The 123,295-nt window shown below is 45.6% G+C and overlaps 2 protein-coding genes across 11 annotated transcripts in view; one reads left to right on the forward strand and one right to left on the reverse strand.

Annotated features, from left to right (window-relative positions):
* The window catches only part of RIMS3 (regulating synaptic membrane exocytosis 3), a 38,404-nt gene extending 26,179 nt beyond the window's left edge, over positions 1-12,225 (reverse strand). The window contains exon 1 of one of the 2 annotated variants that reach the window (XM_059689721.1): positions 11,918-12,225. The gene's annotated coding sequence lies outside the window, so the exon portion shown is untranslated. The remainder of the gene's footprint in view (positions 1-11,917) is intronic. The other variant, XM_059689722.1, reaches the window with a different exon arrangement.
* A 20,604-nt stretch (positions 12,226-32,829) lies between these two features.
* Positions 32,830-103,193, forward strand: NFYC (nuclear transcription factor Y subunit gamma). Of its 9 annotated transcripts, XM_059689726.1 has the most exons (11): positions 32,830-33,062; positions 47,381-47,440; positions 76,924-77,036; positions 82,244-82,315; positions 83,644-83,757; positions 87,128-87,223; positions 92,267-92,440; positions 95,120-95,278; positions 98,560-98,667; positions 100,986-101,045; positions 101,977-103,193. In XM_059689726.1, exons 3-11 carry the CDS (start codon positions 76,932-76,934, stop codon positions 102,406-102,408), a joined length of 1,320 nt encoding a protein of 439 aa, XP_059545709.1. In that variant the 5' UTR covers positions 32,830-33,062; positions 47,381-47,440; positions 76,924-76,931; the 3' UTR covers positions 102,409-103,193. The 9 variants fall into 9 exon arrangements, with proteins under 9 accessions (XP_059545709.1, XP_059545708.1, XP_059545707.1 ...); XM_059689725.1 differs by lacking the exon at positions 47,381-47,440 and having other exon boundaries at positions 32,830-33,066; XM_059689724.1 differs by lacking the exon at positions 47,381-47,440 and having other exon boundaries at positions 32,831-33,062.
* The last annotated feature ends 20,102 nt before the right edge of the window (positions 103,194-123,295 follow it).

The following is a 123,295-nucleotide window of genomic DNA, read 5'->3' on the forward strand; positions in this document are numbered from 1 at the left end:
ATGTCACCAGAGTGCTTTCCGGCATCAGATTTACAGAGTTCGAGCTCTGGGGACTTGTGAAACATAGGCTCCAGGCGGAAAGGATCCAGGCAGACTATGCATGCTTCTCACCGCCTGTTACCCACTGCCTCTCAGAGCTGGTGGGATCGGGCCAGATGTGGCACCTGGCACCTGACAGGGCTGCTAGACTTGTCACTTGATAAGGCCACCAGCCCCAGCCAAAGACACTCCCAAACAAAAGTAAGCTCCTCCCCTCCGTGAATGCACAGCCCAGTGCCTCTCAAATTTAAATGTGCACGTGAATCACCTGGGCGTATTGTTGACATGCAGATTCTGATTCCATGGGCCGCAGGTGGAACGTGGGATCCTGCATTTCTTACAAGCTCTCGAGGCACTGAGAGACAAAGATAACATTCTCTGGTTGTTCTGCAGAAGGAGTGAACTCTTCCAGATGGGGAGACCAGAGAAGGCATCACGGGGCAAAGCACTGCAGAGCACCTCAAAAGATAGGGGGGTCTGGAGAGGTTGAGGTGGCAGGAAAGAGGTGGGAACTACCTGGGAAGATCCAGAGAGAAAACTTTAGGTTCAGAGACTGGTGCAGTTGGCATGGAAAGTAAGTACAACTGTGAAGAGAGGGCTGGAAAGGTAGGCTGGGAACAGCCAATGACGGGCTCCGAATGAGGGCCGAGAGGCTGGCTTTAATCCTGGAGGGAGTGAAATCTGACATGACTTAGATGCAGTGTCTTACAGAAATCAATCTGGCACTGAGTGCAGAATCAGAAGAAAGCCTGACAGCAGGAAGAGCAGTCAGGAGGCCGGTAAGAAGGGCTGCACTGCTTCATAGTGCAGGTGTCGAGGAAAAGATGCCCAGGAGTCACGGGAGGGCTTGGGGGCTACCTGGAGTTAGTGATGGGACAAGGTTGGGGAGAGGGGGAAAACCAGAATCCAGAATGATTTACAGGAAGGATGGTAACTGAGAGGTACCGTCAGCAGAGCCTGAGGCCCCGGAGGAAAAAGTTGGCTTAAGGGGAAGATGAGTCCCCATTTTAGATATGATAAGTCTGAGGTAATACTGCAACTCCCACACGGAGGCGTTGGGCTGGTAAGCAGATGCACTGGAGCTCAGAAGGGCAATGTGCGTGGGCAGGTTTTGGGTATGTTCTCCAGAGGGAAAACTGGGATACCTCAGAAGGAGAACGCCCAGAGAAGGGTATATAGAGTGAGGAAAGGGCCAGAGATAATGCCCAGAGTTAGGAGGAAAATGAAATCCATTGAAGGGTGGAGAATCAGTGGTTAAAAGTGGGGGAACTCAGAGAAGATGCATGAGTACACAGATGGCCAACCTGGAGACCCCACTACGCCCTGACACTGGGACCAAGGCCTGCCCAGCCCAGCCCAGGATGCAGGAGGGAGGCCGGGGAGCACCCTTACTCTCTCCTAGGAGCAGGGGAAGTCCAGGCCTGAAAATGAGCACAGCTTGAATGGAAAGAAGACTTTGGATGGGTATAGAAAGGGGCTAGATCCCCTGGGGAGGTCCAGGATGCAGGAGGATCCCAAGGGGCCTGGGGCCCCCAAGCACTTATTCTGGCTCAGCCCAAACTCAGAAGGACAATCCATCCAGCCAAACGCACACACAGGACGGAGTCACACCCAGGCAGCTACAGAACCCCTCCCCCGGGGGAGGGCAGGGAAGGTGGGGGAAGAGGCCTTCGGAACAAAGCCGTATTTCCAGGGAGTATGTACTTTATCAGTCCACTAGGAGAGTGAGCAGAGACACTACTAACAATCACACAAGGACCACAGGTGTAAACTAGGACTATCCCAAGCAAATCCAGCTGGGTCCGTGGTTGGCAAACTGTGGCTCACGAGCCACGTGCGGCTCTTTGGCCCCTTGAGTGTGGCTCTTCCTAAGCCCTAGGAGTATCCTAATTAAGTTAATAACAATGTACCTACCTATATAGTTTAAGTTTAAAAAATTTGGCTCTCCAAAGAAATTTCAATCGTTGTACTGTTGCTATTTGGCTCTGTTGACTAATGAGTTTGCCGACCACTGAGGTGGTCATCCTAGCCCTGGGAATCCTGGATCTCAACACAATACCCATTTGGTCCCTGCTCCTCCTAGATGAGGTGGTGGAGTTAACAGACAGGCTAGCTCATCCTCGGAGGCAGGCCTCCTCCAACTCCCCACGCCCCCAGCCCTGGCTGAGGGCGCCAGTGGATGGGAAAGTTTCTCTGCCTCCCAGCCCCGCCCCAGTCTGAGCTCTGAAGCCCCCGTGGGGAGACACAGCAGCACCAAGGACAGCAGCCAGCGTGGCTCGCTCCCGCGCTACCCGTCTTTTTTTTTTTTTTTTTTTAATTGCTGGGGCGCCGCTAGGCCTGATCAATATTTCATGGGGGTAGGGGCTCGGGTTACTAGCTTCACGCCAAGCTGGAAGGCGCCGCCTGCGCCTGCCACCAGCTCTGGGGACCCTCCTTGGGAACTCAGCACACCCGCAGACCCAGCCCAAGCAGACAATGTACTCCCATGTACTCCCATTTTCCCAACACCTCTCTGCTCCCTCCCACCACGTCCCTTTCCAGGGCACAAAGACCCACGTGCACAGCACACACCTTCAAGCAGCCACTCAGATACACCACATAGCCAGACACACACTGTACAAACACGACAGCATACACAAAACAACAGGCACACCGCACCCAGCAAGCAACTAACCTACACACACACACACACACACACACAAATATGCCTTACATACACACTACATGGAGATGCATTTGCCACAGACCCATGTGCACATCACACACAGACACATGAGACACCCTGCCACACACACTGCACAAAAACTCATGCATGGAGAACCTCAGACACAGGACCCAAAGATGCCTCTACCACAGACACACAATCACACAGCCCACACACGAGGCCATGGTCACACGCACACACATACAATATCTCTCACGGAGACCCCCAGACATGTCATCCAGAGCTACATTCACCACAGACACAAACATCACACGCACATATACATACAAACTTAAACTCTCTCACACACATACACATGCACATACAATATGCCTTCACGGAGACCCTCAGACATTCACCTTGAATATATACTAGTAAGCACATGCCCTGCACTACAAGGCCCCTGCCCCCTCCTGGAGCCCAGGCCTGCGCTCCCACTGCGAACATGGGACTGGGGCGGGACAGGCAGCTGTTGGGCCCTGTGGATAAACCCTGGGGCCTCCCAGGGTCAATGCTCAATCCTCAGGAGCAGGCAGTCAGCAGCACAGAGGTGGGGCAGGTGAACAGAGACCTTTGAGACCCCAAACCCTCCTGACTTCTCTGTCTCTAGGCACCAAGTTCTGGGGCATGAAGCTCTGGGGACAGCCTTACTGCTCCCTGGGACTCCAGCCTTTGGGAGGTCCTGAGACCTGTGTTGTGCATGGAGACCAGGAGACTGTTAAGCCTGCAACACCTGTTCCCCCAGGAGTGCCCAAGGCCTGATTCAGACAAGGGGGCATCCTACCCCCATCCAGACACCTCAACTCCAAGAGCCCCCCAAGCAGGCTGAGGGAGCAGTGGCACAAATCTCCTGTCTGCAGGCACAATCATGGCAGGATTCTCTGAAAGAAAGCCAAGCCAGAGCACAGGGCGAGGGGAGGACTGCAGGCTGGCGCAGCAGGGGGTGAGGGAGAGGTGGCAGGCACCTTCCAGATTATCTAGGCCAGAGGTCGGCAAACTGCGGCTCGCGAGCCACATGCAGCTCTTTGGCCCCTTGAGTGTGGCTCTTCCACAAAATACCACCTGCGGGCGCACATGTACAGTGCGATTGAAACTTCGTGGGCCAGGCACAGAAGTCGGTATTTTGTGGAAGAGCCACACTCAAGGGGCCAAAGAGCCGCATGTGGCTCGCGAGCCGCAGTTTGCCGACCACTGATCTAGACAATGGTCCTCAACTCTGCCATCCCCTGTACCACATCCCGATTTTGCGTTATCTGCAGAACACTGTGTGCCCCCCTCCATGGTCTCTACATACTCCTGAGGTGTTCATTATTTTCTTCAAATTTACACTTTTAACTTAAAAGCATTTACTTTAATTAGAAACTTAGTGTTACCACTGTAAATAGAGAGCCAATATCACTTTTAATAACTAGAAAATGGCAGTAAAATAAATACAGTATTAACAAAGCGGTATTATTTAATTTTAGCTAATTGAGCTGCCAGTCAAGATCTCTTTGTTACAAAGCGGAGGGCAGCAAGCATTGGAAAGTTGGTAAAGACACACTAGCACTACATGACACTTTCTCCTGGCGACAACCTTGGACTTGATAAAGTTGAAAGGGAACCCACTTTCTCACTATGTGAGCCAATGCCATGGAATGGCAGGTCCACGAGCCACCGAAAGTCATCTCAGGTCCCACTCCCCACACTGGGAAGCTCTAGCCTTGTCTGCCTCCTGCAGGAGTTTGGGCACAGTGACCAGCTGGCACTCCATTGCCACAACCCATTCTGGTCATGACAATCCTTAGAAAGTGCTCAGCTCTTTCCTATTTACAAACTTCAGTTCTTTCCTATTTACAAACTGTCCTTACACCCAACTCCCAATACCAGACTTGCATCAGGAATTATCATGCCCATTTTTTAATGAGAAATTTGAGGCTTCAAAAGGTTAAGAGACTTATCCAGAGTCACACAGCTACACGGGGTAGGCCTACGAGTAGGTGACGCTCAACTTCCACCCAGATGCACTTTCTGCTCTACCTGCATCCGTCTGTCCCACATTCAGGAGCCCTTGCTCTGAACTGACCGATGCTGGGCACAGAGGGAGGATGGATCCTGGTATCTGCCTGGTATCTGAGGCTCTCACAGTCCCGAAAGGCAAACAGGCAAGTGGATAAGCAGCTGAAGTTAAGAGACGTTAAGAGTTTTTACTCTGGCATCACACTGCTGTGTGTCCCTAGCCTGCAAATGTCACCTCTCTGAACCTGAGTTCCATTGTCTGCAAAATGGGTATTATTATACCCATTATAGGGCATGAAGATTAAATGAAATAATGCATGTGCATAATGTCCGGCACAAAGTGCTCAAAAGTATTTATTACTAGAGAAGTACAAAGAATAGAATTAATACAGGCAGAGAATAACTGAGTGGGGAAGGGGGAGCAGGCCTGGCATGGTTCTTCACTGAGGAAAGAAAATGATCTTAGTCTTAGAGGATAAATGTGACTGTTTTGGTAGGAGAACAGTCCGATTGCTCATGCCCTCCTCCTCCCTCTGTCGCCACTCCAAAATTCAAGATCTCAACTCCCTCTGTCTCTGCTCAGGCCTCTGACATGTTCTTCAGAGTCTGCCTGGGCACTGCTGCCCCAGGTAAAGACTCCCCTATAAGTCACAATGCCCAGTCTGTTTCCTCCAGCTGCTGTTCAGATGGAAGGCGGGGGGCCAGGCCCACCCTGGCACGCTAAGGATTCTAGCAGAAATATGTTCCCTGATAGCAAAGACCCCCACTATCTCTGAGGACGTTAAGAGACATGGTTGCATGTCTGACTTTGTGATCCTTCCCAGCAGGCTGCCATTGATTGGACCAGGGTGGGCACCTGACCCACTCAGAGCCAATCTGATCTTCTGCAAGTTTGGGCTTGTATCTGTCAAGTCCTGAAAGTGGCTGGAACCGAGGGGCACAATACAGGAAGTATAGGTAGCCCTGTGTCTGGAAAAGCAGCGAAAACCTGGCCTGTGGAGACAGAAAGGTAAAGGCAGACAATAAGGTTGCTTTCATTTCCCCTGGCCTGCCGGTCCCACTTCCCAAAGGCTAATGCTTTTTCTGGCCCTCAGTTCCCAGGAATCCCTTGTGTCCTCGTAATAAACCCCCTGTATGACTGAAGCTGGCTTGAGTGAGTTTCTGTACACAAGCAAAGACCTAATTAAGATAGGGAAGAAGCTGGGAGCTAGAGAACCAAAGGTGATCAATCCTGAAGTAAAATAACCATGGTGCCTGCATGGGGGGAGCTCGGTTTAACAGGGGACAGGAGGGAGAGATGCAGACACAGTACAGATGCGGCCGAGGGAGGAGGGCTAAGTCTGCCTGGGGAGGGCCGGGAGGGTTCCTCAGAGGCTTCACTGCAAAGGTGGCAGCTGAGCTGGTTTTGAAGAATAAAGGACTTTCTCCAGGGAGACAACACAGGGGTGGGGAGGCATTACAGGCAGAGGAACAGCAAGTGCTGAGGCACAGAGGCATAGAACAGCCTGCTGTGTTAGAGGAACTGCCAGGGGTTCAAAGTGTGGTGGGGGAGCAGGGGAGATGAGGCTGGAGTCACGCAGATCACAAAGGGCTTTGAACACCATGCTAAGAAGCTACCGGAATGAGGAGCTACCGGAATTATTTTAAGTAGCAGGGGGTGACAGGGTCAGCTCTGTGTTTTAGAAAGATGGCTCTGTGGCTGTAATGAGAAAGGGCTGCAGAAGGCAGGCCAGGAAGGGATGCTGAGAGGTCAGTGAGTTTGCTAAGCAATGATTCACCTATTCCTTCATTCACTGAACAACTCACTGCGTACCTACTATGTGCCGGGGCTAGGCAAATCAGGACTCCTGACCCAATGGAGTTCACAGTCTAGCAAGAAAGAGAGACAAGGAAAAAGCAATTCAAGTGTAATGAGTGTCATGGAGAAGAACGAGGTCCCGCGGAGCGGGACGGTGTTCAGTTTCCGCTTTTCAGGCTTTGCAGCGGAAATGGTGTTTGAGCTGGTATCTACAGGATAAAGAGAAATAAGCAGGGCACCAGAGGAGGAGTGTATTTCAGGGTGAGGGGACATGTGTGAAGTCCTGCAGCTGAGGGAGAGGGATAATCGTGCAAAATGATACAAAAAGATCGGCAAGGACCAGATCACGCAAGGCCTTGTAAATGACATCAGAGATCGGCTTTTATTCCAAGCAGTCTTGGAAGGTCTTAAGCAGGGAAATGATATAAACATTTATGTTTAGAAGATCACAGTGTGAAAAGTGAAATGAAGCGAGGCAAGAACAGAAACATCACGTGAGCAGCTTAGGAGGCTGTCACAGTGGTCCAGGTGAGGGTTAATGGTGGTCTGGAAGGAGGGGGTGGGGCAGGCAGAGGGATGACAGATTCGTAAGATATTCAGAACCAACAGGACTTGCTGAGGATTGGCTGTGGGATGTGGGGGTGAGGTGTCCAGGAGAACTTCCAGCTTTCCAGCTTGAGCAAGTGGGTGGGAGGTGGTGGCAGAGAAGAGCTGGGGACACTGGAGGCAGAGCAGGTGCCTGCAGATGGAGCTGTGGACCTAGGTTGGGACCTGAGGTTGATTGTGTCACATCTAAATGTGGCCCAGGAAGCAGTTATAACGGCAAGTCTTGAGCCCAGAAGAGATAAAGTCAGTAGAGTAAATGAGATTACCTGGTGGTGGGGTAGAGCGTGCAATAGAGTAAGAAAAGGGGCCCGGGTAGCTCTGAGAAATCATGATAGCAGCAGGGCCCGGGGGCAGAGTGACGGGGAGTTCTGGGCTTAGAAAATCAGAACCATGAAATCCAAAGGGTACTTGGCTCAGGCCTGGGAGGCATCTGGCTTCGGTCCCACCTTTCCTGGCCAAGCATGACGCCTCGGCACAGGCACTTCCCAGCTGAGACAGCCCTCCCTTCCCCACCGCATCTTCCTCCTTGGCGAAGTCCAAGTTATCCTTCGGACCTAGCTCAGGGGGCCCCTCTCCCTAGTTGACGACTTCCCTGATCTCGGCATGCGCTCTGTGGTCCAACAACCTGGGTTTGAATCCCAGTTCTGCCTCTGGATGGCTGTGTGACTTTGGCCAGGAAACGTAACCTCACTGTCCTCGTCTACACTACAGAAATAACAGTAGTACCTACCTCATCGGGCTGTGTGAAGATGAGCATGTAACGTGCTTAGCGGAGAACCTAGCACACAGTAAGCACTAAATAAATGTTACTATTATTAACATCACACCCACTTTGGGACAGTTAGTCATGTCCTCCACCTTGTGCCTCCTCCACTTCGGAACTATTTGCAGGCCGGGGTCCCTCCCTGGCTCTTCCTACCCAACTTGTGGGGCGGTATAATGCAGGGCCCAGTGCTAAACCAAAATGCGGGACTCCTTGTTCAAAATTATTAAGAATTTTAAAATTATTAAGAATTATTAAGACAGCAGAATATTAAGGCAAGTGTGGGATCCTTCTAAGTGGGATCCTTCCTGTGCAACCAGAGACTCATGAAACCAGCCCCGTCCTTGCACCCAGCCGGCCCCGGGCCTGGGCCTGGTCCAAGTAGGTGTCAACCTTCATGCAATAGAGTAAAAATGCCAGCTGACAACTGAAATGGTTTCGTGCTTTCCCTCTGGAATTTCATTGTATCCTTCCCATAGAGAGATAACATCAATCCCCTTTTAGAGTCTAGGACATTGGAGTTCAGAGACGGGGTGTGCCTTCCAGCTGGAATGTGAACATAGGGTAGTTGGCTCCAAAGCCCTGCCCAGTGCCCTCTGGCTCCACAGGGAGGTCAGGAGAACCTGACCCCGAGGGATGAATTTCGTCAACAAGACCCCGAGGGAGGGAACTGGAGGGACAGGGACTGGTCCCCTCCCTCCTGGGATGAGCCACATAAACAACCAGCTCCCTGGGCACCAGGGCTGCTGCAAAGGGAAAGGGGTAGGAGAAGGCAAAAGGTCACTCCTGAGAAGGTTGTGCCTGAGGGCCATAGACCCCTGCCCACACTCTCTGGAAATCAGACCCCTGTCTCCTCTGCTTAAAACTGTTCAGAGACCGCCCTTGGCCTCAGGGCTGTTCCCAAGTCTTTATATCCTGCTAGACCAGGGAGTTCTGGCCTGGCTGTGTTGACACCTGCCCCCTCTCTACTCTCTCCACCGTTGTCATCCCCCTCCCCACCACACCAAGGCTGTAGCACACAACATCCCCTTTCCTCATCACCTCTTTGTCTCAACTCCTTGTCACCCTAGGATTCCTGAACTCCCCCCCCCCCCCTTTCAACACACATCACCTGCTCTGGGCTGTTTCCTGGCTAGAATGCAGGCGCCCGGAGGCAGGGCCTGCCTGGCTCATAGGACTTGGTACATCAGGTATCTGAATGTAACCCTCTGCAACAAAGGCGGGGGGGCTCTGCACTCTCTCTCCTGCTCTCCACTCCTCCCCAAATGTCCTTTTCTTGTCCAGGCATCTTGAGCCCGAAGTGTGAGGAGCCCAAACTTGCAAAGGGAAGAGAATCATCATGCAGTATGCAGCCCCCAGCTGCCAGCTCGGGGCTGGGTGCTGTGCCTCCAGATAGTACATTTAATCCCTCAAGAACCTTCCATATGGGGGTGGGGCAGTCTGGGTGTAAATTATTCCTATTTCCCAGGTTGCTCACCAAGTGCTCGAGACCACTTGCCTGGAATGGTAACAGAGCCTGGGAGTGGAGGACGCCACATTTGAACCCAGGACTGTAAGTATCTGGTGTCCTTTCTGCCCCTGTGACTTACTGTTCCCAGCCAGCTCACCTCCAACCTCAGAGCAATTGTTCCTTACCCATGCCCCTCAGTTCACCACCTCCCCGCCCCCGCCCCCGCCAGCACAGCTCCTCTGTTGGGTCAGCAAAACACCAGTGTAGAGGCTAGTGTAGAAATCACTCCTCCCCTGGGTCAACAAAATGCCATTGTGGGAGAAATACCCACCCCAGGTCAGCCAAACACTAATGGGGGAAGACACCCCCATTGTCAGCAAAGTGCAGGTACAGGAAGCACATCCTACACCCCCAGTCAGCAAAAGGCCAGTGTGAGAGACACCTCCCTTTACCCACCTCTGCCTGGGCCCACAACATAGGCTTGGGGTACACAGATAGAGTCCTCCGAGGTGCTGCTCCTGGGGTGGGGGAAGGCAGGATAGCTGGGGCTGCTACTGTTGCCTGGGGGTGGGGGGAGGTGGGGAAGTCTGCGGCTGGGGAGTGGAGGGGGGGGTGAGAGTTCTCACATGGCACTAATGAAATCAACCACCAGCCTGCCCCCTCCCCTCCCACCTCTCCCCTACTCCCCAGGGACCCTCCAGGCTCCAGCTGATGCAATGCCCAGGCCCAATAATTGTTTTCTTCCCTCTTTAAAGGGCCAGCTGCTGGTGCAGCAGCAGACATCACCCTGACCCTTGACAGACCCCACAGAGCTTAGCACCCGGTTAGGGATAGGGGGAGCTCAGAAAGGAGCAGCTCAACCCTGGGTTCTGCAGAGTAAAATCCAATTAATGTCCAGAGGCCAGAAGTGTCTGTGAGCAAGATGGGAGGGAAAGATAATAAGACAGAGACAGTGCTCCCAGGAGAGCACATGCCCTGAGGCAGGGACCTTGGTCCCTGCTGGGTCCTCAGCACCTGACTCCTGCCTGCCTGTCCTGTCAAGTCCTTGGCACAGGAGTTACTCCTGAGTTCAGCAGTTATCATACTGAGCTTCCCTGAGTTCCAGGCACTGTGCTAAGCAGCTTAAAGCCACCATTTTATTTACTCCTCCCAGCAGACTTAGAAGGTGGGTCTGTTTTACTGAAGGAGGCTTAGAGAAAGGAAGTGATTTCCTGAATAGCACATAGCCAGAAAGTGGCACAGCCTGGGTTTGAAGCCAAGTTTGCCCAACTCTGGGCTTCATAGCCTGCAGAGAGTGGTCAGTTTCAAACCCCAGGGCTGGAGATCCCGAACCAGGTAGCCTGGCACAGAGGGCAGGGATGGGGTCTGTGGATCCTAAATAGGCTCTGAAGGCCACGTGTACTTGGTTTAAACACAGATTTCACAGACCCCTTCCTCAACCCCCCTATTTCCCCCAAGAGAATGCCCCATTAGGTTGCCCACATACCCCCAGGGACAGTTGGCAGCTGCCTGATTACAGACTAATTGGTGGCTGCTAGCAACTGTGGGACTTGCTAGTTAACCTCTTGGTGACCAGGCCTAGCCCAGAAAGGCCCTCTACCCACCACTTCAGTCCCTAAACCCAAGGACCCTAGACTTATGTCATCATGGGCAGAAGGCTTCCTCTCTACACCCAGACAGCACCCCAGCCCATAGGACCACCTCCAAACAGCTCCCAGGTGGCCGTGCCAGCCACCACCCCTTGTTCTCTGGCCTTGGGTATGGCCTTGCCCACCCCATCCAGGACCATGGGAGCTATGGGTCCTTCCTAGGTTTCCAGGCCCAGGATACTGGGAAGTAACCCACTCCTCAGGGTTGGGTTGTCCAGAGAAAGCGATGTGGGCGTGGGCCCAGGTAGCCTGGAGGCCAGCCAGTGGAGATACCTTCCCCTGAGTGAGAGTGCCCAGGTTGCTCACCAAGGGTTTTGCCAAGCTTCCCCAAACCCTGGACTTCCCACTGTGGACCAACTGCCTTTCCCAGCTTCCCAGAAGCTCTCTCTTCCACCCTAGGACTGGGGTGAGCACTACCCTTTTTCTTTCATAGACTGGAGGGTCCTCTAGGCACTACAATGGTGTCTCACTGGGAGGAAAGAGTGGCTGCTTCTCAACCAGGGCACAGGCAGGAGGGAGGAAGGCAGGCTGCCATCCAGCTCCCTTTCCAGGAGGAATTTTAAACACTTTCCAAAAATGCCATGCGAGGCAATGCTGTTGAAGACCAGGGCCCCAGATGCTCCCAGCTTCAGCAAAAAACTCAAGACTCTGGAGCCCCCTGCTGCATTTCCAGGCTTCCCCAAATGCCCTATGCTCCCCTCTTATACCTGAGCCCCCACCCCAGAGCCATCACACACACTGTGCTCATCCCACCTCCTCCCCGGCTTTCGCCCCCCCAGACCGTGCAAGCTCACATCCCTACGTGGCGCCTCCCGGCTGGAGCCCCCCTCCCCCCGCCCGGGTGGTCCCTCAGACCTCTGCAGCCCTCTCCCCACGTCCACTTCCAGGCGCACAAGGCCTACCGACTTACCAGGGGTGGGGCTGGGGTCCATACAGGGAGGGGTCTCCGGTGGCCAAGGAGGCTCTGAAAGGCGGGGCAGGTGCTGCCCTGGGACCCCGCCCCGCGGACCCGGCGGTAGGCGCGGCCCGGTCCCGGGCGGGCGGAGGACTCAGCGGGGGGTAGGGGCGCGGGGCGGGGCGGGGCGGCGAGAGAAGCTCACGGGGGCATCGCCTGCCACCGGGCCGGGCAGCTCTGCTCCGTCTGCCTGCGTTGCCGGCTCCGCAGCCACCAAGATTCTCAGCCACCGCCGGGTGCAAAGCCCAAGCCCGGGCTGGCGGGAGGCGAAGAGGGAGGCGGGGCCTATTGGGGGCGGGGCATAAGGCGGGTGGGGCCACGGGGAGGGCGGGGTCAACCGGTCTGGATTTAATGGTGGGCGGGGCCTAGTGGAATCCAGGGAGTCTGGGTTTGCCCGGTTGAAGGCCACCTAAGCTAGTAAGGCCTCTAAGGGGGCGGGTATAGAAGATGCCTCAAGCCTCTCTACATCCCTCGGACACTCCCACCTCATACCTTCCCTCCTCTGCACCACAACCTCGTTTAGTTCTTTCTCAACCTTCCTTTTCTTTGGGGTACCTCAATGGCACCGTGGTACCCCTGTCCCACCCTGAACCAGACCCAGTAACGTCAGACGATGAGAGAAGGAGGAAGTGGCTTACAAGCATCAAACCCAATTTACAGATGGAAAAACTGAAGCCCGGAGAGGAAAAGACTTGCCCAAGTGCCTGCTATGAGGGAAGAGACTTTATGGCGTCCCTTTCAGACAGAGGGTACGTTGCAGAGTTTCCTCCTCTGAGACCCAAGTTAACCTCCCTCCCCTGCCCTCTCTTCTCCTAGAGCAGTGTTTTCCCACTTGAGGTGACTTACCCCCACCTCCATTTCCAGGAACAGTTGGCAGTGTGTCTGGAGAGACATCTTTGGTTTTCAAAACTGGGGGCTGCTACTGGCTAGTGAGAAGAGAGGAGGCATGCTGCTAATCATCCTCCAATGCACATGACAGCCCCATGCCAAGAATTGTCAAGCCAAAACGTCAATAGTGCCAAGGTTGAGAAGCCTGCTCTTGGACCTGGTATTGTCTAAATGAACTTCCCAGTAGGCTCCGGAGCCCTGGGTTCCTCGGTAGCCGAGGATGCTGTATAAAGTGTCTCCTAGGGTCATGCCTGCCTCCATCTTGCCGTGTCCATTTCTAAGCTCCAGGGTTCTTAATGCCACTCATTTACAGAGGGGACAATATTATTAGTGTATGTCTTCCTAATGGTTTGCTGGAAGCAGGCAAAACAAGTGTTTTTTCTGAGGGCATGGATTAAAATGAGAATGGAGAGTGGAAAGGTGCAGAGAAAGGAAAATGATTGGGATTAAATGACTGTCCTGAGATAGCTAGCTGTACCTTCGACATACCTCTCACCCTTTCATCCCTTCTCACTTGGTCTGTGAGAAGAGTAAACTGAGACCCAACAATGTAGAGAGGCCAAAGCTGGGTCCTACAACTGGCCAGCGGTGGTGCTGGGACTCACAATTCTATTCACTTATTTATTTATTTTTTAAAAAACATATGTTTTTATTTCAGAGAGGAAGGGAGAAGAAGAGATAGAAACATCAATGATGAGAGAGAATCATTGATTGGCTGCCTCCTGCATGCCTCCTACTGGGGATTAAGCCACAACCCGGGCATGTGTCCTTGGCTGGATTAGAACCTTGGACCCTTAAATTTACAGGCCGACACTCTACCCACTGAGCAGAACTGGCTTAGGCAATTCTATTCACTTATTAACAAACTTTTGCTATCATCTAATCTACATTAGGCCTAGAACTAAGGCCTGTGTTGTAGAATGATTGCTCTGGAGCAAAAAAGGGGGATTAGATTATCGGGGACAAAATGGGGACCAGGGAAGTGGCTGGAACAATGGTGGAGGTGAAGGATGTGGAGAGCAGAGCCTGTGGAGCTGTAGGAGAAAGGGGAGGAACCAGGAATCCTCTGTGCTCCTCCCAGGCACCCCCTCACAGAGGCATGTAACCAGGGGCTCCATTTGGAATACTGATCCTTTGCATCTGAGGAAAACTTGGACTTTCCCTCTGGAGAAATGTGCATATGTACACTTTCCATATAATTTCAGGGGCTCCAAAACTCTATATTGGCTTCCAGAAGGGTTGGCGGGGATAATGGTAGAGGTTGATTCTTAAGTGCATACAGAAGAATAAACATGCAGGAATTTAAAAAAGCTAGAAAAAAAGTAATTGACAAGGGTTTACCTTACCTGATATTAAAATATACGATAAAGTCAGCATATTTAAAGCAGTATGATATTGAGGCAGACCTAGAGGAATCAGTGGGACAGAATGGAGTACAGAAATGACCAACCATACAAGGGAGTTTCATGTATGATAAAGATAGCGCTTCAGGTAAATGAGGGGGGAAGGGGGGATATAGGCCTTTCAACAAATGGGTGAAATAACTGGCAAGTCATTTGTGAAAATAAAAGAAAGCAGTGTCATTTTCCTACACAGAAATAAATGTCAGGCGGAGCACACATTTTAATATCACCATAATGTACCAGAAGAAAACATACTCAATATTTTAATAATCTTGGAAATAAAGTACTTTCTAAGCATGATGAAGCCTAGAAGCCAAAGGGAAAACATCAATAAATTTTACTATAAAAACTTCTAGAGAGAAGAAGTGATCATACTCAAGATTGAAAGTCAAATGACAAACCCGGAGGATAAATCCCAATTGACCTCTGCTCTTGCCCTCTCAAACCTACCAGTCCTTCCCACCAAGCCAAGAAAGGGTCAAGCTGGAGAGACGATTGTGAGGATTGAGACCGGGCACATCTCTGAGGCTCCTCCCCCGGCACCCTGGCCAGTGCCCACCTGTTCAGGGGCCGGGAAGTCCCAGAAATCCCCGCCAGGCCATCTGGGTCCACAGCAGGTGCCTTAGCACAGCAGAGCCACAGTTCGCCCCAGGCTGCTCGCCACTTCTCTCGTGTGGCCATCCTGGGAACTGCAGTCTTCCATTCCAGCTCAAGGAGCTTCCCGGCGGGAATTTTTTTTCTTAAAATAAATAATACTAAAAAATTTGAGGGGGCGAACAATGTTTCAGGCTTTGTGCTGAACACATAGCAGAGTGTATTTCATTTGATTCTCAAAACAACTCTTCTAGGCGGGTCTACTGTATTATCATGTCCATTTGACAGATGAGAAAACCAAATTTGAAAATAGCAGTGGCCTCAGGATTCAATGTCACCTGGCCCCACTCTTAATGTAAGAAAGCCAAGTGCTTGGGGGGAATTCAAGAAAAGCTTTTGAGATTAATCTTGATCCAGGCCTTGTCCCAGAAGCCAGAAGAACAGCCGTTAGGGAACAGGGATAGAGAGAAACATTTCTGATAGAGTGAATCATGGAGGCAGCAGAGGGCATGTTAACCCCAGGAAGGGGTAGGGGCAGTGGGGCAAATCCTAGTGGTGTCCTTGAAGCTGAGTCTTGTGGGGTTTGAGGGAGGGATGAAGGAGTGGGCAGCACTCACAAGCCTGGGAGGAGGAAGAGGGACATTGGGGTGGAGCAGTGGTCTACGTACCTACATGCCCTATGGCTGGAGTAAGTTGGAGATGAGCTGGCCAAGTACACCAGGATCAAGTTAGAGTTTGGACACGGAAAGTTTGAGCATAAAGATTCTGAGAACTTTTCCATGTTTCAGTTCACTGAGTCTAGGGACCAACTATACTGCCAACCCAACCTGCCCCTTCTTTCCAGATGTTCCTCTAAGCCAGAAACCTAGGAGTCACCTTTGACTCCTCCCTCTCCTCACCGCTATCCTGTTAATTATCAGGGGCTGCCCAGTCTACCTCCTAAATATTCCCCAGGTTCATTTACTGCTCTCCGTCCCCATGGCCACTCGCCCGCCCAAACTAACTTCCTTTCACTCCTGAATCCAGTTGCTGACGGTGACTTGATTTCACCACCTCCAGACTTTTATACAAAAGAAATCCTCCTCCAGCAAATTTGCCCACAATTCCTCTCCTGTTTAAAAGCTCTTTTCATTCAACAAATATTGAACAAACTCTTGTTTCATGTTGAGTACTTGATGAGCAAAGCATAGACTTTAAAGCAGTGGTTCTCAACCGGTGGGTCGTGACCCCTTTGGCGGTTGAACGACCCTTTCACAAGGGTCGCCTAAGGCCATCCTGCATATCAGATATTTACATTATGATTCATAACAGTAGCAACATTACAGATATGAAGTAGCAACGAAAATAATTTTATGCTTGGGTAACAACATGAAGAACTGTATTTAAAGGGCCAGAAGATTGAGAACCACTGCTTTAAAGCCTGTTGGAGTGGCAGATATCAATCAAATGACCCCCTCCCAAAATAATATGTAATTACAGACTGGGAGACTTGCCATAAGAGGGCCTGACCTAGTAAGGGAGGTCCCAGAATGCCCCCCAGTATATCCCACCTGAAGTGTGAATAACAGTCAATCAGATCAAAGAGTTAAGGATGGGGTAAGAGTTTTTGCAAAAGCCCTGAAGGTGCTTTTCTGAGTCTCAGTTTCCTCTTCTGTATAATGGGGATATTTAGAATTGTGAGGATGAAATGAGTTAATAGGTATATAGTCCTTAGAACGGGTCCTGGGACACAATAAAATTTTCTGTAAGTGTTAGCTATAGCAACACAACCACAATAATAATGATGATAATAAGTATTATTATTTTTTAGAGAGCCTAAAAAATAATTGAAGTCTATCAGCAAAGAAGTTAAATGAGAAAGTAGCATTTTTAAAAAGTCGCTTTGGCTGCAGTGAGAAGCATGGATTGGAATAAGGAAAGACCATATTCAGGGGAACTAATGGGGAGACTCTTGCAGGGGTCCATTGAGAGCTGTGGGGCATTTACACTAAGGAGGCAGAGAGGACTTGAAGAGATTTTGTGGTTGAGGTGGTAGAAACTATTGGCCTTGGTGTTTGATTGGTGGTGAGAGGCTGTAGGAGGTGCAAGGGACTTCCAACATTTTGGCCCCAGCAGCAGGGTAGGCACTGATGTTCTTCACCAGGTCAGGGAGGCCTGGAGGAGGACCAGGCCTGAGGGAGATGCTGAGTCCTGTTTGGGACATGTTCAGACACAGGAACTGTGGGGGCATCCTGGATGAGGGCCTGCAGAAGCAGCTGATTAGGATTGAAGTTCAGAGGAGAAAGTATGGCTAGAGACATTAAATTGAGATTGTTGGCAAATAGATACAAAACAGACCTCGATCATCCCATCTGTGAAATGGTAGGAGAAAGGAGATAGCAAGATAATTTTTAAGGGTTCTCCTGCCTCCAGCATGTGAAGGAGCCCAAGTGTTGAAGTTGGTAGAACCCCAGAGACAGAGAGACAAAAAAACCCATGTGATCTGAAAAACTTGGTAGAGGCTCCTCAGAGGCTATTTGTCACTCCTTCACCTGATTGCCTTTCACTGAGCAGCTGCTATGAGCCACTTGCTCTACTGGGGATGGAAGGATCCATAAGACCCAGCCCTTACAGTTGGGTGGGGAGACAGACAAGGCAAAGAGCAATTATAAAGCACAGTCATGTGTCACTTAATGATGGGATCTGCTCCGAAAATGCATCATTAGGTGATTTTGTCATTATAGGAACATCATAGAGCGCACTTACATAAACCTAGATGGTATAGCCTACTACACACCTAGACTATATTGTATAGACTATTGTCCTAGGCTACAAACCTGTACAGAATACTGTAGAAAATTGTAACACAGTGATAAGTATTTGTGTATCTAAGTATACTTAAACATAGAAAAGTTACAGTAAAAATACAGAATAAAATATTAAAAATGGCACGCCCGTATAGGGCAATTAACGCGCATGGAGCTTGCAGGACTGGAAGTTGCTTTGGGTGAGTCAGTGGTGAGCGAATGTGAAGGCCTAGTATATTACTGTACACTGCTGCAGACTTTACAAACACTGTCCCAAAAGCGTCCCCCTGCTTCCTTCTGACAGGGTCAGAAATGGAACATTAAAGCTGTCAGTGCTGCACCCAGAACAGGGATGTGGGCTGGATTGATTGTAAATATCAGGAGGAGGAACTGGCTGGGTAAGGCATAGATCATAATAGTGACTGTCAGGAGGGAGTGATCAGTGGCCTGAGGATCAGTAGGAATAAGAAATCAAGATACAGCAAGGAAGGAACATGGGGGGTTGTCATAGCAATGTGACTTTGGCTATTGCATACTGGAGCAATTTCCAGATTAAGAAACTTTGTGGTAACCCTGGCAAGTGTGGTTCAAATGGTTGGGTATCTTCTTGTGCATTGAAATGTTGCTGGTTCAATTCCCGGTCAGGACACCTGCCCCGGTTGCTGGCTCAATTCCCAGTAGGGGTCGTGCAGGAGGCAGCCAATCAATGTTTCTCACATCGATGTTTCTCTTTCCCTTTCCCTTCTTCTCTCTCTAAAAATCAATTTAAAAAAATTTTTTTTTCTTAAAAAGAAACTTTGTGGTATTCAAGGGGAAAACTCCCCACTCATTTGTATTTGAGTTAGATCGTGTTTTACATGAAGAGGGTGTAGAACTGAGGACTCAATATTTTGACTTTGGAAATTTGTTTTGGGTTCCTTGACCCTATCTGGCACAAAGGGCTCTCTCTGGCTTTGAGTTGATGGGAGAAATAAAACTTATCTATGCTTTGTATCAGTGATTTTTCATCGGTGTGCTGGAAGAATTTTTAAAACACGCAATACTTACTATTTAGTCAGGGGCACTTTTCCCCTTAGATTGTCAAATTAAAAAATGACATCAGCCAACACAACAATAGCCATCCCATGTGAATGCCCTGTCTTGAACCATAAATATATAGTAGATCATATAACAGAGTTGCATCTTATTGGTCACGTCACATAATAAGGTTGCTTCTGATGGCTTAATTCTCCTTATCCTCATCCGAGGATATGTTTTACTGATCTTAGAGAGAAGACAAAGAAGAGAGAGGGGTTGGGGGAGAGAGAGAAACATAGATTGGCGACCTCCAGTCTGGGGATTGAACCTGCAACCAGGCATGTGCCCCAATTGGGAATTGAACTGGCAATCCTTTGATGCATGGGATCATGCCCCAATCTACTGAGCCACACTGGCCAGGGCAAATTGGTTAATTCTTGGTACCAGAAATTCTATTTATTTGTAAGTATAGGCACCTGATTTTTTTAAAGCAACTTTAGAGCAAAAAGGATAGGTAATTACTATTAGTATTTTTGTAAACCGATCAAAATTATACCTTTTTTTTTGGTCAGATCAGCAAAAAAAAAAAAAAAAAAAAAAAAAAGTGTTTTTTCGTGTGCCACAGAATTTTAGTAACTAGTTTATGTGTGCCATGGGATGAAAAAGGTTGAAAATTGCTGCTTTATATCATTACAACCTGAAAATATTTCCAAAGTACAGGGAAGGGCAGGCTGGCCTACACTACCACAGAAAGCTTTTACCACAGAAAGTGGCAGTGGCACTTAATACTTGTTAAGACAGCTCCTGTGGACCCATGTCCTTGTACAAAGAATTTACAGCAATGTACTCTGAAGACATCCAAGCAGAGGAAGTGACATCAGGCACAAGACCTGAAAGTCTGGCAGAAGAGAGCTGTGTGAGGAATCTGGGCCTCTTAAAATTTTTAAAAATATATTTTTATTGATTTTTAGAGAGAGAGGAAGGAAGAGGGATAGAGATAGAAACATCGATAAGAGAGGAACATCATCATTAGAAAAATCGATGAAAGAGAAAAAGAAGAAAAAAGAAAAATTGATGAGAGAGGAACATCATTGATTGGCTACCTCCTGCACACCCCCTACTGGGGATCAAGCCTGTTTCCAGTTGGCATTTCAGTTTCAGTCCTTGCAAGAAACTCCTTTATATTTGAGCTAGATTGAGTTGGCTTCTGTTCCTTGCAGCTCGATGAGGCTGACTCTACTAGTTACTTTGGCAAGTCTCTGCCTCTTTCTGGGCCTCAGTTTGACTAGACCATCTCTAAGGTCTTCTCTTTGAACACCACGTAGAGATAATGGTTTTTAGGTTGTTGGCAGCTAAATTCAGTATTAGTTACGGAGTGTCATGACATCCGGGCTCCCAAAATAGCTTGGTGGCTGGTTAAAGAGCCTATGGGAGAAGCCAAAAAACGTCCGACTTTGAACCCGAGTCCTGCTGGTACAATCCGCCTTCCCCTTCCATTGCATCTTTTGTTGAATCACAAAGGAACTGAAGAACCAGAGCTGGTGTTTGTCCAGCGTCTTTTAGCTGCTAAATGCCCTACCTACCTTCTTAACACTTTCCTGGACCCACTTCCACATTTCAGAGGATTTCAGTGCCAGGTCTGCTCCAAAGAAAGTGCCCCTCCAGGTAGAATTTGAACAAAGAAAGTTTCCTTCTTTGGTGTTAAGCTGTCCTGCCTTCCAGCTGTTTGGCTCTCTGCCTTCATCCTTCTAAGCTAACAACTATGTTGATAATAATACTTCCTTGCTTTTGTATAGAGCTTTGTACTTTTCAGAGCATTTTAATGCATAGTATCTTATTTGCTACAGAAACCAGAGGAAATAAGCAAGAAGGAGGGATAGAGGATAATACCTATAATTTCTTCTATCCCATTCACCCCCTTAAAACAATTTATTTTAAAAGAATTTAGAGAAATGATCCCTTAGCTCTTTTTTAATTTGATGGAAATATTGAGACTGAGCTTGATGAAGTGACTTGCCCAAGATCACAGAGCAAGTTAATGGCTGAGTTGGATATAAAAGGTTTCTAATCATGGATCACATTTAAGCAAGACTTGACTAGGACCACCTTGCAAAACACAACTTGTCATGGCAAGGGGTCTCTGATAGAAGTGGTATTCTTGGCACTGCTGTACCATTGAGACTTCCAGGAGTCATTCACAGTCTTACCCCATCAGTCCCTACAAAGATGTGGCTACCCCATAAAGGTTTGGGTAGCACCAGGAACCCACAGAAGTAAGCCAGGTTAGATGTAAGGATTTCGTAACAGCTCTTCAGGTATTGGCTAGGATACTAGTAAATGCCATTGGAAGAGTCAGGTTTTTTTTTGTTTTGATTAAAGAGTGCTTGGTGGGAGGTAAGACTGGAAAGGTTGAGAACCACTAGTCATTCCCTCCAAAGCACCTCTGAAAAAGAGGAAGCAGAAGTAATAGTACTTGTCCCTCCTCCTTTCCTAAACTCTACAGCAAGGACCACCTTTCGTAGCCCCTCTGTTTGGGGTCCCCTTGCCAATTGTACTCATTGCTTCACTCCCACCCAGTCGTTCCAGAGCCTATCCCTCAAGTTATCTTGGGAAGTAAGCAGTAAGTTCTCGATCACACAGTTCTAATAGTTAGGGATAGGCGAGGAAAGAAAAGGATTAGGAGGCTTCATCTGTGCTTTCTCCAGGCCCCTCCCTGCTTCTTTCCCAATGCCCTAGCGGAGAGCTTAGCATGCTTCTCTTGTGGCATCACCCAGCTCAACAACTGCAAACAGCATAACTGGGAAATTAGTCATGGCAGTCATCCTATTCACGGTCAGGGCAACACTGTGTCTGCCGGGGTGAAGACAAGAAAACAGAAAAAGTGCTTGGAATTTCAAACAGAGGGAATTTATTTCAGAGAACTGATTAGAAACATGTCAGCTTGAAGGTGTTGAAGGTGCAAAATGGTAAGGTAGGCAAACTAGAGATTTGTAGCTGTAGGAAGCTTCTATCACCCCTAGGCCTGGATAGTCAACAGGGTCTAGTAACTAGACCCTGAAGCACACTTGCTGCTGACACTACTGGAGCAATGTTTTTGAAATGCTGGTGCTGGCAGAATTGACAGAGCTCACTGGAGCCGACAGCTACCGATTGCTGCCCCTCCAGTACCCCTGACACTGCTGCAGCCTGTGGCAGTAGCCCACCACTGCCAGAAACACCGAAGGTCTCTGAGCCCATAACTACCAGCTGCTGCCAGAGTCTCAAGTGGATGCAGGGAGAACAATGGCTTTGCCTCTCCTTCTACCATCCCATCTCCAGCCAGTTTCTCACCTGTACTTCCCATTGGCTGACTCTATTGACAGGAAGTCAGTTGGCAACAAGAGTCTGGGAAATGTAGTTTTCAGGACCCAGAACTCTTCAGTACAATGCAGAGCATGGAAAGGCTAGAACAAACAGACAAATGACCAGCATAAATGCTATTAGAACTTTCAACTAGTTTTGGCGCTTTTTAAAAAATATATATTTTTATTGATTTCAGAGAGGAAGGGAGAGGGAGAGAGAGATAGAAACATCAATGATGAGAGAAAATCATTGACCAGCTGCCTCCTGCATGTCCCCTACTTGGGATTGAGCCCACAACCCGAGCATATGCTCTTAACTGGAGGAATCAAACCCAGGACTCATCAGTCCACAGGCATATGCTCTATCCACTGAGCCAAACCGGCTAGGGCTAGTTTTGGCACTTTAAAAGCCATATGAATTGAACACTAGTTGATAATCTCATTTTTCCACTTCGCCCTTTTCAACAGCCCCTGAGTTCCTTTCAGGATCCATGTGTTTCTAGGAAGCAACTCCATCAGGGTAGAGCAGGGCTGAGTCCGTCAATCTCACTGGCCAGAACAATTGGTTCAGGGTCATATGGACTCAGCCAGTCCAGAGTGAATTTCAGGATTTTTGCTGAGAAGACTGGCACATAGACTGTCTTCCTCGCTAACCACGAATGAGGAAATATGCAGCTCCTGGCATTTGATGGCAGTCATCTTAGGGCAGTAGAGGAGCAGAAACCAGAAAGAAAGAGTAGCCCTGAAGACTAGGAGATTAATTTGGGGCACAAATGGAACCCGCATGCTATGGCCACTGCTTAGGAAGCTCTGGTATACAGTGGGGCCTTGATTTACGAGTTTAATTCGTTCAGAGACCGAGCTCGTTAAGGAGCTCGTTAAGAAGCTCGTTAACTCAAATTACTCTGTCAACTCAATGCAAAAAATCTGCTGAGAGACAGCTGGTATCTCAAAAAACTCGTTAGTCGGGACACTCATAAGTCAAGGCCTCACTGTAGTTGATCAGGCTCATGCCCTTTAGGGTGCTTATTATCTGTCACAAAGCAAGACCAATTTACAAGCATCATGGAAAACTCTGGGAGAGCCCAGCTGGCATGGCTCAGTGGTTGAGCATTGACCTATGAATCAGGAGGTCATGGCTGGATTCTGGTCAGGGCACATGCCTGGGTTGCGGGCTTGATCCCTAGTAGGGGTGTGTGTGCAGGAAGCAACCGATCAATGATTCTCTCTCATCATTTATGTTTCTATCTCTCCCTCTCCCTTCCTCTCTGAAATAAATAAAAATATAACAATAATAATAATAAAAACTCTGGAAGAGAAAGTTCAAGGAATCAGCCACTTTTCCCATGGTCACATCCTAGGCCAGTGGCTTTTAAATATTTATTTTTTACTGTACCCTAAATAAATTGTACAGTGTGACCAGTACACACATAGCTGTATATTTAACTGAAACTAAAGTTTCCCAATAGTTTTCATAGTATTTACCCTTGCTATATGCAACTAATTCAAATTTTCAACTCTATTCTACTCTGTTTAAAATAAAGCTGGTTTCAAAGTTCTAAATAATTTAATAATCTACTAATGGGTTATGACTTGTAATTTGAAAAACACTGTCCTACATATACACCATGCCATCGTCAGTTGCCATAAAACTTAACTCTTGATTTTAAGCATCCTAACCTTTACTAATTTTCCTGCTCTGTACAAAGCATATTCTCTGTCTTCCTTTGTTCTAAAGGAAAGTCACAGTGTCCCAGCTCCTACCCAAGACCAAACTCTGCCTAACCTGTGCTGAGGACCCCAAGAACTTACATCTGCAGATATTCTCTCTTTTCTGCATTGTCAAATTCTGCTTGTCACTGAAATACTTAGTTTACAAAATTGCTCTAGAGCAGTGTGTATTTTAAAAAGATTCCCAGGTGATTCTAATGTGCAGTCAAGGTTGAGAACCAATGCTCTAGAGTCTCTCTTCTTAAAAACAAAAACAAACCAAAAAACACAAAGCTTTCTTTGACCCCATTTCAACTCTCAGTTCCTTGTGCCAAACCAGAGTAGTTATGGTTGAATGAGACAGGAAGCAGAAGGGTGACCCAGAGTTGAGCTCAGTAGAACAGATGAGGATCTTGGCAAGAAGGCAAGTAGTGGGCAAGGAAGGGAAAAGGCGGCATTGAGATTTGTGTGAATGGATAGAAATCAGAAGTGAGTTTTGATCCTAGAACTATTTTCCTTCTTAAACTCCCCTTTTGAGAATCCTGGATCCTAAATCTTTGTTGCTGGAAACTGGACTTTAGTGTCAGGTAAGTTCAACACTGGCTTGCCATTTCTGAGCTGGTTAACTTTATTATTATTATATATTTTTTTTTACTTTTTTTTTGGGGGGGGGGGCTGGTTAACTTTAGATAAAACACATTTCTTTAAGTTTTCTCATCTGTAAAATTAGTGTAATAAAGTCTATTTCATCTAGTTGGCTTAAGGATTAAATAAGGTCAACACAGTGCTTATTATCAAGGCCTTCCCCATCCTTGTACAAAATCTTATTCCCCCACTAATAATAATTAGCATGGTAACCACTTATTGAGCAACCAGTGGCCTGGTGCACAAAATTCATGCATATTAAAAGGGGATTAGAGGAAATATTTTAATATTGCTATTTGCCTTTTCTCTATAATAGAAGTGTCAGAGATGAAAGAAAATTAGTAAAATGTATATGAAAATCTTCCTCCTGTCAGATTCTGGGGCACACCATGGGACCCAAAGTCAAGTCCCTGCCCACCCACATGTGCCACAAAATCGTGCGAGACCCAGACCCAGCCAGGCCCCCCCCCCCCGCCCCACATTGGGCTAGATCCAGACTTGGCTGGTCCCACCCTTGTCAACCCCTGCTGGGCGGGGGGGCGCAGCCTCAGGTCTCCTGGCCCAGCACCGGGGCAGGGAGTGTGCCTTGAGGTCTCCCATCAAGCCCCGCCAGGTGGGGGACGCAGCCTGAGATCCCCTGTCAAGCCCCACCGGGAGGGGGGTGCAGCCTCAGGTCCCCCATCAAGCCCTGTTGGGTGGGGGGCAAGGCCTGAGGTCCCTCGGCCCAGCACCAGGACGGGGGGCACACCTTGAGGTCCCCCATCAAGCTCCATCAGGCGCGGGGGTGGGGTGCGGCCTCAGTTCCCCTGGCCTGGTGCTAGGACCAGGGGCACAGCCTGAGGTCCCCAGGCCTGGTGCCAAGGCGGAGGGTGTGGCCTGAGGTCCCCTGTCAAGCCCCACAGGGGCGAGGGGGTGGCACAACCTCAGGTCCCTGCTGATTGCTCGTTGGGCTCGTTACGGGAACTCGGCCTCCGCTGTGGGTGCAGCCATCTTTGTGGTGGAGTGATGGTCAATTTGCATATTCCCTTTTTATTATATAGGATTCCTCTGTGCCAGGCAGTATGTTAAGGACCTTACACTTCCCAAGCCAAGGAGGATTCCCTGGCACCTTCTCACTGCAGAATTTTCTCCCTCTGATTACCTAATTACATTTATAAGTGAATACCATGAGTCAGAGAGTGAACTGGCTTACTTGCATCCATTCATTCTACAGATGTTAATTAAACACTTAATATGGTGCCAGGAACTTCCTAGATGCTGGGAATACCAAGATGAACCTTGAAGAATTTACAATCTAGTCACAAAGTAGGTGCTATGTAATAAGGATATGTATGTGGGATGCTCTTTCCTTGTGGCTTCCTTGGTCTTTGGCTTCAGACCCCACAACTGACAGTGTTTGTTTTTCTGGCTCAAACTTGGAGCCCTACCTTCAGGACATGCCTTTGAATTCTCAATTCCCCATGTGGCCACCAGGACTAAGAGAAAATTTTTGTATTTCTTATCTCTCGCTGCCTGGGATGCTCCTCCAGAGGAAAATAAAACTTAGCATATGTCTAAAAGACAGGTAATTGCTAGTCACACTTTTAACACTTCTCTGTCTTACTTCAGAGTCTCCTAATTGCCAAATCCAAAGGATTCTGTCCCTTCGCAGATATTTTGTCTCTTTCTCTCTTTTTGGTGTCACATGTCACTTACTGTTCTTTGCATATTTCACCTCTATAGCTCAGAGGGATTAAGTAACCTGTTTAATCTATACTATTAGGCAATAGAGTTGGGACTTGAACCCAGATAAGGCTGACTCCAAAGACATGCTATAGCCATTACTCCATGCTGCCTTCCCAAGGTTTAGACCAACAGTCTAGATCTGTGCTGTCCATTATGTAGTCATTAACTACACATAGCTATTAAAATTAAATGAAATGAAAAATTCAGTTTCAAAAAAAAGGAAAAATTCAGTTTCTCAGTTGTACTGTCTTCAAGTGCTAAACAGTCGTATGTAGCTGGTGGCTACTATATTGAACAGCACAGATATAAAACATTTCCATCATTGCAGAAATTTCTATCAAATAGCATTGGCTTAAAGTGTGGAATAGCATTTGGTTGGATAGTGTCTGTCTTCTGAGCTCTTCTCTTTATTCTCTTTCCCCTTATTTATTCTAAGGGAGTGGGCAGCCATTGTTTGGTTTGCCCAACTCTCTAATTCCACTTTTCTGGAAAGTGTTACTCTATCCTGCACCTTGCTATTACACACCTTTATTCACAAGGTTACAGTGGATACCACCATGTTTATACATGACCTCGTGTCCCACTCCACAACAGTGTTGATTGGTTCAGGAGCAGACACTTGGCCAAATCTAGCCCAAGCGGCAGCTTTTTCCTAGAAATTCAAAATTGAGCCCAGAGATCTAGTTACCTGGCTGATCTGTTGAATGGAGGTGACCTGGGATCCGTGGGACCGTTTTTGTTTTGATCGGGAAAACTGATCTTCAGATTAAAAAATGACAAAGTTACACATATTGGAGAGAATTGGCTCCAGGAGCTCAAAGGATGTCAAGATTGTATCCCTTGCTTTTTGTGAGCTCTGCCTTCCCCTGTGATGCCTTCATGCTCAGGCATGTTTGCAACTAGTTGGCCTTGGGCAGCAGGGCAGTGAGGCTTCACACAGAATTGGTCGGCCATGTCTGTGGTTGAGGTGGACCAAGTAGCTTATAGTCTGGGAGCCAAATGACAGTGGGAGACTCTGAGGAGGCATAGGGCCGAGATGTGACGATTGTTGTTATTGGTCAGACTGGGTCATATGCTTACCCTGTGGCTGGGGTGGTATGGAAGAGCTATTATGACAGGCGGTATCCCATCCTCTTTCCCCTTATGTCAGTTCAGATCCTCAGAAAGTCAGACACCAAGACAGGGTTGAATGTAAGAAATTTATTATGGAAATCACTTATGAGAGAAAAGTGGGCAGAAGCTGGGGGAGACTCAGAGAGAACCATCCGATAGTAATGCCAATCTGACCCTAAGTGAAGGAGAGAGAGAAGGAGGGAGTTGTAGGTGGAAGAATTTTAGACTGCAGTGCCGCTCTAAGGAAAGTTTGACAAGGCCTTTGAGGAGTCCTTGAGACAAAGTCATCCATCAAAAGGGTATAATTTATCCCAGGAAAAAGCTTGTCTTAAAACCCATGCTGTGCTCAGTCACTGGCCAGGAGCAGCCTCTGGGAAGTGAGGCTTAGGAGTGAAGGGTGATGGATTCAAAGCTTAGCATGGATTTCAGAACTTAGCAGCTGGGCTGTTGGTGGATTACACTTCCCCCAGTTAGAGATATGGGAAGTACATTAATAGCCGCATGCCCTTGTGGGCTAGTACTACATAGAGAGAAGGATGATTCTACAATATAAAAAAAGAAAAGAAAAATACAATGCCATTATCAGTTGAAAGAGCAAGGGTGTTGAGCAGGCAAGACAACAAATGTTTATCCTTTAGCTTACAGTGTCCCTCTTAAAATTCAAACTCTACATGTCCAAATCTGAACCCATGTCTTCTCTATGATCTGGAGAAGCCCAGAAGTATTCAGCTAGAACTACCATCCTCCCAAGTGTGAAACCTGCCAGTCATATTAAACACCTCTTGACCCCCATCCCTGCAATAGCCAATCAGTAGTCACCCCTTCTGCATTTGCATCCTCTTCCTTCCATTCTCATTGCTATTGATGTGTTCAGGCCTTCATTCCAATTTGCCTGAACTATTGTGGAAGTCTCCAACTGCTTATTCTGCAACCCTATTCCATCCTACTTTCTCTGCAAGATTGCCTTTAAACACAGTTTCGACCATGTCACCCTTCTTTGTAAAAACTATCATTGGGAATGTAAAATGGTGTAGCTGCTGTGGAAATAGTATAGTGATTTCTTACTATACTGTTGTATAAAAACAGAAAAATTCAACAAAGAATTACCATATGATCCAGCAATTTCACTTCTGGGCACAATTTCACCATACAAAAGAATTGAAAGCAGATTCTCAAACAAGTATTTGTACACCAATATTCAGGGCAGTATTATTCAGAGTAGCCAAAAGATGAAAACATCCATGTCCATCGATAGATGAATAGATAAACCAAATATGCTATAGATACCCAATGGAATACTATATTCAGCCATAAAAAGAAATGAAATTTTGGTATATGCTATGACATGGGTGAATCTTGAACACATTATGCTAAATGAAATAAGCCAGATACAAAAAGACAAATATTGCATGATTCTGTGAAATACCTAGAATAATCAAATTCATAGAGACAGAAAATAGAACAGTGGTTACCAAGAACCGAGGGAGGGGAGGACAGAGTTATGGTTTTATGGGTACAGAGTTTTAGTTGGAGACAATAAAACATTCTGGAGATGGATGGTAGAGATGGTTGCACAACAATGTGAGTGTTCTTAATGCCACTAAATTGTACACTTAAAATGTTAAAACGATAAAACAAAAAGTTCCATCACTACCTCTCTATGGCAGAAAAATAAAACCCAAGAGCCTTAACCTGACATTAATATATCTTTCCAGATGATTCTTCTTTTTCTCTTACTCTATCTTTCCTCACTTGATCCCTGACTTCATATTTGCTCTACACATGGCATGCTTTTCCCCTAATTCTACTCATTTTTTAAGAACCAATTCAAATGTCATCCTTGCAAATCTTTCCTGAACTCCTCCCCTATTTCATATTAAGTGGAAGTAATCTCTCCCCTTTTTGAACTCCTACAGCATGTGAATCATGCCTCTTTAGCACTTACTGCTTTTATTTTAGATCAAAGAAAACACATAATGAGAAAGAGGGGTACAGCTTAAGGTCACTCAGCTGGCCCTCTTGATAGGTCCCTCTAACCTTAAGGAATGTACCTCATCCCAGAACTGGTCTTCAGCCTTGCAAACTCAGAAGTGGTGACTCAGAGTGGAACCATCTTTAAGTTCACTAAATTCACAGATATGGATGTTTTCATCTTTTGGCTACTCTGATAGTTATATAAGACAGAATCCAGTAGGCTAATTTATATGAAAAGAATGCAGTTATCAAAAGAACTGAAATCATTTAGGTGGCAGATTACTAAATTCTGTCCCTATAGGCAAGACATTTGCTGCGTGAGCTTAGAATCACACCGGGAAAGCATGTTGAAGCATATCTTAGCTGAGGCAGTCTGAAATATTTTCACCCACTGAAGCGGTTGCCAACCTTTCGGACCTCACGGACCACTGGTTAGGTGACTGCTGCATTATAGGGATGACATGGACAAGGAAATCTGAATGCTCAGGTTGGCTTGCTGGAGATAGGGCTTAGAGAGGGAAATGCTAGTGCTTGCTCTGTGATTGCCTTGTTTTGGGCTGTCATGGTTAATTAAGCCCTTTGGTTCACAGACTCTCAGAATAGGATACAGAATGACTGGTTGACAAGATTGATTAAAGTTTCTTTTATTAAATTACAATCACATGTGCCTTCTTGATTCCTCCTATATGACCTGTATAGAGGTTTTTCTTTTTAAAGATTTTTTTAATTGACTTTTATAGAGAGAGGAATGGAGAGGGAGAGATAGAAACATTGATGAGAGGAGAAACACTGATTGGCTGCCTCCTGCACACCCCCACAGGGAATTAAGCCTGAAACCAGGCGTGTGCCCTTATCTAGCAAGAGAAAGGTAACTTCTTGTTGCATGGGTTGATGCTAAACCACTGAGCCACACCAGCTGGGCTGGTTTGTTTTCTGATCACGTTTGTAGATATGCTGTTGGCTTACCCCCATAGATAGCTAATTTCAGGGCTGTATTAGTCAGTTTAGGTTAGCTAAGTTATGCTGCAGTAACAAACAACTAAAACAATCTCAATGGCTTACAACAAAGGTTTATTTCTTACATTACATGTCATGTGTGTCTGCTGTGACTATGTACTTCATTCTGGGACTAACGCTGAAGTACCTCTATTTGGGACATGCTGCTCTCATCGCAGAATAGAAAAGAAAAAAGGCAGAATCATAAGATGGCCCAATCATTTCTGCTCAGAGGTGGCTCTTGCCATTTATACTCACAGTTCATTAATTAAAACAAGGCTAAGCTTGATGACATAGGGTGAGAAGTCTAATCTCCTAGGTACAGCCTTGATAAGGAGGGTTTAAGAAAGAGAGGGGCACAGAATATTGATAATAAGGTACAGCAAGGACTAATATTCCCTGTGTACACCAGTCAATATTATCACAAAGTATTAAAATATTGAAATAACTTCACACTAGATGGTAAATAGCTGCTATCCTAAGCCTCCTGACAACTCCTGTCACCTGGGATCCCTTGGGACCTGCTATTCACAAACTAGCAACTGAGGGGTTTACACCTAGCACAGAAGAGTAGTTCCAGGACTTCAGATCTGCTATATTCTGCTGGAGCACTACCTGTTGTTAAATATGTTTAGTACCACCCTTGGCTACTTTCCTCTATTATGTAAATTTTTATTAGTTTAATTCTGAGTGCAACCTGATTTCCAGGCTCTTGGAGGGAAATTGACTGTGGCCCCTATGTACTGTTGATATTTAATTATAGCAATAATAACAACACTAATTTGTGTTGCTTTCTACACATTTTGACATCTTTTGCAAACATAGTATATGCAATAAATGCTCAGTAAATATTTGTGGGCTTACATAACTTTTCCCCATTAGCTAAGTTTACCTCTCTACTATGTAAATATACTACTTATTTTGAATATTCATTTTAAATTTTTTATGCCATTTCTCATGTCTGAAAATATCATCACACCTAACTTTTATTTTTTTTACTATTAACTTCTTTATAACACATTTGCAATTTACAAAGCACTCCTCCTTACTATTTCATTCAGTCTCCCCAACACTCCCAGGAGGTATGAATTAGATCACTTAAAAAAAATCTTTAAAAAAATTTTTTTTATTGATTTCAGAGAGCAAGGGAGAGGGAGATAGGAACATCAAAGATGAGAAAGAATCTTTGATCGCTTGCCTTCTGCACGCCCTCCACTGGAGATGGAGCCTGAAACCTGGACCTGTGCCCCGACTCGGGAATCAAACCATAACCTCCTGGCTCATAGATCAATGCTCAACCTCTGGGCCACACTGGCTGGGCAGAATTAGATCATTTTACAGCTGATGAAATTGAGACTCAGTGAAGTCAGGTCTTTAAAGCTAGTTAGGTTTCATTCATTCATTCATCAAATATTTATTGAGTGCCTAAAGTTAGATTTATTAAGATTGGATTTTGAAAACAATTTTCCTGAATTCAAGTCAAGGGTTTATTCCACTATTCACAATTATGTTATCACCAGGGTCATGAATTCAAAGGAAGGAAATAATGACAGTCTGCTGATGTTATTGTTGAGGACCCATACAATGCAAGCCTCAGAAAGGCTCCAAGGTCATTTGTAAAATTCAAGGTAACCACTAGCAGAAGCAAACTCATTTCTCGCTGTGCTTGCTACCTAATGTACGAATAATCTCACTATAGATAATTCCATTCAATACCTATTTGATGAATTTATCTACAGGTTTTGAAGCTCTTCAAATTGAGTTTTGACCCCTATTAGCTGTGTTACCTGATCAAGTTACTTAGCCTTTTGAGCTTCAGTTATCATCTGTAAAGTAAAAATAATACTAATGTCCTAGGACTAAGTAGTTGTGGAGATTTGAGATAAAGTATGGACCTGGCCACATGGTTCAGTGGTTAGAGCCTCAGCCTGCACATGGGTTCGATTCCCTGTCAAGGGCACATACCTGGGTTGCAGGTTCCATCCCCACCCAGGTCAGGGGCGCCTGCGGGACTCTCATCTCTCACACCAATGTCCTCCCCCTTTCCTTCCACTCTAAAAATCAATGGGAGAATATCTTCACTCCTTGGGAGAAGATAAAAAACAATGCCTATGGCCCTAACCGGTTTGGCTCAGTGGATAGAGCCTGCGGACTGAAAGGTCCCAGGTTCGATTCCGGTTGAGGGCATGTACCTGGGTTGCTGGCACATCCCCAGTGGGAGGTGTGCAGGAAGCAGCTGATCGATGTTTCTAACTCTCTATCCCTCTCTGTAAAAAATCAATAATAATAAAAAAAAAATGCCTATGTCCTTTGTAAGGCTACAAGCTGATTATTCATGGGAAATGCTGTTCTTTATTCTAGATTCTATCATTTTACAGTTTTGGTGTTAAATTCCCATTCGCGGGACTGGTACCTGTCTTCTTCAACAGCGCACTTAATCTGGCATCCCTAAATCGTCCTTCACCCCCCCAAAAAACATGCACACACAACTTAGTCCTTAAAACTCAAAAGTGTGCGTATCACGGCAGAGCCTCAAGTTTAGAACGCATTACTGAGGTCACCAGGCAACGCCCCCACCCACTAAAAAGGGCGGAGTCAAAAGGCTCTCGGATTTTTTTTCCGCTTCATCAAGTCGTCGCCCCTTCCCAATTCTCGCGAGACTTCAAGCAACTCAGCTTCTGCGCATTGAAAGCTACTGAGAGTCGAGGCGCCAAGGAAGAGGGAGGGGAAGGCCGGGGGACGGTGCGGACGGCGTGGCCGCCATCTTGTTTGTACCCCCGCTTCGCGCGCGCTCCGCTCTCCGTGACGCACGCTTCCCCTCCCCTCCGCGGTGCCCAGGCCTCCACGTTGCCCTATTCCGCTGGAGCGCGGGGGCGGCTCCGGCTCTTCCCTGCTCTCCTGAGCAGAGGTGTGTAAGTGTGTGGGAGCTGTGTGGAAGGGAGGGTGAGAGGTGAGCGGAGGCGGCGGCGGCGGGGGGAGGGGCAGCGCTTCCCGCCTGAGGCGGAGACCTCACTTCCCTCGCGCGGCCGCTGCTGTAGTTCGGTCCGGCCTGCCGCCGCCATGTTGTGTTCTCTCCGGGCTCGCTGCTGTCGCCGCCGCCGCGCTCGTGGGGTCCGTGTGCCTCGTCGGTCCGGCCCGCGGGCTTTCTCCCATTGGCGGAAGGCGACGGCGGGGGGGCTCGCTCGTGATTGGTCGGTGGCGGGGAGGCCGCGGACCTGGCACCTTATTGGTCGTGCTGGCTCCGGCCTGGGGGTGATGAAGGAATCGGAGGCTGCAGGGATGCTCGCGTCTGGGGCTCGGGCTGCAGGGTGATGACCCCCCACGGCGCAGGCGTGGGGTGGAGGTTGGGGCGAGCCTAGAGGCCTTCAGGGGGGAAAGAGGACGATGGTCTGGCAGGTATTTTGGAGTGGCCTGTGCGTGGCCGGGAGTGGGAGGCCTGGGCCCAAGGGTGCCGGGCTTGGAAACACTGAACCCCAAGTTACAGGCTAAGAGGATCTTCGAGACCCAGGGGTGCTACAGCTGCAGTTCAGCACAGTTTGGAAGTGACCATATTGTACATGGATGCCAGTTCTGAGAGCATGGTATAGGAGGAAAGAGCACCAGGGCCCTGGGGACCTATCAGGAAGATAGGAGCAGATCAGGGCTTTCGCTAGACAGTGCCAGCTTTGAAACCCCGAGGTTTAGATGGAGCCCTGGAGCCCACAGTTACCAGACCTGGGATGTGATGTGAGTAAACAGACTCAGCCTGAGGGAGGGATCCTGATGAATAGGCGTGCCAGTCTGAATAACCGAATGCCAAGCCCACAAGGCAAGGCGTTAAGTAGTGATAGATCTATAGGAGGGAGAAGCCTAGTGCCTTTTCGAAACTCATTCTAGAATATAGTTATCCTGCATGAAGCATTTGGGGAACATTTTCACACTTGGGATTAGTAAAAGAGCAATTATTGGTTACTGGGGCTCATGACCATGCAGTTAATTTTGAGATTTTCTCTGTGAAGTTTTCCTGTTCTAGGAAGGATACAGGTCAGGGCTGAGTTTCCAAAGCTACACTTTATAATAGTAAATATGAGATATTTGGCAATTTGTTGAATGGATAGTGTTAGGTTCCTCTTTAGTGGAAGAGAGCTTGACAGAGATTCTCTTGACAGAGATTCTGGACGTTGGCTCATTAATTTCCTTTAATATGTACCTAAGTACACCCATCCTCATATGCATTTTTTTTAAAAAAATATATATTTTATTGATTTTTTACAGAGAGGAAGGGAGAGGGATAGAGAGTTAGAAACATCGATGAGCGAGAAACATCGATCAACTGCCTCCTGCACACCCCCCACTGGGGATGTGCCCGCAGCCAAGGTACATGCCCTTGGCCGGAATCGAACCCGGGACCCTTGAGTCCACAAGCCGACGCTCTATCCACTGAGCCAAACCGGTCAGGGCCTCATATGCATTTTTTAAAAATATATTTTTATGATTTCAGAGAGGAATGAAGAGGAAGAGAGGGAAAATCAGTGAGAGAGATTCATTGATCAGCTGCCTCCTGCAAGTCTGTTGGGGATCATGCCAGCAACCCAGGCATGTGCCGTGAGCGGAATCAAACCGTGACCTCCTGGTTCATAGGTGCACACTCAACCATTGAGCCACACTGGCCAGGCCTTCAAATGCATTTTTAAAAAATTATTTGAAAAATAAGCAGCCAAGAAAGAAAATAAACTACTGCATAGCTTCTTGCATCTGTCTTAAAAATATAGGTTTATTAATTTCAGAGAGGAAGGGAGAGGGAGAAGGAGAGAGAGGTAGAAACATTAATGATGAGAATCGTTGATCAGCTGCCTCCTGCACACCCCCTACTGGGGATTGAGCTGCAACCTAGGTATGTGCCCTGGCTGGGAATCGAACCTGTGACCTACTGGTTCATAGATTGATGCTCAACCACTGAGCCGCCCTGGCTGGGCATCTTGTCTTAAGTAACAGGACTTGTCAGCATTTTCTGGTTTATGTTTCAAAAAGCTTTTGTTGTAATTGAGAGTTAAGAGTCATCTTGTTGGGGGTACATTCCTTTTCCATTGAGTGGTAATGACTTGGCTTGTTTTACATTTGTGTCTTCCAAGGTTTGGGGGTCATGGAAACACATTTATTTAAACCTCTGTGTTTTCCTTTGTCTTGTTAGGTGGTTCTTTCTAGCCTTAGATAGGTGTTACACTTCTGTTTTCATCTCAATTTCAAGAAATTCTTGTGGTTTTCAGCTTTGGTCAGTTTTATGTGAATGCAACTAAATTTTTTAGTTAAATATTATTTTCCAGTGGTAAAGGAGGGAATTGACATTTTGGGGCATATTTAATACAACATTCCTGTTAGGTAGGGCATTATTATTTCCATAATGCTGATGAGAAAGTTGAGGATCAGAGAAAGGTTAAGTAGCTTGTCCAGTGTTACTCAGTGATTGAACTGGGATTCAAATCCAAGTTGCCTGATGCCAAAGCCTATGGTTTTATCTGCTATACTAGAGGCCTGGTGCACAAAAATTTGTGCACTTGGGGGGGGGGGCCCGAGGGGGGCCCCTCAGCCTGGCCTGTGCCCTCTCGCAGTCTGGGACCCCTTGGGGGATAACGACCTGCTGGCTTAGGCCTGCTCCCGGGTGGCAGAGGGCAGGCCCAATCCCTAGGTGCAGCCCCTGGTCGGGCTCAGAGCAGGGCCGATTGGGGAGTTGGGGCGCCGCCCCCTGTCATACACAGAGCAGGGCGATCGGGAGGTTGTGATTCCACCCTCAGTCACGCTCAGGGTAGGGCCGATTGGGGGGTTGGGGCACCATGCCCTGTCACACTCAAGGCAGGGTCGATGGGGAGGTTGCGGCGCCACCCCCTGTCATGCACAGAGCAGGGCCAATCAGGGGGTTGGGGCATTTCCCCCTATCACTCACAGAGCAGGGCCCATCAGGGGGGTTGGGGCTCTGTACCCTGTCACGCACAGAGCAGGGCCCATCAGGGGGTTGGGGCGCCGCCCTCTATCACCCACAGAGCAGGGCCGATCAGGGGGTTGGGGTGCCGCCACTCTCACACTCAGGGCAGGGCCTATGGGGAGGTTATGGCTCTACCCCGTCACACACAGAGCAGGGCCCGTGGGGCGGGGGGGGTTGGGTTTGGGCGCTGCCCCCTGTCACGCTGATCCTGGTGCCGGGAGGCCTCGCGGCTCAGCTGATCCCGGTGCTGGGAGGCATGTTACCCTTTTACTATATAGGGTAGAGGCCTGGTGCATGGGTGGGTGCCAGCTGGTTTGCCCTGAAGGGTGTCCTGGATCAGGGTGGGGGTCCCCACTGTGGTGCCTGGCCAGTCTGGGTGAGGAGCTGAGGGCTGTTTTCAGGCTGGGGGTGACTGAAGCTCCCAACCGCTCCTTTTTTTCTTTCTTTTTTTTTTTTTTTTTTTATTCTGGGCCAGCTTTAGCTTTGAGGCTTGGCTCCAGCTCTTAGGCCTCCACTGCTGAAAGTAGGTTTCTGGCCTTTGCTTACAATGTTGCAATCCTGCTGGCTGAAGCCCTGCAGGTTTCTGGGGTTTTGTTTAGCTTCTGTGTTTGTTACATAGTTGCTTGCAGCTCAGAGGCCTGCAGTGGCAGGTGGGGAATGTTGGAGTCCTCCCTCACTGAAACAAGCAAGCCTCATGTTAGTTTCAAGCTGCCTGGCTGCCTGTGCCATCTTGGCTGACAGTTAATTTGCATATTGCCCTGATTAGCCAATGGCAAGGGTAGCGGTCGTAGGCCAATTTACTATGTTTCTCTTTTATTAGATAGGATCATGCTGTCAACATAAACCTGACTAGTCAAACTCCCAGATAGTTTCATTGTCTTTCTTTGATTTCTGGGTGTTAGAAGTGTATTGAATGGGAGAATTTAATAAGAATTTGTAGTACTGTTTCAAAGATTCAGACCACAGAATGGTAACCATTTGAATATAGGTTCTTCTCTAGGCATTTAAATCTTATCCCTTGGTTTCTAATATAAAGGGAAAGATTTACAAAGTAAATTGCTGAACCCAGGGAGATCATGGTTAAAAAATATGCACAGAAAGTTTAAGAATCTGCATACTTTAGAATCAGGCTTCAGATATTGCTGACATAGTCTATTTATGGAAGTGATTAATGCCAAGCATTGAGAAACTACGAAGTGTTTAGTGTAAAAAGCTCAGTAGGGAGCTTTTTCAAACATCACTAGTTCTTTAGGAAGTTTGTCTCCAAACACTTGGGACCTATCCAAAAACCTAGTGCCTTCTCCAAACTCATTCTAGTATATACTTCTCCTGAATGATGTATAAAATTAAAACTGATACGATATTTGCAATTCCAATATTGCATGAAATTTTTTAAATAATTCAGGTTTCAAGGGGGTGGTTTTAATTGCTTTGTTTCTTGATTAGGTGAGTCTCCTTCCTTTTATTTGCCATTACCCTGCAGTGTAGAAGATAGAGTCAAAGTAAGAGGGGCATTAGGGCTTGCCATGCATTTTGTACATTGCTCATCTTAGCTTCATTTGGCTCAGTCATTAAGTTAACCAAATAAGAATGTTATGGCATCTATAACTTAGTTTCTTTTTAGTAAGTCTGGACAGGCTATAATAACATACATATACACATATATATTTTATTTAGCAAGTATTTCTTGACTACCTGTTCTTTACCACTAGTGACCACTTTCATCCCACATTAGCTCCTTAACACCCATAGCTACTTGCTGGGCCTTTTTATCATTTGGAATTGACCACCTTAGAAATCTTTAACTCCCAGGAAGTCTGAGGTCAGAGTTTATATTAAAAACTTGGGAACATCAGCTTTGTCTTCTAAGAAAAAAAATCATATTAATGCTTTATACTTTACAGACTGTGTTCATGTTATTTAATTTTTATAACAAATAATTCTAATACCTCATTTATACTTAAACATTTTCTTTCTTTTTTTGGGGGGGGGGGGACAATTCACAGCATTTTAGTCATTAATCCATTTCATTCCATAATGCACTATATTGTTCCTGGCACCATTAATACTATTTTCATAATTTCCTTTGGAGAGGACCACGCGTTTAAAAAATCTGAGTTGGATTTCCATTGATGAACTCTAAAATATTTTACCTTACCAAAAGAGTAACCCCTAATAGGCTAAGATGGAGGTGGTATGGGTAAGGTGTTTTAGATAGAAGGTGGGAGCACAAGTATACCAACAAGCAAATTTAATACATGGCTTAAATCAGATGATAGGGAGAGAGCACCAACACAGCCAAAGCCTTTGAGAAGGTAGCTGGAAGTACTTTGTCAAATAAGTTAGTCTGCAGACTTGGAAAGCTAAAACCTTTTCCTATTAAAGTGATGGCCGAACCTTTTGAGTTCGGCGTGCCAGCATTTTGAAAAACCCTAACTTAACTCTGGTGCCATGTCACTATAGAAATGTTTTGATATTTGCAACCATAGTAAAACAAAGACTTATATTTTTGATATTTATTTTACATATTTAAATGCCATTTAACAAAGAAAAATCAACCAAAAAAATGAGTTTGTGTGTCACCTCTGACACGCGTGTCATAGGTTCGCCATCACTGTCCTATTATCTACTCAAGCCCAACCAGAGAATATGAATTAACGAATAACTAGAGGGCCGTAACTTTCCAGAAAACAGAAAGGTCGAGTAACACACCATCCCCCGATAAAATGAAGTTGGATGTCAAAGTGTAGAGAAAAGTTTGGATATCTTCTTTAAGTTTGTTTTTGGCATTTTGGTCTGTAAACAATCAATATGGAAAGGAAGGCTATCCCAAAGAGGAAAGTGTGCAAGAACCAGAGTAGTTGAGCCCGACCATTCGTGATGCCTTTAGACTTGCACAATACCATGGCATACAAGGAGTCTTCCGAGTGAATCAGCCAGGCATGCCATACCCATTGTATAGAAGGGTGTGATGATGGTCCACCAAGTACTGAGTGCAGGGGCCCAGGGACCCTAGACTCTGATAAGGAATACTCTGAGGCCAGAAGACAAACCATTTTCCAGAAGTGTTCCCCATTATCCTCCTCCTATGTAATAAAAGGCTAATATGCAAATTGTCCCCTCAACCGGGAGTTCGACCAGGGGGCTGGGGCTGGCCGGCCAACCTCCCATGTCCTCTCCCCCCAGCTGGCCGGACCCCACCCATGCACGAATTCGTGCACTGGGCCTCTAGTCTTTTTTTTTTTTTTTAAATATATTATTGATTTTTTACAGAGAGGAAGGGAGAGGGATAGAGAGTTAGAAACATCGATGAGAGAGAAACATCAATCAGCTGCACCCTGCATACCCCCTACTGGGGATGTGCCCGCAACCAAGGTACATGCCCTTGACTGGAATCGGACCCAGGACCCCTCAGTCCACAGGCCGACGGTCTATCTACTGAGTCAAATCGGTCAGGGCAGGCCTCTAGTCTTTTATAAATGAACTCTGTCAGCCAAACAGAAGTCACTCCTCTTCTCATCAGAGATCATCTGCCTTGGTTCCACATCTATGCTATAACATTTACATCCTCTCTATCCCTTTGTACCAAATAAGTCCCACCCATCCTTTAGGTTTATCTCCATTTTCTAAGCAATTTTAACTGCCTCCAACATTCTGCTTCGGAAGCCCTATTCTGACTTGACAGGCAGTAAACTTGACTTCCTGGGTGAGTTCTGAAACTCAGGTAAATCATAGCAACTGTGGAGCGGAGGAATGCAAAGGCAGTAACATTCTCAAGTAGACTTACACATTTTTCATTTGGTCAAAACTGGTTCATTTTCATTTTACTAGAAAAGTTACAGAGAAATGGAAGCATTAGGGGCATTCTAGTGTCTTTTTGAGACAATTTTGAAATTCACATCTCTTATCTTTTAGTTCAGAAGTACTGAGCCACTAAAGATAGTCAAGGAATAATATAGTTACTACCTTTTATTGAGTGCTTACAGGGATATAAACATATATATCATCCGAACACAGTATAAAGTAGACAGTTATCACCCTCATTTTTACATGTGCGGAAACTGAGGAGTTAAGTAATTTGCTCAAGGTCACATAGCCTGTAAGTGGCAGAGCCCAGATTCAAACATAGGTCTGTACTCCTATTTCTTATACAACTTGTAGAGCCCTTACTCTTAAACACTGTGTTCTGTGTTGTTTTCTCACAATATTGTGAGAAAAGAAAAATCCTTGCATCTTACGTCAGGAAGTGACCTTTAATTCTTTCAGGATTGTCCTTTGTAGTGAGGCCCTCAATACCGTGATGACCTTGACAAGGGCAGAGCCAAGTCTTAGTACAGGATTCCCAAACCAGTGCTCATTCTGCTGGAGAGCATCGCTTTTCCTGTGGAAGCACTGACTTGATGGCAGAGATAACTCTAAGGCACCTTTTGTGTTTTGACAAGTTTGCCTCATTCACAGGAGGAAGAATGGCAGAAGACAGTATTAGGTTAACAAGTGACCTTCTTGAGGTTTATTCCAGCCTCAGGCATACAACCTAGGAAGAACATTCCTTAGCTAGCAAGTTGTTCTTTTCCATTCTATTTCTTGTGCTCAAAGCAAACTGAGTTATCTGATGCCTTACAGTCTCTCTTTTCATTTTGTTTATTCAGGTTTTCATGCGTGCACTGTGACTAGTTAGGAAGGCTTACAAGGTCATTTTAGTGTTTTCCCACAGAGGCTCAAAGTAACATAATGTAAGTAGATTAATTGTGGAAGGAAATGCATTTAAAATTTTTTGGCCAGAAAGTGCCTTTTGAAGGGGGCAATGTAGTTGCTGGTGTTAGAGTCAGACCTGGGAAAGAATTCTTTTACCTTCTGTGTTAGCTGGTGGTCAGATTCTTAACCTCCCTGAGCTTTAGTTTCTTACTGTGGAAGGTAGTGGTAATAATAGCTATCTTACAGAGTCATTCTGAGAAATGAATACAATAGCATATAATAGGTGACTGTCACTGAGTGTACCTTTCTTTTTAGAATAGCATAAAATCTCTTAAATAGCTTCCTTGATGGACGAGTCCTTTGTAATTATCTGTTCTGTTTTGTGCAGTAAGATTTCTACATGGGGGAACAACCACTTCAAATGAAAGAAATAACCTAATTTTTTGTGCTGTTGTGGTTTAGGAGTTGTAGGGTTAAATTATCTCCTGATCACCTTTGTTAATCCCCAGTTTCGGAGTAGTAATGATTGTGATGAGATGAAAACTTCTATATTTGCAAATAGCAATCATTATTAAAATACGAACAACCAATTTTATCCTTCTGTCAAGAAAGAAATTTGCATTAAAAGTTTTTTTAAATGTAGAAATTGTGGTTGAAGTTAGGACTGTAAGTTTGTTTTATAGTTACCTGGGTAACATTTTCGTTGATGTAAGCAGGAAGACAACATTGTGGAATGGTTCAGGAAAAAAATCTCTCTGCCTGCAGAAATTTTTGCTAGGTTGCAATATTTATACCCTTCCCACATATCTCCCATGTTTTAGTAGTGATGTACCTGATAGCAGTGAGGCACCACCTGTACTCATTGTCAGTATTAGAGTTGTATTTTCCATTTTGGTTGAAGTTCTTTTTTGGTTTGCAGACAGGTTACTTCTAAATCCAGTGTTTTTTCTTTTATACAGGAAAGCTTCCTAATGGATAAACTTCACTTTAGAGAGAGGGACTAGTCTAACCTTTGCATTTGAATGTTTCCAGTAGAATAGCTTTAAATTAAAGGTTCAAATCTGCATGTCCAAGGTATATAAGGTATCATATAAATAAATACTATTTAAAATCAACAGTATGTCATTATAAATAAGGCTCAAGAATTATTCTAAATACATTCATGGGTATGATCCATAAATAGTGATCTTGAGCAGTGCTTCAGTAAATGCTTCTTGGACTCATGGGACCTACATTGGAATATAGAATATTTTGTATAATTTCACTGGTTAAAATCTATTAGAGTTACTGAAGGTTTTCACAATTCCTAATTACTATTAACCCTGTCCCGAGGAGCTGCAAATTATCCAGTGATCAATATGAAGTGAGATTTAAAATATATATATGTATTATTGATTTTTTACAGAGAGGAAGAGAAGAGAGATAGAGTTAGAAACATCGATGAAAGAGAAACATTGGTCAGCTGCCTCCTGTGCACCCCCTACTGGGGATGTGCCCGCAACCAAGATACATGCCCTTGACTGGAATCGAACCTGGGACCCTTCGGTCCACAGGCGGATGCTCTATCCACTGAGCCAAATCAGTTAGGGCTGAAGTGAGATTTTTTTTTACCCAGAATTAAGAAAACAGATCCCCTCACCAGGAGTACTATCTGTTCATTTAAGAGAAACGTACAAACTATTTGCACAGTTGAACATCTTTGTCCTTTTTAACTGTCTTTAAAATTAATACTGTAACGGGAGGGTAAATAGTTTAGAATTTCCTTATTATCAGATGACAAAGGGGCATTTAAAGAAGCAAAGCATACTTGGTTGGCAATAATTTAGGAGGCAGGAGATTGCTATTTATGGTGATATTTAATGACATTTTCAGTAGGATTAAATAAAAAAGGTGAATGCCATTATGTGTGTTAAACTAACCCTCCTGGAAGGTGGTAAGAATAGAGTCACCTTTAGTCTTCTTTTCATTCCACTACAATTTGTAAGTTGGCTTAGAGCAGCATTTTCCAGGCTGTTTAATTGAACATTATTAGTTCTTATACAATGAATAAGTGTCCTCTGGGGATGAAAAAAGGATTCTTGACAAAATAATGGCCAAAGTGATATGCATTTCTTTACTGCAGAATTAGTATTCAGAGTATTTGTACTCATGAGCCTTATGACCCTTCAAAAGAAGAAAAGATACATTATGCAGTATTTCTCAAACTTATTTGGCCATAGAATCCTGTTTGTGAGAACACCTAATAAGCATTTCATGTTATGACTGGTGTGTGTAGTGGAGCCCAGTTGAGCAGTTCTGGCGTAGTGAGTTTGTGAATTAAAAAAAAGAATTCTTTTTTGTAGGGTAGCTTGACCAATAGTGGGAAAGAACTTTTCTGTGAACATATCAGATATATCTCTAAGGTAACACAGACTGCCCTAGCTGGTTTGGCTCAGTGGATAATGTCGGTCTGAGGACTGAAGGGTCCCTGGTTGGTCAAGGGCACATGTCCGGGTTGCAGACTCAATCCCCAGTAGGGGGCATGTAGGAGGCAGCCGGTCGATGATTCTCTCTCATCATTGATGTTTCTGTCTGTCTCTCCCCTCTCCCTTCCTCTCTGGAAAAAAAAAAAAATGTTTAAAGTAACACAGACTTAGGGATGAATGTAATTTCAAAGGTTATCTAATCCAATTGCCAATCTTATCCTATCCTATATAATAAAAGGCTAATATGCAAATCGACCTAATGGTGGAACGACTGGTCGCTCTGACACGCACTGACCACCAGGGGGCAGATGCTCAATGCAGGATCTGCCCTATGGTGGTCAGTGCGCTCCCACAGGGGGAGCGCTGCTCAGCCAGAAGCTGGGCTCAAGGCTGATGAGTGCAGTAGCGGTGGCGGGAACCTCTCCTGCTTCTGCGGTAGTCGGACATCCCCCAAGGTCTCCCGGACAGAGAGAGTGCATAGGCTGGGCTGAAGGATGACATCCCCCTCCCTCCTTTCCCTCTTCTCCCCCCCACCCCAGTGCATGAATTTCATGCACCAGGCCTCTGTAACAATAATAATAGTAGCAGCTGCCATTTTTAAGAGCACTTGCTGTTTATCAGACACAGTGTTGTTATTCTATACTAGAGGCCCGGTATACGAAATTTGTGCATGGGGGGAGCGGGGGAGGTCCCCTCAGCCCAGCCTGTACCCTCTTCAATCTGGGACATCCCTCTCACAATTCTGGACCGCTGGCTTCTAATCACTCGCCTGCCTGCCTGCCTGGTCGCTCCTAACTGCACCCCCCTGCTGGCGTGATTGCCCCTCACTGCCTCTGTGTGCTGGCCTGGTTGCCCCTAACTGTCGTGTCCTCCCCCCCCCCCACCCCCCCACCCCCATGACCTAGTCGCCCTTCACAGTCCACCCACCAGCCTGGTTGCCCCATGCAGCCTGCTGTTCAGTTGTTTGGTCGTCCCTCACTAACTCCCCTGCTGGCCTGGTCTTAGGCAGCCATCTTGTGAGGGTTAATTTGCATATTACCTCTTTATTATATAGGATGCTTTTATTAACCATGAGTCTTAATGATTTTTTATCTCAGTAGGCTCTTATTCTTAGATTTTAAATCTCCCAAGAAGCCTTCTCTGACTATCCTGAAATTGAGTTAGGTCCTGGATTAGGTCCTATATGGACTATGCATTTGACCCTATTGTAACCCTTAACAAGTGGCACTATTTTAATTTTCCAGTTATAATAGACTTTAATCTCTTTGAGAACAGGTGTTACGTCTTGTTTAGGATCCATAGATCTTAGCACAATGCCTACACATATAAGTATTTATTGAATGAATGAAAGTATCCTAATCCTCACAACCTTGCAAGATGTTTTACGGTTTAGGAAATTGGCCTTTGTGAGGTTAAGTAACTAGCCCAAGGTTACTCAGCTAAAAGGAGGTGAGGAAGGATAGAATCCAGATCTGTCTAGTTGCAAAGACGGGGCTTATTTTTTACTTGCTTCTCCACATGGCTGCTCTTTTTCATCTTGTCTTTACATATTTCTATCAAGTATTCCAACAGCCTACGCTAACAACTTTATCCATAGCTTTTGAGGCAGCTTGTGCCATATTTGGATAGTTTTTGAGGGCTGAAATAGGTCTCTCTAGAATAATTTTCCATCCACTGGTCTTAATTTATGCTTTGGAGACTATAATTTATTTTTCTAAAAGCAAATAATTCATAATTTATAATCCACTTAAGGTCTCATTTATTAGTTTATTCATTCATTTATAGAGCAACCATTTACTGAGCACCATCATTAGGTTGGTTTCTTATTCTAATGATGGCATTTTTCAAAATGTTTGAGGAGTGTCTTCAGACTTTTGTCTGATTCTTATGAAAATGTGTTGACACTTTTTTTAAACCTTGAAGGTAGATTTGATTGGGGAAATAGCTAATAGTTGTTTAAGGACCAAGCAAGGTGAAAAATATGGGTTAGAAGTTCCAGTCTGACAGTCCTCAATTTTCTTTGGCTTGCGTATAATTTTTAAAAAATTTGAACCTAAGTAGTAATGGTTCTGAAAGAGAGAATGAGGGTAGTGGTACAAGTAATGGGTTTAATGGATGTTCTCTGTGATGCTATTGACAATATTTTAAAATGGAAAATATTGCAATTATTAATATGGAACTGGTTAAAAATTATGACACATCCTTCAGTGGAATACATTTTAATTATAATAAATGATGAAGATATATATTTGATATGGCAAGTTATTCCCATTAATTTTTTAAGTGAAAAAAGGTTACAAAATGATTTGTATAGTATTTTCCAATATTGCAGGAGACTGCCTCATATCTTATTTGCATAAGAGAAAAAAATCTCTAAAAGTACATAACCTAAAATACTAACAATGCTTGATTCTGGGTGGTTGGATTAAAGGTGTTTGTAAAAAAATAACTCATCCTCCTAACAACATCAGTGCAAAACAAACAGCTATATACATCTATCTAATTTATACTAATAAAAGGGTAATATGCTAGTTAGACCGGAGACCTTCCGGATGTCCTTCCACATCTTCTATACTAATAAAAGGGTATTATGCTAATTAGACTGGGAAACCTTCTGGGAGACCTTTCCTGAAAAAGCCATGGTGGCGGGGCCGAGGCAGAGTTGGTTAGGGGCTATCGGGCCAGGAGGGGAGGGCAGTTGGGGGCAAGCAGGCAGGTGGTCAGGTGAGCGGTTAGGAGCCAGCGGTCCCAGATTGCAAAAGGGATGTCCCAGATTGGGGAGGGTGCAGGCCGGGCTGAGGGGTTCCCCCCTCACTCCCCCCCCTCTCGTGCATGAATTTCGTGCACCAGGACACTAGTTAGCACATAATCATACACATTTAATATTCAAATGATATGGCTTTGTGTCCCCATCCCAATATATGAAAAGTTCATTTTTTAAAAATATATTTTTATTGATTTCAGAGAGGAAGGGAGAGGGAGAGAGAGATAGAAACATCAATGATGAGAGAGCAGCCTGATCGGCAGCCTCCAGCACAACCCCCCCTGGGGATTGAGTCTGCAACCCTGGGCATGTGCCCTTGACCGGAATCGAACCCAGGACCCTTTGGTCCGCAGGCCGATGCTCTCTCCACTGAGCCAAACCAGCTAGGGTTGAAAACTTCATTTTCTCTAGAGGTTCTCTTCTCTGATATTTCCTGGGACCCCCAGGTTTACTTATTAAGTCTCAAGGGGTTAGTCAAGGATACCATCAATAAAATGTTCAGGCCACTGAAGAGCCTAGTTTCTTTGCTGCTATTTTGGCTTCTGCTTTGTTAACAGTATAACCTCCAAGATCAGGAGTACTGAGCAAGACCCTGGTTTTGGCAGGAATTAGCATGGTGGTTGAGACCAACTTCTGCCATAACTTTGGTCCTTCAGTCATTCCTCAGGATGTCAGCTCAAGAGTTGTTTTAGCACCTACTTTTTGTGTCCAGGATCTGGCTTTTGCTTCTTTTATTCTGTCTGAAACTCTTACTGCAGTGGACCAGCATTGTTCCATGGCCCTTGTCAGTTGGAGCTGAGTAGTAGTTGCCCCTTTAGATGGGACATGCATTCTGCAGTTTTCTGAGTTCCTCATCACTCCCCACTCCCTGTTATTTCATTGACACTGTGGTTAAGGCTAGGTTTGATTTATGTATCTGTTCTGAGCACTGGGGATGTACGTGTATATAAATAAGACAGTCGTTGCCTTCAGAAAGCCCTTCTCTGGTACAAGAGAGATGGTAAAAAGTAATTATAATATGTGATAAGTGCTATAGTCAAATATATAATTAGATATTAATTGAGCACCTATAACATACCAGGTATTAATGCTGAGTGCTTTTACTTACCTAAGTCTCAACACTTTTGTTAGTTGGTTATTTTTTCCTCTCTACACATGAAGAAGTGAGCTCAGAGATGGTTAATTACCTTGGCCAAGATCATACAGCTATAGGTAGCTATGATTCAAAATCAAATTTCTGACCAAGAGCATCAGTTCCCACCCTGCCTTCTTTAAGAGCATTAAAGCTTGAATCATGTAACCAGAGACATTGGTTTTGTCTCAGAGTGATCTGTTTTTTTTAGGGAAAGACAGTGTACTTAACTGGTATGAAGGGCTGCCGAGATCCAGGACCAGGGAAGACTGTAAGTTGGAATCCCAGAGATCCCAGGATGCTTTATGTCCAGGCTAGGGAAGGGAAAGCAAATAGATCAGACTGCCAAATGGGAATTCTAGGATAATTTGAGTTCTCTTCCCACTAGCAACTTGAATTCTACTAAGGTGACTATTGATGAGAAATAGGGGTAGAGTGTGTGATGTTTATTTTTTGAGAACTGCCAAGAACTAATAAAAACTATGTCAAAGATCTTCACAAAATATCAACATAAATGCTTGGTTTAATCTGATACATCAAAAGCAGAGTCGAAGGGTTGGCTTTTGGAAGACTATGCATACCTAGGCCAGAATTGGTAGTGAAAGGCATGAATTTCTGACATAAAAACGGGGAAGATTTTTAGTAGCAGCTGGTAGTCCTCCCACACTGCCCTTTACGGCTCAGGAGTTGCTTTCTGCAGGGTTGTAGAGTATGCTGGAGATGAAAGAGAGACATTCCCTCACAGTAGCTTTAGGACCTTAAGTCCTGTGTAAAACAGAGAATTTGGATTGGATGACTTTAGCACTTTCTGTTTTTTTCAGTGCTTATTCAGTACTGTATACTGTACATATGTTATTAGCTCATTTAATTCCTACCCTGGCTCTGTGATATAGATGGTGGTATCCAAATGTTACAGATTAGGAAACCGAGGCTCAAGGTTGGTCCAACATCATACAATCTATCCTATCTAATAATAGACAAACATGGTAATTAACCATACCTCCGCTACGCTTCCCATTGGCTAATCAGCAGGATATGCAAATTAACTGCCAACAAAGATGGTGGCCGGCAGCCACGCAGCTGAAGTGAACATGAGGCTTGCTTGCTCCAGTGATGGAGGAAGTCAAGGTTCCCCGCCTGCCGCGGCCCAGCTCTGAGCTTTGGAAACAACAATGTTTCAATTATAGAAGCTAAACAAACCCCAGATACCTGCTTTCAGCCAGCCGGGGCCTCAGAGCTTAGAGCACCAGTGATGGCAACAGAGTTTCAATTATAGAAGCTAAACAAACCCAGATTCCTGCTTTCAGCCAGCTGCAGCCTCAGAGCTGGAGCCAGGCCTCAGAGCTGGAGCCAGCTCTCAGCTCTAGTGACAGCAAAAGAAGGTAAAGAAATCCTAGAATAAAAAAATAATAATAATAATAAAAAAGAGGCTGGGAGCTTCAGTCGCTGGCCAGCCTGAAAACGGCCCTCAGCCCCTCACTCAGACTGGCCAGGCACCCCAGTGGGGACCCCCACCCTGAAGGAGGTGTGACCAGCTGCAAACAGCCATCAGCCCATCATCCAGGCTGGCCAGACACCCAAACGGGACCCCCACCCTGATCCAGGACACCCTTCAGGGCAAACCAGCCAGCCCCCATCCGTGCACCAGGCCTCTATCCTATATAGTAAAAGGGTAATATGCAAACTGACCTTAACAGCAGAAAGACTGGGAATGACTGGTCACTATGACACACACTGACCACCCGGGGGCAGACGCTCAATGCAGGAGCTGCCCTCTGGTGGTCAGTGCGCTCTCACAGGGGGTAGCTCTGCTCAGCCACAAGCCAGGCTGATGGCTGCCAGTACCGCAGTGGTGGTGGGAGTCTCCCTGCCTCCTCAGAAACACTGAGGGAGAAAAACCAAGATGGCAGCATAGGTAAACACTGGAGTTAGCTGCCTCGAACAACCACTTCACAAATACAACTAAAAGACGGAACGGACATCGCCCAGAACCACAGAAAGACTGGCTGAGGGGAAATTCTTCAACTAGAAGGAAAGAGAACAGCATACGAGACTCAGAGGAGGCGCAGTGCGGAAAATACAACGGTGCGGAGGTACGCGCGGAGCGAGCTGGTAGCTGAGGGCGCGGTTGTTGTTTTCAATCGGGAGGGAGTCTCAGATTCTGAGCTCGAGTTCTCTGGGCGAGTCTCTAGGGACCCAGACTCAAACGGGAGAAGCGGGACTGTCTGGCATCGGTCGGAACGTGAGGGCAGCTTTCTCTCCGAGCTTTGCAGCGGTTGCTGGGACTCTGAGAGGCAGAGCATCTGGGGACGGGACTGAGAGCAGCCATAACTGCTCCCTCCACCCGCTCTGTTGATCCCGTGAGACCCGCCCCGCCCAAGCCCTGCGCAGAGCCATTTGCCAGATAGCCTCAGGCAAAGGCTAGATTAGTACCTCCCCAGAGGACAGAAGTTTTCCCACTGCAGACACAGCTGATTCTCACAGCCAGTTGGCCTGGAGGTCAAATCCCCCTAGTATTAACTACAACAATCAAGGCTTAGCTACAACAAGACTGCGCACAAAGACCACTAGGGGGTGCACCAAGAAAGCATAAAAAATGCGGAGACAAAGAAACAGGACAAAACTGTCAATGGAGGATATTGAGTTCAGAACCACACTTTTAAGGTCTCTCAAGAACTGTCTAGAAGCCGCCGATAAACTTAATGAGATCCTCAAGAAATCTAATGAGACCCTCGATGTTGTGATAAAGAACCAACTAGAAATTAAGCATACACGGACTGAAATAAAGAATATTATACAGACTCCCAACAGCAGACCAGAGGAGTGTAAGAATCAAGGCAAAGATTTGAAATGCGAAGAAGCAAAAAACACCCAACCAGAAAAGCAAAATGAAAAAAGAATCCGAAAATACGAAGATAGTGTAAGGAGCCTCTGGGACAGCTTCAAGCGTACCAACATCAGAATTATAGGGGTGCCAGAAGATGAGAGAGAGCAAGATATTGAAAACCTATTTGAAGAAATAATGACAGAAAACTTCCCCCACCTGGTGAAAGAAATGGACTTACAAGTCCAGGAAGCGCAGAGAACCCCAAACAAAAGGAATCCAAAGAGGACCACACCAAGACACATCATAATTAAAATGCCAAGAGCAAAAGACAAAGAGAGAATCTTAAAAGCAGCAAGAGAAAGAAACTCAGTTACCTACAAGGGAATACCCATACGACTGTCAGCTGATTTCTCAACAGAAACTTTGCAGGCCAGAAGGGAATGGCAAGAAATATTCAAAGTGATGAATGCCAAAAACCTACAACCAAGATTACTTTATCCAGCAAAGCTATCATTCAGAATTGAAGGTCAGATAAAGAGCTTCACAGATAAGGAAAAGCTAAAGGAGTTCATCACCACCAAACCAGTATTATATGAAATGCTGAAAGGTATCCTTTAAGAAGGGGAAGAAGAAGAAAAAGGTAAAGATACTAATTATGAACAATAAATATGCATCTATCAACAAGTGAATCTAAGAATCAAGTGAATAAATAATCTGATGAACAGAATGAACTGGTGATTATAATAGAATCAGGGACATAGAAAGGGAATGGACTCACTATTCTTGGTGGGGAAAGGGGTGTGGGAGATGCGGGAAGAGACTGGACAAAAGTTGTGCACCTAGGGATGAGGACAGTGTGTGTGTGGGGGGGGTAAGGGCAGAGGGTGGGGTGGGAACTGAGTTGAGGGGAGCTATGGGGGGGAAAAAGAGGAACAAATGTAATCTGAACAATAAAGATTTACAAATAAATAAATAAATGAATGAATGAATGAATGAATAAATAAAAGAAACGCTGAGGATGTCTGACTGCAGCTTAGGTCTTCTCCCCACTGGCAAGTGGACATCCCCCGAGGGCTGCCAGGCTGCCAGAGGGATGTCTGATTGCCATCTTAGGCCCAATCCCCCAGGGAGCAGGCCTAAGCCAGCAGGTGGTCACCCCCGAGGGGTCCCAGACTGCGAGAGGGCACAGGCCGGGCTGAGGGACCCCTACCCCCGAGTGCACAAATTTTTGTGCACCGGGCCTCTAGTATATATATAAAACCCTAATATGCAAATAGACTGAATGGTGGAACAACCGAACAACCAGTCTCTATGACGTGTGCTGACCACCAGGAGGCGTGTTCAAATCATGATGGGCATCAGCCCTGCTCGCATCTGCTGCTGGTGCCGGCCTCAATTCCTCTGCCGTCAGTGTGTGGGAGCAGTGGTGGTGGGGGGAGTGGGGCTGTCAGCAGACAGGGGACTGGGGGCTGTGGTGGGAGGGGCCAGGCGGGGGTGTGGAGGATGGGCCGAGACCCGCCCCTGTGCTCACCTCGAAGCCCACAATTCCTTTCAAGGTGCACAAATTTGTGCACTGGGCCCCTAGTTAATTAATAGGTAGAGGAATCAGAATTTGAAGCCAGCTCTGCCTAACTCCCGAGTGTTATTTTGCCATAGTGACACTGATTAATAATCAGTGATGTAAAAATGTCTTTCCTATTATTCTGCCTCCCGCTCCTAAAATGAGCTTCTTTGCTTCCTTGAAGCTGACTTGACCCCCACGTTTTGGGGTTAAAAGAAGGTGTGGTGTGTATAAGGCACACACTGGCCTGTTGACCTTCCGCTTTCTCTTCCCAGGCTGGTAGTTATGCAGAATCTGTGATCTAAACTTTTGAGAAAAGAACTGCAATGTCTGCAACTCTGTAGCTTCAGAACTCGCCCCACAACACACCGTTAGCATAACTAAACTCCTGTTTAGATGCGATAGTGAAATTGCCCTGCAATCCCTTAATATTTTTTTACTGATTGATTTTTTTTTTTTTTCAAACAGAGGAAGGGAGGGAGAGCAACATCAATTTGTTCCAGTTATTTGGGCATTCATTGGTTGATTCTTGTATGTATCCTGACTGGGGATTGAATCCACAACCTTGGTGTATCAGGATGACATTCTAATCAACTAATGTACACTACTTCTAATGATTTAGTTGTTAGTTATTTCAAGTCCTTATAAGTTACAGATGTGATTTGCTACTGGCTAAAGACTCCTAATAGTTAAGTAATAAAATTTGTATCAACTTGCCCTGGACATTGTGGCTCAGTTGGTTGGAGCATCGTCTGGTACACTGAAAGGTTGAAGGTTTGATTTCTGGTCATACCTAGGTTGCGAGTTTGTACCCTATTTGGGGGATATGGGAGGCAATTGATCAATGTTTCTCCCTCTCTCTCCTTCCCTCCCTCTCTGAAATCAATGACAATGTCCTCAGATGAGGATTTAAAAAAAAGTGTGAATTTATGTGGTTTGTGTTTTCAGATACTTAGCTAGATCTCTAACCAACAGATAAAATTCAATGTCAGAGTTCTGGTTTTTAAATTAATGAATTAATGAAATTGGGTATAATGGTTTATGCTATCTGTATATACATTTGATACCTAAGTATTTCCTTGGATGTGTCCTGAAGTGCTCCATGTTTTGGTAAGCAGTGTGATGCAGGGGAAAGGGTTCTGCCTAGGTGAGACCTAAGTTTGCATCCTAGATATATGGCTAGGGACCATATATCCTAGATATATGGCTCTTTTACCTATAAAACGGGATAGGAGAATTGGAGGGATAAAGTATTGAGCATAGAACCTGGCACTAGTTGGTGTTCAGAAATTATTTCATATCAGTGTGGGATATGAGTAGAATGTGTGTAGAGACATTAAAGTGGCAAAGTGATAGGATAGGCAGCCTTGCTTCTATTTTAGGACTCACCGAATCTCTGCATATGCCCATAATGAACTCTCATATGAGATCAACCGAGGTATTTCTAGAAAAGATCTAGTCTACCTGGTAAAACAGATGTGATGGTTAGTCCTGGGCTACTTAGCTTTAGTGGGAGGAAGCAGTTCTGAGGAGATTGTTAAAGGCCTTAGGTAATAGTGAGATGTTTCTATTTGAATATTCTGTAAAAAAGGAAAAAAAGATATGTTAACGGATTTTCACCATATTAGGATGCTCCTCTTTTTTTTTTTTTTTTAAATTTATTGATTTTTTACAGAGAGGAAGGGAGAGAGATAGAGAGTTAGAAACATAGATCAGCTGCCTCCTGCACATCTCCATTGGGGATGTGCCCGCAACCAAGGTACATGCCCTTGACTGGAATCGAACCTGGGACCTTTCAGTCCGCAGGCTGACGCTCTATCCACTGAGCCAAACCGGTTTCGGCAGGATGCTCCTCTTAAAACCTAAACAGTTGGACCCAAAACCCTTAAGTAAATCTTCGACCAACACTGGTAAACTTTAGGACCCCAGAATGCCTTCAGTAACCAGAATACTGCAGGTTTCCCCCGCTATCCGAAAGTAGATAATTTCTATGTAAGCCATAATAGTGTAAAGTGAAGAAGCAATCACCTTAGGACACATCTTGCTAATAGATGCCCCAAATAACTCGAGATAAAGCATAAATGCTCACAGATACAGTTTAAAGCTGGTTGATGCTTACTTAGATGCTTAGTGTAGTTCCTGTGGAAGGAGCTTGATGCTGCCACTCCCTCTGCTAAGGTGTTTGCAGCAAAACAGTGACTGATATTTTTGCTTTTCTTTGAAAAAGAGAAATCCTCTTCAATTTCTTTTGGTTAGCAAAAACAGGTACCAATGTAGGTCTTTTATAAAATGAAGTGGCGTAAAGCGAACTTTCGAAAAGCAGGGGATACCTGTATTTACAATAGCTCAGGCTGAGATCATCCCTGCTGTTTATTCTTGAAAATGTGGTAGAAAAATTTACCCTCTGTATCAGCAATTTTCTACCAGTGGGCAAGAGACACATTGATGTGCCGCAAGAATTTTTAAAACATGCAATACTTGACTATTTAGTCAGGGACACCAACCTCTTTTACCTTAGATTGTCAAATAAAAAAATGACAATCCAACAATAGCCATCCAGTGTGAATGAATCAAAATTATACCTATTTTTTTGTCAGATTGGCAAAAATGTAATATATTTTGTGTGCCACAGAATTTCAGTAATTAGTTTGTATGCTATGAGATGAAAAGGGTTGAAAATCACTGCTCTATATCAAAACTGTAATGTATTTTTTTATTGATTGGTTTTGAGAGAGAGAAACATCAATTTGTTGTTCCACTTAATTTATGCATTCATTGGTTGATTCTTGTTTGTGCCCTGACTGGAGATCAAACCTGCAGCTTTGGCATATCAGGACGGCACTCTAACCAACTGAGCTACCTGGTCAGGACCAAACTTTGTATAATACTAAAAACTAATCAACATTTTATAACCACTCTAAATAATTTAGTTAATCCACGATAAATAAATTCGTTAATCCATCAAGCTATAACATTATATTCACTGATGTTCTATCTTCTTTGCCTTCCCTCCCTCCCCATCTTTATCATTATATTTCCCTCTTGGGCTCCTGGTAGACTTTTTGGAAATGCCACTGTTTTTGTCACCAACTTCATACATTGCCCCAGAATTTTCCTATTTAGATTAGTTTGTTTCAAAATAAAGTGATTTGCCCTGGTATTAATATGTGCTTTTAAAATAACTGTGGACACGATGACAGATGCCTTTTTAGAAATCCTGCATGGACCTATGAACCAGGAAGTCATGGTTTGATTCCTATTCAGAGCACATGCCTGGGTTGTGGGCTTGATCTCCCCCCGGGAGGGGGGAGTGTGCAGGAGGCAGCCCATCAGTGATTCTCCCTCATTGTTGGTGTTTCTATGTCTCCCTCTCTCTTCCTCTGAGATCATTAAAAATATTTTTTAAAAATCCTGAAAACCATTGTATGGCCATTGATACCACTTTTTGTTACTGTTAAAGAAGCTGTATTTTCTTTGGAGCTATTGGAGTACCCCACCCAATTTTTTCTTCTCTGTTAACGTTCAACAGAAAACTGAAGATAGTTAAGTCACAACTTTCCGATCTTGTGCACATTGCTTCTCTGGTTTACTGCCATACGATACTGTAGCAATATCTTACAGACATCTTTGATGGCCAATCAGAAGCAGTTAAATTACCTTAAATTTTTAAATGGAACTCTGACAGCCAATAAGAAATTCTTTGGGTGGGAACTGTAACAACCCTTTCGTGTGATTTTAAAAACAATTCTAAATTTGCAGTATTCTCTGTTTTGGAAGCACTTGAGGCCCTACTACATCAGCTGTGTGCATTTGCTAGGGATTTCCGAGCTTTAAGTTCCCTGTAGTTTGAAGTCTGGATCTGACCCCTGTTCTGCTTCTCAAGGTAACTTTAAAACAGGAAGTGTGCAAAGGAGGTAACTGATGACGTGAACAGCCAATCATGGCTTTGTGTTCTTAGCCAATAAAACAGTTCAGCCAATGGGACCACTCTGGAGGCAAGGTTTGGTGTCAAATAGCATGCTAGATTGAATGCCTTTGACTGTTAAAGTGGAAGGAGGCTGCAGGGCTTCATTGGAGCCTCGGAGTTTTTCACTGAGGCAGGGGTCAGCTGAAAGACAAAGAAAAATGGCGAATAGTTTGCTGGGGGGTGGGGGGACAGCTGTTCGGGTTTTCACTGGAGTGGACATTCCAGACTCAGGTTTCTGCATCTCCTGCTGCCTTTTGTTTCCTCCGTCCTTTTTGGGGGGAGGGATAGGAGTGACTTAAATTCTCCCTGTCCGAGGAGATATAAATAACTACATGTAAAATTAATGCAGTTCCCGGTAAGTTTAATTCTTTGTTCTGTGTTAAAATGGTAGAAACTGTTTAGCTTCAGAGAGTGTAGACAAGTTGCACTGTTTCAGAAAATGGCCACTTTACATTCCATGCATACCTTTTGGTGCACCTAGAATACCTTGCTCTGTTTAGATTTTGCATGCCCTTCAACCAGGATTTCTTTTCCTAGTTGAGCAACAAGATCAGGTACATGAAAAAAGGCTAATAATTTCTCAGGGGCATCCAGAAGCAAAGCACTTTCTCTTTGCATTGGGTAAACTTAACTGTTTTCCAAATAATTTTCCTTTGTTCAAGTGCACTGAAGCTTTTCTACAGAATAAGCTGAGTTGTTGTAAGACTTTTTCTATTTCCATGCACTTTATTGACATCTGTATTTTCAGAGATGGAAGCAACACTATTGCTATTCTCAATTTGTGTTAAAATATGATTTGCACTGATGCAGGTTCTAATGGTGAAGGCCCACATGCCAATGTGAAATTCTCGCATAACTTTCTTGATTTACCTGTCTGTGCTTCTAGAGTCTTATAAGTACCAATTAGTTAAGTAATAATCTTTGTTTTAAAATGTGCATTTTAACATAGAATGCTGGTTAGAAGTATACTTCTCCACTATATTGGTAGTGACAAGAGCAAATCTTTTTCCACCAATTTCACACATTTTGTCAGGTGTTGATTTAGGTCTTTAAAATGATGTGAGCAAAATGCTTTACATTTTCTGTATGAAATATTTAAGTCCTAATTTACCTGCACTTTATGAATAGGAAAGTTAAGAGTATAGGCACTCTGTCTTTTGCCCTTGAAATATTTTTTTCCTTTTTAGCCTATGAAGCTAATGCAGGTTGCTAATCAATAACGAGCCAGTTCCTGTGAATAGTGAAATCTTCCATCCCATGTACTAAAGATCTGTGATGCACTTGATTTTAAAAAGCAATTCTTTGTTTTCTTTTTATTTGCAAGAATGGAATGAAGGTCATTGGAACATTTCTGCAGCAGACTCAGTGTGGAGCAGTGTGGCAGCCAGCAGCACTGTCTCTGGGTAGGGAGCAGGCCCTCTTAGAGGAGAAGTTTGGAGGGTGTTGATTTGCCTTCCCCTCATTTCCCCTTAAGTAAAGGATTTACCCGAGAGAATCGATAGGGGATTAGATTTTGGGCTCTTACAATTGGAGTGGTATAGCAGTCAAAGTTGCTAGATGCAGGCTTCTGTTGTTGCTCGCAAAAGTGACCTTGAAAAACTGCCGAGGAGTTGAAAGATTGAAGGACAAAGTTTGTTTATACAGATTTGGACTGAAAAGCTCTATTTAAGATGAGAAGAGACTGTACTTGTGATGTTCAAGTTGAGTGGTTAGTAGGAATATGTTATAGATTCAAATTAGGAGTTTTCAAGCAGTAAGACAATAGGGCTGTATTCATTCTCTCCCACTCTTATCCATTCCCTCCCCCCAGCAAAAAAATTCTAAATCCTTTTGGTATGATTGTTGAGTGAACTGCCTAACAGATTCAGAATTCCTTGCATGCTACCTTGTCTTCTGTGTAATTTAGAGGGTTCTTAGTGAAGAATGGTATTTCAGGAGTTCAAAGTAATGTTTGTCAAACTTCTTTTGGGAATTGGAATGCTTGTGGTAAGGAAACAGTCATTCTGGGAAGTTATGTCATAAGAGAAAGTATGATTAAGGATTACATTTTAACATTATTTTAATTTAAATTTCTTTTTTTTTTTTACAATTCATTGATTTTATGTTATCAGTTGCTTTAGGTTTTATATATAATTTAAAAAACAATTCTAGATACTAATTGACTCTATTGGCCCTGGAGCAGGGGAGACAGAAGGTAAGTGGGGCACAGTATGAGGCCTAAATAAAACTCTTTATATTAAGAACTTTGTGGATTTCAATTCTTGGAGAGATATCTATCACTATCTCTAGCCTGGATTCCTAACCTTCTTAGGGTCATGGACTCTGAGAATCTGACCTACTACCTGGAAGGTGCATATAGGCATGCCTATGCAAAATCCCTGGTCACTAGGATATTTTCCAGTGGATATTAATGGTATTTATGTGATCTCTGCATTTACACTTTAACTATCAGTGGTTTTCAACCTTCCTAATGCCACGACCCTTTAATACAGTTCCTCATGTTGTGGTGACCCCCAACCATAAAATTATTTTCATAGCTCCTTCATAACTGTAATTTTGCTACTGTTATGAATTGTAATATAAGTATCTGATATGCAGGAGGTATTTTCAGGGGTCGCAACCCGCAGGTTGAGAACTGCTGATACTAGATCAATATTTCCCAGAGAAATTAAAACTCAACTTCCATAAGGAGCAAAGACCTTCTATAACTAACTGTAACTTAGACTAGGGGTGGTTGTGTGTGGGTGGGAGAGGCTTAGATAGGGTCTGAGATTTGGGCATTTATTTACTCTGATTACAGTATTTGAGGTAGCATAGTGCAGTAGCAAAAACAGGCTATTTAAAGTCAGGAGACTTGTATCCAGGTCCCTTCACAGCTGTCACCAGCTTTATGAGCTTGGGCAAGTCAGCCATTTAGTGTCAGCTTCCTCACATGTAAAAACGAGTCCTAAAAATAGCACCTTCCTATTTAGTGGTGAGTCTCAAATGAGATCTTGTATGTCATAGTGCTTTGCAAATTGTGAAGTGCTACATAATCATAGTTGTTACTAATTCAAACTATTAGGGGGTAAGTGCTTATGAAGATAGATGTGGCATCAAAGGAAAAAAATGCCAGTATTTTAACATGTTTACAGAGGAGTTTATTTAAATCCGACACATTTCTTAAACTGATTCTACATGCCTTCACTTGCATATTCCTATTTATGTTGACATGACTCTATGTAATGCACTGACACCATCAAACCTTCCCTTACCAAGATTCCTATGAAATAATTTAAACCCCTTTGTCAGGAATTATAGGTCTCAGAATAAGATGATATGGGAATGGTGATATTTTGGAAACCCTTAGTAAATTTTGGAATCTCTCAGATAAAATATGGAAACCGGTTTCAATATGATACTGAGATTTGCATTATAATTCAGGTATGTTGTAATAGTTGCAGATGTTTACCATCAGAAGTTACATTTTTAGTTTACGTACCAAATATTTATAAAGTAAACTGGGAGCCATTATTTTGTTTGCTTTGTGGTCATATGATCTCCTTTCCGTCTGTTTTCAAGCTTGGAAAACAGTAAATAGCTTGCACAGTAGTAGCAAGCAAATAAACGTTGGACTGAAGAGTTTAAAAAAATAGGTCTTTCACCAAAATATAAACATTAGCATAAATGTCACACAGTTGATGCCCACTGTGAGATACATTTTCAAGATAAATGGTGGAAACCCATGGGGATCTGGTTCTCACCCATTTTACATACCCACTGTCCCTTATTTTTAGGAGTCTTTTTTTTTTTTTTCTTTTCTCCTTGGGGTGGGGTGGATATTTTGTGATCTATTTTATTTCCTGTCCTATTAAGTCACTTCCTTTCAGTCATGGTCAGTCAACATTGATGTCTGCCTCCTTTCTGTGCATTGAAAGAATCATATTCAGACAGAATAAGGCCTGACAAAATTGGCATTGGCCTCTCCAAATAAAATTCTAGTTTCAGGGATGCATATGTTTGAAAATAGCAGTCATGGTCACTGTGGGCTTTTTGTTCCTAAAATAAGATGAGGTCTCCTTTAAAGAAGCTATATACATACTTTTGTGGAGACTTCAGTTACCCAAAAACATTCTTAAAGCTAATCATTTATAGATGGTCTTCATGAATGAAGTTATTTTTGCCTATTCCTAGCCTTAATAATACATGCATACAGTTTGTGTGAGTGTGTGTGTGTTTGTGTGTGTAATTATTTATTTTGTTAATCTTCATCTGAGGATATTTTTTTCCATTGATTTTTAGAGAGAGTGCAAGGGTGGGGGAGGGAAGAGTAAGAGAGAGAAAGACATAAACATCGATGAGCGAGAGACACATTGATTGGTTGCCTCACACATGCACCCCAACCAGGGCCCAGAATCGAGCCTGCAACCGAGATACATGTCCTTGACGGGAATCAAACCTGGGGACTCTTCAGTTCATGGGCCGATGCTCTGTCCACTGAGCCAAACTGGCTAGGGCTGTATATTCATTTTCTTTTTCTTTCTTTTTTTTTTTTACTATATTTTTATTGATTTTTTACAGAGAGTAAGGAGAGGGATAGAGAGTTAGAAACATCGATGAGAGAGAAACATCGATCAGCTGCCTCCTGCACACTCCCTACTGGGTATGTGCCTGCAAGCAGGGTACATGCCCTTGACCAGAATTGAACCTGGGACCCTTCATTCCGCAGGCCTATGCTCCATCCACAGAGCCAAACCAGTTAGGGCGGGCTGTATATTCTTAAATTAGGTTCATGGAAGTCACTGAGGGATCTAGTCGAGTTCCCTTCTTATAAAATGGGGAAGTTGAGGCCCAGGTAGCTTAGGTGCTTCAATCTTTCAGCTTTTTAATGCCTGGTTTGTGTAAGTTCAGAGATTTAGCTCCCACTCAGTTTATTCCATGTTTCTTATATTCCTCTAGGTTGTTTTTCCTTTTTATTTTTCTTATTTCTCTTCCTTTTGATATATCTGTACAGGTTTGCTGTTTGAACACAAAAGGAACAAAGAGAAAAATGGGCCATGAAAGAGGTTCAGAATTCTCCATGTAGAATCTGTTGGTTAGAAAGTCTGCTGTGGCAGCAGACTTCCCATCCCGTTGAGATCTGAAGATCTCTTGCCTCAGCCAGTTGCTTATTCAGAAAACTGAGAATCAGCTAGGAAGCTAATGTTGCCCACCTGGCTGAGGTGTCCCAGAGAAAGTGATACTTTATGCATTACCAGGAAGAAGGTATACAAATATAACACCTGCATGCCAGTTAGTTGTGTTTTGTTTTGTTTTTGTTAATACTCCTCAAGAACAAGCTAATTCCCAAACAAGTTTGGGCCTGGTTCTTCAAGTGAGTTGTAAAGCTAGTCTGTATTTAATAAACAAAGATCCCAGGATAATTTCAAGGATTTGACAAGTCTGAAAAGAAATCATTATAAGTATACTCCCCAAATAATATTTTAATTATGCCAACTTTAATCTTTACCACCAGCAAGGTGGCATTGTATACCAGCACATGTGTGTTTGTGTAGTGTGGATTTGGTTTTTGTTCTTATTTTGCATATTCTCTGATAGACCATAATATACTTGGAATTTTTTAATTTTTTTTTTGTAGTTGGATTTCTTTATATATACATATATGTATACACACACACACATTTCAGAGAGGGTGAGAGAGAAACATCAATGATGGAGAATCACTGATCCGCCTGCCTCCTGCACGCCCCCTACTGGGGATTGAGCCCCAAACCCAGGCATGTACCCCCGACTGGAATCAAACCTGGGACCCTTCAAGTCTGCAGGCCGAAGCTCTATTCACTGAGCCAAACCGGCCAGGCTATAATTGGATTTCTTTTCACCACCTTCATTTATTTGACCAGAAATTATAGTTTATTGAAAGAATGAGAGCTTAGATGGTGTAACTTAGTAATATTTAAGTCCTGAGGTATATTGTGACTGAAAATTATAGGAGACACAGATAAATAGTATCTACTTCTTATCTGTATTTCCCAGAAGCTTAGTTTTCTTTTTAATCTGTCCTTTCTGCTGCCTCAGTATTGGGCCCAGCTCTTTAAAACTTGGTTAGAGCCTATTTTTATTATCACCCTTATCTTTCTGTCTCTCCTTTTGGCACGTCCCAAAGTCAGAACCCACTGTTCAGTAATTGACAAAGAGTTTTCCTCTATTTAGAGTGTTTACTATAAATTAAATTTTTTGCACCCTGCAATGAAAAAGGGCAGTTGAAGGATAAGAAATGAAGATAAATTCCAGTGTAAAGACAGAACTAAAGAAAAAACACACCTAGTAAATGTTTAACTTTAAGAGGCAAAACATAGCTGTGACCTTGTGTTCTTTAGTTCAAAGGGAGAATAGAAACTAAAATAACCACAGCAAACAGCAGTGCTGATTCACCTGGTTATCTTTTTTTTTTTTTCTTGAAAGTGCTATCATTTTTATCTGTCTCCATAGTTTCAATTAAATAGAAAACTAAAGGGAAACCCTGCTCTACTGGAAATATCCAGATAAAATGAATCTTTCCCTTATTTATCTAAGGTATATAGTTCTTACCTTGAGAAAATTCTAAAGTTGGATGCTTTACACTTCCTTTCACTAATTCACCATACATGGATGGAGACTTCAAAAATGTATACAAATAAAACTTTACTCCAGGATTTAACAATCTGGTAGGGGAGATAGCTATTGTATATCAAGTATATGAAACCGAAATGGACAGTACAAACACAATTTAGAGGAGAAGAAACCTTTAATGAAGGAGGGTAGATTAACTGGGCATTGGACTCAGGGAGGTAGGGACAAGGGCATTCTAGGCATGGGGAACAGTAGGAGCAAGGTCATGGTTCAAAAAGTGCAGTGAGGCTGAAGAGAGCAGTAAGTGGTCTAGTCTGTTTACAGCATAAGGAGATGAGTTACGGGCAGAAGGAAGTGGAAAAAGAAGTGTGGAGAAGTAAATTGGGTCAGATGTTGGAGGGCTTTGACTACGTAGCTAAGAAATTCAAACTGCCTCTACTTGGCATTGGTGAGCTGTTGAAGATTTGGGGTAATAGGTTGATGTGGCATTATCAGAGCTTTGCTTTTATAAGATTTGTAATCATTATATAGAAGTGAGTAGAATTTGAGTAGCAGACACTAGAAACAGTGAACAATGCAGTGGGTTCACATACTAGATTTACAGCCCTTATTGGATTGTTATGAAGGTTAAAGTAATGTCAAAAGCTTAAAATCAGTCCTGGTATACAGTGAGTATTAAATGAGTATTATCTATTATCATCATTATTTTTACTACATGGAGGTGATGAAGGCCTGAATAAAGTTAGTGGCAATGTGAAGAAAATCAGGAGATAGACACTGTTATTACAGAATTTAGAAATTGATTAGAAATTGTTAACGTAAAAACATTCAAATCTGTAAAGAATTTTTTGTGAGTTTATTTGAGCCAAACTGTCGACAGTTGCTAGGAAGCAGAACCTCAATGAATTGAGGTAATGCTCCAGAGAATGGCGGTGGGGGGTGGGAGTGGGGAGTGGGGGGGGCGGGGGAAGGAGGGTGCAAGGGCGGGGGGGGGGGGGAGATACACGGACTCCTGGGATTGGATAAAAAGTAAAATGATAGGCACATACTTAAGTGGGTGCATGATAGGTAACAGTCAACAATGAACATGATAACAATAACAATGAAGGAATTTGTGGTATCTGTCCTGGTGCCCAGGCACATTAGGTTGTACCCCAAGGGGTCCAGAAAAAGAGAAGTTACAAGTTACCCAGACATTTCAAGGATATGTTATAGATGCAAAAAGATAGGTAGGCTCAGTTAAGGTAAAGGTTGACCTTGTCAGTGAAGATACCGGCCTAGGACGTAACTGCCCACCATAACTGCTTTTAGTTAAAGTTTAATTTCAGACCATCCTTTGTGGTTACTTTAGGTCTCTGAGTTTGCAAGACTGCCATGCAGGCGTTTCCTGAGCTTGTCAGGTTAGCATGTGGCCCCTTTTGTCCACAAAATGAAGATCAGAGACTCAGGATGACTCTAAGATTTCAAGCCTGGGTACCTGGAAGAGTTAGAAGGAGCAGGTTTGGGGAAAGAGAAAGATGTAATTTTGGATATATGAAGTATGAGTGGCTTTCCTGTAGGACTGGAACTTAGGAGAAATATCAGAATTGGTAATATGTATTTGAAATTTAAGCTCATAGATACTATAGCTGAACTTGGGGAATGGATGGGAGAGAATTGAGGGAGAGAATGGACAGAAGAACCAGAAGAATAAAGCTTCATGTTAGAGATGGAAACAAAAATGGGGGACCTGGAAGTTGAGACATCTAGAAATGAGCATGGCAGAGTCCTCTAGGTCAGTGTTCTAAGGTTTTTAATTGCATACTCTTATTACCTGAGCATGTAGCTCTTGTATATGTATTAGTATTCTTTACTATAAAAGTTCACTTGGTCATTTTTTTGAATATTAGTTTAGTTGAAACTAGGGAATGTCTGTAATTTCTCTATCCAAGCACACATGAGTAAGTAAAGGTGTCACTGTTCAGTAAAGCCCACAGTTTCCTCAGACTACTTAGAACACCATGCATGATCTTGTGACAAGTTAAACTGAGGGCATTGGTATCAGCCCATAGGTTAAATATTCAAAAAGCTAATATTAACATTTTCAGTGTGTGCCTTGAAAAGATTAGAAATACTTACTGCCCTAGAATCTGGCGGCCTTCACTTGTTCTGAGATGTACAAATATTTCCTTGAAATGTTATGCAGCAGTTTCTTGAGATTAGTTATATATATGTATATATATATTTGTGTGTATGTGTATAACTTGAAGCTTTCTTGTTTAAACTTTAAGGGTACACACACACACACACACACACACACACATCTCCATCTAGTGCGAAGACTAGAGTGATTTTATTTCTGAGTTGCATTGGGTTTAATCTTACTAGTGTTAGCTTTTGAAGTCTCAAATAGAAGAATTCTGTGTGAAGCCAACCATAAATACACATGTAGGAATTTGGCAACATTTGCTTAGCAAGTAATTTATAGCCACATGATCATGATAACAGTGATGAGTAGCACACACAAGATGCCAGGAATAGGATAGCCACATCTGTAGGATTTAGGAGAATTTTTACTATAAGTCGCCTATATTTAGTTTCTAGGCTAGGTGTGTTGTAATTATCCTCAATCTAAAATAAAGGCAATAATAACCCTATCTAGAAAAATAGTGGTAAATTTCCAGCCATCTTACTTGGTTATTTATATCCTGAACTCCATGATTATTTCTTTCCTGGTAATTAAATGACCAAAAGCCCAAGAAGTTACCCTTTAAGGTAGTTAATAGTATGTAATGCTTTTACTAGTACATAGTATTTTATAGTTAATGGAGTGATTTTATATTTATTCTCTCATTTGGTATTTACCTAAGGTAGTAGGACAGAGGATTACTACCCCATTTTGGGATGAGGAAACAATAGGCAGAACCTAGTCACATAAGCCCTGTGCTCTTTGCACTGCACCTTGTTATTGTTTTTGAAAAACAAGGTAAAGCTGTTCTATCTTATGGGGCTAATTCCGCCTCCCACCTCTCCTTTTCCTGTGCTTCTCTTCCCCCCAAAGGCACACATTTTTAAAAAGGAGGTGGGGAATTTTCTCAGTTCAAATATAATCTAATGTTATAGGACTAAACAAATTGATCATAAAAGGATCAAATATTGAATCAAATTGAATTATTTTTAAAGATTTTGTCAAACAAGATAGGTGATCCAGCCACCTTTTAGAACAAAGCATAACTACTACCAGTGTGTTGGAAAATTGTCTTTCATCAGTCCTAAGTTCATTAAGGTCAGATAGGGTAGTTGAAGGACTTTTTCCAGATACATAGGTTAGAGTTGTGTTGTGTGTTCTATGGTGTTCCATAGCTTGTACATGCATACTTTGTAGTATGTATTGAGCACCTCTAGATTTGGATTCTTATCTTGAACCAGAGATTGGTATTTTTAGATGTCATGGTGTTCTTAAATAATCAGTTACTTTATAGTTCTTAGTTGTGATTTATATTCCTTGCTTTAGAACAGAGGAGTTCCACCATGTTCACAATGTAGCAATGGTTATAATTTGGAGGACTACATAAATTTAGCAAGATGATATGGAACCATCTCCAATAAAGGGGCTAGGCTAAGGCTATTCCTCTGAACTGTTGTATAGTGAAAAAATAGTGTGACTGACTTCCCATCATTAGGCCTCCAGAGAGAGTGAGTAGACTTTGAGCTTGATCTGCCAGAACTTTTTGTCTCCACTCTGGATTGGTGACCAGATATCTCCAAGTCCCAGTCCTTGTGGACAACTGCAGCTTTAACAAGCTTGAAAACCTTAAGTTTTCTACTTTGAAATGTCTTAAGAATCTGGCATCTTGGTATTTTGGAGTACGTTTTCCAGGAGAAGGATCAGGAAATCTAAAGGTAAAAGGCTTAGTGGACTTATGTTTCAGGCTGAGAAGACCCACAGGTTCTTGAGTTTTGGGCCCTCTACTAAGTTATCAATTCTAAAGAGGGAGAGCATGCAGTGAAAGAGCACAGAACTGAGAATCAGCATATGGGTTTTAGTTCCAGCTTTGGCATATACTTGCCCTGGGACCCAAGGCAAGCCCCTCAGTCTATCTGGATAAAGTATCTTTATCTGTCAGATGGGAATATCAGTACCTGTGCTGTGTTTGCAGTGAAAAACAAATGAGATAATGTAAAGAAAACTACAAAGTGTAAAGCATGTACAAATGTAAGAGATTAGCATAACCATCTCAGTTGCTTTGCACTCTTTGAAGTGGTCTTTACATTCTCAGTTCCAGACAGCTGTATGCATGGGGATGGGAGATTTAGGATTTGGCTGGCTTGGATTTTTATTTTCTCATACCCACCCTCCTCCTCCCTGTCCCCCTTTCAACACTTAAATCAATGATAAAAGACACTAAGCAGAGAGCAAAATTCAGTGTGTCTGTGAATCAAGAATCCATACAGCCAAATCATACAGCCAAGCTCATCTTGACATTCTTTTAACACCACACAGGATTTTAATTGAGAAATCTCTGAGGGTGATGATATGCCATCTGGCTTGTGTATGAAGCTTGGTACGTTTTGCAACCTTCTAATGTATTTTCCCATTTGTGTGCTGCAGCTGCCCTGTGAGGTGCTGCTATAGGTGAGCAGAGACTCAAGAAGTTAAGTGACTTACCCAGGATCATAAACATACTAGTGAACTGGTGCACTAGTATGAAAGGAAATTAATTAGAAGGTGGTTGGTGGGGCAGCACTGGGCAAGACAGGCCGGACACGCCCTGGAGCCAACCTCCCACTGTCCGGTGGGGTCCCTCGGCCTGGCCTGCGGGGATTGGGCTGAAACCGGCTCTCCGACATCCCCCGAGGGGTCCCGGAGTGCTAGAGGGCACTCTGCAAAGTTGCTGTAGTACAGAGTGTGGAACGCAAACGCAAGTGTGCCGTAAACCAGATTCAGGGCCGGCAAGTGCAGCCGAAGGTGGAATCATGCAGCCCCGTGAGGTCAATATTGACCGGTCAGATGGTGGGAGGGACACTTAGCATATTAGCCTTTATATAGAGAGATAGACAGCAGGTAAGTAGCCAGAGAATAAGACTTTCCAGGTCCAGTACATTTTCTTTATTTACCCTTGTACTTTACTACCCCCTCACTGTTGGCAGCTGAGTATCCATTGGTGCTACTGACTGACCTAGAGACATTAAAAGGGGAAGGAAAAAATAGAAAAGTGTTTTAGAGTGTGGGAAGAGACAACAGAGAAATAAAAGAAAGATGCTTACATAATAGGAGACCCCAGGGCCATTAGCATCTTCTCTTTTATGCTTGCCACAGAGATGTTGGGAGCAGGGAACAAGTGGGTAAAAATAATCTTTGGGTTAAGGATTTTAAGTCAGTTAAAAGCTGAGACTGCTCATCTCTGAACAGTTTGAAAGGACATATACCTTAAAACTGCAAATGAACAGCTATACTAAAGAACAGAATTTAAGAACTTTGCATTTTTGACTCCACCATTTACTATATTGTGCCTTGAGTAAGCAACTTAAAATATCCATCCTCAGCTTTCCTATCTGTAAAATTGGAATAATATTAACATCTTTATCACTAAGCTGAATAACGATCAATTGAGGGTAATGGATGTATGTGATAAGTAGTTTGTAACTCTAAAGCAGTGGTTCTCAACCTTGGGCCCTTTAAATACAGTTCCTCATGTTGTGACCCAACCATAAAATTATTTTCGTTGCTACTTCATAACTGTAATGTTGTTACTGTTATGAATCGTAATGTAAATATCTGATATGCAGGATGGTCTTAGGCGACCTCTGTGAAAGGGTCATTCAACCGCCAAAGGGGTCACGACCCACAGGTTGAGAACCGCTGCTCTAAGGCTCTTAGGTTGGCATCTTTGAAACATTCTTCAGAATCACACTTCTCACTTCTCCTGAGCATACACAGACACAGAATCCTTCCAGAAGCTGGACAGAGGTTGTTCCCAGGGTTTCTGAGTCTTACGCAGGATCCAGTAAGTAAAATGGCTCTTTGTTTTAGGATAGACTTTGATTCGGGCTACAGGCACTATTTCTGTTTCTAGCTCGTGTCAGAATTCTCTTTCAGGCTCAGGGCCTGAAAAACCAGTTACTCATCATTCTTTCTGCAAGAATTTATTTATTCCTATTAGATTGGAGGGTCAAAGAGATTAGCAAATATTTCTTTGGGGCAGAGTGTCTAGCCCAGTTTATTCCTGATGGAGATTGAACGGGTGAGGGAGCCATATACAGCTGTGTAATTTAGGGCAAGCTCTTAGCCTCTGGCACTCAATTCTCTATCAGTAAATGGGGAATAACGCTGCCTTTATCATGGAAGGATTCGATGAAATAAAACTCTTAAATATCCTTTAGAACTGGGTTCTAAATGTTACTTGGCCCTTTTTTGTAAAGGGCCAGGTAATATTTTCAGCTTGCAGGTCATAAGATTTCTGTTGGAACACTTCAACTCTAATGTTATAGTATGAAAGCAGTCAGAGACAATGTAAATGAATAAGGGTAGCAGTCTTCATTAAAACTTAATTTACCGCCCAAACCGGTTTGGCTCAGTGGATAGAGCATCGGCCTGTGGACTGAAAGGTCCCAGGTTCGATTCCGGTCAAGGGCACGTACCTGGGTTGCAGGCACATCCCCAATAGGGGATGTGCAGGAGGCAGCTGATCGATGTTTCTCTCTCATCGATGTTTCTAGCTCTCTATCTCTCTCCCTTCCTCTCTGTAAAAAATCAATAAAATATATTTAAAAAAAAACACAAACTTAATTTACAAAAGGAGGCTGCAGACCTTTGCATTAGAATACTTCACTAAAATATATGGTCTTTTCCCCCATCATACAAAATACCAATAGTGTTTTATTGTTGTCATATATGCAGGGATGGTTTAAGTTGAACATTGATGAAGGAATGAGGAAGAAAGTATATGAAGTAAGATGTTTACATACCATTTCTATTCCACAGAAACGGGTTTTAAAATGTACTGTTCCTGGCTTCCTGTCAGTTTCATTGCTTATACCAGTTCCTATGCCATCATTTATAATGATGTTATGATCTAGTTCTAGCCACTGTTTAAAAGATTACATTGTAGTAGATATCAAACAGAAACATGTTTTTGTTTTTGAAGGAAAAGTTGTTTCTGCTGCTGGTTTAAAAATGTGTTGGTGTGAGCAGATCTTTAGGAAGAGCAGTGTGCAGCCAGTTCCAACTGTTAGTCTTTTGGGAAGCATGCTTTTTCCAGTAGGTGGTTTGAAAAGCTTCATACTTAGCCTCTTAGAGCTAGAGACAGACACACACTCAAACACTAAACTTGGCACTAATCAGGAAAGAGGTCTCTAGTAAGGCTACATTATTCATTCTTAGAGTAATGGGTGTCATCTATATCCAGTTATGTAAGGGTTTGGAACTTAGTAAGGTTTCTGGCACTAAGCTTAATGCTTTCTTGTTTAAGTAGAAACCTTAGATGAGCTTAAATAGACTGTTGAACCCTCTTTTCTGGCTAGTCATCCTGCCTTCCTTTGTATTATTCATTTATTGACTTATAGGCCTTCCATATCAGACCACCTGTCAGCATATTTATGTGTTCAGTATACATCAGTCCTGGAGTGGCTCAGTGGAGTGACTGGTTCAAGACGACCAGTAGTGGGCAGCAGGCCAGTTCACAAACATAGGCCTTTTGATTTCCAGAGCAGTGTTATGTTTCTTTTTCTGAAATTGTCAATTTGAGGTCGGTTTTATTGTGGAGAGGATATGCCTCCTTAAGGCTTGAAATGTTTTTTCAGCCATGATTGATAATGGCATATATCCTTCTGTGTAAACATGAGAACCAAATTGTCTGTTAGTAGAATTATTGTTTTGAAAATATTAGTTCTCAAATTTAGTTTTAATTTTTCTTTGTAGTTTGGAAGAATATCTAAAGTAGCAAGCACAAATTAGCTTTAATCCTACCCCTTTTCTTCTTATCCATCTAACTACTCATATTAATATTTCTTCTTTCTCTTAAACTCTCTCTCATCATTTGAAATATAACATCCCAATAGTTTAGCTAATTCAAATAAAGAAACCTGTCACTAACTTTGATAATTACCTGAAGTAGCACTGGAACATAAAATGCATGTGATACTACCGACTGGGCTTTAAAATAAAAATCATGTCATCTCATGACATAGGAAAACATTATTAAAATGCAAGTCAAAAAGGGAGTGAAGAAGATATGGGCTTTGAACATAGGGAGATCCTTGTTGGAATATGTTAAGTTGAAGACACAGGAATAATTGAGGACACTCATAGCAGCCTAAAAGCTGCAAGTTTGGTGGGGGGGGGGGGTGGACATTAAGGAGAAAGACGGTAACAATGTTTAGATTTGTTTTTCATTCATAACAGGGCTAAGAGATATTGCTTATGCTTGACATTGAGAGCATTGTTTCTTAGGTAAAACTTGACTGGGATGAGTCAGCTCTTATACTTCAATAGAAGCAGCATTGGTCAAGGGATTTATTTTAGGAGAGCTTTCTGTGGTGTTTTTTTTCTTGAGTAGTTGTGATATTAGGGTTTTAAAGTATTATCGCCCCCAAACATCTAATTTGGTTTTAGTTCAAAGAGCTGTATTGTGGGTTTAGGCATATTATAAAGGACTTTTGTAGAGAGAATGGGTTAAATGCTAAGATATAGGAGAGCTAAAATCTAAAGGTATAGAGTTTTAGAAATTAGGGAATTTGCACTAAAACCTTATATTTGTTTGTATTTTGTGAGGATAATCATTTTGATACATCCTTTCCATGTCCAGGCATGTCACTAAGGGAGGATTTGGCAAGCATGGTACCTGGTCAAAAGCAAAAAGTTTGAAAGATTTCTAAGAGAATCTTAAAAGAGGAGCACTAGCCCTGACTGGTTAGTCTCAAGTGGATGGAGCATCGGCCTGTAGACTGAAGGGTCCTGTGTTTCAATTCCGGTCAAGTGGATGGAGCATCGGCCTGTGGACTGAAGGGTCCTGTGTTTCATTCCGGTCAAGGGTACATGCCTGGGTTGTGGACCTGGTCCCCCGTTGAGGGCGAGCGGGAGGCGGCTGTCAATGATTCTCTCTCATTATATGATGTTTCTTTTTCTTTTTTAAAAAATACATTTCTTTATTGGTTTCAGAGAGGAAGGGAGAAGGAGAGAGAGATAGAAACATCAATGATGAGAGAGAATCATTGATCAGCTGCCTCCTGCATGCCCCCCAACTGGGGACCGAGCCCGCAACCCAGGCATGCGCCCCTGGCCGGAATGGAACCCTGGGACCCTTCAGTCCGCAGGCTGACGCTCTATCCACTGAGCCAAGCCTGCCAGGGCTTGATGTTTCTTTGTTTCTAGCTCTCTTTCCCTCTCCCTTCCTCTCTGAAATCAATAAAAATATATAATACATATATTAACTGGATATTCAAATGACAGCTAGATTGGCCACCACTGAGTGATCTGATTGAATCATCTCATTTCCTCCATGGTTTTCTCCTTATTGTCCTGGTAATGGGTGGCCAAACAGGTATTTGCCCTCCTCCTACTTACCTATTATCATAAATCTGTCCTGGTCTCCTTTCTTTCTTTTTTTAAATAATTCTTTATTGTTGAAAGTATTACATATGTTCCCTTTTTACTCTCATTGACCCCCTCCAGCCCGCCCCCGTCCCCCACCCCAGGCCTTCACCACCCTATATCCTGGTTATCCTGGTCTCCTTTCTGAGAAGGTGCTGACTTTCAAAAGATTTATATTTGGGAATTGTAGGCAGCCATGCTTTCTGCCTTCCAGTCTGCCTTACAAAGTTCAGGACCAACTGTGTGTGTGTGTGTGTGTGTGTGTGTGTGTGTGTGTGTGTGTGTGTGTGTGTGGTGTCTGTACCCGGGTGTCTGGACCCGTATCCTTCCAATCATGTGGATTTCTGATTATAATCCTTACTTTAAAGGCCCATCAGGAACCTTGTTTATTTTGTATAACCACTTCCTTTGGTTGTTCAAACGCTCCCAGTAAGTCTTATTTCAGGGCCAAACTTTCCAGGAGGCCTCTTTTTCTCAGAAAGGCCATACCCAGCAACTCTCTTGCCCTTTTATTTGGGATAATTATCAGACTGCATGCTAGATGCTTTGAGGAATCCAGAAATGAATCAGGTCCTAGCCATAAGGAGCTTGTAAACCAGAAAAGGAAATGATAAGACATACACATAAATAATGATCATACAAGCTAATGTGGTGAGGGCAGAAAGAGATTACTGATCAAGGGTTCTAGGTTCATAAGAAGGAGTAATCACTTCCAGAGCGGGTATTTAGAGAGACTTGTGGAGAGATGGCAGTTGAATTGAACATTGGAGCAATAGCCTTTGCATGATGGACTCTGATTCTTCCCTTTCTAGCTTTGAAAAGCAAACTGTTTTTGTGGGTTTAGGCATATTATAAAGGACTTTAAATAAATTTAAAGTTTTTAAAAACATAAATTAATAGGTATTGGGAGTTGAGATTGCATCTAGCAACAACCATTCAGTATTTCCTCTGATCCTGAAGTCTTTACTAAATAGTTAGGGAGTCTATTCAAGTACCTATGAAGTAATTAATGAACATGAATTATAGGTCTACAGTGATAAATTTACAATCAATAATGAATTAAATCTGGAAAATTCTATACTGCATTTTTCATCAGAATGATCTAAGTTAATGTGGCTTGGTCTTAGGGCAGTTTTGTCCTTGTCAACTATATATAAGTAGCTTTATCCCATCATAGAGATAGCAATTTAAAAATGGAATCAAAAGGGTCGTGGAATATAAATCTCTTTCTTACTTTAAAATACATACTTTTTCTCATCATCCTAGAAGATGAACCTAGCATATTTTGCATGGGCTGTAGATGTTATAAATACACTAATTGCAACAAAATTCGTTTTGTTGCAATTAATATATTAATTATAAAGATAAGTGATAAGATTAAGCCTGCTTTATATTTTTTAACTTTTTGGGATGCTTGGTGAACAAAAGGTGTTTGTGTTTATGATTAAATTTTGTTATTTTAATGTTAAGTTTTACCTTGGTCAGAAAATATTAAAATCCTCAATTTGTTTTCATAAAATCTTTTGCTTGAGATTTGGTCTGTTTTTTAAAGGCCCATGTAAAAACTGGACCTGCTTTAAGGAAAGCCTTTGGAATCAAAGTATTCATGTTTTCTAGGAATTTACAGTAACAATTTGTGTTCTTCCAATAGGTATTAAAAGAAGTAACTACTAATTTCTGTGCAAAGATGCTAGAAAATATGCCCCAAACTTTTTTGTCTTTTTCTTCAGGATAGGATCTTCTGTTTCTAATGAGGAGAGTATCTTTAAAGTCAGGAATTTATAAAAAGAGGTTCTTGGATAGAAAAATCATAAAAGCTGTAATTCTAAATCCAAAGCTCAATTGGAACTTGGCAAATTCAACTTAATGTATAGAATAGAACTGTCCAAAGCTGAACAAAATGCCTTACCAGTAAGCTAGTTTCCCAGAACTGGAGAGGGATAAGCTCATATTTAAACTAAATGATACTTAGGGTGGGATTGAGAGGTTGAAGTAGAGCTGTGAGCATTTTTAGAGGGGTGGGCCTGGGTGGCTCTTAATGTCTTTTTCAGTCCTAACCTTCTATGATACACTAAAATATAAAGGACATTTTTATTGATGTATTTTGTGTTTATCTAATTCAGATGGGCTTCTCAAGTTAAAAACGTAACTTTTAACTCATTTTTGAGTTTCAGAAATATTTAACTTCTATTTTGTACATAATCCCCACTTCAACAGTGTGAGGCTCTGAACCAGCTAATGAGGACATTTGCGATCTATTGATTACCCATATGTTTGTGAATTGATTGCGCCAAGACATCCTTAGTAGGGGTAATGCAGAATTTAATATCAGACTGTGCAGGTGGTTTTAAAAGTGTTTCTTGAATTGTTCACCTTTGTAACAATTGTTGGGAGGGATCAGAGGACATCACAAAGTTGTCACCAATTTTCTAAATCTCACCTTTTCACTCAAACTAAACCCATTCATCATTAGCAAGAATACAAGTTATCACACTGGCAATTGTGACAGTAGTAGTTTGCATGGCAGATTTTGCTAAGATCAGGCCTGCCCATAGATCCATACAATAAAAGGTTAGATTCTTATTTTAAAATTTTAAGGAATTATTTTCATTTCCAGAAAGATTTTTTTTATTTGCCCCATTTTAAAAGGTTAGCGAGTCTCACTTTTTTCATTGTCATGAGTATCTCGTAAGACTCTATTAATAACAATAAATAATTAAACTTCTCTAGATTATCTTGATATCTTTGTTCTCAGTACACCTAAGAGAATAATGTAATACGTTATTCGCATATGGTGATAAGTGAAAATGTAATGGAAGCTGAGTTGAGGACCTTAGTTGGTTATTTAGGACTCGGGATTTTATCTAGTCATTTCCAACTGTGATTCAACACTCTCCACTTAATTCCCTCCAGGAACTCTAAGATCATATTGTTTCCTAGTACTTAGAGTTCCTGTTGATGCATAGAGCTTCTTATGTAGGCCTCCAGCACTAGAAATGTGCTCCAAGCCATTTCCCATTACATCATCACCCACTAATGTCATTACATCGGAGTGAAATCTGCTTTGAAGATTGTACTCTTGTTTTCCTTCCATTTCTTTCCTTTTAGCATTTTCTTTAGAAGGAAAAAGAGAAAATCAGAGACCTCTAGAACATTTCAAACATTTGAATGAATCAAACGTCCTCACAGACTAAACCTAGATTTAGCAGCCTTCATTCCACTCTGATGATGGAATGATCTGCCCAGCATGTATCCACATGGACCCTGGAAAGTAACATGTTTGGTGCTCTTCTTTCAGCCCTTCAGAATTAGTTCTTAGTGATTTATACACTGAGTGGCCAGGTTATTATGACTACCCCATCAGTACCATTAAATGAATTAGTTATACAAATAATAATCCTATCTAATAAAAGAGAAAAATGGTAATTGGCGTACGAGCTACCCTTTTCATTGGCTAATCAGGGCTATATGCAAATTAACTGCCAACTAAGATTGGCAGTTAAATGCCAACAAGATGGCGGCTAATTTGCATATGTAGGCACAATGCAGGGAGGCGAAAGGGAAAGCAGGAAGAACCCCCCTGCCACTGACTGTGATCGGAAACCCAGGGGGGAGCTAAGAGTTGGGGGGCAGGGCAAAGGCGGCCCCGGGGCCGCCTTTGCCCTGACCCCAGCCATGATTGGAGAATCAGGTGCCTTTGCCGCCCTGGCCAGTGATAGCAGGAAGTAGGGGTGTAGCCAGCGATGGGAGCTGGGCACGGTCGAAGCTGGCAGTCCCGGGAGCTAGGGGTCCCTTGCCTGGGCCTAAAGCGGAGCCCACGATCGCGGGGCCACTGCAGCTGTGGGTCCCCGCTGCCCGGGCCGGACACCTAGGCCAGAGGCGTTAGGCCTGGGCAGGGGCGGAGCCTGCAACCACGGGGAGCTGGGGGTCCCCTGCCCAGGCCTGACACCTCTGCCAGAGGCCTCAGGCCTGGTCAAGGGGCCGATCCGGTGATTGGTGATCGGAGGGTGATGAGGGTCAACTCCTCTGGCCGAGGCATCAGGCCTGGGTGGGGGGCGGAGCCGGGGATTGGGGGGATATGATGGTCCCCTTGCCCAGGCCTGAAGCCTGGGTCAGAGGCGTCAGGCTTGGGCGGGGGGTGGAGCAAGCGATCAGAGGGAGATGGGGGTCCCCTGCCCAGGCATGATTCCTGGGTCAGAGGCCTCAGGCCTGGGTGGGGGCCAGAGCCAGTGATCAGGGGGAGATGGGGGTCCCCTGTCTAAGCCTGACACCTCTGGCGGAGGCATCAGGCCTGGGCAAGGGGCCAGATCAGGCGATTGGAGGGTGATGGGGGTCAACGCCTGAGGGCTCCCAGTATGTGAGAGGGGGCAGGCTGGGCTGAGGGACACTCCCCCCCACACACACATCCAGTGCACGAATTTCGTGCACCGGGCCCCTAGTAATAATAATAATTTTTTAAAAAACCTTGAGAGTATTTGTTTAGGAAGTTTTCAATATTCAGTATTTTTGGAAGCGTCAATGAAGCACTGATGGGGTGGTCATAATAATCTGGCCGGTCCTAATAATCTGGCCACTCAGTGTATAGTTCTCCACCAGCATCCTGTCACTGGCATTATTAAACCTTTTCAAATAATTTCCCAGAATAGAAATTCTTAGGACATCACTAAGTTTCTAGTTCTTTGTGTTTGATTAAACTGTTTTTTGCATTTAAGTATTTGCTGGGTAAGCATTTAAGACATCTGGCGTTTTTTACTTTCCCCCTGGAATCTTTTAAGGCATTATAGTTATAGCTGAAGTGGGGATCCTAACTGATCTTCTTTTGAACCCATCAAAAAGCAGTTGACTGAATGTAGGTTCTGACCCTCTTCTTTCTATTCTAAATTTAATTCCCCATTGTTGCAAAGTTCAATGAGTCCAGCCTGCATGGTTCAGTGATTGAGCATTGACCTAGGAAACAGGAGGTCAAGGTTCGATTCCCGGTCAGGGCACATGCCCAGGTTGCGGGCACCATCCCCAATGTGGGGCATGCAGGAGACAGCCAATCGGTGATTCTCATCATTGATGTTTCTATCTCTCTTTTCCTCTCCCTTCCTCCCTGAAATCAATAAAAATATATTTAGAAAAAGAAAAGTTAAATGAAGTAGTGTAAACATCCACAAGGAAAGATATAAATAACGGACAGAAAGTCTGACTTTATTATTATTTTTAATGTGTCTCATGTATGTATTTGTTTTCAGTTGTCAAAATGTCCACAGAAGGAGGATTTGGTGGTACCAGCAGCAGTGATGCCCAGCAAAATCTACAGTCCTTCTGGCCTCGTGTCATGGAAGAAATACGGAATTTAACAGTGGTAAGAAAGGAGAAACTTTTAAAGAGTCTAAAGAGTTATGAGATGAATAACGAAAACATAGACTAAAACGTGTAATCTCAAGCACATTTACAAAGGCATAATTTATTCCTGATCTCTGTGTTCACATGTGGTTTTCCACAGAAAAGTCACTCTTTCTCTTCTGCAGTCTAAAGGTGATGGTTTTATCTAAACTGTCTTAGATATAAAAGAGAAGGGAGGAAAAATAAAATTATAAAATTATTACTGGGGTCTATTCATATTTTAAGGGGATAATCTCATGGTTAAATTTATCAGGTTTTAGTCCTGGGGTCCGCCTGGTATAAAACTAGTGCCCTTCTAGAGTGTGGTCGGAGTAGGCCAGTACAGCAAGTCTACTTTCCAGCTGAGCACAGAACCAGAAATCCAAAATCAGGCAGGTGGCCAGAGAAACTCTGGAGGTTCAAACTCAGCACTTAACTTTTCTGTATTTTTTTGGGCTTTGATTTTTTTTTTTAATTGTGGGAAAAAAACAGACAAAATTTACCATCTTAACCTTTTAAAAATGTACAGTTCAGTAGTGTTAAATATATATTTACATTGCTGTGGATCATCTCTCCAGGACTTTTTCATCTTGCAGAACTGAAAGTCTATACCCATTAAACAACAACTACCCTTTCCTCCTCTCCCCAGCCCCTGGTAACCACCATTCTACTTTCTGTTTCTATGAATTTCACCAGTCTTAAATGCCTCATATACATGGGATCATACAATATTTGTCTTGTTGTGATTGGCTTATTTCAGTTAGCATAATGTTCTCATGATTCATCCATGTTCTAGCCTGTAATTGGATTTCTTTCCTTCTTAAGTCTAAATAATATTCCATATATATGTGTATTCGCTACATTTTATTTATCCATTTATCTGCCTTTCTCTATGGCACATGAAGGTATCTGCTTCTCCGACTGCATCTCTGCCCGTGTAACGTTGTCAGATATTTTAGCATTTAGTCTGTGCCGATCCAGAACTCACTAGCACTTATAACCAGACTTCCTCAGATATGTCAGAGCCTCTTAGGTTGACATCTCAACATGTCTAACAGATGTTTTAAATAGCCATATGTTCAGACTATCCAAACATAAATAAAACGTATGAGAGTAACCACAAGCTGTCGGTGGTCTCTAAGACTGGGACAAAGATTATTCTAAAACAACGAATTGAAATTTGCTAGGTGATATATATTACATGATATATTAGAAATACTGGCCCCAGTCAATTTGGTCTGAGTTCTGCAAAAGCAATTTATCTTTCCTCTCAGGGTGGCCATCATGCTCTCTTTACTCTGTAATTGTGTGTAAATCCAGGTAGTGTTCAGCTGGAACTGAAGTTGGTCAAAAATCATACCTAAATGATTGCACACCAGAATGATTGTGTTAAATACCATCTTTCTGCTCGACAGAGCTCTGGAAATAATAATTCACAGACTTTTTGGCATTGGATTTTATTCCTCTAGACCTCTTTGAAAGTGGACAAGAGAAAGCTAAGTTTGTCTTTTGGGGAGTAGATGGGGAGGCAACAACGCTGAATCTTGAAAAAGAAAAATCTAATTCTCCCCTAACTTACTCCGTACGATTCAGCCTCCAATTAGCCGTAATGTAATGCTGAGGTCACTTTCTTTTATTTACCAGTTACATCTTTTCATTCTTCAGTGCCTCCAGATTAGACAGTGGTATTTTTAACATTATAGTCAAATCAGATAACCATTTAAAGAAAAACTTGGAGGTGTGAGGTTTATCGATTATTACAAAACAGGTCCTGTGTTGTTTGAGCCCTTCTTGTAGAGCAGTGTTTCTCAAACTTGCTTGTCTAATGAACCACATGAGGATCTTGTTAAAATATAGATTTTGATATAGTAAGTTTGGAGCAGAGCCGGAGATTCTGCATTTCTTCTGAGTTCCCAGGCGAAGCCATTGCTGACTTTGACTAGTAAGACTTTAAAAGCAGCAGTGGCCGTTAACACTGACTGTGGATCCCCAGTCACCAGGGGCGTTTTCAAAAATCGTGATGCCAGAAATTCCGGATTCAGTTAGTCTGGGACGGAACCCAGGCATCTTGTTTTTCAAAAGCTCTCCAGGTGATTCTAACATGCAGCCAAGATTGAGAATCATTGCTTTTGAGAGGATTCAATCCTGTCTTGCTGGAGTATCTGGCTGGATAGGCCTGGAAAAGATTTCTCATCATTATTTGAAACTCTGGATTTTCGTTAGTGCAGCCTGAGACCCATTGGCTTTTCTTTGGCTCTGAACTCTCATTGAATCAATTCAGACTTCTTGAAACTCAGCAGTTTCAGATGGCAGTATTTTTAATGGAGTTCTTTTGTTGTGATCAAGAGCACAGAAATGTTCTGAGAGAGAATCTGCTTTTCCATTTGCTGATAACACTACCAAGAGTAGAGTCAGTCTGTCTCAGTTGTCTTTCACTTGGATCAGTATCAGGAGAAGTTAGCACATGAGTTGCATGGTTGCCAATGATGAGGGAACATTGAATTGAAAGCCAATTTAGTGGACATCAGTCTACTGATAATTAAGGGCTCCCCTCTCCAATAAGGTTATCGTAAACTCTTAGATGTGACTGGAAAGCTAGGATGAGATTATAGAAAACTGGGCTATTGTCGGTAATAATGAACCACATACACACATATATCTTTCTTTTTTCCAAATTTTTTTTATTATTATTGATTTCAGAGAAGAAGGGAGAGGGAGAGAGAGATAGAAACATCAATGATGAGAATCATTGATCGGCTGCTTCCTGCACACCCCCCTACTGGGGATTAAGCCGGCAACCCCGGCATGTACCCTTGACTGGAATCAAACCCAAGACCCTTCAGTCCACATGCAATGCTCTATCCACTGAGCCAAACCGGCTGGGGCACATACACACATATATCCGAAGATCCACTTTTCACATACTGTCCCTTTAGAGCTCAAGGTTTGGGGATTATGAGAAAGTGTCTTGCAAAAGAAAAGGTTGGAGTGGGCTTAGAGCAGAGCTTTTTGTAAATTTCTGCCTCACTTTATACTTCTCCAAGGTGGGAATTATATAATCTCTTTATCTTTGACCCTTTCTTGTTGCTTTTGATTAAAGACCAGTCTTATAGAAATTCTGAAAGTGGTATTTTACTCTTTCAAGTTGGGGAAGAAGGTCTTTTTTATCAGTTTTGGGTTTTGATTAAGTAATCTTGGAACAAACTTGTGGAAATTATATTCACTAACCAAGTCAAATAAGAGTGTACTTGCAAGAGAGCTGAGTCTTATGGTCTTAATCTTGTGTTGTATATGTCATCCTGGGAGGCCTTTCAAAGGAATTATCATCCCCAGTATTGTCTTTGGGATTTCTGTTTAGCATCATCATATTTTGTGATATGCCACACATGAAGGAAGACCAATGATTGATTTCTGTGGTAAATGTTTTGTTTTTTAAGTCCCTTTAGGGTCTGGCCTCAATCCAGCATTCTCTTTCGTGTTGCTCCCCTCTGTACTAAGGTCATATATCTAAAACTTGAATAGACCCTGTTTTGTGTGTTTCTGTGCTTCTTTGCATGCTGCTCCCTCTGTCTGAATATGAATTCTCTATTTTTCCAACAAGCAAATTTGTAGCATCCCTTATACACAATTCAGATGTCAGCCTCTCTGTGGAACATTTGCCAACTCCTCTTGCTCACTCCAACCCCCCATTGCCAGCTGGTATTTTCTTCTTTGTTTCTGTGGGATTTTACACCCCCATTCTAATATGATATATGGTGTTTTAATGTTTTTATGTGACCGTCTCTAACAATTAAACTATAAGCTGTTCAAAGGTAAGTATAGATTTGCATCTTTCACACAGTAGCACATATCATATTAGTTGAGTTACGTGAATGAGTAAATGAAAGAGGAGAAAACAAATAAGAATAGAAAGAATGTGTCCTGCTCTCTCCTTTTGGTAAAAATTTAATAAACTGGAGTTCTAAACATCTGCCACTCCAGGGTTAGTTTTAGTAGAAGCTTCATGGAAAATATTGACACCTACTTTGGAAAATGAAATGATGAAAAATTGGTGTTGGAAGTTTGTAGAGGTGAGTAGTAGCCAGTAGCCAAGCAGTTTGTTGAGTTTGTGGGGAAATTAGATGTCTTGGTGTGCATTTTATCCTAATTGTTGTTCTTCCCTTCTGTAATTATAAAATGGGTTCTGGGAAGGCTGTTTATGTTTTTCACTAATACCCCCTTCTTTAACATTTAGTTGAGGTTTGCTGTTGGTCTTGGAAAAGAAAGTTTACTTTTTTGTTGTTGTTAATTATACCAAATCTCAAATAGTAGCTGCTCTTTCTATAATGTGATGATGCAAAGTCCCATGTGAACATATTGGATTTGGTGTGAGTCACATTTCAGAACACTTACAGAATCAATCATTTGACACCTAGTCTCAGCAGGGATTTTGCTGATTTTAGCTGATCTCTGCCTTTGCACCTTTTTCTTCATTGCAGCTCTGAAACCCAGAATTGATTTTTAATTCTAGAATTGCATTCATCATTGAGCATGCTTTGAAATACCAGTAGTATCAAAATAAAACAAAAAAGGGCTTAATCACAAATACTTGAGTAGTGCTGATCAAAAAGCTCTTTCCTAAATCCTATACACAGTAAAGTTGATGTGGTTTTCCCCAGCCCAGTCTTGTTTTTTAAGAAAAAAAGTGCCAGGGCTATTCCAAAGAGCCAGCTGATAAATTTACCCTCGCCCCTCTTCCATAATCTTCTAACCCACCCCCACCCCCCTAAGCTAATTTTGGAAACAAGCCCTTAGGGAGTTCCTCCCTAATTTCTGGTGTCAGGTTAGAGCGAAGGTCAGAAGAAGAGAACTGTGGGTCACTGTGGTCAGGTTAAGCTGGCACTTGCAATCCCCAAGTAGAAGAAAAAACTGGCAACTTAGAGGAATGAATTTTTGCTCCTGAGGCAAAAATCACATTTGAATCTGCTAAAAACCATCATAAGTTTATCCTGAAACCCTTTAATTGTTTAAAGCTCTACATGGGTTAAGAATTTTGCTAGGAGCTTGTATTTTCTTCATTTTATCTGTACCTTCTGTCCTGCCATATTTTCTAAAAGGAGGGACTAAGCCAATCAGTGTGCTTCCTGATGCCTGTTTTGCCCTACTGATTGTCCCCACCATTTATGCACCTTTTGTTACTCATTTCAGAAAGATTTCCGAGTACAGGAACTGCCATTGGCTCGTATTAAGAAGATTATGAAACTGGATGAAGATGTGAAGGTGAATTTACGTTCATTTTTATTTATATTGAAGCTAAAATGATGGGTGGGTTATTGCTCATTTCTCTAGAGCTCAAATTTAATTAAATAAAAATGAAAATATTGCCTGTTGCTTTTTTATTTAGTTTCTCGTAAAATTGTTAAGTGAGCTGAAATTGAACAATTTTAATTATTATATGATGCTTCTCTGAAAATTAGGGGTGTCCTGTTTTCTAGATGTTGAAAAGATACTGAGTGCTTTTTGAAACACCCAGTTCTTTTCAGCATGTAGTGTAAACATGTACCATCAAATCATCAGGACAGTGCCATCTTCTTAGCATCTTATTACAGTCTCTATTTGTTGATCTGAGCTCTAAAAAATGTTTGATAATGCTATTGTATCTATGAGTATTGCATCTGTGAATTGTTTTACACGAATAATACTTGTGAGAGGGTTTACTTGGAGGAGACCATTACTGTATTCTTAGGAGTCTGCCACCCACTACAACTCTCTCAGAAAAAGAGCAGCTCCTTCCTCACCACTCAAAATGTATAGTCTCTTGTATTTGTATAGAAAGCTAACAGTTCACAGCAATTTTCCCTTCTGTTAGCTCAGTTCCTCCTCATAGTAATCCTGTGAGATTTTGTAGGATAAGAATTAGTAGTTTAATTTTCTAGATACGGAGATAGACAAAACAAAGAAAAAAGAAAACTGATTTGCCTAGAGTAGGAGAACCAAGATCCCAATACTCATCTGCTTCCTTAACTCCATAGCTCGTCCAGTGCCTGTATCCTATACAGACCACCTCACCAAGGATCCAGAGTCTTATTTGACCAAGAGCTTATATTACTTGAGTACTTAACTGTGTTCCAGGCCCTGTGCTGGGTGCTTGTACATAAATCTTCTCATTTGATTCCCACAACAGTACTGGAAAGTTATCCTCTTTTTCAGTATGTGAAAAATAAAGCCCGAAAGGATGGGAAGCCTGAGATTTTGCCTAAATCCATTGGCTCTCAGACTCATTATTTCCCCACATTGTCTCTCCTTGGATTATATCACTTCCTGACTTTATGGCCCTGGGCAAGTTACTTCACCTCTCTTAAACCTAGCTTCTCTACAAGGCTGTTATGAGAGTAAGAAAGTGCATGGTAGGTGCTAGATAAGTGTTCTTTTTTCCTCTTCTACCTGCTTTGTTCCTACTTGTGGTTTTATTTTATCTTGGGATCTCTTGAGACTACTACCTTCTCCTTTTCCAACACTTGCCCCATAGTCCAGTGGCAGGACATGAGATAAGGGGCAAATTAACTGATTTGAATGACTGGTGATTGACAGATGTACATCTGTTACAGATGATCAGTGCAGAAGCCCCTGTGCTTTTTGCCAAAGCAGCCCAGATTTTTATCACAGAGTTGACTCTTCGAGCCTGGATCCACACAGAGGATAACAAGCGTCGGACTCTACAGGTAATACTGTAGACCTACATTGGGAAAGCTGGGCAAGTAGCTAGCTGCCTGCTTCTCTTGCATGGCTTAGACCAGGGGTCCTCAAACTTTTTAAACAGGGGGCCAGTTCACTGTCCCTCAGACCGTTGGAGGGCCAGACTATAGTTTAAAAAAAAACTATGAACAAATTCCTATGTACACTGCACATATCTTATTTTGAAGTAAAAAAACAAAACGGGAACAAATACAATATTTGTATTTGCATGTGACCCGCAGGCCGTAGTTTGAGGACCCCTGGCTTAGACCAAAGATTGTTTTTCCTTAGGCCTCTGACAAGCTGAGTGTAATTGGTATCTTCCTCTACTGTTGGGAGGCAGGCATACCTTATAGCCATGATAGTATTTCCCCACCAAGAATTTTAATTTCCAGCTCTCTTATGGTTTTCACAACTCAGTGACTGAACTATTTACTTGGTGAGTCCTCACTATAAACAGAGGGAGGCTAAACTTATATTTATCTATTTCCAGATGTAAACAACTTCTGGTTAGAAGCCTTGAAAGGACAGTCCCAGGAAGAATCAGTTTTACTGACCTCATTAGCCTCTTTTTCCTCATCTGCTTTCCTGAGAATCCTTTTCCTCTTCTTTTTTTGTTCTCTTTTTATTTTAATCCAGCAAACAAACATTCATATTGTATGAAGACCTCTTGGTCATTGGCTCTAGAGCAGCGGTTCTCAACCTGTGGGTCGCGACCCCTTTGGCGGTCGAACGACCCTTTCACAGGGGTTGCCTGAGACCATCCTGCATATCAAATATTTACATTACGATTCATAACAGTAGCAACATTACAGTTACGAAGTAGCAACAAAAATAATTTTATGGTTGGGTCACAACATGAGGAACTGTATTTAAAGGGCTAGAAGGTTGAGAACCACTGCTCTAGAGGCTCTCCCCTCAACCACCAGGGCCTAGCTGTTGGAAGAAACATTTCTCAGACATAGAGTAAGGATGTGACAGATATAAGAGAGTGACAGTATTTTAACAAAAAAACCAAGAGTGTAAATTATGTCTTCTCCTTGTTTTCCTCTTACCTCAAAAGTTGAAAATGTATGTATGTATGTATGTATGTATGTATGTATGTATGTATTTATTCTACAGGTATTTATTAATCACCCACAATGTGCCGAGCACTGTTCTAGGCTCTGGATACACAAAACAGATAACAATCCCCACCCCAGGGAAGTCTACATTCTAGTGCAGCTAGACTTTGAGAACTTACTTTATGACTGCCTTGAAGGAAGTCCATAGATCTAAAGAGCCAATTGAAATTACCTTCAAGATCAGTTAAGAAAACATAAGATAAAATTAAATGGGCAAAACATTTGAACAGGCCCTTCCAAAAAGAAGATTCCAAATGACTAGTAAACATATGAAAAGGTGCATAACATCATTTGTCATCTGGGAAATACAAAGTAAAACCACAGTGAGATGCTAGTTTATATCCACTAAATGACTGAAATCAAGATAGGAATATATTAAAAAATTGATATATTCTTGAAATGAATTGCTGTTCAACAATAAAAGAAACAAACTTGATCCATACAGCAACATGGATGAATCACAAAAATATTATGTTAAGTAAAAGAATTATATAGCACATGGTGCCAGGTACTGTCCATAGTGATAGAAATAAGAGTTGTGGTTACCTCAGATTGGGGGGTTGTGGGGAGAGGGCATGGTAATTGGCTGGAAAGTGATGGGAGGGAACTTTATATTCTTATCTAGATGATAGCTACCTGGGTGTATATATTTATAAAAATTAATCCAGCTGTGTACTTAAGATTTCTATATCTTACAGAATATGAATAATAATTCAGTAAAATATTAGCACTTAAAAAGACAAAATTACAATGTTAAAAAGACCGATTTAAGTATATCTATGTTTTCAAAATACTGTAGAACACATTAGTGTTTGTTTGAAGGTGATTATTATTTCTTTCTCTTTCACCCCTCCTCTCATTTCATGCTTAGATGAGCCGTTTAGATAGCTTTGAGTAGGTGACATCATCAAGAATGTGATACTATATCGTGCTAATCTTAAATGAGTCCTGGCAGCTTTAAAATGTGCCCTGCTTCGGTAGGATGGGTTTATTATCAAGCTGATGGTTGGCAAGAATGGAGGACTGAAGTTTTGCATTTCAGTGGCTTTGGGCCATCACAGAGACAAGGGAAGGAAAAAACAGAAAATTTCCATCCCCTCCTATTTTGTCTGATGAGTCACCTTTTCTTAAGATGTGCTATGTAGAGGTTGCTAAGGATTTTGGTTAGAAGGTTGACTTCTCCTTCACCCCAACATTTTATTATGAAAAAATTCACACATAAGCAAAGTTTATAGTGAACACCTGTATACTCACCACCTGGATCCTGCCATTAAAAGTTTACTTATTTTATCCCCATATCTATCCTTCTATCCATCAAATCATCGTCTATTTTTAAATGAATTTCAAAGTTTACTTTTCCCTTAATACATGTATATCATTGTTCACTCTTTTCCCGTTTTTTTTTCTTTAAAATTGTCTTACACTGTTAGTATGTTGATTTTTAGTAAAAAAATAAAAATCCTTTAATTTTATTATTTAAAGAAAGAAGTGTTACTCTTAGAAAGAACCCCTTCAGAGCAGGCTTTGGTTTCAGAATCATTAGTCAACCGACTCCTGTGTCCTCAGCCCACCTGAAACTCTGTTCTAGTAGTTTCAGACTTCCAGTATTTATATCACATTAAACAAGATTTAAACCATGGATTTAATTAACATTGCGATTTTGAATTCCAAAATAAAAATTTTGGAAACTAAGATACAGATCAGTAACTAGAAAATACTGCAAAAGTTACTGGATTAGAATTTCAGCCAGGAAATTCAAAATAGATTTTAACTGCTTCTGAACTAAGAGGCAAAATACTATTTAGAATCTTAAAAAGGTTATAAAATTGAATGATTGCCTAACCTTGCTAACCACATAATGACCAGAAACCTGCCACCTGAGATTGCTAGATTTGTACAATTTTAGCTGGAGGACCGTTTTTTAAGTCATGGAGAGGACCTAGGGGCAGAATCTAGCAGAGGCAGTAGTAGTTAGAGGCTCGAATATTCGGCTTGTGGAGCACGAGCTACAGGTAGGTTTTTTTGTTGACTTTGTAGATATCTTTCCAGCAGGTCTGATCATTTGAAGTTTATAAGAATTTGGCTGTGCTTATTTCAGCTATAGACTTGGCCATGGGTACTTAGTTTGGCTTAGAAGTCATCATCATCTCTTACTTGTAACCTGCAGGTTATAAAGCTGGGTAAACTAGTTTCTCCCCAGGCTAATTTTTCACCTCGCTTTTCTTTGTTACAGAGGAATGATATCGCCATGGCAATTACAAAATTTGATCAGTTTGACTTTCTCATCGATATTGTTCCAAGAGATGAATTGAAACCTCCAAAGCGTCAGGTGAGCTGGGAAGGCATTGCTGCTGCTGCCGCCAAGCACCTTGCATATGGGTGTCTATTAATGCTCCTTTTCCTCTCTCAGCACAAGCCATTTGCTCTTTCTTTTGCTACTTCTCTAGACCAGATCCATCCTTAACATCTCCTTCTGCTACTCATTTATGGATACTTTTAACTCAGTGCCGCTGAGGTGGTATTTCAGTGAAAATAGATAAAATTAAAGATTTTGGTTATAAATAGTAAAAGTGAAGCTCATTTCAAGGTATCCTAGGAACTCTATCAGAGTTCTTAATCTGGGATGGGAGAACATGTCCAGTGAGTTACAGATTTTAGATTTTCAAGAAACAGCGTCTCTATGTGCACAGTGTTTGGAGTGAGTGGACTTTGGTTTTCTCTTACTCTTTATTGTGGTTCTCTATATAATGCTCTGGTTACATATTAAATCACCTGCTAGGGTTTTAAAAAATACCAATGCCCAGGCTCCACCCCACACCAAGTTGAATCAGACTCTGAGAGGGGAGGCCCAGGCATTAGTACTTTTTAAAGCTCCCCACATGCTTTTAATGTGCAACCGGATTTGAGAACCGCCGCTAAAACTGATTTCTAAGCAATCACTAGAAAGAATGTGAATGTCTGCCTGCCTGCCTTTCCCTCTCTTCTACCTGCCCCTCTCCAAAGGTCACACCAATTTTTTTTTTCCAGCACCTTGGGTGCATAAGTCTCTTAATTGCGGTTTTAATAGGCCCCTATGCTTTATAACTCATTGGTTCAGGCACACACATTTCGTGACTCACCAGGTGTAATTGAGACACTGGGGGAATAGTACCAGAGTCTGGTGGGAGCAAAGGTGTGCCTTGTTCTGCTTGCTCTGTTTTCTTAACAAAATTTTAAGTGGTTTTAATGAATTATTTCATAGTATATTATTTTTGGAAATGGGTCATTCAGTGACTCTCATGCTGTCTCTATTAATAACCAGTCAGAAGGTGTAAGAGAAGTGGGCATCTTTAAGGACATTTGTAATCCTGACCCTGCCTGGAGCCTTTGGATTAGCAAGCCCTCTGTTACCCCCTTACTAGTACAGGGAGCCTCACTGTGTCTCCGTTCTTTCTGGGCAGTCTTTGCTACTGTAAACATCCTTGACTGGAAGCTGTAAAGTGTTCAGAGGAGCTTTCAGTCGGATGTTTACAGCGGCAGGCTGCCACGGTCGTCCCTGGCTGCGCATCGCCTTTGAGACATTGCAGGTTAGTGCCCGTGGGCTTCCTTCCTCTCTGAGAAGTCACTACTGCAGAAACCCAGACCACTTCTCTTCCTTCAAAAAAATGATAAGACACACATGCTCTCCGTGTTGGAATGTGTTTGAGCAGCCCCCTTTAAAAATGAGGTGGTGCGATCTGTCAGAAAATCAGGCCTTGGTCATGCTCCTTGTGCTAACTTCTGCTTGTTTTCCGTGGGCTGCCTGCTGAATCAACCGGCTGGAGAGAAGGGTCATGTCCTGTCCCTTCCTCCAGAGTCCTCAGTGCTTGGCTCTCTTAGGGTGTCAGACAGCTCCTTGTTCCATCTTGAGTCTAAATGCTGTGATCCATCTCTTTTTTAAAGTGTGTCTAGCTGAAACAGCTCCTTGCTGTCTAGACTCAGTTCTTTGTAGGTGTTCAAGCCATTGATTGACATCCTGTTTGGGACAGCTGCTGCCTGGCCTTTGAAAGGTTGAGATTACTGGAAGCTGGCCTGAAATTCTCAGGTAGCACTATTAATCCTCTGTAGACATGAAGTTTTCCCAATCTCCAAATTGGCTAACACCTTTTTAAGTCCTGTAAAAGCACCTACTCTCCAGAATTCACCCTTTCTGAAGAGGCAGCAGTTTGCTCTTGCTACTGAAGCTAATGGACTTTTTTCCAGTCTGTGGCTGGTAGCCGTAGGAGGCGATGCTGCTCATTCTCTGGCTGTTAGTCTCCACTTCTGAACACATCCCAAGAGTAAACCCTCTGTTTGGGGAGGCCACAGCTAGAGCTGGGCAAGTACCCCATTCTGGATTGGCCCAGTCATTCATTCCGAGATTGTTCTAGCATCTGGGATGATGTTCCACTACTGGGGAAAGGAACTAGCCACAAATACTGAGCTGGGATCTAAGGTCCTTGACCTCTCAGAGATGCTTGGGAATTTATCTTGTTCTTCAGGAAAGCAAATAAAAACTATTTGAAAGTAGAAGGTTGTTGAGGTTTGACTTGTACCCCACTAAAGCTATGAGTTGAAAGTTCCTGCCCATTGAAATATCATTTCTCTTCACCCATCTCTTTAAACCAAGCATAATCATTCCCCTGCTAGCTTGACCTCCATTGGCTGAATGAGTCTTCATAAATGCTGAAAACCTTATATATGCCTCCTTCCATTCCAGTGAATTGAGAACAGTCATGCCCTCCTCACAGCGCAAATTGACTTGATGAAATGTCCTAGAGATCCTGCCTGGTTCATAAACAAGTTAGGAGGCTACAGCAGGCAGCACGGGAGAAGCTCTTCACCTGCTCTCCCAGCTTTTGGCAAGGGGTATTTTGGCTTCTGAAAGGGATATTTAAAGGGTTTGCTTTTTGTCTGGTGAAAAGACCATATTCATTTGTAGATCAGCTACAGTCAGGGATAACTGGATACAGAACCATCACATGTCAGGGCTAGGAAATGCCAGCCAGTGTCTGCCTGCCTTCTTACCTCCTGCAAGTTTGTTCTGGGGGGCTTTTGGTCCTGTATACCTTCTTATCACCCAAAAGCTTTTTCAAGTTAGGTCTGAACTTTAGTGATTAATGTTTTTTATAAAGTAGGAAGGGAAATCTCAATGGAAAATGAATACATTGAACTCATTTCAAGAGCTTTGAAAAAGATCAGTTTCATGGCTAAGGAGGATATCAGTTTATCCCTGCCACAGCCAAGGTCTAGTCGACAAGACTGACCTTAATTTATAATAGAAGTTGGAGTTGAAATGGAGGTGACATTGTCACAGTTAAGTTCTGGAAACAGACCTAGCTGAAAATAAAAGGGGGCCCCCTCTTTCTTCTGCCTCAGAATGATCACGTTCAGTGTTCAAACGGTTTGGGTCTGAAGCACAGAATACATTATCCTAAAAAGTTGGTTCATGTTCGAGGACTAGCTCAGAAACCCAGCATGTCACAAGTGTCTGCCTAGGCTGAGTGGATGGCCATCAGGGAATCTGGTTATGCAGAGACCCGCGTGTCTCATAGGCTTTATATCAGCAGTCCTAGTTTTACTATCCTGGGCCCCCCAGTCACCAGGCAAGCAAAATAATGCCCAGCCCTGTTCTACAGGGAACATGGATTTCTCCCCACACTAGACTACAAAATCCTAGAGGTAGCAAAGAGAGTTTAGGGTCTCTTCTATTGGTAACAGCTGTTATATTCAAGAAAATTTATTCTACTACCAACTTGGGTTTAAAAAAAGGTACCGCAATACCTCAGAGATATTGTGGGTTCAGTTCAAGACCACCACAATAAAGCAAGTACAGCATCTCGGAGCTACTGCTGGTTTGTTACAGACCACTGTAATAAGCAGGTTTATCAATAAAGTGAGTTGTAACCTTTTTTGCTGATGGAGGGTCTTGCCTTCAGTTTGTAAAAAAAAAAAAAAAATCAACACCTGGGAAGTGCAATAAAGCCAAGTGCAATAATACATGGTGTGCCTGTATTTTCTTATCTCCGTCTGCCTGGCTCTGTAAATCCATTCTCATTCAGCAAGTGCTTATTAGGTGCCTACAAGGGAATGAATAGTGGGGACAGTGGAGAGCAAGAGAGAGCTAGGCTTTGCCCTCATGGGAAAGTAGTTAATTTGACAAGCAAGGACAAAAATGTTCACTGAGCAAAGGACTGGAAACCCAGACTAGAGCGCCTGACCTAATGAGGGGATGATGCGGTCAATGCCAACTATGTAAATGTCACTTTGGGGAGCTTTGGGGCAGCCCACAGGGTCTCTATACCTTGAAGAATTGTCTTTTCCTCTTATCTTGAACATGGCAAACTTAGCCTAGAACAAGGGAGTGAGTAAATCTAGTTAATTTTTTGCTCAGCCAGCCCAAGTTGTATGTTTCTGTTGTTTTTGTTGTCCCAGGCAGGGGCACCGTGTGCCACAGGGTCCTCTGGAGCAGATGCCGATCTCTGTCTATGGTCAGGGGCCGACCAACCCTGGACCCTCAGGCTATAACCATGCCGTAGTGTGTGTAAACATCCTACACTCTCAGCTGTGAGCTCAAGGTGGCTGGGAGAGGGTTGTTTACTCCTTCTGCCATGGAAAACGTCAGCTGAAGAAGGAACAGTCTCTTCACCCAGCAGATCGGACAGAATGCGACCTCCCTAGTCAGCCAAGGCAGCACCCAGAGGAGAGCTGTCCCTCAGGCCCCCTGGGTTGCTCTTCTGTGGCTAAGTACAACCAGAAGCAGATGTGACACTGGATAGATGTGGCCCTCAGTGACCACTGAGCTCTCAACGTCCTGTGCAAAGCTAAGCACTTGCCTACTGATGCTCTCGATCCTAACATTTGATTCTGAAATTTCAACCCAGGAAAAGCCCTATGTCCTTTTCCCCTGCTCTGTCCCTCCTGAGATGGTGGGAACAAAATAAGGAGAGTGCTGCCTGTTTGGGAGATTGGGAACTGGCCTGAGAGCCTGACGTTTGGGTAGCATCTTCCAGTGCTCACAATTAGCACTGTCCTCAGATCACAGGCCTCGACAGCATTTACTCACAAGCACTGCTAGTGCGTGGCTTTTAGTGGCAGTAATTATTTGCCCATTTGCAACTTACCATGCAATGGGTGCTAACTCTACTTCAGAAAACTGGCTGTAAGTTTGGTGAAACCTATGGAATCTGTTATTTTTAGTTTGATGTAGCACAACTGGTCTCTTCGAATACCAGTTTCCCTTGGCTTCAAATGTGGAGAGCTCAGCATTCAGCAGGCAACGGCACAGAGCCCGTTTGGGGGAAGAATGGAAATTCACCCTGGCGGCTGCTGAGTCGGTTCTTTTCCTCTTACCTGCCTCTCCTTCTCCCCACAGGAGGAGGTGCGCCAGTCTGTGACTCCTGCCGAGCCTGTCCAGTACTACTTCACGCTGGCTCAGCAGCCCACCGCCGTCCAAGTCCAGGGGCAGCAGCAAGGCCAGCAGACCACCAGCTCCACAACCACCATCCAGCCCGGGCAGATCATCATTGCGCAGCCTCAGCAGGGTCAGGTCTGTGAGCTGCAGGCGGTGCCTGCCCAGCAAGATAGTACTTCTTAGGTTTGGGATGGTGAAAGCGTGGCCAGGGCAAGACAGGTACTCAGAGCATCATAGAGCACTGGATTTGAAGTCTGGAAACCTGGGCTCTCCCCAGACTCAGCCATTGAGGTGACATCTCACCCTAATCTCTTATGGGTCAAATGAGGAAAGTGTAGTGGACCAGATGTTCTTCAAGATCCTTATGAGCTAAAAAGTTTTGGAAGGAAAAACTGTATAACACCCCCATGAAGAGTAGTGGCATCTCTGTAGAAGGTGTTTTAAGTGGACTCCATGCCTGCTGTCTGTGTGTCCACATCAGAATTGGATTGTATCCTTAAGGGAGAGATCAGGCATGCATACCTCTCCTCCCCTTCTCCCCATCATTTCTCTGACCTACTGTATTTAAGTAAAGTGTCCTTCTCTTTTTACAATAGTAATCAGAATATTCTCTCTCTCCCCAATACAATTGTGAGAGCAGTATTATGCACATTTGTTGGGAATCATTAGAGGCTACAGAGAACTCTGTTCTCTGAGCTCTGAATCCAAACTCCCTGTCAGTCATCAGTTTATTTATTCATCAAACATTGGTCATCCTCTGTAGGTAAAGTCCTATGCCATTGGTTGGGGACACAAGCATGAGTCAAACAGTCGCTATATTAAAGAATTCACAATCTAGTTGGGGCTACAAATAATTAAAGATTATACCACCATGTGGAAAGTATAAAATATCCTTAGGATGTGTAGAGGGTATTATGGGAATGCATCAAAAGGGGTACCTAACAAAGATGTGAGGGGGTGGTAGAAGAGGATGTCAGAGAAGGTTCCTTTAAGGGAATAATATGAGTTTTAGAGAGAATAATGGAAATGAATCAAAATAGACAAGGAGGGACTTCCCGGTACAGGGCTCAGCACAAGCAAAAGCTTGGAGTTGAGAAATAGCACAAGGCAGTGGGGAAAGGCTACAGCACAGGGAACATCTAGCAAGTCTGAAAAGACAGGTGGGGGACACATTCTAGACGGCCTTGTGTGTTCTAGTGAGGAGCTGGGTTTGCCTAGAAGAAGAAAAATGGAAGTGGCAGTAGATTTAAATATCATTGTGATTTTAGGACGTATTCCCTGCTTGTTTTTTTATCCATATAACAAATTTATTGAATGCTTGTCTTTACCAGACACCATGCTAGCAGGAGGGGTTCAAAGATGATTGGAGCTCAATCCCTGCCTTAAGGAGTTCACTGCACTGTGATGCCTAAGGGACCTTCTTTAGCTCTTGCTTGTGCGTCTGCAGTGGTGAGAGGTTTGCCTGCCAAAGGCTTTATCCCTTTATAGAGAGAACTTCAGGGGAGTCTGCTAATGGCGGCTCTTATTGGCTGATCATCCTAAGAAGCTCATAGTTGTTGTGCCCCGACAGCAGGACACACCATACGTGATTTGACAGCTGCTATGCTAACACAAGCCTTCATTTTTCTGAAATGATTTAGAAATACTTTGGAAATCCTCTCAGGAAAATTGAGTTGATAGAGTACAGTGATGAGTTGGCAGTATGCATTTTTTTTTAGTCAGCGAGAATTTCATGTATCCTCTTTTCTGCTACCCTGGACTTGCTCAGCCTGGAGCTGATAAGGCTTGTGAGGATGGTGAAGTTGGTTCCTCCCAGCATCTTCCAGCTATTGTTTCACTGTGTTACTGGTTCAGGGTGGCCTTGTGTTGTGTGACACACCCCAGGACCTCTGTAGTAATGGCTATTTCAGGTTGAGTGCAGATAACCTTTGCAGAACAGAATACATACTAAAGTCGAAGGAAGGCATATTTTGGTAAAGTGAATCCTCTATTTTCTGTCATAAAATTGGAAACTTTTATTCCTGGAGGCTTGGGGAATAGGCTGAGTTGAAAATTGCAGTGTGAGAACAGGAGATGTTTCCTGTTGTCCTAGCCAAATGCATGCATTTTTACACAGGTCCTTCTGTCTGTCTTCCCCACCCTCCTGTTACTTAGGGGTGGCCTCAGTTAAGATCCAGGTATTCAGTGTTTGGTGTCCAGTGCATTTACCTGTTCACTCTCCCATAGGCAGCTGTGCTATGATCCAGAGCAGCCAGTTGGCCGCTGCGGGCTGGGGTGGCTCTGCTGCTTAAATGGGGTGAAAACCGGTGTGCACTTTATTTCCCTCCCAATGTCTTGCAGGCCTAAGAAGCAGCCCAGGATCCCAAATTTAGTAAATTCATAATTCATACTGACCCCACTTTCCATTTAGTTTGCCCTCCAAATTCACCTGTTCTAGACGCGACTTGACTATTTCTCAAGTGAACTGTCGTGGTTGATTTTGATTCTTTTGTACCATATGTGCCTTACTGTCATCGAAGTGGCTGTGAAAAGTTGCAGCATTTGAAGCATAGAGATGTTTGGGGCTCAGGCAAATATTTTGTACTATGAGCCTAAAAATAAATCTCTTTGGTTTTTTTCATCTTTTATTTTGGTGAGTAACTTTCACGGTGCTCTAAACCCAAAGGACTCTAGGTTGAGTATTATTTGGTGTTAACATGACTTCAGGCATTCATGGAGAGGATTTGCTCCTAGTTAGCCTCTTGCTTATTAACCCCTTTGTAAGCCTACTGACTCTGAGCCAGACTCAATCAGCTTTCTCATGACTCTTTCCAGACCACACCAGTGACCATGCAGGTTGGAGAAGGTCAGCAGGTGCAGATTGTCCAGGCCCAGCCACAGGGTCAAGCCCAGCAGGCCCAGAGCAGCACTGGACAGACCATGCAGGTGATGCAGCAGATCATCACAAACACAGGAGAGATCCAGCAGATCCCGGTAAGACCTGCCTTGCCTCAGGTCTGCATGGCACTCTTCAACATAATAACAGAGATACTTAAAGATTTTATATCTGTATATACACACAGACCAAAAAAAAATATTGTGTGTGTGTGCATGTGTATATATTTTGCATGATTATGTATATCACATATATAAAAAATGTGTGTGTGTGTGTGTGTATAAACATTTTTAAACCTATATTCCTGTTACCCTAGACCAGTGATGGCGAACCTTTTGAGCTCGGCATGTCAGCATTTTGAAAAACCCTAACTTAACTCTGGTGCCGTGTCACATATAGAAATGTTTTGATATTTGCAACCATAGTAAAACAAAGACTTATATTTTTGATATTTATTTTCTATATTTAAATGCCATTTAACAAAGAAAAATCAACCAAAAAAATGAGGTCGCGTGTCACCTCTGACACGTGTGTCATAGGTTCACCATCACTGCCCTAGACCACAACTTGCTTCACTATGTGCTCACTGCTTTCCTTTAACCCATGTTAAAGTTCACCACTGTGCGGCAGCTCCTCTTAATTTCCCCTCACTCCACCTACATAGAGAAGTCATTGTAACCACCATTCTATGCCAAGGCCCAAAGGCTCTGAGACCGTCCTGTCTTTTGACTAGCAAAGAATAAGAGGGGGGTGTATAGGGAAGACCATAAATACACTTGTTGCATATTCATGAGTCAGTTCCCACTGGAGCCTGCAGCAAAGTATATTTTTGGCTTTCATTTAACTTATCCATTCCTTCAATGTGGACTACTGCTTCCTGTGTGCCTTGAGGGATTTCATTTCTTAGATTTGTTGACTTTTTTACTTGTACTTGTTCTTTTGTTAAAAATGTTCTTGTCTCAACACTTGCCATTCATACATTGGTTATTTTGCCACAAAAAAATGTAGAAAGTGAGTGACATGGAACAGTCCTTCTATTTCCTACCCCTTGTTCTTCCTATTATAAATGAAATGTAGGCAAATCTGGAAATTCACTTGGGCTTGATTAACCACTTTCTCTCTGAAAAAGCTCAAAAAGTATCCTCAACTCTGGTTTTGAAACTGTTCTTATTAGGTTAACAGAGTACTAGGCCAGGAGAAAGTTTAGGAAAGTGGAGTGAGTGTGTGTCTGTAGCTATCGCGCGCTCTCTCTCTCTCTCTCTCTCTCTCTCTCTCTCTCTCTCTCTCACACACACACACACACACACACACACACTGTCCATCAGCTGCAGGTTCCTTGCCTCACTTTTTCAGCCACCAACCCCAAGATCTCTCTTGAATGGTTTTCATTTATGTGGAGGCACCAAGATAAGTTCATTTAAGCCAGAGAAGAGTAACTGGCTTGAGTGTTTTTAGCCCTCTGGCGCACAGAGCTTTAGCACAGATGAGTAGAATTCAGGACCTTGTCTTCATGGTTCTCGGATAGGAGCTTGCATTTCTAAACTCATCAGCATGCTTGCAGTAGTGATGACCTTCAGGAAGGAAACTGCTTCTCTTTTGAAAGCCCAAGGGGTAGACTTACTTGCTCTTTAGTTAACATATAAAAGCTGTGAGGATCCCCAGACTTATCCTGTGATATAGGACTGAAGTATATCATCAGGTGTCTAAACTTAAAAGAAGAGCTTCTAGCTTCTAAGAGCTGCTTGGATCTAGTTGGTGCACAGCTTTCCAATCACATTTGAGTTTCTGCGAAGAGCTCTTCCCAGCCAGGAAATGGAAAATCCCTATGGCCGTCAGTATATCTTCCCCACTGCTGGGACAGGCTTTAGTCTTTCATCCCGTGTGCCTTGGCTGGAGTTCTGTGACTCCTGGGACCAGACACCGTCAGTCTCAGCAGTGAGGTCTCCTAAGCCTTCGCCCAGCTGCCTTTATCCCCATAAGCATCTTAACATCGTTGCCTGGAAGCTGCATCAAGGGATTGAGGTGGGGAAGGGAGGCTTGGCATCACAGCCTCCCAGCAGCTCCTCTCAGCACATTCTCAGGAAATAAATGACTGCAGGTCACAATATCATGCCTTATCTCTTTTTGAATTAGATTCTTACAGGTTTAGATTTTGTGGCCCTCCTTGCCTTAAGCAGACAATTCTGGAATGATCTACCAGAACTTTAGAATTAGTCTGTCTGGGTGGTTCCAATCCTCTTCCAGGCTGGCAGTTGCAGAGAAGCAGTTTGATTTAACAATGCACACAGGAGTGCCACTTCAGCCCACCAGCATCTTCCTCGTGGAAGTACAATTCCCTTCAGTGATATTAGCTCTTGAAGGCAGGGGAGTGTTTATTCCAGGACAGAAGCCTGTTAGCCTCAAGAAGCTCACCCTTACAACAAAGGCAGCTGGCAGCCAAGGAGGTGATGTCTGGGCGCCCCAAATCCCAAGTGTGAATGTCTGCAGCCCTCCTCTGCTGACTTCTCTGCTGAGCCTCAGCTCCTCTTGTGTTGTAACCACCTTGGCCCTTTCTTCATCTGCATTCAAAGCACTAAAACTTTCATGGTACACTGGAGCGTTAAGAGCCTGAGTTAAGGCTTTTAGCACACAATTAAATGCAGTATGTGGTATTATTGTATTATCTGAGACTTAATCTTAAGCATGAGGGACTCCGAGGGCATTTTTGTAGGTTTGGTTTCCCATGATGGAGTTTTCTGTGAAAGGTTTATTGATTCAGCTTCCCCTTGGGAGGTGTTTAGCCAGAAGCTAGTGCTGAACACCAAGGATCCTAAAAGTCCCTCAGACTCCCGTTGGTCCTGGCTCTCGGGGACAGAGATAGTAAAGCTGGCCAACTTTTTCTTCCAAAATGTGCAGCGTGGAATTGGGTAGTTCTAGGGCTGTGGTGTGGAGTGACAGCCATCTGCTTTGTGCTCCTGGCAGACACTGGAGCTGTTCTCAGTACAGTATTAGATCAGCCATTCTGGGAACTGGGTGGAATAGTGTGGAGCTGGAGGGAAGAGAGGCCCACACTTAAGGTATAAACATTCTGATGATGTTAGACAGCCTTTGGGATAAAATCCTAAGATAAACTGAGCAAACAGCCAAGAGCCAATGAATGTTGAGGGTGCAGCCATGCTTTTTCATGTATGTGTCAAGATCCTAGGGAGTTTTTTCAAGGTCCATTGTGTGTGTGACTTGCAGGATAGGGAAGTTATGGTTTTGCTGTTTTGACCTCTATTACAAAGGAACTTTTCTGGGCATGCTTTTTTGGAGGGCTCAGTGGAGGGCACATGAAAAATTTGCCTGTTTGAAGTTGCACTCAATCCCCTGTGGTCTGTTTGTCTCTGCCCTGCCCTAGGTGCAGCTGAACACCGGCCAGCTACAGTACATTCGCTTAGCCCAGCCTGTATCAGGCACCCAAGTTGTGCAGGGACAGATCCAGACGCTTGCCACCAATGCTCAGCAGGTATGTGTCCCAGGGATGCAGGGCTTGACTTGGGGACCAGCAGGAGCTGGCTTTCTTATTATTCTCCCTTCCACCTTATTCCTCAGCAAGAGCCACCTCCACACCTGCTTATCTATTCTACCTCCACGGTAGGGTTTCATGGAGAATTGCATTCAAAGTGTGTCTCTTACCATCTTGTTCTGAAGTGCAAGGCAGGGAAGTCTCAAGTATACTTGAAGAAAGCCTGATGTACCTGTATGCAGGTCTCACCAGAAGTATTTTGACAGATTGCCTCTTTGTCAGGCTGTTAGCAGCTTTCAAACTGAATAGCTGTTGTGTTCTGGCCCTCCTGTGCCCTTTGGAAAGCTTCCTTAGATTTTATCCCCACCTCCTCAGGCACCCTTAACCAGAGATTGCTCCCCTTTCTTCTCTCACGCCCTAGGATGTTGGAGGCTGTGAGCCACAGGTGCTGAGGGGGCCTCCCTGGGCTTGGGGGTTGGGGAATGTGGGCATCATTGCAGGGGGTGGGGGTGCTGCTCAAGGAGAGGCATTGTTAATGGATTTTTTTTGCCTCATACCCAAAAAAAGCAGCGATCGTTTAAGAGCTGGATCTGTCTGGCCCAGTTGCATTTCTGGTGATGTATCTATTGACAGTGGTAACAGAGCTGAGTTTGTAGAGCAGGTCTCCAAAGATTTAATTTGGGAAAATGTGAGGAATGAGCCAAAAGTAAGGCTTCTGAATTCCATATAGTCTCTGGGATCATTAAAGGCTCACATGGAACTTGGGCTTTTCCTTAATTTCCTTGGAGTTCACTGACATGGAATTAGCTCAAAACTGGTCACACCCTTGGGTACCTCACCTTCCGCTTTAAAAAAACAAAAAGCGCCCATAAACTTTTGTAAGATTCTAACCTGGAATCCCAAAAACTTTTTATGGCCTAGGGGTGGGAGGAAATGAGGAGGAAGAGTTCTTGGTTTCCCAGATATCAGTTTGGGAGCCAGAAAGCTTGACTTGGGGCCGGGGTGGTTACAGAGAGGAGGGGAAGAAACAAGAAGAGAGCACCTGAGGGCAGTCACAGTCTGTATAACAACAGATTGTATTTGTGACAATTGGCACGTGGTAGGTGCTCAGTAAATGTACGTTTAATGAATGCTGAATAAATAGTGTGTAAAAGGAATTTAAAGATAAATGAAGCTTTCTTTGATATAAAGGGCAGTACTGCTGGCCATGGCACAGTTAATCTCATCTATGAGGAATATTTTCCATTTGTCTCAGGGTCATTCATTTATTCTGCAGACATTTCTTGAATAATTTATTTGCACTGGGAGATTCAAAGACAAAACTTCGCTCCTGCTCTCAAGCAGCTTATAGACTGACAGGAGGAGAAAGACCCAAAACAAGGAACAATAGTACGAAGCTCTTTCACACGTGTCCCCTAGACCTGATGGGTTGTTTTTGGCCGTTGTGAGGACACCTGAGAGGACCGTCCTTACCGTGCAGGTTGGCTGTAATGATTCCAAGAGATGGTGCACAGAAGACATTACTAGTCAGATGTTCCACAGACACAACTGTGCACACAAGCACGCTTCAGTCTTCTCTCCAACAGCTGGCACTGTACGATGCATTCCTACATGGCAGTACATTTCTTTTAAAATCCACACCTAAGATTTTAAGTGCTCGTGATAAATGCCCCCCCCCCCCCCCCCATCCTTGGCCCAAAGGCTGCACGTGGCCACTATCGGAAAAAGTACTTTATAGGTCTGCCACAAGGGCTCCTAGGGCCAAGGCCACCTGCTCGCCAGGGTGTTTCATATTCCAGTCAGATAATCTGGGTGATACGGGTTTGGTTTGGAGCCCACCTTCCAAGAATGAAAGGGACCACTCACTACTTTGCCCAGTGTTTTGCAAATTGTCTTCACTGGCTGCAAGACTCTTAGGGTTTCTGACCAAACCGAAAATGTTATGCTCTCTCATGTCAGCACTTATGAGCTAGGTGTTTGTTTGATTTGAGCCCCAAAAAGACCTTGATGAGGGAGTAGTAGGTGACTGGTAATGCCGCGTGTTCCAAGGTCCTCTTTATCAGCAGTTGCCAACCATGCAGACCACCGGTTGGTGACCGCTGCTCTATATGGTGCCAACTCTAAGTAGCCTTCATGGCTACGGGATGGGAGGGACCTTGCTTTTCTGCTACACGTCAAACACCTGTTCTATGCCAGGCATTATTCTGGGCACTTGATATGTATTGTCTCATTTGATCTTCACGACCCTCTCCTGGGTGGTGGGCTTGTGGCTGGACCCTGCAGCTGACCTGCCTACTCTGCTATTTTGATTCCTGCAGATCACACAGACAGAGGTCCAGCAAGGACAGCAGCAGTTCAGCCAGTTCACAGATGGACAGGTAGGACCCCCAGTCCGAGCAGGGGCAGCGGGTGAGGAATGGGGGTGAGGGCTAGTGGATGACATCTATGGGTTTGGGTGATTAGGGCAGCTGTCCCATTTTCTGTTAACAATGAGGGGACAGAAATTGTTAAAACAAGTACAGTTTTTAAATCAGGGTGCCTGTCCTTTAGCATTATAGACATTATATAGCCCAAATCCCCATTTTATGGATGAGTAAACTGAATCCTAGAAATGGGAAATGCTTTGTCCATGATCACTCAGCTGTTCATTGCAGAATAAGGACTAGAACACAGGTGTCTTGTTTCCCTCTCTAGGGCTAGTTTTTCTCTGCTGCTCTTTAATGGTATGGGTTAGTTGAAATGCAGAGAACATGGGACCTCTCAACCTCTCAGTGCCTGGAATTCAGTAATTCTAAACCCGTGCAAAGAAAGAATCTTACTTTTCCCTCGGCCTATCCCCTCATACTATGACTATGCTCCCAGTCATCCCTGAGGACATGATGGGATGATGTGCCCAAGCTTGTATTCTCTGCTGCCCAGAGGAGAGGAGCCGCATCATCCACCTCTGGTTCCTGCCAGCCCCAGGTGCTAGGTTCACATGCCAGGGCTCCTGTGGCAGGGGTTTTGGCTGGTTTTTTGGGGGGACACCTGAGAAACCAAATGATCAGTTGGCACTAACTTCCCAAAGTGGCTATGTGAGCATCTGCTTCACCCCTCACGGGTCTTGGCTGTAGGAAGTGTTTAATTCCAGGTGACCTCCTCAGCAGGGCCCATGTAGGAAGTGCAGGTTCAGTGTAGTCAGATATTCTGAGGAAAGGAGGAAGAGGGGGTAATCCTATTGCCTCTGCCAGTGAGGATTACTGAGAATTGGGGAAATGCTGACTTCCAAGCTGCTGGTACAGTGGTTCGAATTGCTTGTGTTTGTCACAGAGGAACAGCGTGCAGCAAGCTCCAGGCTCTGAGCTAACGGGAGAGGCAGAGCCCAGAGAAGTGAAAGCCACAGGAAATGCAACTCCCTGCACCTCTTCCCCGCCCACTACACACACTCCCTCACACCGTGCTGGTGCCTCCTGTGTCTGCTGCTCCCAACCCCAGCAGAGCTCCACATCCCCTCCTCCCTCTGACGCCTTGCAGTGGGTGGTGGTTGAAGTATCTGGGGCCCCGAACCAACTCGAGGCCCATAGGGAGCTGCATGCCCCTCTCCCAGGGGTGACCTCACTCTCTCCTCTCCACCCCTCGCAGCAGCTCTACCAGATCCAGCAAGTCACCATGCCTGCCGGCCAGGACCTCGCCCAGCCCATGTTCATCCAGTCAGCTAACCAGCCCTCCGACGGGCAGGCCCCCCAGGTGACCGGAGACTGAGGGCCTGAGCTGGCAAGGCCAAGGACACCCAACACAATTTTTGCCATACAGCCCCAGGCAGTGGGCACAGCGTCCCTCCCCAGAGGACCCCGCCGACCTCAGCGCCTCCTGCAGGCTAGGACATTGGTGCACTTCACCCCACACCTGGGGGCCGAGATTCTCCAACAGAAAAATGCAATATTTTTTATTTCCTTTTTTTCTTTTTTTTTCCACTGAGGAATCAATATTTCAATATGTTGAGCTGTGTGTCCAATGCTATGAAATGAAAATATTAAATAACATATTTATGGCATTTTCTTGAAGAGTGTGGTTGAAGATATATTTCTTTTGTTTTTCTTTTTTGGGGTTTTACTTCCACTTCTTTTTAGGAGCAAATCTCCTAACGGGTGTATGTTATCTCCTGACTCTTGGAACAGCCGCTGCCCCCAGGATTTTCCATCTTTTCTGTCCTCTGATTAAATTAGGTGACTGCGTGTAGCTTCTTTTTCATTAGTGGTCTTCTCTCCTTGTCCCTGCTCCTGCCCTGGAGCTCTGTGCACCTGCATCCAGAGGCCATGGGAACATCCTTGCATTTAAGAGATGAACTCATTCGCCATGGAGAGGAGAGTGGATGGTTTCATTCCCAGACCCTAATCTCCCAGGGACCCAAGGAGACTAGAACTGTGTGCATTTACCTCCATACACACATTTTTATTTTTTAAATGCATTAAGAATTGTGCTAGTCTCCTTTGCTGCATGGACATCAATGCATGACATGAAATAAACCTCATTTTAGACAATTAAAAGTCTTGAGTTCTGTATTTGGCAGCATTCATAGGGCCACTTGGCTTGGGAAAGGCTTGGAAAGGTTTATTTGCCTTCAGGTTGGGTGTCTGTGAATGAGGGGGGACCCTTTTGAAAAAAAGCTAAGGGAAACTTACACTACACCTCTAATTCAAACTGAGGTCTTCAGCTAATTTTAAAAGTAAACTTCAGCAGGATCTATTTGCTCCTGAGAGGCCCCGCCCACCTTACATCCTGGGCTACCACCATGGGTCAGAGTCAGTTGTGTCCTGTTTGGTTGAGGATCAAAAGAGAACATCTTTCAATGAGAAAGCTCCATTCTTCAAAGTAGGACCCAGATAAATCTCTCCTCTCCTGTCTTGGCATGGGCTGGCACTTTGAGTTGCCTGCTCTGGGCATACCCAGTAGCATCTGCTGTGGAGGGCAGCCTAAGCCCCTTGTCAACCAGCAGGTCACAAGAGGTCTACAGCCGGGGCCTGTATTCTGTTCATTGAAACAGGAATAAAAAGAGCATTCTACTTCATTGACCATACTGGCCAATGGGGAGCTGTCTTCCTTACCTTCACCATGCCATCCAATGAGGCCCGTTGTCTGGGAAGATCAGAGAACTGATTGCCAGGAAAAGTAGGTATCAATTTCTCTGACAGTAATATGCCTTAAAAACTTGGGCAACTCCCTTCCCTTTGGGACTGTCTCAAGGTGTGAGATGGGGATGGGGAAGAGTCTTTAATATTAGATGATTTTAAGTCTGACCCTGATGTCCTTACAATTCCTCACCAAATACCTGCTGTCAACCTGGACATCTGTGTCATCTTTTATTTTCAATCATTGACCGAAGAGTACTTCACCGTATTCCACACATACAAATTTGGATGGCTTGCAATGAAAACATACACAATGAAATAAAATATTACAGATCAGAATTAGGAAGAATACAATTGAGTAGGAAATGGGTCATAGAAAACAAATAGTCTGGCTGTAAAGATCTATATAGTTGTTAGAATTAGGTTTCACACTTCATCCTGGGCTTCTGGGCCACCAAAGCAAAAAGAGCCAGAACCAGGTAAGAGTCACACCAGCCCTAGCCTGTTTGCTCAGTGGATAGAGCATTGGCCTGCAGACTGAAGGGTTCTGGGTTTGATTCTGGTCAAGCGCACATGTCCGGGTTGTAGGCTTAATCCCCAGTAGGAGGCATGCAGGAGGCAGCCAATAAATGATTCTCATCATTGATGTTTCTATCCCTCTCTGGAAAAAAAAAAGTCACACCATAAAAGGAAGAAAAATGACATTATTTTATAAAAGCAAGTATTTCACTAGTTTTAAGGACTGGAATACATGGTACCTCCAGTGTCAGAGTAGGGGAAGCAGATTCTACCACCATGAGAAGGCAGTAAGTCTTCCTCCATAAGAAGTCTCCGGCAGCTCCACAGGCTCTCAAATTCAGTGCCCCTCCTCTTTATCTAGTTATCTTCATTCTAGCTCAACTTTTCTCTCAAGAGTTCATGGCCTTCCCACTGTGCTGTATCCAAACATGCAAATATTCCTTGATAGCTGGGTGCCCAGCTCCACGTGGAGAAAGTGCCAGACTCCCAGGGGTCCTCAAACTTTTTAACAGGGCCAGTTCACTGTCCCTCAGACGGTTGGAGGGCCAGACTATAGTTTTTAAAAAAACTATGAACAAATTCCTATGTATTCAACGGCGGCAAAAACACCCGGCTGGCTGGATAAATGTTTTCGGCGGGCCGCATGTGGCCTGCAGGCCGTAGTTTGAGGACCCCTGTGCCAGAGGGAGGATGAAGTCAAGTGCACACGAGGGGCCCTGGCCTCGGAGAAAAGCTCAGCTGTTTTCATTTCCTGGCTAATCCACCACATTGAGGCCACTGAACCGACCCACCTTGCTGCTCTTGGATTCATTCTGAAAATCCAAGCATAATTGGAAACATAGGCCAGTCAATGGGTCCCCATTTCTCCATAGATTTCCATTCTTGGAGGTTTCGATCAGTTGTGATTGGCAAGCAGCTTCCTTGCTGAGCACGTTCCCTTTAAATTTTCCCCCGCCAGCAGGGCCCGTCTGGGTGTAAACAAACACTTCAGTGCAGCCCAAGACAGCCCCTATCTAATACCCAGCACGATCCCCTTACATCCGGAGCACTCTTCGAACATTTTTCCTAGCACTTGCAGCTTTCGTCCTCCTGATGATCTTCACAATGACCCTGCAGGGGAGACAGGAAGAGGGATCGTGATCCCTGTGTTGCAGATGGAGACATGGGAGACACGTCCAAGTGCAGTGACTTTCCCAAGGTCACTCCATGAATAGGTGTGGAGCTGAAACCAAAACATTGGTCTCCTGATCTGTGTATACACAGCTGCTTTCTGGCCAAAGATACGCGTGTGTGTGTGTGTGTGTGTGTGTGTGTGTGTGTGTGTGTGTGTGAACAAGGCTTTACTAAATGTGAACTGACGCCTTTTGCTCAGCTTTCTCAAACCCATTGGCCCAGCCTTGAGTGTATGTGGGGGAATAAAGGAAGCAATTGGATCTGGTCTGTGGACAGCTGGTGGTTGGGATAATTTTCCTGGAGGGGGATGCAGGAGACGAGGCCCCTGGGATTACCAACAGACCACCTGGCTGGCTTCCTTGCTGCTCAATTCTGCTGATGCCACAAGGGGGCAGCATGTAGCACTCACCCAAGTTTCTGCGAGATGCCTTGTCTCACCCTCATTCAACTTGAGACAAGACTAGGAACTATGGAGTATGACTGCCCCTTTTCTCAATGGGTACTCGATCCTTGGCCCCTTCCTGGGAAGACCCTTAACTTTTGAAGGGAGGTACAACTAGGGCAACAGTGAGGGCTGGAAAACTACCCTTTCCAGAATATTACATCAGGGTAGGTGGTTAGATTTTAATAAGGACTTTCCTACAGCTTAAGTTCATTCAAGGCCATAAGTCCCCAGTTTGGTGTCTTTCCACTCCCCTTTCCTGCACTGTGTGCCCCTGCCACATTCAATTACTCATTGGCTCCTGAACTTACTCCCATGTTTTCAGAATGTACTGGCCCCAATGCCTGGAATATCCTTTCCACTTATTGATCTCCTATACATCCATCAAGGCCCGATTTAATGGGCCTTGCTGGGAAACCTCTAATTCCTGGAGTGGAGTTAGCAAAGACCTCTTCGATGCTCCCATAGCAACTTCTACAGTCTCTATTATTAGTGCTCAAATACAGTCATTCAGCAAGTATTTCTTTGGCACTTTCTGTGTGTCAGACACTGTTTTGGACATTGTGAAGACAGATGAAAACAAGCCAGGCGAGGATTATGCTGTCATGGAGCTTATGTTGGGTTGGAGGCAGAGGTGGTAGAAGAAATGGAAGAGATAGACAAAAAAATACAAGTTAGGCCCTGAAGAGACCCCCTGTCACTCTATTGGAATTTTCTAGTTTGGGCTCTTCCTTACCTCTGGTTCTCCTCCACTTCAAGGTCATCTCTGCCTTCCGAGCCCGTGTAGGATAGGGCTTGACACCAAAAGAATAACAGCAACTGCTGAGTAAGTAAATGAACATGAACCCTTCCTCACAGATGGCCTTCAACACTGCACACATCCCACCTCTGCTCTCACTGTTGCTTTTTTCTTCTTAAATTTTTATTGAGCACTGATAAAATGCTACAGGGGTATTAAATGGATAATTTTTTAAAAATAAATTTCTATGAAGGGAAATATATCTAAAACTTGGTACCTTAAGTGTCACTTTTAAAAAATATATATTTTATTGATTTTTTACAGAGAGGAAGAGAGAGGGATAGAGAGTTAGAAACATCGATGAGAAACATTGATCAGCCGCCTCCTGTACACCCCCTACTGGGGATGTGCCTGCAACCAAGGTACATGCCCTTGACTGGAATCGAACCTGGGACCCTTCAGTTCGAAGGCCGAGGCTCTATCCACTGAGCCAAACGGGTTAGGGCAGATTATCCCATTTCATCTTTGCATCCTCATTAGGTAGGTAATCTCTGTTTTGTAAATGAGAAACTGAGGCTCAAAGAAGTTAAGTGATTACCCAAGGGCACCAGCTGATTAAGTAGGGCCGTATGCTCTAAGAAACCTTCTGTCCCCACCAGTTCAGCCCCATTGTCTTGTCCCTGCTGCTTATGGTTCTCTTTCTTACAGAGAATGAGAGCCCTCACCCCCAACTCCTGGGTAGGGACCTAGCCTTTGTCCTACCTCTCCAGCTATCCATAGGCCTCTGTGGGGTGGCATCTGACCTCCCAGGTGGAGAGGGCTCTACAGTAGAGGTCAAGTGCTTGGTCACATGAGCAACTTGAGTGCATCCTCCTCAAGGCCTTCTGAGTCGGGCTGGCAGCGTTACCCCCTAGCTTGTATGCTGGGACACTACCTCAGCCCAGGAAGAGAGGATAGGGGACAGCAAGGCTGGCACTTGAGGGGAGAACCTGAGCTGAGCTCCAGGTGGGCCAGGCTGGGCTGGGCTCCTCTGGCTGGCTGGTACTGAGGGGAGGCCCGAAACAGAACCTAGCTTCCCCCAACCCCTGCAGCCCTGGCCCTCCACTAAGCCCCATCACCTCTCCAGCTCCCTGTCCCTCTCCCAAGCCACTGTGCCTCTCTCTTACAGTGAAGGTCTGTGGAACAGAAGCTTTCTAAGATCTTGTACGTGTCAAATGTCTTTATTTTGCTTTGTATTTAAATGAAGGTTTGGCAATGTATGGAATTCTAGGTCCACAATTATTTGCTCTTAGCATTCTGAAGATACCATTCCATTGTCTTGGCATCTGTTGTTGCTGATGAGAAGCTAACTGTCAATTCAATTATTGGACCTTTGTAGATAAGCTATCTTTTCTCCTGTTGGCTTTTAGCATTTCCTTTTTATCCTTGACATTCTACACTTTGGCTACAAGGTGTCTAGATGTATTTTTGTTTTGAAAGATCTCTTACGAGGCAGTCTATAGACCTTTGAAATCTTGAAATTCACGTCCTATTTCTGGAAAGAGTTTAGTCATTCTTTCCAGTATCTTTTCCTGGAACTAATAATATATATGCTGGATTTTTTCATTCAATCTTTTACGTCTCTTTTCTTTCAGTAATCTCTTTGTTGTTCTGTGACTTGTTCTGGAGGATTTCCTCTGGTTTAGCTTCTCTTTCACTAATTCTCTCTTCAGCTGCATTTACTCTATTAACCCATCTGCTTTTTTTGTTTAAAGTCAGTGACTTTTGTTTTCATTTCTAAAATGTCTAGTTTTTGTCATGTCCCTGTTTGAGATCTTTCTATTCTGGTATTATAAATGCTATTCCTTTATCTTCTTGGAGATTTTAACTGTATTAAACTTACTTTCAGATTGATTCTTGATCTCTGGGTTTTTAAGTATGAGTTCTCCCATGTCTCTCAAGATATTGTACTTCTTACATGTTGTGAAGTTTTATTCTTGAGATATTTTCAGCATATTTTTTTTCTGACTGTGCCATAGGGATGATATCTCAGTTGTATCTGCCCAAGCCATGGAGAAGTGCACCAGCCCCAAACTTGCTCTTATCTTACTGTCTCAGCTTGGGATTTTTCATGGTGTGCATATCAACTCCTGAGCCCCCATGTGGACAGGCTTGGGGTATCATACTCACATGGGCACGCTTTCTATCCAAAGCCAAGGCAGGTAGCAAGCAGGCAGAGTTATTTTAGTCTGTTTATGGCAGGCAGCACTTTCCCAGGTCCCATTCTAAGCAGGGAGCCTACTATACCACTGGTGGGGTCTGCAAATATACTTCCACCTCTGACCCACCTTCCCTGAATCCCTCCTCAGATAGAGCTTCAAATACTACTCACCACTGGGATTCCCTCATATTTCTGGCTCTTAGAGAGTTCTCCTTCTTGTTTTGGGGCTTGGATATGTTGTTGCTGTTTTTAATTATCCAGCATTTATCTTGTATACTTACTATTTTAAGGAGAAGGGACTTCAGTAAGTGTTTGATCAAGTTTGACCTGGAAGTCTGTCCCACTGTCTGGGCCTCCTGGCCCTGTCACTCAATCTGCAGCCTCTCCTACTCACATCATCTCCCATTCTGAGCCCTCGTCCACCGGGGGCGTGGGGAGCAGGGAAGCTTTTGCCCATTGCACTCTCAGCAACTCAGAAAAGTCCTTCCTCCTCATTTCCACTGTGCCAAGGGCTGTCGCTGAGAACATGGAGCCTTCCAGGGGGACTGCGGTAGTGTTGTCTTCTGCATAGTCTTCCAGGAGTTGGGATCAAGGATGCAGAGCCCTGAAGGCAGAGGAGGAGCAGTGCAAGAAGGATGGCTTTGACCTTCATTTTCCCCACCCCCCTTCTCCCTCAGTGTCTCCTCCTTGTGGGCCCCTCTCCAGCCATGAGGATCAATGGGGGTTCACTTTCGCTGAGCTCAGCGACACTACTTTGTCCTCACTTCCTGTGGCTCAGACTGGCCCGACCGGCCTGCATGGTCTGTGCTGGAGAGAGCTCAGTGGCATGTCCAGATCTAGGGGGAAAGAAACTCCCCGGCCACCCTCCTGCACCTTTCACCTGCTGGGTGGCCTAATTCTCTTGTCTTCTCAGGCCTCATTGGGAAGGGGAAGCAGGCCTGATCATTCTCTCATACTGTACTTCCTCCTCCTGCTCTCAGTGCAGGTGGAGCCCTGGAGGTAAATAATGCCTGTGATGCCATCACTCCTTAACACCCTCCACTCTAACCCCTTCCTGGCTGAGAAGAGCTGGAGGACTAGGGAGTTCTCTCAGCATCTCCCCTTTCCATCGAGCAGACACCTAAAGAGCAGTGAGATCAATGCTTCCCATTTGTACAGCTCCCAGCATGATCGTGACTTTTCCGTGCATTGTTTTCTTTAAGTATGTTTTTATTGATTTCAGAGAGAGGATGGGAGAGGGAGAGAGAGAAACATCAATGATGAGAGAGAAGAATCAATTGGCCGCCTCCTGCACTCCCCCTACTGGGGATCGAGCCTGCAACCCAGGCATATGTCCTGACCAGAATCGAACCATGACCTCCTGATTCATAGGTCAATGCTCAACCACTGAGCCACATCGGCCGAGCTTCCATGCATTATTGCTTTCAGTCCTCCTGTCAGCCAGGGAAGGTGGGGCAGAGGTGGAATGACTTTCCCAAATTCACCAGCTAGTCCAAAGGCAGAGCCAGGAAGTCCAACTGTGACTTGTAGTTCAGTGCTCTTTCTGCCCCTGGCACTGCCAGCCGCCCTGGGGACTGGTACCTCCACCCCCTGAGCTCTCTCCTATAGAGCCCCAGCCTCTGTGGCGTGCCCTAGGCTCAGGCCCTGGCCAAGCTTCTTGGTTCCTATCAGACCAAATTGGACCCTTCAGCCTAGCATTCAAGACCTGCTGTGTCCCCTTTGCCAAGCTCGCTCTTTCTCCTCCGTGCTCTGTAACATCCTCCCCATCCTCACACCCCACCTGCCCATCCACACACACTATAGCACAAGGCTAAAGAGCTGTGCTAGACAAGTCTCCTCACTGAGCCTCAGTCTTCTTGCCTGTAAAATGGGGTGTGAACAGAATCACCTCACGGGGTTGTTGGGATGGTGGACTAGACAGCGCAGATGAAGCCCCTGCATGAGGCTTAGCACTTAGCATGGCCTCACCAATGTGAGCTGCAGGCAGTATTGGTGGTGCTTCTCTGAGCCTTTCCAAGCTCTCCCACCTCTGTCCCCAGGCTCCCTCTGCCAGTTGTCGGTAGTCTCCCTCGCCTGACCTCTAGCAACCCTAAGAGCTGTAAGAAGACCCAGGGGTTTTCTGGGGTGTAGGGAGGGCGGAGGAGGAAGTCTGGTGGGTGGAACCCTAAGGGTGTGGGGATGGGGAAGATGGTTCTCACCCCAATTTAACCAGAGCACCTCTGATTGAATGCTTTTTACACATTGGGGTGCTGCCTTATGATTCTGTCTGTAAAAAAATTCCTTTGCTAATAGAGTCTGAAAACCGCTGACTTCAACCACCCCTTCCCATCCCAAGAAAGCCCTTGGTTGACCTGAGTCACACTGAGAGTCAGTGACAGGCTTGGACCTGGCCCCTGGCCCCAACCCCTTGCAGATCTCAACCCTCTCAGACCTGGGAGTCTCTGCGACTGGTAGGAGTGAGTTCTAGAGAACAGGATTGGGCCATCTACGGTTCCCCTCAGCCCATAGCACTGATCCCAGGACCCCGTGCACAGTAGGTAGGTGCCAGCCAGGGGAGAGGACAAGTCATAGACAGATCTAGGGTCACCCACTGGCCGTGTATCCTTAGGCGAGTCCCCGTACCTCTCAGCCTCAGCTTTTTTGAGTGCAAAGGGGTTGCTCTAGGTCCCAGAAGGGGCAGAGCCGGGTACACGGTTGGTGCCCTGCAAATGGGAGCCCTCTCCATCCCCCCCTTCTTCTCAATCAATACGTGCTCCATTGATGGATGATGGAGACAGTGATGAATGATGGGAGGTCCTGGAGCCCTGCCCCTCCTGGTTGTACAGATGGGGAAACTGAAACCCAGAGCCAGGAAGGGGCTTGCCCAGGTGGGACAGTGAGTGAGTCCGGGCCGACAGGGACGTGTTAGCAGTGTTACCAGAGAGAGAAGTTGGGGCTGGGGCTGGGAAGAAAGCTGCTGAGGGTGGGGTGAAGGGAACAGGTGGGGGGAAAGGACGGAGGAGGGTGGGAACCTGCAGCACCCCATCCTCCCCTGCTCCCTCCAGCCGAGAGGCTGACCGAGAAAGCCTCGACAGCTGTTTGCTCAGAAAAGCGTCTTTGTCATCAGGGCTGTGGTGGGGAAGTCCTCTCTCCCAGTCATGTCTTGGGAATCTGGACGGAGCAGGAAGGCAGCCGGGTGAGTGGCTGCTTGTCCTCTCGGAACCAGACTTTTTCCACTGCTTCTCCACGCATAGAAACACCGACTAAGCTTTGCTTACAGCCTCCTAGAGCCAACTTGCCCATCCCCTCACCCCGCAGGAAGCCCTCCATGTGTCTCCACTTTAAAAAGTGGGCCTGACCTCCATTACACACATACCTGCGGGAGAAGCGGGCCTCTGTGCCCTGGGAAAGTCCCTCCTGAGATCTAACTCCTATCCCTCTAGCTGCAACCACAGTCTCTTTCCTCCGCCTGCCTGTGGCGGGTTAATCCGGAGATGGAGTTGGCAAAGATGATGAGAGACCCACTCCCCACAGTGAGGCTTCCTCACAAGGAGAGGAAGGGACTCTGCAGTCCCCCAAACGGGAAGGGAGGTGTGGGGTTCAGAGGTGATGCTGAGCGCGAGGATCAGATTTCCCACAACAGGCCCAAGTTCAGGGCAACCTGGGTTCAACTGCCATTTCTGCCACCTGGCCCCTGGTCCCTCAAAAAGACTTTGAGACACCCCCAGATTCCCTTGCAACTGCTTTCCTTTCCACCATTCAGGTCCCCAGACCCTAGTCCCACCGCCATGAACCCTGCCTGATGAGGCCCAGGCTCTGGGAGAGCAGTGCCATACATTCAGGGGATGCTAGCTTCAGCTCATAGGGAGAGGATGGGTAACCCAGCGAGGCACTGCATCCACAGCTGGGCCCTGGGATGCAGAAACCGCCCCAGTTACCAATAAAGACGGGGCATAACCTGCCCAAAGGCCTCGGACTCTGGCCCTGGGCGCACCTGGAGCCAGAAGCAGCGGGAGAGATTCAGGCCAGACCCCAGAAGGCACCCCCTGCTATGCAGAGGGAAAGGGTGAAGGGGTGTGCACAGGTTGCCAAGCCCAGCTTGGAGACCCCACCCCCTAGGTCCCTGAGGCCCCCTCTCTGAGCGCTGACAGCTCTGCTGGCCTCCCTCCCCCGCCGGCGCTCAGCAGATCAATGCCGCCTTTGCTGACAGCTGAGAATCGAGCTTGCCTTCCCGCCCCCTCTCCTGCCCCTCCCGCTCGGCTGTTCTGTCCCCCGAGATCCTCCGGAGGAACGGGAAGAGTTTGCTGCGGAAGAGCTTCACCCTGGGGCAGGGCCCGCGGAGGGAGCGGCTGGTGTGGCCCAACTTTCCGCAGGGGACAGAGGGAAGGAGGGTGAGGAAACCCAAATCACCTCTCTGTGCTGGGCTAAGAGAAGGAGAGGGCCGCCCCTGCCCCTGTTACCAGCTGATAGAGAGGAGGCCAGGCACCAAGAACTTCCCGCTGGAGAGGCAGTGCCTGGTGGGAAGTCTCCCGTTTCTGGGTGGGTTCTGGGGGCCTCTGGGAGGCTGTCCAGCTGCAGGCTGGCTCAGAGTTCACCTGCTAGCACCCATGTGCCCTGACCTGTGGTCAAGTCCACGGAGCAGTTCAGACTGAACGTGCATCAGAGGAGACTCTTCTGGGGGGCTGCCTGGCCTACCTGGGGGCTCTTCCCCATCATGAAGACGGAGCTCGGAGGTGGAGGTGGAGGTGGGTGGGTGGGTGGGTGAAAGGGAAAACGGAGCCCCACTGTGCCGCACACACTGACACAACTCGGCAGCGCTAGGGCATCGGGCCTTGCAGGTCGGAGCTGCTCACCGAGCCACACGCTCACCGGGACACTCTCCACACCCCGCACAGAGCGTAAAGGGCACAAGCCGAGGGGACACAGCTAACTGCTTACACTGCCAACACCCAGCCGGCCGGACTCTGCACACCCATCTTCACACCCATCCACACCGGATCCACAACCCATGCCTCCAGCTGACTCAGTTCCACCACCTGGCAGACCCACAGCCACCCATTCTGCACAAACAGCAGACACCTCTGTATCCACTCACACCCAAACTCCACACGACACGTGTGCCATCCGCGACCGCGGCCACAACTCCACACTCCCCGCCCCACTTCCCACGATCACACAGGAGGCGGTCCAGCCCGGCCTTCGGGGCCACACGGCCCCTCGCAGCCGTGCACGCCCCTGGCCCACGGCCGACCTCGTGGCCCCGTGCGCTGCCCCCGGGCCCGCCGCCACGCGGTCGGGTCAAGGCATCGACTGGGCGGCCCGCGCGGCCGCTGCGCACCGGCCCGCTGCCTTCGCCGCGCTCCCCTCCCTCCGCCCCGCTCGCTGGCTCGCTCGCTCCCTCCCGATTTGGGAAGGCGGCCGCGGGGCGGGCGGGGGCGGGCGGGGGAGGGGCGGGGCGGGGAGGGTGACATGTGAGCAGCGCGCCTGGGCAGGTGGAAAGGCGAGCGGCATGGAGCGCGTAATAAGAGAGTTGGAGTCGGAAAGAGCCGCCCCAGTCGCCGGGGAAGCGGGCGGTCAGTGCGGGCTCCGGCGGCCCCCAGGCTCCGAGCGCCCGCCCCCGGCCCCGGCGAGGCCCCTGCCCGGACCCTAGCCCCCGCTGCCTGCGCCCTGCCCGGGCCGCCCCGCCGGCCTCGGGTCCGAGCCATGTGCCGCTAAGCGCCCCGCGCGCGCCCCCGCCCCGACCGGCCCCGGCCCTCCGTCAGGCGCCTCCCATGGCCGAGGCCCCCCCCGCGCCGCCTCGGCCTGGCCCCCCCGCCCGGGGACGCCCCCCGCGCCGAGCTGGTAGCTCTCACAGCCGTGCAGAGCGAGCAGGGCGAGGCGGGCGGGGGCGGCTCCCCGCGCCGCCTGGGCCTCCTGGGCAGCCCCCTGCCTCCGGGGGCGCCCCTCCCGGGGCCGGGCTCCGGCTCGGGCTCCGCCTGCGGCCAGCGCTCCTCGGCCTCTCAGAAGCGCTACCGCCGCCTGCAGAACTGGGTCTACAACGTGCTGGAGCGACCCCGCGGCTGGGCCTTCGTCTACCACGTCTTCATGTGAGTTTGCCGACCCGCGCCCCTGGCCTTACCCCGCGCTCTTGCTCCGCCCGGCGCCTGCGGGAGCCTGGTCTCCCCTGGGTCCGCCGCTGGACCCTGGCTCCGCCTTCTGTCCCCCACCCCCACGGCCGACCCTCATTTTCACCCCGTCCCCCAGGCCTGAGCTCCATGACTGATCCCCCCAGCCTGACCCTAACCCCCAATCTCCAAGCCTTGATCCCGACTTCACTCTCTTCTTACCTCTCCCACCGCAACTCCTTATTTCCATGACCTCCACCCCTGCTCCTCTGTCCCCGGTGCTCCCACATGCAGTTTCTTGTCCGTCATCCTCTCTGCAATCTGGAGCCACTACAGTGGGGCTCCCCTTTCCTCGCCCTCACCTCTGTCTCCACGTCCCAGACACAAAGAGGGCCCTTTGGCCCCCACACACTTTCTGTCACCTTCTCCCCAGCTCTGTCACTACAGTGGACTCCCACCTGGGTTCCCCTTGGAGATGCCCCCCTCCAGAGAAGGTGTCCCCCCTATCCGAGGGCAGGCTCCTGATTATAGGTGTTTTGGGGGTCCCGGTGAGCACATTCATGTGTGCTGTCTGACTTATCAGAGTCTTCACTCAGTCTCCCCACCACCCTCAACTTCCCAACAGCAGCAGCAGCAGGCTGCCCTGTCTGCCTGCGGCCTGGCTGGCCAGCCTGCCCAGCTCACTGGCCGCTGCACCAGGCCTGGCTCTGGGTACCCCAGGGGAAAAAGAAAGAGGAGAGGGGTAGGTTTGGAAACACTGACGCTGTGCCTCCCTCCTCCCCCTTCACCAGCTCCTACAACTTTCAAAAACACTGACCCCTCTTGGATGTAAAGAGTGAATTTTGGCAGCTCAGAGCTCAGTCTTGGGGGACGGCCTGGCTGGCCGGGAACATGAGAGGCCCCACCGATATCAGTTGAAGGGCCAGGCCTGGCTCTGGGACGCTGGGAGGTGCCGGAGAGAGACCTCCGGTTCCTGGAAAATGTGCAGCTGTTAATCCCTTCTTACTGCCCCAGAGAGCACCCTTTGGTCTTGGGCTTTCCTGAGTGGTCTCCTTGTCTGTCCTCCTGACTCCTGACAGTTCTGCCTGCCGGGCTGTCCCTCTGCCGGCCTGAGTTTCCACCTGTGTGCGAACCGGCCTGTCCATGCATCTCTCCACCTAATTGTGCAGCAGTCCTTCTCCTCGTCTGTCTCCATCCCTCTGTTGACCTGTCCAGTTATCTGTGTGCCTGTCTGCCCACCTGTCCATCTGCCTGTCTACCTGATTATCTCATTCTTCTACTTGTCTGTTTCCATCGTCTTTTGGTCTGTCTTCCTTCCTGTCCCTGCTTGCCTGGCTCTGCCCAGTCCTAACTGGGCTCACAGAATTTCAAAGGTGGAGGGGAGAAATGCTGGCAACGGATCCCCTGTCCGCAGGGAGGGGAGAGGAAGCTGACCCTCAGCCAATAAGCTCCGGGGGTGGCAGCCTTGGCTTCGTGCAGTGACCCTGCTAGGCTAGGCCGGGGGCAGAGAGTGAAGATTGCGGAGGACCTGAGGTTAGACTCAGGGTCAGGGTCAGGGTCACGGTCAGGAGTAGCCTGACCCCCAGTGCCCACTGGGAGGCCGTGGATGAATATCTTTGCTGCCGAGAGAGCTGTTGGAGTGATGGAGGTTCTGTGCTGGGATACGAGAGATGGTGGGGTTGGGGGTGAGGGGCAGGGACTGCTAGTAAGAGTGGCTGCCTTCTGGTGCCCTTGCCCACACTGCAGCCTGGGATGCCCAAGAAAGGTGAGATACTCCACAGAGAGTGCACCCTCCGTGGGCTCCTCTTGGGAGATGACATTTTCCAAGCCATGGCTGGGCCTGGGGAAGCCAATAGGGGCTGAGGTGGGGTCCTTCGTCTCCAGGCCTTGTCTCTCAGCCCTCACAAGGGCACTGAAGGCGAAGGAAGCGCCTCATGTCCCCCAGCCAGCCACCGTCTTCACCGCCTCTGGAAGGGCTTCTCCTTCTCTAGGAGCTAAATCCGCTGGTACCTTTGCCCCACATCCTGCCTTACCGGATGCCAGGAATGCCCTGGCCAGGGGCATGCTTGTTCTGACCACTTGTCTCCAGGAGCCCAGAGCTGAGGCATCTCTTAGGAGTTCTGGGGGAGGAAATACTCTGAGATCTCAGGGAATTGGTCACCTGCCTTAGAGATCAAAGGAGTTGGGGGGTCAGGAGCCCCCCCTCTTGCGTGCTGTGTGATCTTGGGTTGATCACTGGGCCTCTCTGAGCTTTAGAACTCTAGGCCATCAAAGCAGGTGGCAACCCCAGCCTTGGGGCCTCCCTCTTGGACGAGGTAATGGGCGGGAAAGAGCCTGTTGGAGCCTGAGGGATGGTGTTCTTCAAGAGCTTCAGAGGGGGGTTTCTCAGTCACTCATGGCTGGGTCTTGGGTGAGCCAGGAAGTGCTTCCTGCTGTTGGACGTTTAGCCCTACGGGGGCACTTTTGGTCAAATCCTTCCCCCTTCCCCGGTGACCCTCAGAGGCAGCCCAAGTGAGAGGAGTCCGGTGGTCACAGCTAGCTGACCCCCTCCAGAGCCTCTGGCCCTGTAGGAGGGGCCCAACAGAAAAGCCTGGAAGAGAAGGGCAGAGGAAGGAGGGACTTGGGATGAGCTGGGTCCATTCACCCCAGGAGACACCTCCCTCACACCTGCTAGCCAGGTCCCACTGGGCCCCACAGACCTGCAGCTTTTCTGGCACCGAGGTGTGGGAGATTGCCCAGAGGACAAGTCCCGAGTCCACCTTGCTCCCAGCAGCTGCGGCTCGGGGAAGTGGGAACCGCTGACTCCTGTCTTCTCCGTAGTGAGGTCTAGAATGAGGGATTGCTGGCCCCTCTCCGAGCTCTTCCTCCTCTCGGTAGGCCCTTAGTCCTGTCGCCAAGCCCCTGCCTCCTCCCTGTACCCCGGTCCCTGATTTAAGCCCTCAACCCTTCCCAGGCCCTCCTTCTCTCTGAATTTTGAGCAATAGCACATCGCTGCCCATGATGCTTTCCACGCCGTCGGAGGAACGCTCACCTTGCCGCACCCTGTCAAGGGCCACCCCGGCTTCCCTTTGGAAGTCAGAGGCTGAAAGGGGCTGGGATGGAGCACAGCCCCATGTGCCCCATCTTCCCCGAGCCCCTGTGAGACTGCTGCTCCCAGCCCCCAGCGGCCCAGCAGACTTTCTCTATGTGAAGGTTTACGCTCTGTAAACATCCTCCCATCCTCCGTCAGCCTTGTCCCTGGGGTCAAAAGCTGTGGGAATGGGGAGGAGAGGAGGTGGTGGCTGCTCCTGGGCCCTCAGACTCCTAATCCCAGCCCACAAAAGCTCCCCCTGGCCATCTGTAGAGGCGCATCACCTGGGTTGGAAATAATCCCAGCAAAGTACCCACAGCCCTCAGGCATCCCTGCCAGGTGGGTCCTCACATGCTTATGAGCAAACTGAGGCTCTGGAGATCACAGTCACACAGTAAGTCGGTGGCAGATACAGGACCAGACCCGAAAGCTCCGACTCCCTGTCCAGGACCTGCCCTGCTCCCTGCCGCCACCTGGGTTGGCTCTTGAAGTCTGGACTGCAATCTCTGACGGAGTGTGGAGCGTCAGCTCTGTGCTGGGCACCGTGCTCAGTGCTCTCTATCCACCACTCTCCTGCGTCCCGCAACAGGGCTGTGGCGGGGCGGTTATCCTCCTCGTTTTCAGCGAGGAAACTGAGGCTCAGGAGGAGTCTCCCCGTGCGCTTGGAGGAGGCCAGCGCAGGACTGGGTCTGACTGGGAGCTGTCTTTCTCCTGCACCTCAGCTTCAGCAGCACCCCACCTCCGGGCTCCTCAGGAGCAGCACTCCCGTGTCATTCGTCCTTCTGTCCCCAGCACCCAGTCCCCAGGAGGCAGGTCGCGGCAGGATTTTGTGGAATTGAGTGAAACCGCCCAGCCGCGGCCAGGGCAATCACACTTTTGCTGCACAGGCTTTGCGCACACACCTATCCCTCCGACACACCCGTCTGTCTGTCTCATGCACTGCACCCTGGACAGGCATTTCCGTGAAGATCCCGAAGGCCCAGCAATCTAACGCACAGCTGCCCCCACTTTTTCACGGACGTCACACACGTACGTGGGTCCGTGGCCCTCGCCTGGACTTTTAGGACAGAACAGAGTTGGCCCCTTCCTTGGGTGTGTTGGCTCTTGAAGTTTGGACTGCAATCTCGGACGGAGTGTGGAGCGCCAGCTCTGTGCTGGGCACCGTGCTCAGTGCTATCAACCGCTTCATGCGTCCTCCACCAGGGCTGGGTGGGTGCGGTTATCCTCACCTTGCGGGGCTGTGTATGCATCCGCCTCGGACCGGACCGTGCGGGAGCAGCGTGGCTGGCTTCCTAGAACTCTGCAGGTCTGTGCTCCTCCCCAAGGGCCCTGGGTGGACTGGTGGAGGTGCCAAGGCACAGAAAGGGGCACACATTTAGCTGAGGTCACACTTGGTGGTCAGGGTAGAACAGTGCGAGGAACCCAGGCCTTCTGCCTCCCAGATCAGGACTTTTGATAATAAGTTTTCTCACCCCAATCTATGGAGAAGACTGATGCTCCAAGAACTGGGCCTCGCGATGGGGAAGGTCTCGGAGTGTGACCCAAACTCCAGTTTCGTGCTGCTGTTTCTCAGTCCCTGACCTTTTGTTTGGTCTTTGTAAGAAAGGGCGAGTGAAGAGACCGTCCTGCCAGCCTTCTAGCCCTTTCCCTCTCTCTTATACCCCTTTGCTCCCAGCTTCATGAGTTCTACTTTGGGGATCTGTGGAGCAGGTTAGACCTCTCATTGTGGGTCACCCCACCCCAGCTCCGTAGTACATTCATCCTTTCCACTGGGGAAGCCCTGCTGAATGTCTGACTTCAGTCCCTCCTGCTGCAGAAGCCTCTGTTCTCAGAAGGTTGGAGCCAAGAGCCTTTCAAGAGGCGATTATTCTTGGGCTGTTGGCAGCACCTTCAGTGGGTGATTAATTGAAGGTTCTCTGAACCAGTCAAGGGAGCAGAAAACGCAGGGATCAGGGAGAGAGCATGGCTTGCAGGTCCCTAAGGCCCTGCCCCTGTCCCCACCCCCAGAGGGAGGCCAAGCCGGAATGTCCCTGGCTGGAAGTTTTCTCGCTCCCTTCCTCCCCTGCACCCACATGGGTGGGTGCTTGGCCCTCTGTGGGCTAGGGGGCCCAGCAGGGAATTCTGTGTGTCTGACCTGGGGGCAGCCCCTCATTATGCCCCTGCTGTGGGATTTGAGGGGCTGGAATGGAGGAAGGGGAGGGACTTACTGTTTCTCCAGAGACTGTCCTGCAGGGGGTTAAGAGCATGGGGTCCGAGTCTGACAGATTTGGGTTCATTTCTGGTTCTACCCTTAGTAGTTATGTGCCCTTGGGCAAGTTACTTAACCTCTCTGAGCCTCCGTTTTCTCATCTGAAAAATGGGAATGATAATAGCTGCTTCTAGGATTGTCAGAGCTAAATGAGTTAAAGCATCTGACACAAATGTTCGCCACCATCATCATCTCCATTGTTATCGTAGTTATGACTGTCATTCCCTTCCCGGGCAGAGGTCTGCCCGTGTCCTTGGCTCAGCACAATGAGGCGAGTGTCTGGGTGTGCGGGAGAGAGTAGGAGCTGTGCGCTGGGCGAGCAGCTGTCCGTGGGAAGCCTGGGGATGCGGCTTTGTGGGACTTCTGAGGAGCATCTAGAATGTGCCACGCTCGATACCAGGCGGGCATGATTATTGCCCTAATTTCACACTTGAGGAGAGCGAGGCTGGTGAGTGGTCCTCACCCACCTGCCCAAGGTCCCACAGCTAGTGAACGGCGGCACCAGGACTCCAACCTGGGACCTTAGGACTTTATTCATTCGCTCCTTCCTTCATGTGACAAATATAGTTAAAGAGCATTCACTGTGTACCAGGCCTGGGGAGGCAGAGGGAGGTAGACCGTGCGTGGGCCCTGCCTGGGAGGGGGGAGGGGCGCAGCGAGGAGGCTGCTGAGCCACTCCTGCCTTCTCTCCCAGGCACTTGCAGAGAGGTCTGGGCGTGGGAGTGAGCATGTCTGTGTACGGGGAGGAGCGTGTATGTGAGAGTCACTGCGAGGCCAAGGTGTGGGCTCACTGTCAGATTGTGCAGCTGGCGTGGCCCCCGGGAGGTGAAGTGGAGCCTTGATGCTCGGGGACAGCCAGGGACCCCTGGGAGAAGAGGGCAACCCCCACTCTCTCCTGAGCAGAGCATCCTGGGGAATGGGGCCAGGGAACCCCGAAGGAGATTTAGGGATCTCAGTCCCAACACTTACTGAAAAGGTGCCCCCTCTACCCCAACCCCCAGCCTCACTCTCCCCTCTGTCAAGTGGGATAAACAGGGGAGTGGACGCTCAGGGCTGCGGGCACAGAGGGACCCTGGATGAATGGGAGCAGGTGCTGCCCCCCTCTTGTAGGATTGGGGGTAGGGAGTTCTTTCAGCACCTTCTTCCTGGCTTCCTCAGAGACCGGGCAATACTAAGAAAGGCACCCAGAGGGCTGCCTGCCCCCCACCCCCAGCTCTGAGGTTTGGGGAGAGGATGCAGGTCAGACCTCTGAGACCCCCCAGAAAGGCCCCCACCCCCCAGGACTCCAGGCTTTCTGGGCAACTCTGTCCCCAGGGCAGGATCTGTGTGCCCTGGGGGTTGGCACCTGGGAGGTGAGGAAGGAGGGGCAGCCCCAGGCAGCAGACTAATTGGGCTGGGAATCCGTGGGCAGCGCCTGAGGGAGGGAAGGAGGCAAAGGGAGCAGGGAGCTCAGCGATTCCTTCTCTCTTCCCTCCCTTCTGGAGATTTGGGTGGCAGTGGGTGGAGTGGGGTCAACCCCAATCCCTGCAGGAAAATCTGGGGCACTTTATTCTGAGAGTCCTTGGACATCTAGGGCAGGCTGGTAGGACAGGGGGAAAGCTGGCTGGAAATACATGGACCAAAGTTCCCACTGAAGCAAAAGGGATGGAGGTCAGACAGCAGGAAGGACTGCCCAATAACCAGGAGGTAGAGTGAGATTCCCTGGGGTACTCTTTCCAAAACTTTGGGGCTCATGTCCAGCTGGTCTGGACAAGAGCTACTCTGATCATTGTCCCCATGAAGCAAGTGGCACCCTTCCCTTACACTGTGAAGGATGGAGAGTGGATAGAGCCTCTCGGGGAGAGGGAGAGGAACGGGTCAGATCAAGCACTTGGCTTTGGGGGGGGCAGGCTGCCTCCCCTCCACCCTTCCTTCCCTGTCCTCCTCCCTGGGAGCCTCAGCCCGTCCAGGTCATCGTCTTTGGGTTTATTTTTTGCCGGGCTCGGCCGTCCCCAGGGAGGGGAGGGGGTAGGGAGAAAAGGAGGGGAGAAGGAACAGCTTTGTCAGCACAATCCCCGGCGCCTCTGCTCTTGCCCTCCTTGGCCTGGCTGCCACCCTCTTCAGGAGGGACCAGTCCCTGGGCACAATGGGGACCCACACCCCTGTGGGACCTCCTTCCCTCAGGCAGGACCAGCAGGTCAGGAGTAGGCCTCTCTCCCCTCACCCCATTTCCATTCGTACTGCTGCAGAGCACAGAGCCAGAGGGGCCTCCGAGCCGAGATGGGGAAACTGAGGCCAGGAGAAAGGACACAGCACACATGGGGCTTCTCCACCTCCCCTGCTCACGCTGGAGTAGCCGAGAACCCGGGAAAGCTGCCCCCCACTTCCGCCCTGATCTCGGCGGGAAGGAGAAGGAGAGCCCCTGACTTCATTCACTCATCCAGTTCTCTCCTCTGGGATTGGGGGCAGTCTGCCGGGAGAGACAGGAGATGGGGGAGGAGAGGGAGGCTCAGCCTGGGGATGCCCTCATGGCCCACGGAGGGTGTCAGCCCCTCCCCCCCACGCCCTTCGGCCTCCTTTATTGTTAAAAAATATTAGCCCTAATTTACAGATAGACAAATTAGGGCCCGTGGTTAACACAGTAATACATTGTAGAGAAGGGATTCAAACCCAGAATCCCCTGGGCTCCCCATTCTCGAACAGGCTCTTCCCTTGACACTGGTCATCTTCTCTCTTTGGCTCTTTCCATTCAGTTCTGTCAGCAACTCTGCCTGCCCTTCCTGCCCCATGAATGCTGGGGCTCCTTGGGCCTCTGCCCTGGGTCCTCCTCTCTGTGAAGTTCCCGTGGAGGGGGTTCTCGTGCACTCCTGTGACATCCGGGGCCACCTCTGTGATGACAGCCTCCCTCTCTGCAGTTTCCTCCCTGAGCTTTACCCTGTAGCTGCCTGTGGACACCTCACCTCCTCACCCCGCTTCCTCAAAGTCAGCATCTTCTTCTAAACCTACACCCCCCGCCCCCCCCCCCCAGTGACTCCCCGACCCCCAGTGCCCAAGCCAGGGACGCCCT

The sequence above is a fragment of the Myotis daubentonii genome, chromosome 3 (assembly GCF_963259705.1).
Source record: "Myotis daubentonii chromosome 3, mMyoDau2.1, whole genome shotgun sequence".
Classification (NCBI taxonomy): domain Eukaryota; kingdom Metazoa; phylum Chordata; class Mammalia; order Chiroptera; family Vespertilionidae; genus Myotis; species Myotis daubentonii.

Bases quoted from the DNA above. Each gene is read 5' to 3' on its own strand.
- NFYC (XM_059689725.1), top strand. From the start codon at position 76,932: ATGTCCACAGAAGGAGGATTTGGTGGTACCAGCAGCAGTGATGCCCAG. The intron at 83,758-87,127 runs GTAATACTGTAG...TCTTTGTTACAG, and splicing joins ACAAGCGTCGGACTCTACAG to AGGAATGATATCGCCATGGC. The intron at 87,224-92,266 runs GTGAGCTGGGAA...TTCTCCCCACAG, and splicing joins TGAAACCTCCAAAGCGTCAG to GAGGAGGTGCGCCAGTCTGT.